General features: G+C 42.3%; 2 protein-coding genes and 2 pseudogenes across 2 annotated transcripts; all 4 read left to right on the forward strand.

The window, feature by feature from the left end:
* Positions 1-11,265: 11,265 nt before the first annotated feature.
* LOC131904448 (small ribosomal subunit protein uS17-like) lies at positions 11,266-11,721 on the forward strand (annotated as a pseudogene).
* A 35,007-nt stretch (positions 11,722-46,728) lies between these two features.
* Sox17 (SRY-box transcription factor 17) lies at positions 46,729-50,435 on the forward strand. The gene is made up of 2 exons (XM_059255632.1): positions 46,729-48,227; positions 48,691-50,435. Exons 1-2 carry the CDS (start codon positions 47,921-47,923, stop codon positions 49,638-49,640), a joined length of 1,257 nt encoding a protein of 418 aa, XP_059111615.1. The 5' UTR covers positions 46,729-47,920; the 3' UTR covers positions 49,641-50,435.
* Positions 50,436-65,840: 15,405 nt separating this feature from the next.
* Positions 65,841-91,855, forward strand: LOC131904450 (SLC35A4 upstream open reading frame protein-like). The gene is made up of 2 exons (XM_059255598.1): positions 65,841-65,942; positions 91,411-91,855. Exons 1-2 carry the CDS (start codon positions 65,841-65,843, stop codon positions 91,705-91,707), a joined length of 399 nt encoding a protein of 132 aa, XP_059111581.1. The 3' UTR covers positions 91,708-91,855.
* Positions 91,856-92,099: 244 nt separating this feature from the next.
* On the forward strand, positions 92,100-93,051 carry LOC131904513 (probable UDP-sugar transporter protein SLC35A4; annotated as a pseudogene).
* The last annotated feature ends 51,128 nt before the right edge of the window (positions 93,052-144,179 follow it).

Genomic DNA, 144,179 nt, shown 5'->3' on the forward strand with positions numbered 1-144,179 from the left:
GTTTTTTATGTTTAAAATGTGAATGCATTTCAAGTGTTTAGAATGCAAAAGGTCACAGAGTACAAGTGGAAGTGAAATTAAATGTCCAGGGCACTGGTGGCTGACTGCCTAGGGTTCCTATCCCAGTATCACTATTTTTCATGACTTTGAATAAGTTCTTTAACATGTTAGTGCAGTGTGTATACTGGAAATTATAGTAACACCAAACTGACAAGGTTATCATGAAAGTAAAATGAGTTTGGCTGTGCAAAGTCCCTAACCCAGAGCACGGTACCAATTCCCAGTAACTGCGATTGCTAGTAAATAACAAAAATTCTAGTAATTTATATTATGATTAAATAACATCACCTGTTATGAATGAGTTCTGATTCCTAACCCCACCCCATGCAACACCCTTTTCCTGGACTGTCCTACACACTTGTGGAGTACATCACTCTCCACATATATGTCCAACAGATGGAGCAGAGCTTCCTTGCTAGATACCCAGATAGAAACTTAGAAGCAATCATCCATAGATCCGAAGGTCGTGATATTCCAGAGTTTACATTGTACTTCCTTCTTATCTAAAGCACCACTGAGTGGACATACAAGTGTGATCCTCTGGAATTGTGCTCCAGAAGGCTAACAAAATAGCTATTTGGGGTTAGAGAGACGGCCCAGCTGGTGAAGAAAGGCACTTGCTAATCCAGCCTGATGATCTTGATTACCAGAACTCCTGGTAGAGAGAACGGACTATATAAAAGTTGTCCTCTGACCTCCACAGTAGCACCATGCCTGTGTACACACTCCTACATCCATGCACTATTAAAAACATAAAAAAAATATATAAAAATGTGGAGCGTGGTTGAGGAAAGACTGATGTCTACCTGTGACCTCTACAGCTAAGAAAACAAAATAAAACAAGTAAGCAAACAAACAAATTAAACCCCAGTGATTTGGCCTGAGGGTGTAGTGTTGAGAGTTCCCATGACATTCTCTTCGTATTTTCTGCTTATTCGTTGTTGGTTTTCAGATGTTCTGTTCAGTCTATCCCCACAGCCTGAGCGTCTATATACAGAAAAACTGTATCTAGCCAAGGCTCAGAACAACGGACAGCAGCCTTGAGGCTTTCACTTTTAAAGAGTTTCCAAGCACCCAACCCTTTTCCTAAAGGGCTCTTTTCCCTTTTATGGATGAGCACCTGGCTCCAAGACAGTGTAAACAGAACTTCCTGCCCCAGGGACGGGCTGGCTCCTGCAGAAGCCCAGGGATCCTTTGGGAAAAGTTGATAGGAACTGTGAGCTCTGTGTGACCTAAGGCTCAGGAGCCAGCTGAGCCCAAGGGGAGGAAAGCACATTTAACAGTCCCTTTGTGTGGACTCTGGTCCCAGAAGCACTTCTGGGAAAGTAAATCTGATGCTGTACACACAGTTCTTGCAAAGAATGGCAGGGAAGCTGGCCTGGCGAGTGCCAGACCCACATTAGGCGCCTGAATCCTGGACCCAAGTAATTGGAATTCAGAGATTCTGGAATTCCCACAGTTCAGAGGTCCTGTGCTTCAGTGTGTGGGGCATGACTTGAGTGGAGCTCAGTGGTAGCCCAGCATGTGCAAAGTCCCGGGGTTGAAAAGACAGAAAAAAACGAAATGTGTTCTGTACAACTTAATGTTCAAATACTTGTCAGATTGCTTACTGCTTACCACTCTTCTCTGCCTTGGACTTTAATATTCCCCACACTTTTAAATAATAATAGTAAATGGCACTGCTCTGTGGCTGGCTTGATGATTTTGATTCACTCTTATAATTTTGACTTTTCACTCTAGTGTGCTCCATAATCTCATTAACAGCAGGGAAAAAAAGAAACAAAAACTGTATAATACTTTGGGATTTATTATAGTGATATTGTGGCTAGTATGTAAGTGTGTAAACCTTTTACAAAACATAGGCTCTACCATCAAGCTTCACTCTCAACTCCACAAATATCATTTTGATGGTAACTAACAATCCCTGAGAAGCTAATATTTCTCTGTACCAAGCGATGAATTTATCTAATAGCCTTCATCAGTTAGAGGCTGTGAGATGTCTCTGTGGGTAGAGACACCTGTCACCTAGAGACTTGATTTTGATCCCAGGAACCCATGTAAAGGCAGAAGAAAAAAAACCCAGCTCTATGGAGTCATCCTATGACCTCCTCATGTGTGCCATAAAACAATGCTCAACCCTCTCATTTCATGCGTACATGCGTGCACATACAAGCAAAATAATAATACAATAAAATAAGTTGTTCCAACACAAACCAAGAAGTTGTGATTGCTAATTTAATATACAGTATGCAAATATGGTACTATATTATTATAGCATGAATACTTATAAAGCATAAACAAAAGCAAAATTTCAAATGTGGCATAATTAAATATAGCTGAATTTCCTAGACTTTATTTTCTTTTGTTCTAACAGTGCTGGAGACTGGATTAGGGCCTTTTGTATACCGAGCATGTTCTCATCCACTGACCCTATCTTCAACCCAAAAGTTTTTATATTTTCTTTTGTGTGACAGTAGATTGAGTGCTGTTGGAGTGTGGGCACCCTGGCCTGCAGTCCAATCTGCATTTCCTTTACAGATGATTATTGTTTTCACTTTGAAGATGAGCAAATGGAAGCACGCAGATAGGTAGCCTTTGCCCGAGATGGCTGGGCCAATCCTTTGGGCAGTGTGTTAGTTGCAATGTTGCCTATGGCCTCATGACCTTGCTGGCTTCTGTAACTTTTCCATAAGCACTTCCAGGAAGCTGCCAGCATGCTAGTGTGTTCCTGTTTCTGCATCTGCTAATATTAGATTCAGGGACTTAAGAAGTGTCTCTAGCAGGGAAGGAGAAGAAAACTAGGGGCACCACAATGGGGCATAGTCAAAGTGCATTATATATTTGTATAAAAATTTCTTTATAAAATCTAGTACTATGTCCAATGAGAATGTGCCAAAAGGGTGTGTCCGAATGTGTTCTAGACTTATCTGAGGTCTCCAGAAGAATTCGAATCAAATTTGTAGCTTTAGTCTTCAGCCAGACATAAGAGCCTCAGAATGAACTCAGATTTGTTCTTTCCTTCTTAAGCTAGAAATGAAGCTCATATATTGAGATTGCCACTGTTAAAAACAAACATGGACTCACAAACAAAATTAAGATAATGATTCCATTTAGAATTACAAACTCTCAGGTATAATAAAAACTTTAAAACACTGTTGGAAGAAAATTCTAAATAATTGAAAAGACAACTGTTCATGAGTTCGGAGGCCTAATGTTAAGATGAGAGTGTCTTCTAATCTATCTGTAGCTTCAGGGACTTTCCTACGCAAGTCACAAGGGCCTTGTGTTCATTGATGGATAAACACAATGTGGCATATGTACACTTTGCATTTAATTATAATTGCTTGCATGAGCATGAGTTGGGGCTTGCTTACTGAACACTGGCAATTTGTTGGTGTCTACACAAAGGAAAGCTGGAACCTCTTTTCTCCAGTACCATTAACTGCTCGTTGACTCTCAGTGAGAAGTGGAGCCTCATTAGCCCCTCCCTTGGACATGGTAAAATGGTGGTGGGCCCTGTCTTTCAGATCCTGTGTAGGTAACCACATCTTCAGTGAGTTTAGAGAACAATGACTATACCATGACCAGGAGATACTGTTTCCCAGCAATCCTCCCTGATGTCTGCCTCTTACATTCTTTCTGTATATTCTCCCCCAGTGACCTCTAAGCTTTAGGGGAGATAATGTGTAAAACTGACACCCCATTTAGGGCCAATCACTCCACAGTAACTTACTCTTCTCATTTTGATCAACTGTGAGCCATACTTACTACTGCCTACCACAAAAAGAAGTTTCTCTGACAAACACTGAAGAGTAGCAATAATTTATGGTGTAAAGATTCAATTTAGAGGGAAGTTTGACACCATGTGCACTTAGCAATGTGACAGTAGCAAGTTCTCCCCTAAGACTTTAGACTTCCTCACTTACCTGTTCTTGACTAGGTTTACAGTATAAGGCATAAATAAGTTCCCTCCTGCAGAACCAGCTTCAAATCCATAAAGAGAGCTGTTGGTTACCCCCAAAACAGTCATGTTACTGTTGCATGGGTGGGCATATCTTGTCAAGCAGGTTATTATTGTAGCTCATGGTGTGCACAGCCTGGGAAGAGCTTTGATGACTTATCTGTCCAGCATCCTGCATAGCATTGCAAAAGCTAGGCAGCAGGAAGGAAACCTCCAGCTCAAAGGTGTCAGTGCTCTATAACCCAGGTGTGTGGTGTCTTCAGCAATGAGGTCTTATGATCTTATTTTGGTGGACAACCAAGAGCATTGGCAGTCGCTTGGTACATTTGAAGGGCCTCTGGGGCCTCCCCAGTCAACAGCTAAAGCTCATAGAGAGGTATCCCACATTGTGTGTGTACGTGTGCGTGCATGTCTGGGGCTGGAGAGATGGCTCAGTGGATAGGAACATTTGCCACTCTTCCAGAAGACATGAGTTTAGCTCCCAGCACCCTCATGTAAGCTCACAACTGTCTGTAAATACCATTCTAGCAATCCACAACCTCTTGAGGTCTCATCAGGCACTGAATACATGTGACACACATATATACATACAGAGGGAAAATACATGCAAAATAAAAATAAAAGCTGAGAAATTGTTTTCCAAAGTGGCTATACCATTTTCCATTTCCGTCACAAATGTATCAAGATTTGTTTTTCTGTGTTCTTGCCAACACTTTGCGCTGTCAGTCTGATTTTAACCATTAGAGTAGGTGTATGATGATGTGTTATTTTAAAATCTCCCAATAGATCCCTCTGGTTTTCATTTTCTAGGAGAGAATGCTGAGTATGAGAGGACCCAGGGATGGTCTTGACTTCTCTCTCTCTCTCTCTCTCTCTCTCTCTCTCTCTCTCTCTCTCTCTCTCTCTCTCTCTCCTGGCGTCATCAGACACCTGAGAGCCTGGGAATTGAACCTGGGTCCTCTGGACCATCAGATAGTGCTCTTAACCACTGAGCCATCTCTCTTTCCTGGTCTTGACTTTTCTACTGGGGTGACTGTGGGTGAGAAGCACTGATGGGAAGCAGGAGGAAGACTTGATCCTCTCACTGTCTTTTCTCATAATTTCAGGAAGAAAGAGAAACCTGATGTGTGATGGGATCAGTTCATCTGATACCCAGTAGTGAAATGAACCTTGTTATCATGTCTGGACCTCAGCTTTCTTTACAGAGACAGAACTTTAAATATTATACTGAAGTATCCCTTTAACTCTGCCTAGAAAGTTCAAGACTATGTCTGATGCTGGGCTCAAGATGTAGCTAGGTTAGTAGACTGCTTGCCTATACTCACAAGGCTCTGGTTCAATCCCCTGGATTTCACAAACTGGCCGTCTTGACTCAACTTTTAAACCTTACATTCTGGAGGTTGAAGAAGAAATTCAGGATCATCCTCAGCTATATAGTGAGTTTGAGACGGACTGGGGCTACATGAAATCCTGTCATACCTGGTAGCTATAAGACCAGAGATTGTTGAAAATGAAAATGGCCACTTTCTATCTTCACCCTAATGCTATAGTGAGAAGATGGAGCTAATATTTTGGTAACAGATTGAAAATAATGTACTTACACTAATCTCCTAACCTCTGCTATGTGGCAGCATAATTTCTATTTTCTATTATAAATTACATACAAACTATGATGTTACTGTGTGCTGTGGAGCAGGATGCTTACTTCAACAGTTTTCCTATGAGAAGAAGACAGACAGTGATATCTGGCTGGATTCCTGAATTTTCATAGCAGGAGAAAGGCTGATGCACAATTGCTTTAAATAGGTTGGCAATTTTAAGAGTTATAGATTTGACTGTGGAATCTTTTGTGTGTGTGTGTGTGTGTGTGTGTGTGTGTGTGTGTGTGTGTGTGTGTGTGGTTTTTTGAGACAGGGTTTCTTTGTGTAGCTTTGCGCCTTTCCTGAAACTCACTCTGTAGACCAGGATGGCCTCGAACTCACAGAGATCCGCCTGCCTCTGCCTCCTGAGTGCTGGGATTAAAGGTGTGTGCAACCACCACCCAGCTTGACTGTGGAATTTTAAGTACTAATTTAGCTTGAGAAATAATTACTTTTTACTTAAAAATGGTATTTGTGCATCTGGAGAGAAGGCTCAGAGGTTAAGAACAATGACTGCTCTTCCAGAGGTCCTGAGTTCAATTCCCAGCAACTACATGGTGGCTCACAATCATCTGTGACGAGATCTGGTGCCTCTTCTGGCATGCAAGTGTGCATGCAGGCAAGACACTATATACATAATATATAAATAAAATCTTTTTTTTTTTTTCCGAGACAGGGTTTCTCTGTGTAGCTTTGGTGCCTGTCCTGGATCTCACTCTGTAGACCAGGCTGGCCTCAAACTCACAGAGATCCTCCTGGCTCTGACTCCTGAGGGCTGAGATTAAAGGCGTGTGCCACCATTGCCCGGTCTCACAAATAAAATCTTTAAAAAAATTAAAAATGATATTTATGTTGACTAAAATGTATTTGCTATTTGTATGTGTGTATATATGTGTAAATGTGGTATATGTGCACACATCTGTATGGGTGTCCATGCTTTTACGTGCTCTCACAGAGGAGACATGTCCTGACCTAGCAACCATGCTCCTCTTTATTCCTTGAACAAGGTCTCTTGTTGAACATGGACATGGGCTGGTGGCCAGCAAGCTTCAGCAACCCTCCTGAGGGACAAAAGTGTGAAGTCACACACAGCTTTCCTGTGCGTTCTGGAGATTTGAACTTTGTTCTTGTGCTTTTCCATAAATAACTTCAACACGTGCAGATTTGTTGTTTTAAAGATTTTATTATTTTTAATTATGTGTATGTGAGTGTGTATGGGGGTACTGGAGTTATAGGCAGGTGTGAGCCAGTGGCCATGGGAGTTGGGAACAAACTCTCCAAAAGCAGTAAGTGCTCTTAACTTCTGAGCCATCTCTTCAGACCCCGATTTATTACTTTAATAGAACGAACAGATAATTATTTTTAAAACATACTGTTTTAATTTCTAATGTAGTTAATATGAATAGTTTGGACACACATACATAAAATATCTGGGGTTCTTGATAATTTTTAGGGTGTAGAGGGCTCCAAAGATCTCATCCTTTGGGTAATACAGCTGCCTCCTACCTGAAGATTGTACTATGCTTGCCTACAGATTCCAGAGTCCTCCTCACATTTACATTCCTTATCTTACTCCGCCACCCTTAAGCCTCTGACATTGTCCACTCCCATTCCTTTGATGTGATGACACCAGCCCCCTCCGGATCTTCCGACTTTCATGTCTTGTCAGTCCTCTGCTTACTCCTTCCCCTCACAAGGTTCCAACCTCGGTTTTCTTTTTACCTTATGTGTGTCCCTGGGCCCTCCAGTCTTTGGCTCTAGCTGTGACCAGTACTCAATGTTTCTAAGTCTGGCTTTCTCTCATTGGCTTTGTGCCACCATTTCCAATGCAGATTGACGGCCAGCAAGCATCCCAAAGGGAAAGTGCCAACTGAACACGTGAACTTTCCCTTCCTAAATTCACTCTTTGACTTACACGCATGCTTTGGTCAGGGACATTGTTACAAATTTAATTGGAAACTCAAGACAATAGCTCTTGAAAACAAGCTTGTGAAGTTACCTTTGGTGCCTTCTTTTCCAGTGCCCTGTTCCCAATGTGCGGTGGGGCTCTGGAACCGAGCGCGGCTTCCAGATAGCCCCATGTTTGTTCCTGGCTTTTCCTTCTCTTAGTTATGCTCACCTCATCCTTTTCCTGGACTGCTAATCAGCTCACCTCCAGTTTTCCTCCTAATTGCCCACCAGAGTTTCCTTTCAAGTCCACACAATTGCCATTGCACTTTGGATATTTATAACTCTTCCAGTCCCCCTCCTGACCTGCAAGATAGCACCCACACTGCTAAACAGCTAGATGCACTTGGGATCCTTTGATTTGCTGGGCTTTCAAGCTGCGTCTCCTGCCACCCTAATTACATTGTTTCTCAGACATGCCTTTTGGCTCTGCTTCACCAGGTGGTTTCTGAATGCCTGTTCCCACTGTCAGAAGATTCACCTCGTGCCTATTTGTTCCAAATCTCTTGTTAAAGTTCAGCTCCTTTCTGAGGCCTCCACCCTCTCAGCACAATGCCATTTGCTTGCCTACCCCGCCCCCAAACTCCAGAATCAGTTCCCATCAGTTCCCATCAACCCTTATCGTATCTCACTGTAATGTGGGTACTTGTTTGCCTGTCTAATTCCCCTCTGGACTCTGAGCATCGGACTGCCTCCTCGATAACCACCTCTGGCCACACCCTCTGATAGGCATGCAACTTGATTAGTGGGTGGGGCATCCCTTCGCTTTCTCTCTGAGCCAGTTATAGACAGTCATCTCCCTCCATTTCAGACATGAAGAATGATAGCCCTATCACAGAGTCCAAAGAGCATCAAATGAGGATGCTAGTGATGCAGGTGAAATAAACTTTCCCTCTCACAGACAGCAGAGACTGTTGCTTAGGCTCTTCTCATTTGCTTCCTGTCGTAGATTAGCAGTGTGAACCAAGATTTGGGTGTGTGTGGGGGGGTGGAGATTCTGGGTGAAGAATTCATGGGGGAAAAAGGGAAAATCAGATTCGAGAACTGGAAAGAAAGCACCTAAGATGTGGGAAAATGTACAGAAATGGGACCATGAATAGTGGCTTTGCTGCCAATTGGGAGTTCTGGAAAAAGAAGTATAGGAACATGCAGCTTCCAATGCTTTTCAGAATTCAAGCTCAGGCAGGCTTTTGACATTGTCTCTAAAGTGTGTGTGCCCAGTGCACATGTCCATTTATGCCTTCCCTGGAGGGAGCTTGGAGGTGGAAAGGCCCAGACCCCACATTAGAAGAGGAAGATGGAACACACACAGCTGATAACCCAACCGAGGTGAAGCCACTCCAGTAACAACAGGTCTGGTTGCAAATACTGGTGAGATATCCATAGGCCTCATTATAATATTTGTTTCTCATCACCCAGGATATTTATATGGATTTTAACAACTCACAAATTCTTATTCTCATTCATGTCCAAGATCATAAGCAACTCTCCCCAAAGAAAACATAAAAGAGCAATTCTGCTGGATGTGGCAGCTTGTGCTTGGGGCCTGAGTCCTGGGAGAATGAAGGAGGATGATTGGGAGCTTGAGGCCAATGGGATACATAGTGAGATCCTCTCTGGAAAGACAGAAATCAGATAAAGAAGACAGAGTTATGCATTCAATCAGGGCTTTTTTTTTTTTTTTTTTTTTTTTTTTGTAACAGAGGGTGGCAAGATGATTTATCCACTAAAGGCGCTTACTACAAAGCCCTGAGTTCAATCCCCAGGACCCACATGGTGGGAGGAGGTGTCCTCTGACCTCCACACACAGGCACTCACACACATGCATGCCCATTTCTCTCTCTCTCTCTCTCTCTCTCTCTCTCTCTCTCTCTCTCTCTCTCTCTCTCTCTCTCACACACACACACACACACACACACACACACACAAAGTGAAAAGAATTAAACTTAAAGATTTGCAGCAAACATAACTTACAACCCCTTCATTTAAAACAAAAATACCAGGCAATGGTGGTACACAACTATGATCTCAGGCAGAAGCAGGCTGATCTCTGTGAGTTTGAGGCCAGCCTGGTCTACAGAGTGAGTTCCAGAACAGCCAGGGCTACACGGAGAAACCCTATCTCCAAAAACCAAACCAACCAACCAACCAACAAAACAAACAAACAAAAACACCCTTCATTTTTGTGATAGCTTTTCCAGAACTGTAAGTTTTATATTGAATAATGGATTCAAAAACTGAAGACTGTTATGTGATAACACTTAAATGACATGCATTACTACTGTGCTTCTCCCTACACTTACCCACTGTTAGAAGATTACCCATGCCTTATCATTTGAAAGTCAAAGGAACACAAAAAAGCTGTGTATTTTGCAAAGACATAAACTAATAATCCCTGATTCAACGTTCTCTCCCATCTGTTGTTAATGCCTGTAGGAAAATCCTGTTCATCTAGATATCATCAAGTCAGAATTGCTTCTTTCTTGTTTTCCAGTTGTCTGTAAATACCAGACTATCCTTTGGGCATCTGAAATCAAGAAGTTTCTATTATTCAAATAAGATTTTGTCAGCTCTGTACAACTCTTCTTCAACAGGGAGATGGATTTATGGGCAGAAAATAGAGGTAAAAACATTTTGGCCAAATGTAGTGCTTGGTTTAGCATTTTCCCATCATCTGTTGTCTTTAACACTCTGTCCAAATCTCTCAAATCTTTTGCCATGTAACTGCCGAGTCCCCCAGCCTGAAAGTAAAGGAGACATCTGGGCTGGCTCCAGTTTGCAGCTCAAGACACCCAAAGGCCAGAGAGCTGTCCTCAGCACTCCTGGAGAAGAGCACCAGTGGAACTCAGTGTCCCAGCTCCAGCCAGCCTGTCACATCCACCCCACCCTTCCTGTACATTGCAGGCCAAACCACGCGTGCTGAAGGAAAAGTGGTGTTGGTGGCCGTAGCAGAAGGACACGCTCAACAGTCCTCTCTCTATAGCACATACTTGCAAGTAATGAAGTGAGAAGTGAGAAGACAGCTGGGCAAGGTGAAACAGTCTCACAGGTACACAATTCCACCTCTCAGTGAGAATCGGGCCTCATACTGCCTGGTTGGCTTCCTCTTCCAGTGGAGATTTTGAGAAAGTTGTAGCATGGGGCAGTGATTGGACCTCTCTGGTCTTTGCAATGGGATTTCTATGATAATTAAGTGAGCTTAAGCATTTACCCTGGGTCTTGACACATAGGCAGCATATGTGTGTTAATTGTTCCAGAAAGATCCTCACACAATTTGGCAGCACCTGACATGTCAGATGAAGTTACTGGTCCTTAAAGACACTTTCTTCTCATGAGCTCTTTCTAGAGGATACTCACTTTTCAGATTCTGACTAGGTCACATGTCACTCAGACACCATCAAACTGTCGTTTCAGTACAACTGTACGAGGTCCATAAAGAAACCAAATCGGGCTGGAGAGATGGCTCAGAGGTTAAGAGCACTGACTGCTCTTCCAGAGGTCCTGAGTTCAATTCCCAGCAACCACATGGTGGCTCATAACCATCTGTAATGAGATCTAGCACCCTCTTCTGTATACATAATAAATAAATAAATCTTAAAAAAAAAAAAAAGAAAGAAACCAAATCAATAGTAAATCTTTTCTGAGGCTGCTGGAAAGATGACAGACACTCAGACCAAGCGTGCCCATGATCTTTCAAAAACAATAAGTGGGTTCTACTTGGGAGAAACCAGCAAAGAAGAAGCTCCTCTGGTACTACAAAAACATCAGTCTAGGCTTCATGATGTCCAAGGAGGCCCCTGAGGGCACCTACATAGACAAGAAATGCCCTTCACTGGTAATGTCTCCATTCAAGGTCAAATCCTGTCTGGTGCTGTGACCAAGATGCAGGACCATTGTCATCTACTGGGCCCATCTGCACTACGTCCAGAAGTACAATCACTTTGAGAAATGCCCCAAGAGCTTGTCTGTGTACCTTTCCCCAATTTCAGGGATGTACAGATTGGCTACATTGTCACTGTGGGAGAGTGCAGGCCCCTGAGCAAGACACTGTGCTTCAATATGCTGAAGGTCACCAAGGATACCAGCACTGAGATGCAGTTCCAGAAGTTCTGAGAGGACATGGGTGACTCCCCAGAACAAATAAAGTTCTTTTCTAACTTAAATAAAGTAATAATAACAACAACTACTACTACTACTTTTTAGGACTGTAGGGAGTCAGTTCAAGGAACTCCAGAATTTCTCAAATACAAGACACCTCTGCTGTCTAGAAACAAGGGAAAAGAGTTACTCCATCAGTATTCTGGCCTCCATTAACTGAACCTGAGAAGAGACCAACCTTTGAATCAGTTTGAAAGAAAAAGACTCAGACGTCAAGGAGAACTCTCAAAATTATCCAAAGACCTTCCTGTGCTCTTTATCTCCTAAGGCAGCATTCAGGTGGTCCGAAGGGTTTGTTTATCAGTGCTGCCATTCCTAACCAACCTGGGTGTGTGCCTTTTAGAGAAGCATGTAAATCAACAAGGTTATACATAGAACAGAGTGATTTGCTCAGCAACCGAGTCCCCACAGAGAACAGGCACACAGATTGACCAAAGAAAGGAAGTACCGTGTTTCCCTGTTTTCTTACTTGTAGGCATGCAATGCATATTCTCTACACAGTTGGTTGGCTATTCAAATAAATACTGACAAACCTTAACGCTCATTACAAGGGCTTGGTGTGAGTAATTCCACTATTAGTGAGAATGCTGTATTACACATGTTATACTAAATGTTATTTAGAAATGGAATGTTTAAGAGAATCACAAATTTAAACTCAAAAAGAATTAGCAAAAATAAAATATAATTCCTATATAATTTGAAATCCATACATTAACTACTGAATTCAGTTGAACAATGTCCCAAACCATGGATCAGCAGGTATTTGTGAAATGCTAATGGCTTTCTCATATTTCCTTAATGATGTTATAATTGCCTGTGGAAATACAGAAAGCCACTTCCCATCTGACCAACACAAACATGTCACCTCCTGTTTTTCATTTCCTCACAATATCAATTACCACTTCTCAATATTTTCTGGGCAGGTTCAGTCCTAAAGTCAGAGCTGTTGTTTATTAAGTTTCTGTCTTCAGGATTATCTCATAGGCTGGTACCTCTGTGTGTAAGGAAACAAGGCAAGTTGCCTGGCTGTTGAGGAGAGCCTCCACTGCGCAGTCCCAAGTGCGCCCGTGTGCCTTGGCTTTTTCTGATTCCCTCTCAAGTACCTTTGAAATGGGTCATGCAGAGTCCTGGTGAAGGTCTGCCCAGGTTCTCTGCCAACCAGGGACCATCTTCTCCCTTTCTCCCTTTGTTAAATCTGTATGCAAATCTGCAGGGAGACAAAGGGCTTTCTTTGTAGGGAAGCTTTAGGAGAGACTCCCTTCTGGGGTACTGCTGAGATAACCCTATGCAGAAGTCCATTAGATCATTATCTGGCACTTAAAGTGAATTGATAGTAAGCGCATGACATTGCTGAGATGCAAAATTTCAGGCATTGCTGCTGTGAGCCATGTCTCTAGATACTGTCCCCATCTCTGGTAGAGACAGACCACTTGCTGGCTTGTCCTGGTTCCCAGTTCCCACGACATTCGCCCACTATAATACTTACTTTTTGAGTAGAGAAATTTCACAAGAGCATAGATTTCCAGATACCATTATGATTTAGGCAGTTCAATTATTCTCATCATCTTCTGGCACATTTTGATTCTATCTCATTCTACAAAACAGTTCCGAGTCTCGCCTTGAGCAAAGCCCTTTCTGAAATAACTCCAGGGTAATCCAGGCAGAGAGGCCGCACGCATGCGCACTTCTACTCCGCTGCTGCGTGTCATGGATGTACAGACCTTAGTCTCTTGGAACTTACAAACTCTTAAGAGGACTGGGAACAGGTCTTCTCATCTCTTCACTCAGCAGGCACCCATCTGAAATGAATGTGTGCCTGGTGACAGGGACATAACTCTGGTCTTCTCCTGAGCGTCTAAGTAGGAGGTCCAGCTAGACACTGAACAGATAGTACGCAAGAGCAGGCTGAGCTCTTAATCCGAGGATCAAAATCCAAATATTCCACAATCCAAACCTGCTGAGCACTGGGAAGAGGCCACAAGTGGAAAGTTCCTTCCACATATGATCTCATGTGAGAGGTTGCAGTTAAGGTGCAAATACACCGTAAGTACTACATAAAATTACCTTCTGGTTACATGTGTATGTGGTACATATGTATATGAATGTTGTGTTTAGAATGAATTCACATATCGAATACATCTTACTATATATATGCCATTATTTCAAAATCTGGACTCTGAAATACATCTAGTTCCAAGCATTCAGATAAAGGATCCTTAATATTAGATTACAGTCTTCTCAGAGCTGTTCTTGCTCCCTGGACTCTGGCAAATAGGTCTCTCTTCATTAGGTTGCCCAAAGCCTGAAACCTGAGGTGGAACTTAGCTCTCCTCTCACTGGAGTATCCTTCCCCACATATACCTTCTAAATCCTGCCATTCCGATCCCTCAGATTTATCCATTATTCTTTATTTGTCCTGGTGCTGTGTAATGTCAGCAATCATAATGCTTCCTGGATTAGACTAAGAACTTCAGTGACCTTTCTCCTGGTGCCACTTACTGCCTACTGCCAACTTCTGCACAAGGCATCGTCTCCCAGTTACCCCAGGAGTCACTTGATTATTGAGCTGGTTTGGCTAGGGCTGGGAGAGGAGAAAATGTAATCCCTCTTGTACAGGGATTGTCTCAGCCTTGTGGTCTAAGTTGCCCCGTGAAATATCAGTCATGTGGAAAACTGGCCAGGAACAAAGCTCTGTCTACTGGTTTGCCAGCCAGTGGAATCCAGCCTGGAGCAACCGGTGGCCACGTGGCCACAGCAAACTTCTGGCCTGCTGGAGATGGGCAGAGAGGACATGGACACTTGAATCCAGGTTTCTTCCAATCAACTCTCCTCTAGTCTTTTCGAAACCCCAAGCTCTTTGTTCCTTAAATCAATTTGAGGTTTGTTTGTTTTAACCTTTCCGAACTGGAGACTTTATTGTCTACAGTAGCGTAGGAACTTTGGTAACCAGGCTTCTCCCTGACCTTTGAAGACTGGGTAACCTTCTCTAACCTCTGGATGAGAACATTGCACCAAGTGCCTCTTTTTCTGGAATTCTTTCCCATTGCTTTGTTGAATAACTTTGATTCATTCTTCAAGAGCAACACCCAAAAATGTACCCTGGCTTCTATTGACCCTCATACCATATACATCAGACACTAGCTGTCTGCATACTTGTTGGGGACTCCCCCATCAGACTGCAGTCCCTCTGACATTGGAATCACGCCTTTTGTTGTTACAACTCAAGATCTTGTATCCATCCATTCTTGTACATTAAGGAGCAACTCAAGTCTCATAAATATAAGATAAGAGATTGTCTCAATTTACTTTAAAATGTGATATCTATGTGTCTTAGTTAGGACTACTATTTGCTGTGATAAAACACCATGACCAAAAGCACCTTAGGGAGGAAAGGGTTTATTTCACTCACAGTTCGATATAACAGTTCATCAAAAGCAGTGAGGGCAGGAACTCAAACAGGGAAGGAACCTAGAGGCAGGAGCTGATGCAGAGGCCATGGAGGAATGATGCTTACTGGTTTGCTCCTTGTGGCTTGCTCAGTCTGCTTTCTTATGGAATTCGGGACCACCAGCCCAGGGATGGCACCACTCACAATGGACTGGGCCCTCCCCCATTGGTTACTAATTAAGAAAATGTCTTACTAAACATGGTATGTACTCACTCATAAGTGGATATTAGCTGTAAAGGATAGCTAGGCTACAATCCATAGCCCCAGAGAAGCTAGGCAACAAGGAGGGCCCAAAGAGGGATGCATGGATTTCTCTGGGAAAAGGAAATAGAAGAGATCTCCTGGGTAAACTGGGGGTGAAGAGAGGCGGGATGGAGGTGTGAGAACATGAAGGATCAGGTTGGGTGGATTGGGGGCAGGAAGAATGGGGAGAATAATGAAAGAGGTATCTTGATTGAGAGAGGCATTTTGGGGTTAGGGAAAAATCTGGTGCCAGGAAAACTCCCAGGAATCTACAAGGATGATCCCAGCTAAGACTCCTAATAGTGGATAGGGTACCTGAACTGATCTTTTCCTGTAATCAGATTGGTGACTACCCTAATTGTCATCAGAGAGCCTTCATCCAGTAACTGATGGAAGCAGATGCAGAGATCCACAGGCAAGCCCTGGGCCGAGCTCTGGGAGTCCAGTTGAAGAGAGGAAGGAGGGATTGTATGAGCCAGGAGAACCCGCAAAGGAGCTCACCAACCCTGGACTGACAGCTAGGGAGCCTGCATGGGACTGACCTAGGCCCTCTGCATGTAGCTTGGTCTGTTTGGAGGACTCCTAGCAGTGAGATCAGGACCTATCCTCTGTCTCTTTTGGGAATCCATTCCCTATGCTGGGTTGCCTCGCCAACCTTGATACAGGAGGAGGAGCTCAGTTGATGTGCTTGCTTTGTAGACTCTCGTAGGAGGCCTTACCCTTTCTGAATGGAGATGGAGAAGAAGTGAATGGGAGGGGGTAGAAGAGAGGCAAGGAGGGAGAGGAAAGTGTGGTTGGTATGTAAAATAAATTAAAAAAAATGTAATAAAAAAGCCTTACAGGCTTGCCTACAGCTCATCTTACGGAGGCGTTTTCTTCCTTCTCAGATGACTTCATTTTACATTTTGTCAATGATTTCTGAAGACCGCCCCTCAGCCTTAGCCACTCTTGTTAGGGACTGTTGTTTTGATTGCGAGTCATTCTAGTGAGTCTGAAATCTGCTTCACCATGGTTTGATTTTCATTTCCCTGGCCAGCTATAAGGATGAGCATTTTTTTTTCATGTGTTTTGATGATTCTTGCATCTTCTTTAGAGAAATATCTTTTCTGATTGTGTGTATGTGTGTGTGTGTGTGTGTGTGTGTGTGTGGTGTGTGTGTGGTGTGTGTGTGTGTAGGGGGTGGTGGTGTGGTGTGTGTGTATGTGTGCATGTGTGTGTGTGTATGTGTGTGTGTATGTGTGTGTGTGTGTGTGTGTGGTGTGTGTGTGTGTGTGGTGTGTGTGTGTGGTGTGTGTGTATGTGTGTGGTGTGTGTGTGGTGTGTGTGGTGTGTGTGTGGTGTGTGTGGTGTGTGTGTGTGTGTGTGTGTGTGTGTGTGTGTGTGTGTGTGCATATGGAGGCCAGAGGACCACTCCTCTATCACTCTCCACTTTTCTGAAATGGTCTTTCACTGAACCTGGAGTTCACTAACTCAACCAGGCTGGCAGCCAGTGAGCTCTAGGGGTCCTCCTGGCTGTGTATCCCCAGCCCCAGGATGACAGATGTGTGCTGCCATACGTGGATTTTTGTGTGAAGAATGAGGATATGGCTCACTTGGCTGAGAAAGGATGATTTCTCCTGGCATTGTCTTAGCACCCTCACATAAAAACAACTGGCCATAAATGTATTTCTCTCGTCTGTTTTACTTCACAGTCCTCATTTCTGTAGCCAGTTAGTAAATTCTGAAAGTTTTGGAATTCAAACATACAAGGCCTCCAACTTTTTTCATTGTTTCTAAGATCATTCTGGCTTCTCTGGGTCCCATGAATTTGCACATAAATTTTAGGTTCTGCTTGTACACTTGTATAAATAAATTAGCTGAGATTTTAGGAGGATATCTTAGTTCCTTTTCATGTTGCTGTGATAAAATACTCTGACAAAAAGTAACTTAAGAGGGAAAGGGATATTTTAGCTCACAACTCAAGGTCCAGTCCATCATGGCAGAGAAGTGTGTGTCAGGAGCTTGAAGCAGCTGCTTACATCTCACCCACTGTCAAGCAGCAAAGAGGGGTGGGTCCTCACTCGCAGGTCCTCTCCATTGTGTGCAGTCTAGCATCCCTGCCCCAGAATGCTCTTGACTACATTAACATGAATCTTTCCATATCAGTTAATGTAGCAAAGATGATCTCCCCATGCACATGTCCAGAAGCCCATGTCTCAGGTGATTCTAGAGCTATCAAATTGACAGTTAACACAAACCACCAGAGGTTCACGAATCCGTAGACCCCTTTACCGAACATTTCCATCTGTAGTACTGAATATTTTGACTAAAAGACCTGAGCTATGCTCTCCTTGTTTAGCTGATCTCAGACAGCAATGCTTTACAGTCTCCACTGTATTTTCACTTATTTACTAAATGAATTTGCAAATGTTTTCCTATCACTGATGTTGTAGTGTTATAAAAGCTGTTTTATAATTTCTTTTCAGGATTCTGTATTGCTGTTATAGAGAAATATATATATATATATATATATATATATATATATATATATATATTTTAAAAATATCTTATACCTTGCAATTTTATAAACTCACTTACTATCTGGTAGATTTTGAAGATGTACTAATTCTGTTTTTTAAATAATAAATTTTAGGTATTTAATGTGCTATTGAACAAGGTCTTGGGACTGAGAGAAGAGCCTGAGATGGCCTTGGGAGGTTCCACCATTAATGTTTTGTTTTAAATATCTAAAGCCCTGTTTTTTTTTTTTAAGGGAATGAGAAACTGAAAATGCAGTTTTAGAATTGTTCCTGAGGCCAGCTAAAAATACCTAGGTCCACTGGTGGCATGTAGACAAAGGAGGAGAGGAATTTGGAAGTGTCTATCTATATTTCCTCCTGAATTTTTCATTGCTGACATTCCTTCTGCTCCTGCAGAGCAGGCACCAAGGCTGCACACTGTCTTGTAGCTTGCTCTCGACTGTGGGGATGCTCCAAAATCATCAGGTATGTTCTGATGTCAGAGGTCTTTCTTGTTTCCTTTGGATGCAGTCCAACACTGGATAAGGATGTGTCTGCCCAAAGTGACTTCCTGCCTTCTGGGACTGGTCGGCTACAAGATGCTGAGTTTCACAGATAACACAGATCTTTATACTCTAGTCTTGCGGTCCAAATGGTATGTGTTGTATGATGCACACTGTGCCAGTGTCTGTGTGGAAACCAATCAAAACATTTTGATTAAAACTTGTGGGCTCCAGAAACAACTAAGAATTGTTTTTATAGGAAGTAGGTACATAGTGAACTTTCTTTCTTCCTTTTAAAAAAATGACCCTTCTTTCTTGATTTCTTACTAATGATCAATCAAGAATTTTAATTCTAAATATATGTAGCTACCTTTAAGTCTATATATATGAGAAAGTGTGATTTTCATATTATAAAGAGCCATTTTAGTGGTCAGCAACTGATCTACATCTTCTGTCAGGGAGTCATATGGAAAGAAAAACATTCTTAGACCTATTGGAAAAATAATTAAAATAATTATATTAGTAACAGTGGTGTATTCACTAAAGCCATTTCATGTACCCACCTACCAAGTTATCTAAAAATACGTTGACTTTTCTCTAGATGAAGCTTGATTACCCTAAGTCCTTAATTTAAGTCGTGGCATAAACCATTCTTTCTGTCAAAGTCATTGTTCCAAGAGCTGAAGGGTTGGTCCAGCGGTTAAGAGCACTAGCGGCTCTTCCAGAGGACCAGGGCTCAATTCCCAGCACCCACATGATGACTCAGAACTGTCTGTAACTCCAGCTTCAGGGGATCCACCATCCTCTTCCGGCCTCCACAGGCATTGCATACACATAGTGTACAGACATACTTGCAGGCAAAACACCCATACACATAAAAATAAAAGAATTTTTAACTAAAAAAAATACTATTTTGGCCAGCTGGTGGTGATGCATCCCTTTAATCCCAGTACTCAGGAGACAGAGGCAGGAGGATCTCTGTGAATTTGATGTCAGCCTGATCTACAGAGCAAGTTCCAGGACAGCCAAGGCTGGTTCACAGAGAAACCCTGTCTCGAACAACAACAACAACAACAACAACAACAAAATACTATTTTGAAACAGAAAAGGACTTTGGTTGTATTGTTAAAACCAACAAAGGTCTATGGAACAAACCTACTGAGGGAGCATTTTTCTGATGCTCCACCTCATCATCAGGACCCTAAGTGCCCTTTTCATAATAGGGATCTTTTTATTACACCATTCACTGGAAATCAACATGATTTCCTCTCACAACTATAAATCTTAAACTAATATACTAAATATGAAAATTATTAGTTATTCAAAGACCTAACTTTATAGGCTGTGACCTGTGCTTTGAGAGAACATGAAGTTGTCCCCTCTCTGGCCATTTAAGTCAAGCTGAGGCAAGGCACTCACGTTATGTAGACGGACTGTTGTGGGGAGCAGGACCCACACGATGGGACACTGACACTTGAGGTGGTCACAGAGCATCACAGCTGGGAGAGATGCTCTTGAAAATCTTTTAAGTTCTAGAACTCTGTACACATCTCTGAGAGGCAGGCTTCCTGACTGCTGCTTTATTTGGGGGCATGATAAACTGTCTTGTGCAGGGCTGTCCCCATTTAGGCTGGTCTAGGAAGCTCAACAGAGCAGATATCCCACCCAGCACTCAGTGCTTGCTCCGCTCTGTGCCAGCTTCTACCTGCTTGTCATCTTGGCAGGATCTTACTATATAGCAACATTCCTCCTCCCTGTGACTTTCCAGATTTCTCAGTGCTCTCAGGGAAGGGGAATGTGATCTCCATAGGAACCTCTCTTTTGAGAGGTACAACTACCTTCTGACTAGTGTCCTCCCCCATGAGTATCATACTACCCACCTCATTTGTGTTCCTCCCTGCTTCTGACCCCTTTCGTACTTCTGTGGCCCTGACGTCTCTTAATCCCCGCTGCTGTCACCACCTTAGCCAAAATAGCCCCATTTAAACCTCCTGGACACATAGACATTGCTCCATGTTACTGGGCTCAAGGGAGGTCTCTGGTAGCAGGAATCTTATCACCTGGCATGCTGAGAGTGCACTTTGGCTGGGTCAGGCTGGCAATGATCTGAGACTTACTAAGAGAAAATAGCTAACACAGTAGAGAATGCACACCGGGGGTGGAAATTGGCTACATTCTCTCTGTCCCTGATTGACAACAAAGCCATCATTAACGTATTTGAAACATACTTCTTTTTAGAGCTATTTTAAATGTATTTTATTTATCATTTGAGAATTCCATACATGCATATTACAGTTTTATTCACCTCCCATTCTTCTCTTAATTCACAAGCCTTCCCAACCTGCATGAGTTTGTCCAGCCTCAGGAGTTAGGGCCTGAATGAATGGAGGCTTCAAGGAAGCAAAGGAGGCAGGTAAGCCAGTTGTGTCCTGGGTCAACCTCTACGGGCTTTCTATGCACCTGGGCTGGCCCTGCCTGTGTGGGCTCCAGGTGGAGTTACTCATTCTCCTGCTGATATGTCTGCCTTTTTTTAAGGCATTCCCTCCAAAGGATGGCTGAGGGTAACAGAATGATTTGAAGATTTCCTTGGTTGGGTTAGATGCCGGGGTTTGCACAAGTACATAGGAAGGCCAGTGCTGGCTTTACAAGATCTCAACAGAGAGACAACCACTTTAAAGATGAGAGGCTCGGAGTGATTTCCCCTGGGCCACTTGTAATAAGCAGCAGGGCCAAGATGTGGTACTCTACAAGTTCAAACCTTGTGCTCTCATTAGCTATGTAATGATATGCAACCTCTTTTGCTGGCTCCTCTACCCTGATCAATTCCATTTTTGCATAAATTAGCCAGAGTTGATTGCTGTGGCTGCCACTCTAAGAATGCATGTTATACTCATAACAGTGGAGGCATTGTATGTAGATAAAGCACTCCACAGTTCATAGAGGACTACACCCTGAGCAGTCAAGAAGCAACTGTTTTAAAACATAACTAGTGGTAGAACATGTACAAGTCTACTATCCCTTATCTACAATTCCAAAATCCAGTCAGCTCTAAAACTATAGGTAAAACTCAGCCTAACTGGAGTCATGGCTACTCAGAATCTGTTAGTCCAGACTGTATATTGCTTTTGCAAGATTCAGTGAGATGTGACTCCTACAGTGTCATGATTGCCCCAGAGTAACAGGCTTGGAGCTTTGTCCATTTGCCTGAGCCTACTGACCTGTACCCCATGGTTACCCACAGTGGGTATCCCTATCCATAAGCATCAGTAGCTTTTATTGACTGGCAGTAGGTGGGAGCGTGTTCTTTCCCTCAGGCAGGCTCATACATCTTGGGCTAAGTCCTGCTAAATGCAGAAGCACATAGCAAGAAAATGAAAAGTCATACCTTCTGTTCCAACATGCTACGGGAAACTTCCTCTCTGCACTCCAAAGAGCATTCATACAACAGGCAGTCTACTTTTGATGAAGACCACGTGCACGAAATGGATGCTTTGGTAGGTCCATGATCCCTCAAGTAAAATTCTAAAACAACAAAAATCAGGGACTGCAAATCACAGCAATTTTACAATCTATCAGACAGGGGGAAATGGATGTTAAGGTCTCTTCAATTTCATTTATTTTCTTAGTGAAATAATCACATTTGTGCTCACATTTCAATGTCTGCTTGTAGGGTACTGTACCAGGGACCTCTCTAAGATATGAACATGCAGTTCATTGTTTCTATAATAGGCCTAAAGGCTTTGAAATAAGAATTTGAATCCTGCAATATGCCAGTTATCTTGGCATATGGCTGCACTCTGGAGCCTGAGACAAGAGGATCTCAGGCTTGAAAGTCAGCCTGGGCTGCATAGCAAGACCCTGTCTCAAAACAGTAATGCAACAATACCACCAAGTTCTTGTAACTTATTTATGCAGGTGCCTGAGGTACACTTATTAGTGTATGGAGAGCATGATTTTCACTAACAAAAACATTGTTTGTGGAGGCTGGAGGTGTAGCTTAGCTGTTATAGTGCTGTAGTATGTTTGAAGCCCTGGATTTAATCCTCAGTACTTCTAAACCAGGACCAGCATGTAGATCTCAGGATATGGAGGCAGGAGGATCAGCAGTTCAAAGCCATCCTTGGCCAGCTGAGCTCAAGGCAAGCCTGAGATACAAGTGACCCTGTGACAAAAAACAAAATAGTATTCAAGGAGTGAGGAAGAAGCTCCATGGTGAACACTTGCCTAATGTGTGAGGCCCTGGGTACTCATCCCAGCAGTACCCACACAGTTATTTAACATACTTTATTCTAAATAGTAAGTATATCTGGTGTACATATTATTGATACAGTACTTTCTAGTCATTTCAAAAGTGAATTTTCTGATACCCAGAGTGGCTAACCAACCACCTTGGCTTTGTAGATATATGTAGTTTTAACAGAAATAATCATTTACAAACGTTTTTACACCACCATATATTCAGTGTAGAGTGGTTTTAAAATTTACTTTAAACTTGCCTATATTTTAAAATGGAAAGATTTATTCAAGCATAATAGTGATGACTAAACCCCACTCACAGAGAAAGAATTCAGGCAGCAGGATCGAGAATTGGCATACCTGAGCTATGTAGGGAGACCCTACTTAAAAAGAAAAAAGCAAAGACACAAAGAGACAAAGAAAGAAAGATATTAGAAAACCCTAAACATCATGTAAACTGTATTTGAAAACTTTTTTCAATAGTGAAGAAGCATTGCTAACTCCCTCTCCAGTTTCCTTTCCTTATCTCTTGGCTGTTAAAGTGGTTTAGCTGTGGCCATTGTATGCCAACACCACGCCAGCGGGGCCACTCAAACAGTATTGTAACTGAGACAATGTCTATGTTGATTTTTTTAAACTGACACCCCCAAAGTACAAAATTATATAAAAATCCACACATACTTCAGGAACATATTTGAGTTTTCCGAAGTTCTAAGAACTCTGCTTTGGAAACTGTGAGGCACTTCTGTCATATGTGAAAGCCAAAAGGAGCCTCAGGTCTAACGCCAAGTCATGTATCTTTTTTTTTTTTTTTTTTTTTTTTTTTTTTTTTTTTTTTTTGGTTTTTTCGAGACAGGGTTTCTCTGTGTAGCTTTGCGCCTTTCCTGGATCTCGCTCTGTAGACCAGGCTGGCCTCAAACTCACAGAGATCCGCCTGCCTCTGCCTCCCAAGTGCTGGGATTAAAGGCATGCACCACCACCGCCCGGCTAAGTCATGTATCTTAAGATCTCCAAGCAGATGGACTTGGTCTAACCATAGTGGGGGAAGAATCAAATTATACTTGTTATTCAATGGGTGCTCAATAAATTGCCAGAGATGAGTGGAAGTAAATTCAGGTGACATTTTAAAGCAAGCCAATTAGTGTGTTTGCTTGGAACTGAGTTTATCTGAAATGAGAAACACCCACCTTTTGTTGATTGAGGGGAAATCTCTGAAGATAATTTCTTTATTGTATTCCATGGATTTATGTAAAAGATTTTGCTCATCACATCTGCTTCTTTCTGATTTAGTGACATAAAGCTCTAGTGCACTTTTTTTTAATTAAGAAATTTTTTATTCATTTTACATAGCAACCACAGATCCCCTTCTTTTCCTCCTCCCCCTCCCCCTCCCCAAGCCTTTCCCCCTACCCACACCCCATTCCCTCCTCCGACAAGGTAAGGCCTCCCATGGGGAGTCAGCAGAGCCTGGTAGGTCAGTGGAGGCAGACCCAGGCCCCTCCCCCTGGATCAAGGCTGTACGAGGTGTCCCCCCATAGGTAGTGGGCTCCAAAGGCCGGCTCCTGCATGTGGTGCACTTTATGTCATGCTCTGCCTGGCGTTGTTCCAAAAGTGGAGAGGCGATGGTTCTTTTGGAGAAACTGTTCTTGAAAGGTGGACAGGAAAGGACAGCAGCCTCTTTCTGTCACCACAGACTCTGAAAGTAGGTGAAGAACTTGTCTCTGCTTCCAAGAAACCTGAAAGTTTCTTGCAATCTGCATTCACAAAAGTGGGTGTAGGAATAAGGTAAGGCTTCAGAGACGCCTTAGGGTCAATGTTGGGCTTGGTACTCCAGGACATTTCTCATACTATCCTAAGTGTATTCAAAGCTGTGAAAAGAGTTGAGTGCACACATGAGATGGGGAGGGTCATTGGCTTTACGGCCTCTCACCAGCCCCTAACTGTTCACCCTGAGAACATTATGAAAGACAACAAAATTAAACCACGTTTAATGGAATTCCTGTAGAAGACTCAGTTGCTCTGCAACAAGTCAAGTCACTGAGGAGTGAGCAGTGTTCTGTGGAGAGGAAGTAGGGGGCTTTCTAAATGTTGCCAATTATTGAGATTTCTTTTACCTTTTATTATATAATAAAACTTGGAGACAAATATAAAAATAAAAACCCGAGACAGTTACAACAACTTCAATACACACTGTCACCATCGGCTTCCCAGATTGAAAGGGGCCATGAAACTTGAGCATCCATTCGCACTGATAATTCTGGTTGTACATGTTAACTTTCACCACCACTATCTTTTTGTTTTGTTTTTTGTTTTTGTTTTTTCGAGACAGGGTTTCTCTGTGTAGCTTTGTGCCTTTCCTGGAACTCACTCAGTAGGCCAGGCTGGCCTCGAACTCACAGAGATCCACCTGCCTCTGCCTCCCAGTGCTGGGATTAAAGGCGTGCGCCACCACTGCCTGGCTCACCACCACTATCTTAAGTACCTGGTACCACAAACAATTTAAGGATTTTTATATAGCATGAAACCATTCTAGTTTGAACTAATATAAAAAAATCATATTATTACAAGTCCCAATTTTGTCTTCCAAATTGGATTTCTGTTTCTTTGCTTGCACTAAATAATGACATTGTGTTTATTTGCCTAATTACAATCTCTCTGTGGTATAAAAACACAAATAAAAATAAAGCAGAGTCAAGCCATTATGTTCAATATATAGTATTACTTTAATGTGTAAATTGTGAAAGTAAATCAGTTTTGAAATTATCCCAGTTCTCAACATAACAATCAATTACGTACACACACACACACACACACACACACACACACACACACACACACACTTACATAATTTAATTTACCAGGGATTGAGACTGACTGACACTTGTGTTACGGTAACACAAGAGATACACGTATTATGCATTTCTGTCTCACTCTTCACCTTATGTTTTGTCGACAACAACCTACCTGGAGCCAGTAGAGCCTTCCCTTCTGTAATTCCATTTTCTTGCAAGAATTAATGAAAATACTAAGAATCCTCCAGTGTTCCCAGATACTTTTTTTCCTTAGGTAGATCCAAGAGGGAAGTGATGTATCTGTGACCACGAGGGACAACACGGACAGGACAGACAGACGGCAGGGACAGGACAGAGAGACAGCATGGACAGGACAAAGAGACAATATGGACAGGAGAGACAGACAACACGGACAGGGAAGACAGACAGTATGGACAGGACAGACAGACAGCACGGATAAGACAAACGGACAGTATGGACAGGACAGACGATGGACAGCACGGACAGGACAGAGAGAGAGACAGCAGGGACAGGACAGACAGCACGGACAGGATAGACAGACAGCATGGACAGGACAGACAGACAGCATGGACAGGACAGACAGACAGCACGGACAGGACAGACGGACAGCATGGGCAGGACAGAGGGTTCTCTCTCCAGTGTTGGGACAATTCCATCCTGGAACCATGTCCCTGTTGATGTCAGCTGAACTGTCTTGTGGACTGTCGATTTGAATCTAACCGCATTGGGATGAGGAAAGAGGTCGTTTTAGCTCATCTGTGTTTTTTCTAAAGGTGGTTTGTCTTTCCAGTGGGAGAGTTGTATAGTTATTACTCTGAGGACACTAGAAACCAATGCTAGGCTGACTAAATGGCTAGCGCCACCTATTGGCAACTCAGAAGCTCACGTGTTTTTCACAAGCCTTTTTATGCACGTGTTTGTGCTTTATGAAGCTCGTTGAATGCTGGTAATGATGATGATAAACACAGAAGTCTTCAAGTTATAGCTCCTGTTAGCACCCACTGCCTCTGTGTGCAGTGAGAACGGAAAAACCACCAATCATAAGAAAGACACTCAGGATACTACATGGTATTTTTTTAACTGCTTACCTTGGGTACATATGGTCACCTACAACATAAATCTTTTGAAACAGCATTTTGGAATATTATTCAGCCTTTAAAGGAAAGGAATCCTGACACTATGCAGCGTGCATGAGTCTGGGGAATGCTGTGCTAAATGAAACTAGCCATTCATAAAGGGCGAATACTATGTGATTCCATTCATATAAGGTAATCCAGTTCACAGAGATAGAAAATAGAAAGCGGCTTGCTCCAGCTGGGAAGCAGGGGCTGGGAGATGCTGTCTAATGTGCAGAGACTAACAGCCGCTCAACATGGGAAGCCCATTTAATGCTATCAGACCTACTCTTTAAATGTTAGATAGCTGGGTGTGGTGGCACATGCCTTTCATCTCAGCACTGGAGGCTAGCCTAGTCTACATAGTGAGTTCCAGGACAGTTAGAACTATGTGAAAGACCCCATCTCAAAAACAAAACAAACAGGCAAAAACAAAAAAAAGGAATAAACACAGGCATAAACAAAACAAGTAGCAGTAAATACCAATGAGGATTTGGAGAACCCAAACCCAAATGTATGGCTAGTACATTTATAATACTGCAGCTGCTTTGAAAAACAGTCTAGATGCTGCTCAGATGGTTACAGAGTCATTATATGGCCCAGCGTTTCCACCCTAAGGAACTTGAAAGTGTAATGTGTACAAGAAACTTGCGCATAAATGTTCAAAGTAGCTTTATCTGTAGTAGCCCCAACTAGAGACAACTGAACTGTTTGCTGAATGGCATATCCATTGATGAAAAGTAAATAAAATGTGCCATATTCATACGAAGGAATATTATTGAATCATTGACAATATGAAGTAGGTCCAGGTTAACAACACACATCAGTCTTGGAAACACTGCTGAGAGAACGCAGCCACAAAGGACCAGGTCTGGTCTCATTTGTGTGAAGTGTTGACAGTAGACAAAAGCAGAGGTCAGAAGTCAGTTCAACGGTAAGGTTTAAGGTAACTTTGAGTGACTATAAACGTCTTTGGCAGATGATGGAATAGTTTATCACTTATGGTGGTGACAGATGTACATGTGGGAATACAATGGAAGCCACTGAAGTGGACACTTTAAAATGAATTCTATAAAATGTGAACTAAATCTCAATAAGAACTGTTCTAGGGACCTAGGAGGATGGCTCTGTAGTTAAGAGCACTTGCTGCTCTTGCAGAGGGCCCAGGTTCAATTCCTAGCACCCACATGGCAGTTCACAACCATCTGTAACTCCAGTTCCAGGGTATCTGATGCCCTCTGAGGGCACTAGGCACTCACGTAGTGCACAGACATACAGGCAGGCAAAACACCCCCCTCACACACACAAGTAACAAAATAAGTCTATAAAAACATTTTTAAAAAGAAAAATGACTCACCATCATTAAATTGTAACTTCAATTAAAAATAGCTATAGAATGGGGCAGCCATGGTGATGTGCTTTTAATCCCAGAACTCAGGAGGCAGAGGTAGGCATATCTCTGAGTCTGAGTTCAGCCTGGTCTATAGAGTGAGTTCCAGGGCAGCCAGGGCTACATAGAGAAACCCCGTCTGGAAAAACCAAAACGGGGAAAAAAGGAAAGAAAGAAAAAGAAAGATAGAAAAAGAAAGAAAAGAAAAAGAAAAAAAAGGCACAATCAGAAAAGAGGCATATTCAATGCTCCATGGTATTAGAGCATATGCAATTATTCATGTTTAGGTTGAATAAATGTCAGGTTATTATGGTACTTACAGTTGAAATGCTTAGTGGCTGTAAAATTTCCCAGTAAAGTTAAGGAGAGAAACATCACTCCTTCTTTTGTTTATTTTACAGAAGAGCATGAAGGAGTGACTAAGTTGTGGAAATTCTCCTCAACTCTGACCCTCATTCCTCCTAAATAGATTGTCTGTTATATTTGTTAATTTACTCAATGCAAAAGCTTTGATTTTCATGCTGAAAATTAACAATACCCTCAGTAAACTCATTCACAGAGTCTTAGGCTGGGATTGTAGCTCCGTGCATTCACAGGGCCCTCACTTCTAGTCTCAATGCTGCCAAATAAATAAATAATGCAGATATAAATACATTATGCAGATAGATATGCAAACACATGCATGATTTTCTTAGTGGAAAGTCCAGGGTCAGGCTTTCCCATGACTGGTCTAATGAGCTATCTGGGTGAGAATTCCTTGCATGCTAGGTAAAAATGAAGATACCAGGACATAATATTGAGCCTAGTACTAGAAAACTTTAAAATATGTTCTGCATTTACTTTTAAAAAATGAGAATGTTTGAAATGTCCTTGCCATGCAGAGATTGATTAGAGCACACAAAAGCTGAATGGTACTTAAGAGTCATCTAGGACTGGACTGGACTGAGTGGTAGAGGGCTTGCCATGCACTTGGAGGGCTACCTACAGCACTGGACCCCCCACCCCCCAAAAAAACCACATATAATGCACACCCTATTTTATACAGGAAGAAGCAAGTGGATTACCCCAATGTCATACAAGCGACTGAGCTATAGGTGCAAGACAGATCTGGGTAGGCAGGAGGACCCCACTTTTGACACCTGAAACAGCATCTTCAGTGGCCTTGGGCAGAATTTGGTTGACTAAACACCTCTGAAGTACATGATATGACTCACCATTACCTCCAATTTCAGATCATAATATAAATAGCATCATCCAGAGAAAAGAAAAATGAGCCAGGATGAGAGAGAGTCTACTCTCTTTGGCTACAGCTTTTCTCCACTTACCACAGATGACAGGTTTAGTGCTTGGTCTTCAGAAAACATCTCAATGTGCATATGCAAGCCTGGGGTCCATGTTGGGGTTTGTGGAGCTGTTTCCCCATTTCTCATTGGGCACTTGCTGGCACTATTAAAGATTCTCTAGATATTGTGGCTCCTCAGCACAACTTCAGAAGATGCTTTCTCCCCTCCTTTTCTCCATTGCTGGCCCTGGAAACTAGCCAGCAGAATTACTTGTGGTTCTTAGTTGACAGCGCATCTTCATGGTAGGCAGAAGCCATTTCCCTTTGTTTTCAGTTCTCAGCAGTGTGGTAGTTAAAAATTGGCTCCCATCAGCAAACTCTAAGCCTCATGTGCTATGCCTTGTACATACATGATTAACCAGCACAGCGTGTACAGCACAAGCCAGGCGAGAGATTTATCGATTCTGGCTGAGTGACTGGAAAAGCAACCTTGAACACTTTGTAAAGTCCATAATGGGCTCCACAAATCAGTGTTGGAGCCAGCTTAGCATGTCCACGTAGATGGGCAAGGAGCCTGTGTTTGATCTGATTCAATAAAGCAGCCCAAACTGACTACATTCTACAATTCAAAGTTCTTTCTTTACTGAGATAAATCATCTTTATTTCAAATGGAATTAATATTTGGTAAAATACAATATTTTATTAGATATCTTGGGGGAATACTTTCTACTGACTAATACTTTGAAGCAAATTCATAGGATAAACAATTGCTTTCAATTTCAGAACCCACTCAAGGTAAAGTTTAATGATCTGGCAATGATAGAAAATTCTGATTCCCAATTCAAGTTGGGCTATAAATAAGAATATGTTGGTATTTAATAAGCTGATATTATACCATAGACATTTGTTTTGCAGACACTCAATCTTCTTGATTCAAATATATTATCAGACAGTATTATGAGGCAATGTCTTCTGAAGTTAGTATAACGTTTCTTAAGAAGTTTAAATAACATCAGAATAGAAGACAAGAACTGTTAAACTATCTTCTACTAATTAACTTTCTGAAATCAGGAAAGGAAATACAGAGTGTAATAATTGTACACATGTTTACAGCAGTACAAATCACTCCAGGCCAAGTGTTTATGATGACCTGTTTGTTGGTTTGAGAACTATACAGGTGGTCTGTCTTTGGGTTTTAAATCTCACTCATAATGGTGTTCTGTTTAGAGTAGCGATTCTACAGCCTAAAGAAGGTAGAGAATTCTTTTTGTATTATCTTATTTTAGAGAAATAAGTTAAAGTGGAAAAACACAAACCATTCACCAAGAGATCTGGTGATGCACGCCATTAGTCCCAGCACTCGGGAGGCAGAGGCAGGCAGATGTCTGAGTTCGAGGTCAATCTGGTGAACAGAACAAGTTCCAGGACAGCCAGGGCCGTATATAGAAATCCTGTCTCTGAAAGAAAGGGGGGAGAGAGGGATGGAGAGAGGAAGGAAGGAAGGAAGGAAGGAAGGAAGGAAGGAAGGAAGGAAGGAAGGAAGGAAGAAGGATGGATGGAAGGCAATTTTTTTCAGGTAGCTAGATTATTTCCCCCTGGAACAAAGTAAAAATGGCTAAGTTCTGCAAAATGGATGCTCATATAAAAACCAAGATGAGTGAAAATTCTTCATTCTTATTCGGACATACTACTATATAGGAGGAGGAGGATGGCAACTTTCATATTTCAAAATGAATGGTAAGACTTATTACTTAATGTTACAAGGAGTCTCATTTTATCTTCTAACAAATGTTTCCAAACAGAAAAATTAACACAATTAACTTTAGGGATATCCTTCTTTTTGAGGCAGAAAAAACAAGTTAGGTGTTTACAGGCAGCTGGCAAACATTCGCTACGCCTCAGTGCTGTGGAACATCTCCTAGCCCATACCTGTGAAACCTCGCTTGACAGTGAGATGGCCACCACCTAGAACATTAGCAATTTCAACTTTTTTGCTTTCTTTTGTTTCTGCGGTGCTGGCTACTTAACCCAGAACCACGAGCATGTTAGGCTGGTGCCCTACCACTAAGTTACATCTTCAGATCTGATTTCCACATGTTCGTTTATTGTCACGTGCACTCTTAAATGAAACCAATCTGGCTAGCATAGTAAAGTCCTTTATTCCTCAGGCTCCTGCAAAAGCATTTCCCACAGAACGTGCCCAGGGTTCACTTGCCTGTAAGCCTGTTCATAAGGTTGTCTTATCTCAGGTGAGGAGAAGACAAAATATCTGCTACCAATGAAGATTTTCTTCTACACAAATATTTTTCAGGCTACTTCAGCTCCTCTTATATAAAATCACTAAACACTGGTTGAAGTTCTTCTGAAATTCCTCGAGTCTCAGAGTGAAGAAAGGAGGGAATGTTTGATAAAAATAGGCTGGCCAGCCCGTTCACATCGAGACAAAGAGAACATGCTAAGTAGATTTTCCTCCATCCTTGCAGTTACCCACATCATGTTGAACTTGATTGACTGAAGGTAAGCTTATCTATCCATGGTTTCAGTTCCTCAGAATTCCTGAAGCCTACCTGCCACTTGTTCTTAATAAAATGAAAAAATGAGCGTGAGCTGCCGAAAATGCATTTCCTCACTGTAGGCAGGAAGACAAGAGAGGAGAAATCTCATTTAGGACTCTAAAATATATTTGCACAATGCCTTAGGCAAACTAAAATAAAATAAAAAACCTCTTTTAGAACTATGTGTGAATTCGTTTCCAGTAAACCTTGATGTTTACACTTTTATCTGTTGGTCTAACAGTTTATAGACAGAATGTTTTTCTGTAAAATACTCTGGGGGGGGTCTGTTTACTCCTGGGGTGGACCATGCTGGTGGGAAGAAATCCTGACTCTGATATCACAGCTAAGCTGGTTTTCAGCTCCAAACCAAATCTTCAATATTTGTGTTTTTTCTGTATTGCTGCTCATTTCTAATTTTTAAGATAATTGCCTTATTGAGATAAAATGAATATAGACTAGAGTTCACTTGCTTTAAGTATACAGTTCAGTGGACTTCAGTATATTCTGTTGTGCAATAATGACTACTATCAAATTATAGCACTTCCACCACTCCCAAATAACCCCAGTTCTTATCCCCAGCTCTGAGTAGCCCATAGCACCCCCCCCCTGCAATTCAGTGCCTATTAGGGACATTTAATACCAACAGAATCAAGGATTGTGTGATCCTCTATGATAGGATTCTTTAATCATTCATAATGTTTCTAATATTAAATGTCTAATTTTAATAATTGACTTGGGAGCACTTTCAAACTTACAAAGAAGAATTGCTAGTCTCAGAATTGGACAACCCTACTGGGTATCAATTATGTACACTCATTATCAGAAATGCAGCCCAGTCTGCATCTATTTTATAGAAATGTGACAGATGGAATTAACAAGATTCCTTTCTTAGAAGCTTTCATAATTTTACAGATAGCCAGGGATTAAGAACCAAAGCGAGCACCCCTCCTCCCAGCAGTGCTAGTGACTAGATCAGGCCCTTCAGATGCGACCACCTCCAGCTCATTTTAAAACTTTCAACATGGACCTGGGGAGCTTGCTCAGTGGGGAAAGCCCCTTCTGTACATGCACAAGCACCAACACTGTCAAGACCCACAAAAACCCAGAGGGAGAAACAGAAAGGTTCCGGAGCTCATGGATCAGCTAATCTAGCCAATCATTGAGCTCCAGATTCAGTTAGAGATCCTATCTCAAAAGATAAAGTGGAGAAGCAACGCAAAAAGACACCCCAGGGTCAAATGCTAGCCTCCTCATGCACCCAGGCATGCACACACACGGGACCTTCCCAACTCCCTCACAATAAACAGACAGGCAGGCAGGCAGGCAGACAGACAGACAGACAGACAGACAGACAGATAGATAGATAGATAAATAAATAATAGTCCTTATAATACAATAAAATAGCACATCCTTTGGCTAGGGAACAGAACTCCAGGATGCTTGGAGTACAGACTCAAGGACCTCTGCAGATCCACTGAAAATCTCCTTTGGAAGAAACTGGAAAACAACTTGAAGCGTGTGCTCTCATCAGAGTTTATAGGCCAAATCTAGTACACTCGATGTTCTTATTTTTGTTATTGGCATTTTGTTATAAATAGTACTATTGCAAAAATATTTCATTTGAAGTATATTGTGGAGGAAGTTATTTAAAATATAACTTAGTGGTCAAATATTTGCCTAACATGTATAGAAATCAATCTCCAGCGCACACAGGAACACACAGGATCACATGCTCACACTCATGCACACACACTCACAGATGCTTACACACTTGCCCCCCACACACACATGCTCACAGACTCACACACATGCACACTCACAAGAAGCATGCTGCACCACATCTTCAACCCCCACTGGAGTGCCTTGAAATCTAAGTCAAAGTCCTTCAGGCAAGTGAGAAGGATACCCTGGCTCACAGAGAGATGGTGAGCCCCTTCCTTGTATGGGTAAAGCCCAACTAATGGTGTGGACTGCAGGGAAAGCACACTATCAAATGAAACTGAAATTCTTGTTTGTGACTCTGGCTGAGTCACCCATCACTCGAACTCCATTTCCTTTTGAAAAAAATGGAAGCAGTAGGAACACCTACTGGCGAGATTATTTCTAAATTAAATTGAAGTACATGTACAAAAAAATCTGCAAAGTATTATATAATGTTATTATATTTTTGAAAATATAATAAATAAAAATTCCCAAACCCATTGCCTTTAAGAAGCTATACTATAACAACTTTTCACAAAGCAGTAAACTATTTTAAGTATATTTTGTAAGCCCATTATATCAAAAAATGAATCTAGAAGAAAATTCACTTTTCTCCTTTGTGCAGTCCTCCACGCTATATCAATTATGATAACATCACAGTTTCATGCCCTGTGTCACCACTCAAAATTCTCACTCAAAAATATGGGAAGGCAGCCATGTTCAGTTTTGAGGAAATGTATAGATATGTAAAGTAGGTAATAAAATTCATGGATCATCTGAATTCCAGAAATGCTACACAGGGGTTTTGAATGACTAGTTACATTATTTAAGAACTTTGATAGTACAGCTGATTGCAATTTCAAATGAGGCAATTGCAGATAAATCATTCAAGCATCTGTCTGTGTACCAAATCTCCTATCAAATGACAGCCATAACCTCTGACGTTTGTAATAACTGTGTGGCTTAGAATGGGCATGTTTGGTGCACTGATGTTTGTGTACTTTCCTGTGTGTGGGAATTTGTCACCACAACTGTTTGCCTGAGGTGGAGGCAAGAGAAGAGGGAACCCAACGTCATTGTAACCAAGATTTCAAGGTCACTGAGAAAGGTCGACACTGAATGTTTGTGAAGGTGGAAAGCATGTCTTTAAGCATGGCCACCTAGCCGATTCCACAAGAAGGACAAACAGCACCTCCCTGAAGTGGATGTGTCTGTGAGCCTATGTCTCTCAGGCTGAGGCACAGGGGGCTGATGTCACCAAAGTTGCCATGGCAACAGATGACTGGCTTCTGATGCCAGTGCCCCCAATGACCCCAGATCAGACCACCCTTCAGTCTCTCATCAGTAGAACAGAAAGAGAAATACTTCGTGTGTAGGAGTAGCTTTGGTTAATAAAATGGGTTTAAATATTTGGCAGCTGAAGAAAGAATTCAGCCATGTGGTTGAGAAGCAGGTCACTGGAAGGTTATGTTAACCTGAAAGCTCCCATTCTTCCTTTCCTCCAGCCCTTTTACCCCAGACACACCTAAACTCCATCCCAGCAGAGATGCCACAAGATCCACGTTTGCACTCCTGGGGGTGGTGATCTCACTGTCCAAGCAAATAACCCAGTTTTTCCACAGTGACAGTCACTTGTGCTCAGGAGTGATGCAAGTTTTCCTGTTACTGTTTTGGCTGCATATCTTTTTTTCTTTCCCTTTTAAATGTAGGGCTAGTGACAAAATTCCAAAATGTAAAAATGGGAGGCTGCTCCTTTAAGACCCCTGGTCTGCTGATGAGAAGACCTCTGCCTATACCAGACCTGTAGGGGCAGCACAGAACACCCCCCAAGCAAGCAGGGGGCATCTTGGGAGCAATTCCAGTTCCTGTCATTTGACTTCAGCCTCGTGTCATAAACAATGTGTATTTTGTGCACTTTCATTGTTTGCTTAAAAGTATCCTTGCGCAGCAAGTTGAAAGTAAAGGACCATTTGGTATTTGTGAACAAATATGCTCTGAGAAACCCTGCTTTAATGAACTTTTAATACTAAACTGTGGCTCATACTGAAAATGAGTGAGTCATTTTCTCCCTAGAAATAGTAATCAAGGCACAGAGCAAAGGGGTGGAAAGGGAGGCTGGTCCTCAGATCTCCTTGTTTGCCATGGGTGTAGGAATCTTTCTTAGTGAACCTGCAGGTGGCTTCACAGAAATTCCTTCTTCCCAGCTCCTGGCTCCAGGTGATAACTGTGCCCTCATCCCCTCTGCAAACACCTTCAAAGAGGACACTGCAGATATCAGGACAGGAGATTGGCGTTCTCCAAACACAAGGAGACTGTGCTGGGAAGCAGGTGAAAATCATATTCTTAGTCATAAACAAACACAATTAACTCGCAACTAGATTACGATATCAAATCAGTCAAAATTACTGAGAGGCTCTTACGAGCAGCACTCAGCACTCATCTTTGGAGAGTTCTTAGTTACCCTTAGAGATAACACTCTGTTAATGAAATACATGTTCATGGGGGGTGCCCCTCTTAGAGGCTTCAGTTAAATCCATAAAGGCTCTAAGAGTGAAGAGCATTTTCAAGAAAAAAAGGAGAAAGCGCCGTCAAATCTTCCCCGGCTTCGGTCCCACTGAAGGCCACAGAGAAAGTGTTGGCGATCCTTACTCACACAGCAAACTTGGTGCATTGTTCACTGCAGCACTGAGCACAAGGCGTGCTGAGGCCACGACCGACACAGGGACTACTGAGGGAGCTGGCGCTGAGGGGCCAAAGTTAGAGGAAAGCAAGTCAATGTGAGGACGGGCGGTGACAAGCGGAGAAACTATAACTCAGGAGGGAGAGCAGTGGCAGAAGCTTGAGGAAGAGAAAGGAGCCCGACCACTTCCGGTGGGGTGGTCTCTAAGTGGATAGTGAGAGTTCGTCGCAGAAAATGATCTGTGGCCTTAATAACGTACACAGGGAAGAGGACACGGGCTCTGAGGGATCTCGTCAAGTTCTAGAGGCCAGGGCTAGAGCTCTGTAATAAGAGATGGGAGAAGAAGGCTAGAGAGCACACATGCTCCTGGGAAACTGTGAGGCTACCGTTGTGGATATAATGCTTGAATAGGGTTGGGCCAGAACTGGAGACTACGATGTTGCAATGTGCCCTGACTATCCTCTTGCTCATAAATGATGCTCAAGTCAAGCTGTGGATGTAGCCTGGTGGTGTGGAGGTAGAAGGAATGCTCAATCCCCAGCACTGAAAAACAAGCAAAACCAAAACCAAGGAATGCAGTAAATGTATTCTTATTAATCATCTTTATAAATAAACTATTATAATTTATTTGCTAAACAGAATAAGTATTGGCAAAAGCAGATTCACAGAGACCTTCCAGTTACTAACTGCTGGAGAATTATAACTGAGGTGGCATGGAATACACATTTTGCAAGACAAGCTAAATCCTACTATGGCCATACCTGTTACTACACGCACATTTGACTATTATCTGTCAGCTCGTTCATGCATACAGTCTTTGCTTCAGCAGAGATTGCCCCTTCTGCTCTGGGGCATTTTACCAGACATGGCTGAGTCTCCTGTGCACTGGGAAAGGGAGAGACTTGTTCAGAGGGAAGAGCCTAGGTAAGTGTCTTAGTTTGGATTACTAATGCTGTGATGAAACACCATGACCAAAGCAACCTGGGGAAAAACAGGTTTATTTTACTGAGTTTCATATAGCGGTCATCAAAAGTAGTGAGGGTTGGAACCTGGAGACAGGAGTGTAGTGGTAAAGTTTCTCCTGTCCCACCCGGCCCCATGGTCCTGCAGCCCCACTTATAAAATAACCATTTGGAGGCTTAATATTATTTACAAACTGTATGGCCTATGGCTCAGGCTTCTTGCTAGCTAGCTCTTTCACCTTAAATTAACCCATTTCTATTAGTCTATGTTTTGTCTTGTAGCCATGGTGTTACCGGTCTGCTGGCATCGTGCTGCTCCTTGGGTGGTGGCCAGGTGTCTCCCCCTACTCTCCTTTCTTTTCTACGTATCTCTGCTTGGATTTCTTGCCTGTCTCTAAGTTGCCTTGCCATAGGCCAAAACAGCTTTATTTACTAGCCAATGAGAGCAACACATATTCACAGCATATAGAAAAATATCCCACATTGTTTCCCCTTTTCTATCTAATTAAAAAGGAAGGTTTTAACTTTAACATAGTAAAATTGCATATAATAGAACAGTTATTAAGCAGGATTATAGTTACAATATCTTTGTATTTGTCAAAATTAAAGAAAACATTTTATCTATTCTGTATTTGTGAGTCTAAGGTTTCATATCTAATTTAACTTTTATCATAACCAAAGAAAATTATGATTATAATTATTTAGTTTTTAACTATATCAAAGACCCCAGAAAGATATAATATTACCTAAGTAAATAGAAAGTGCATTGTAAGCAACTTCTAAAAATCTGGAATGACGGAGACAGCTGGCTGCCTGGACAGTCACCTAAAGTTTCTCAGCAATGTTGGAGCATTCAATTTGGCTACAGGCCTAGATTATCTGACAGACCATTCTTAGAAGCAGGAATTTTGAAAGACCGTCTTACTCTGTCTTGGCAGAGTTCAGTAGTCCCTTTTCCTTGTGTCTCGCTCATACAGAAAGGACAGTGTGCATACTGTCAGCAGTCAAGGTAAGCTCATTTTTTTTTTTTTTACAATTTCCTTGGCTTATTGCCAAGTGATGGAGAAATCCTTCTTCAAACCCTTGCTATTTACATGGTTTTTCTTATGAAACTCTGAGGCTTCTAACACATTACCTATTAATAACTGATCAATCTCATCATTACCTTGTGCTAGAGGACCTGGAAGACCCGCATGGGATCCAATGTGTGATATATATATATATATATATATATATATATATATATATATATATAGGATGTTCCCTATTTCTGATGATTTCCTGTACTTGTATGAATAATGGAGTCAATTCTGTATTATCAGGAATAAATTCAGCAGTTTCAATATGTAAAACAACTCTCTCTGCATATTGAGAGTCAATGACTATATTGAGGGGTTCCATGAAGCCCATTAGTACTATAAGAATAGCCTTTTGTACAGAATTATAGGGGCTTTGAACCATTTTGCTTAAGTCTCCTGATCTATATCCTGCCTTTCCTGATTTATTTGCATCAGTGTAGAATTTGGGGGCTCCAGAGATTGGCTTTTGCTGTACAATATGAGGAAGGATCCATTCAGTTTTTTTATGAATATTCACAGCATATAGGAAGACATCACACAACACAGGAGCTAATGCAGAGGCCATGGAAGGGTTGCTTCCTCGCTTATTCTCATAGCTTGCTCAGCTTGCTTTCTTACAGAACCCAGGACCAGCCCAGGAATGGCCCCTCCCACAATGGGCTAGCCCTATCCCACTGATCACTGATTAAGAAAATGCCTTACCGCTGGGTCTTATGGAAGCATTTTCTCAATTTAGTCTCCTTGCTCTCTGATGACTCTAGCTTGTGTCAGGTTGACATAAAACTGGTTAGTAGAGTGTCTTTGCTGGTCATGTGACTGAAGCTGGACCTGTGCACTGTTTTCAGCCTCTGATCTCTCTGAGGGACAGCAGCACATAAACAAATGCAGATTTTAGAGGTGGTTGAATGTTTTTGAGACATGGTAGTTGGTCTTCATTTTATTGTCTTCGGTTGAACTTTCTCCTGCTGAGGATGGAAGTGACTCATGGGAATTCAATCACGCATAGAAGCAGGATAAATTAGATGAGCCAATCCCTACTCTTGGGACAAGTCAGGAAATCTGACTTGCTATACATTATGTTCTTTATGGAAGGTCATTGAGAGTGCTGGGCAGGAAGACAGGACAGAATAGTGGCAATCTGTAAGGTATTTCTTCAAAGATATCTATAAATAATTCTGGAAATCTCTTTGAATGTTTGTTCTTTCTTCCTATATTTTTGTTTTGCTCTTTAAAACTATTTTATTATTGGGTTATTTATTTATTTATTCATCTGCTGTGGTGCTGGGGGTGGAAACTAAGACTTTGCCTGTCCTAGACAAGCATTCTGCCATTGAGCTTTGAAAGTTTTGAATAAGGAAAGTCTATGAGGTCAAGCTAACCTCTAGTCTCTCATTATCCAGGATTGCAAGCCCAAGAAATTTTATTTTTGGTTTTTCTTGGTACAGTGTTATAACTTCAAAACTGTGAGGGATCCTCTTCAAGCCAAACAGAAATAATGCTTTCTGATTTAATTTTTAACTTACTCCAGAAGAATTTGGTAGCCAAAAAAGACACTGAGCAAGAAAATGATTTTTGTTTATGGCTACATTTGCTACTTTAATTTCAATGAGAAAATTGGGGATAGGGAAACTTGTGTATAATCACAGAATCTGTGAGGTGAGGCAAATGGAGAAGGCCACCCAGAATTGCTGGCAGACCTGGAGGGGTGTAGGTTGGGAGATGGCATGGATGGGGGATGGTGTGGTTGGGGGATGATTACTGTGAGAAAGTGCACAGGCATGGAGGGACATGTGTGTCTCTCGATTTTTATTGTGAGAAATGGATTCTGTGTTCCTGCACACATACCTTGAAGGAACCTTAGGATGGGATTGGAACTGGATGTATTCTCAACTCAAGGTATATACGTGAACATGTATGTAGGCATAGTTATATATGTGTATGTATGGACTTGCATATACAAAATCCCTTATCCATGAGGCATATGCCTTAAGATCCTCCAGTGTACAACTAAAGTCAAGGATAATCCTGAACTCTGTATTTCTGTTTGTCCTATACATACATTTCAATGATGGTTTAATTTATAAATTAAGACACATTGTAAGAGGTTAATAATCATAACAATATACTATAGTAAGTTATTTAAAACTTTGAATTTTTCATTTTTAGAGTTTTCCATATAAAATTTCTAGTCTAAGACCCTTGGCAACTGAAACCATGCAAAAGAAAGGCACTATTAAGGATGTGGTTTGGAGATATGTGTATGTTTCTGTCTGCTCAATGTGCCTAGAAATAGTGATGCCTCAGGATCCAGAAGAGCCCAGGCCTTTCTCTCTGAATGCTTTCTTCCAGAAACAGATGCCTCTGACTCTGGAGACAGGGATGAGACAAGGAGAGTCCAGAATGAATCTGGAATGTCTGGTTTTGCAGGATGCATGGAAATAGCCAGAAATGACCAGGAATCAAAGGATGAGGGGAAGGCTCAAAGGGTGCTCTGAAGGTCAAATCTGAAGCAACAGGAGACTCCATGTAATGACAGCAACTAAAGTCGACGAACTGTTCAACATCTAACATGAATATACAAGGAATAACAGAGTAGAAAACCAGTCTTTCCTGACACTTGTCATCTGTCAAGTGCAGGTCCAGGCCAGCAAATGGATGTCAGAGGAGGAGCAAGATTTATCATAACAGTAGAATTTCCCCCGGAGGGAAAAAAACCAAGTATTAATGGAGAAATAGCAACTTCCAGGTGGAGACACTGAACAGACACTAACTTGACCAAGTGACTGAGGTGAACATCACCAGTGCTTTTCCCACCCAGACTGGATGTGTGGGCCATCATCAGCCTGACATTCTTGCAGAGAAAGACTCTGAAAGTTAATAGAGATTTGGGAAAAGATTGATAAGACTTGACAACAAAATATTCTATATAATTCTCTAATTCAGACCCAGAAAAAAGACAACATTGGGGCAGTTTGCAAAATACGCCAGATATGAGACTTAGATGACAGTGACATAAGGGGGTGTCCTGCACAGGCTTTTGTCAGAAAACACACAACAGTTGTAGAAGCTTCCCTAAAAACTTTGCAATAAACTTTGATAAAAGCATGGCAATAAGATACTTCTATCGAATGTTAACCTGCTATGAAACACACTTGTTCTGCAGCTGCATTCACTTATGCCCTACACAATGGCAGCTTCTGTTTCACTCTCAGTGCATTTTCATCAGTTTAAATGTACACATATTAACTATGTGCCTGGCCCTATTTTATGGAGTTCGTGAACAATGAACTTCTTCATCTTCATAAAAACCTAAGGAGTCATTGATATTGTGTCACTGTGCTCCACTTCTCAGGTGAGCTTTACAGAGATTTCACAGCATTCCAAACATACACAACCAGTGTGCTGCCGAAGCAGAACTCAGTCCTAAGTAGCTCATCCCCCACGTTTTTGCTCACTACCAGACAAGTCGGGATGCTAAGTCATACACTCAATGGAACCAGATAATTATTTGTTGATTAAATGAACAGTATTATCTCTTGGGATTATTGGAAGCATCAAGCAAATCACTAAATTGCTTTGTACCTTAACTTTCTGTTTCATAACAAAATAATTGAAATTTTTTTCTTAAGATCGATTAGAGCACAGAGAATTTATCTAACTGCTATGGTTTTTATGCCTTTAAAACAGTCTTGATAATGTATATTGAAGGCTGGTGGTTTAAGTAGGTGATGAATGAGATTACAACAGTTCATGATAGACTATCAAGTCTTTTACAGCCTGAGATCGTGGCACACAATGATAAAACTTGCTTTCCTTCTATGTGAACTTTAGCTCCGTCTTTGACCTCGTGTAGCTCAGTGAATTAGAATTTGTCTATAGGAAACAAGAGTCAAAATAAATGAAACGTTATGCAAGGCTTAGACTGTCTCTTTAAAAACTTAGATGTTCCAAATATGTTTTCCTTTTGCATTGCTGTGTTTCTGATATCAAAACCATCACAACCCAGTTAATAAGAACATTGCATTGTGTTCCCAGGATCCTTAATCCCCCTCGCTGCCAACTTCCTTCTCTATTTAGACCTTGTAAATTCCAATTTGTCTCTCATTATTAATAAACATGGCACAGAAATAAATTCAAAATAAGATCTGTTACTGTTTACAGTTAGGGAAATTAAATGGTCCCAGAACCTCTGTCATGTGGCTTTAAGTCTCAGATCCTCTCCCTACCTCAGTCTCCTCGGCAAAAGGAGACTGTGGTGCCTTGGGTCCACAAAGCTCCAGGGCAGTTGTGAGGGTAGACAAGCTGGGGAAACTGCTTTATAAACAATACCATGTTTTTGAAGAAATTAATTTCAAGGATTACTTCCAAAATGCCCCAAAGACAGACATTTACTTTTGTGTCATAGCTATGTGTAAAATTATCCATGTTTACCTTTAGCCTGGATTTCAGCACTGAAAACACTGATAGCCTCAGGATTTAAATGCTCAGTAATGTGTGATTTCAGTTGCAAACTGAATTACTGAAGAAGGGAAAAGAATATTGTTCTCCAGAAGCCTTGTGACCATGGGCCTATACAGATGAGCTGCTAAGGCCTATGGAGGTGGTTCTTAGTTTTTCAAATAGAAGTAAGACACCGGGACCTATCCGGACAGCTATTATCCGTAAGTATTTATTAAAGACTGATGAATTGTGTGATTTGGGTGAAAGATGAAGGGAACATAAGGGCCTGTGTTGCTGTGAATAAACCAAAGACAAAGTTGTTGGCAAGTCGGACAAATGGATAGAGAAGAGCATCCAGGTAACCGACAGTTGAACGCAGCTGCGGGACCCACAAAGGTTTTCTAACGTTCTCCTTTCTGCTTTTAAGCTTTGGAAGATAAATTAGGGCCCAGTGAGGTGCACACAGGAGGTAATGAAGGCTGTCGGGAGTGGCAGTTCCTCCAACCTATTCAACTGGGATCTTTCTATGATCACAGAATGCACACCTTGCCCTAACCAACCATCTGGCACCATGTGGTCAGTCCTCCTAGTGGATCTTGGAAGCAGCGTTTTCAGAGTGAAAAGGCGCTTATTACTTCTGCTACAAAAACAAAACAAAAGAAAACACAGTGTGCTCGACCCTCTGTGGTCAGCACCATTTTCACATGCCAAGACCAGATTATTATATGAGCATAGATTGAGAACGTGCAGCTGGATCTTAATAAATCAGAGGAAAGACACCATACTAGACATTCCTGGGAAGCATGCCCTGCCCTTCTGCTCTCCTTTGGGCGAGTGCAAGTGCTCTGCTCACCGTGGATCTGCTGCTAAGAATGTCACTGAGAATTACAATTCTCCAAGGAAGCCCTGGTCTCTTCTAGGGTGTGGGTGGCAACAATGGGGACAGGCTGCAGTAACCACCACCTAAAAAGGCTAAGGAAGACTGCAGAGAAATGTGAGCAAAGCTGTATTCCTCGCTCTCAGATCACCTTCCCAAGAGAACCTGAAGTTCCACAGACCAGGCAATAAAGCGAAAGAGTCCATACTTCATCTGGGGATCGCAGTTGGGGGTGTGGGTTCTAAGAAACATTCCTCAGACCAGTTTCTGAGCTGGGAAGTCAAGCGGGAACCGCGCATTTCCTGCTTCGCTGCGCAAACCTCAGGCAGGGCCAAGCAGCAAGGATGACTTAGACTTAAGAGTCGCCAGCTGCTAGAGTGGGGTTTAGGGGTTTAGGAGAGGAGCCGCGAGTTAGAGGGATTCGAACAGAGTTACGTGAGATCTCGCCCACTTAGGGTGCACGCTTCCATCCTTGTGGAGAATGAGTCCCCGAAGTTAATCTTGGGGGAAACTTTCTCAGCTCCCGTGGCAGAGGTGGGTGTAGCCAGGACTGCCGGGTCTGGCCTGAAGGTCCTGTAAAATCACCGAGGGGTCCTATATCTTTCTCGCCACTCCTTCTTCGCTTTCTCTCCCCTCCTAGTCGCGAATTTAGATCTCCATCCCGGACCCAAAGAAGACTGACCAAGGACCAGGGATGGACGCGAAAGGTAGACAGGGGAGGAGTGACGGTGCCCGTTTAGTGCCCGGGTGCGACGTGCCAATCCACGGCGTCGCTCTGCGTGGCCCTACCTGGGAGGTGCGGAGCCCCGGGCACGACGCTCCGCGCCGTGCACTTCCCTGGTGGCTCCTAGAGGCAGCCTCTGAAGCCCTGTTTTTAGGCGGAGCAGGAGTACTATTGTCTCTTTATCTTAGAGCCTGCGGGGGTGGGTGGGGGGAGCAGTACGGGGGGGGGGTGTCCCCAGGGTGACAGCCAGCGCTCTCCTTTCCGCCTCCAAGAACTTGTTCTCCAGAGACCATGGATCTGCCTGGGTGCCCACAGGATCCTGCGCAATGAACTTGAGTGTCCTTTAACAAGCCCTGGCCATCCAACACCAAAAAAACTCCCACAAAACCTGCGAAAAATCACCGCTCACCTAGAGGCACGCGGTAGAGCACTGCTTTGACTCTTCCTTTACCGAGTCACAGTTGATCACCTACCCGCTTGCTACAGGCCCCAAGCGGCCGCAGGCTCAGCTTCTTGTTACAGTAGTCGCTTCCTTGCCCAGCAATTCGACCCTCGCGTTCTGCACGGGGATGTGGCTCCGTCAGTAGCCGCCCAGAATTCCTGCAGTGTGCAAGCTGCAGCACACAGGCGCGCCAGGCTTGTACTCAGATACCCACCCCCACCCCAGTAAATCTCTAGAGTTGAGGGAAGCAAGGCTTGCAGGAAGCCGCTCCGGATGTTTGCTTCTTTACATGTGGCATTTGTGGCTGGCTTTGATAAGGTCGTGAGCTCCGTTTCCAACACTCATTTAGTGAAGAAACTGAAATATGGTCTACACACACTGCGGGCGGGTCTGCCGTGCGGTCGCCCCCAACACTCCTCTAAAATATCTGTCAAGAGAATGGTCAGCAGAAGTTAGATCTAGGTAAGAGGATGGGAAGGGGGCCAGTTTCGGGAAAGCGCCACATTTACCGAAAGATTTGCTAAGTAAAGTGCTACCTTGGGACTCCAAGGGAGGTAATGGGGGAAGAAAAGCCAAAACGTGGACGCTCCGACTCCTAGTGCCTTGGGCTTTCTCTCAGACAGATGAGTAACCTCCAGGAAGGAGCGCAAATAACGGTGGGGCGCCCTTGGGCTTTCTTTCCCACCACTTTCTCGCTATTCTAGGTTCGCTTCACCGAGCGAGAACAGGAGGGACCCAGATAAATTTGTGCAAATACATTTTCTAGACTTACTCCTGAATTAACTTTCGGAGAAACCAGTCAACAGAGAAGACAGAGAAATGCATTCTGGACCCGGTACTGTTTTCAATCTTCATTCCAAACAAAACCCTTGGTTTATAAAAGATTTCACAGAAAGAGAAAATTCAGTACTGAGATCTTTGAAAAGGAGTCTGTTAAGAGTCCACTGTGGAGGTCAGGGACTGTGATACTGCGGATGGGAGGCAGGAGGATTACATAGGGAGACCCTCTTTCAAAACAAATAACAACAAAAAAAAAATTTTAAGAGCACCTGGCTAGGGGATTAATTTGTAATATTGTTCTCTACCCCCTAGGGTTTCCTTACTTACACATTTGCAATGCAATTTTGTTTTACTTTCAAGCCAATATGCTTTTCAGAAAAACATAAAGCCTTGAGGAAAAGCACATCATCAGTTAAATTTAAGACCAATGACTTTCCGATCACCAATTAAAAATAACGTTTTCTCTAATATCTTGAGGCCGATTTGCCCCCTCCCCTTTCGTATGAACTTTCCCGACCTGGAGCTTCGAGGACTGCCACTGTTGCTTCGCACAGCTGTAAACGGGATGGAGATTCACCGTTGCTTTACAACATAACATGTTAAAGACAAACTGGCTTTCAGACCTAGAGTTCTTTGTAGAAAAAGTAATTCCAGAAACTGCAGGCCAGGAGTTAGCAAAAGCTTCGTGCTTTTTGGGACCTGCAGGAAGCCAGACTTGTTCTCTGAAACAACACTCAAGAAAGCTTCAACCAGTTCTCCCCACAGACACACGCAGGACCACCCCAGGCGGAGGAGTAAGTGATCCTTTTCAACCAGCCCTTCATAGCAAACAAAATCTGTTTTGGAAACTACTATGTTGAGTCCCCTTCCTCCCTCCCTCGCTCCCTCCTTTCCTCCCTCTCTCTTTCTTTCCAGAGAGAATTGCATTTAGCTCAGGCTGGCCTCTAACTCCACATGTAGCTGAGGGTGATATTGAACTTTTCTTTCTGCCCCCACTTGTCAAGTGCTCGATTTCAGAACCACAGCCATCACATAGACTTTCTCCAGCTTGGTGAGTCCCCCGTCCTTGAATTTTCCTCCCTTGAAATTATGCAGGAATGACTATGTTGGTTCTCTTAGAAAACAACACCAATATGCAAACTAACACACATGCAACTATGAACTTGCATACTTTTGGAGCTTCTGGTCTGAGTAACATCCTCCCAATGCATGTACTAGCCTCGAGTCTGTTTCCTCTCCTGGTAGCTATAGCCCTGCCCACTCAAGAGACTGGTTGGGGGCTAACTTAGTTTGCTAAGGTTCGGAGGGTGCTGAGTGAGTAGCTGCTGGGATAATCACTCTAGACCGGCATGTTTAGAAGCCCATTGAAAAGCGCTTTCAGGTCTGGAATAAATTTAAGGGCACTGGCGGTTTTCTTTCCAGGGTTAACAAATATATAGAAATGCTGCAACCATCTGTCAGGGTTTGGATTTTGCTGCTTAAATGGGTTGACCCTTTTCCTCCAACGAACATCACAGTGCTGCTGTCTTTGCATTTTATTTTTGTGGTGTTTGGGATGGAGCCATGGCCTCTTATAAGTCTTTAGAAATAGTACCAAGTCTTGCCTCTTTGACTGAACACACACCAGCAGTTTTTGTTATATGTATTTTATGTTTAATATAGAAATTCCCAAGCGTTGACTTGAACTTTTAATTCATTGAGTAGTGAAATGTCGGTGATGTACATTTTATATTAAACTTTGGTTTTAAAAAATACAATTTACCTTCGACATTTTTAATATAATGTAAGCATGATGAGTTCTTGGGAGAACAACAGTATTTTTTTTCCCTAAAAAACCATATGAAGATAATTACCTCCAGTAATTTTTTTTAATTAGAATGGATACCTAGTATGTTAATGTGAACTATCTTGTGGCTAGTACTTCAATATTCCGGTACAGTGAGCACCCATAGACAGCTGAATTTCAGCAGTCCTATTTCCCAAGACGGAGAGGACTTGGCGCCAGAGCCTGGCTCCAGCCAGTTTCTTCCCCCGGCAGGTGTAGTCCTAGTGCTCCTTCGGGGGAGGGGAAAAGGGCGGGTGCGGGGTTGAACTGGGACTTGGGACTCGGACCACCGACTGGGCGGGGGCCTAAGGACTAGGGTCCGGCCCGCCCCCGCCGCGCCATTGGCCGCATCTATAAAGAAAAGGGCCAGCGGCTGGGGGACACCCTCAGTGTCACCGGTGAGTTAGACGTAGCCCGGAGAGCAGCGGGAGGTTCGATCCGGCGCGGACTTGGCGCGTCCCTCTGGGCATCTCTAGGCTAGCTCCCCATTCCTGTCTCGAAGTCGGGGGAAGCGGCGTGTCCGGTGGCAGGTAGCGGAGCGCGGGGTCGGTCTGGAGCGCCATGAGCAGCCCGGATGCGGGATACGCCAGTGACGACCAGAGCCAGCCCCGGAGCGCGCTGCCCGCGGTGATGGCCGGGTTGGGCCCCTGCCCCTGGGCCGAGTCCCTGAGCCCCCTCGGGGACGTAAAGGTGAAAGGCGAAGTGGTGGCGAGTAGCGGGCCGCCAGCCGGGACCTCGAGTCGAGCCAAGACTGAGTCTCGCATCCGGCGGCCTATGAACGCCTTTATGGTGTGGGCCAAAGACGAGCGCAAGCGGCTGGCACAGCAGAACCCGGATCTGCACAACGCAGAGCTGAGCAAGATGCTAGGTGAGTCGGAGCGGGGGTGGGATTCAGGCCACCCTGCGCGCACCAGCGAATCGGGGAGCCACTTCCTAAAGCCAAAAGGTGTTTTTTCCTTGTCTTGCGCCCGACAGAACCGGTGTGCTGTAGACTCTGTCCCTTCAGCTCCCGGTCTCACCAAAGCACCATTTGGCTTTGGTCTTTGGGGCCCACGAGCAAATACAAGGGTTTCTCAGCGCTTCAGAGAGGCGACCAGGACACGCCTGGTCCGACCCCTTCACAGCCCAGGGGACTTTGCCAGTTTTTCGAATTAAGGGGAGATAAGTAAGGGAGGAAGCCTCTTCTAAGAGGCCTTTAAGGAGACCCGAGACTTTGATCTCATTTTCATCCTAATTCGACTCTGCTCCTGGCCGGCTCGCCCAGTTGAAGGTTGCGCGAGAGAGGGGCCTGGGCGCTGGGACTCAGGCGGATAACTCCACTTTCCCTGCAGGCAAGTCCTGGAAGGCATTGACGTTGGCGGAGAAGCGGCCCTTCGTGGAGGAGGCCGAGCGGCTGCGCGTGCAGCACATGCAGGATCACCCCAACTACAAGTACCGGCCGCGGCGGCGCAAGCAGGTGAAGCGCATGAAGCGGGTGGAGGGAGGCTTCCTGCACGCTCTGGCCGAGCCTCAGGCGGGCGCGCTGGGCCCCGAGGGCGGTCGCGTGGCCATGGACGGCCTGGGCCTGCCTTTCCCGGAGCCGGGGTTCGCGGCCGGCCCGCCGCTTCTGCCCCCGCACATGGGCGCCCACTACCGCGACTGCCAGGGCCTAGGCGCCCCTGCGCTCGACGGCTACACTCTGCCCACTCCGGACACATCCCCGCTGGATGGCGTGGAGCAGGACCCGGCCTTCTTCGCTGCCCCGCTGCCGGGAGACTGCCCGGCGGCCAGCGCTTACACTTACGCGCAGGTCTCGGACTACACGGTGCCCGCCGAGCCGCCCGCTGGCCCCATGCGAGTGGGGCCAGAACCCTCGGGTCCCGCGATGCCGGGGATCCTGGCGCCCCCCAGCGCCCTGCACCTGTACTACGGCGCCATGGGCTCCCCAGCCGCAAGCGCGGGGCGCGGATTCCACGCGCAGCCCCAGCAGCAGCTGCAACCCCAAGCACCTCCGCCGCCGCCGCCGCAGCACCCGGCGCACGGCCCAGGGCAGCCTTCGCCCCCTCCTGAGGCTCTGCCCTGCCGGGATGGCACGGACCCCAACCAGACCACCGAGCTCCTAGGGGAGGTGGACCGCACGGAATTCGAACAGTATCTGCACTTTGTGTATAAGCCCGAGATGGGTCTTCCCTACCAGGGACACGACTGCAGTGTGAACCTCTCGGACAGCCACGGAGCCATTTCCTCCGTGGTGTCCGACGCTAGCTCGGCTGTCTACTACTGCAACTACCCTGACATGTGACGGTTGCCCACCCGACCTGCGGGTCAGAAGCAGTGTTACACACTTCCTGGAAGCGCTAAGGAAATCCTTAGCGTCAAGCTGTTTTGTTTTTAAGTTGCCTTGGCGTATAATTTATGGTAATTTATTTTGTCTGCCACTTGAACAGTTGAGGGGCTGTATGAGATTTTTTAAAAAATGTATCGAGGGACTTGTTCCCCCACACCACTGGTCCAGTTTCAACCAGTTTCTTAGTATCTCACCAACTTACTACATTTCTCGAAAGTGTTTTGATCCAAAGAAATTTTGTTCTTCGTGTTTTTTTCAATCTTCAAAAATGTTTTGATGCAAAGAATTTTTGTCCTTACCGTTTCTTTCAATTTTAAGAAAATTAAAATCTAGAACCTTTTTAAAATCAATCTATCACATTCGTTTTATAGGAAATTAATTTAAAGATACAGTGGACATTCTACAATTAGAAGTGTATAGCTAATTGTAAAATTTTCATTTTCTTATAATGGTACACCTAAATACTTTCAATAAACCCTAAATATACAGTTGAAATGTTCAGATGTGATATAATTGTTCAACTACGAAAAGATTTCTCACAGAATGAACTTGCTTTGTACACTCCAAATGATATTGATTCCTAAAAATAATGTTGTAAATGTTTATAATTCTGTTTTTTTTTTTTTTTCAGTCATGGTCTTGAGACCTGCCTAAAGGGACTTTTCAGATATATATGTTTGTCTTTTCTTCCAAAAGTCTTGGTCCCTCCTTTCACAAAATTTGCCTTTAACTCCCACATTTTTAAGAGTCACAGGAACTAATCAAAATAAAATTTGTTTTGTGACTGTTAGTGATCTTCAGTATATATTTCAACAGTGAATTTACTATAGCTAACAAATGTGGATGGTTGCATTCCAACATTTGGAGGTTTCAAATTGAGGATTCCCAGGAGTTACTTGTGTGTGCTTTACACATGTGAGGAAATAAAGCAGCCCCCGCATGCCTCCTTCACACCCCATTGTGAAGAAATAGGTACAAGGCTCCAACCATTAGCCCCTGCAAATCTGTGCTGATTGCTGCAGTACAGACTGAGACCATGGGAACTGACGGCCTGTAGTGGGCATTTCCTGTACCAGGTGTTTCCTCAGTGTCCTTCTGCACAATCTGCCTGAGCAAGCCAGCTGGGCAATAGTCTCTCATTTTCCAAGTGATTAAAAAAAAAAAAGAAGAACGCATTGCTGCCACGTTTACAAAGGTTTGGCAAAGTGGATCTCTCCTCCACCCTCCATGCTAGGGACTGAAGCCGTGGCCTCTGGCCAAGCAGGTAAAGCCGCCACCACCACCACCACCACCACCACCACCGCCACCACCACCATCACCACCATCACCACCGAGCTGCAGCCCAGTCCCGTTACTAGCTCTTAATGTATTTACAGTCCCTTTGTGTAGGGGGCATAGGTGGGCACTGGAATTAACATTCTGGTCGGCATGTAAAGTATGTGGTGGAGAGCTCAAGCTGATGGATTAGACTGGGTTCTCTGGGAAATGGCAATGTACATTTTTAAAGGGGGTTCCTGATTACCAGGCATGGAAGGGGTAGACAATTCCAGTGACAAGGTTGAGCCTATTTTGTTGGACATACTAAAAGTGACTGTAATCATTAAAGAATTTCTACTTAGAAATTTAAAGTTCACCTCAGGGTGGTTCTCTAACTTATTTTCTTTTCCTTTCTGCCTCTCAGTTCCTGCCATAGGCATGAAAGCCAGAGTCTTGTGCCTGTTAGGCAAGTGCCTGCAACCAAGCTGCATTCCCCAGGCTGATTATTATTATTATTATTTTTTAATACAGAGTCTTAATATGTAGCTCTCACTGTCCTGGAACTCACAATGCAGACTGCCTCCGCCTCCCAAGTGCTGTGACTAAAGGTGTGTGCACTATGCCTGGCTTCCAGGCTGATTTCTCATTCAGTGCTCTTCCTTGTCCTATATTGTTTCTTTCTGTGGTCCCAGAGAGGTTGCTCAGCTTCCAGCCTAAGGTCATTTGCAGGATTTCCCAGGAGTTCTCAGTGGACTATGTAGTAAGCAGAGGGGTTGCCCAGGCTCACTTTCAAGGCCACATGGCCAGTTCAGATTTCTCTATAGACGTTTTAGTGCCTTAGTCCAAAGACACGGTGCTGAAAGGTTGGCTGCTATCTTAACAGAATAGAGAAGGTAAGTAGGAAACGGGGAAGGGAGAAAGGGAGAGAGAGTGCTTAGGGCAAAGTCCAAAATCTGGTTAAGTTACATTTTTAACCACTGCTAAGGAAGACAAGACAGCAAAAATGATTAAGACAATGTTATTATCTGGATGGAGGTCCCTTCATCCTCATAGACAACTCTTGTAGGCAGACTTCAGGCCAATTCCTTTTCTTTCCGCAAGCACTCAGGTAAAGTTAACAAAGCATCTGCTAATGATTGCCTTGCCACTGACAGTGGTCTCATTCTCCTTTTACTGTTTTATGTAGGAAACACAGACATCAAGGACAGCCCTCCCCAGCCAAGACCCTTTAAAAATAGAGGTGAGCACTCAGGGCAGCTTGTCTTTGGGGTCCTAAGCAGCCTTAGGCATTTGCAAATTTGGATTCACCTTAAGATGATTGGCTGAGAAAAAACAGGAATTCCTTCCTAGTAACATGGACACAAAGCACACCCCCCCCCCCAGTACTTGGGTATAATTCTGGTAGCATGTGACTCTTTGCCAGCATCCAAGGGTTGCAGAAGCCTTGGTGTTGACTAGCAAACAGCACAGACATCTCATGCATCCAAAACAAATGACAGGCTTCATATATTTGAAATTAAAGAATTGTTTCTACGTGGAGTTCTTTCTTATGACATGATTCAAGGACAGAGAAATGGATATTATTCTCTTGTGTTTAAAAGAAACCTATAATGTATGTGCAAGATGAAGATGTGAACTTTTCTTGGTGATTCTGTGATGATGATTGCTAAGTTCCAAGGCTGGTCCCAAATGCCCACGCAGGTCATTTATGTTTGTGCATCATTCCTTTCCCGCTTTATTGGGGTGGGATTTGCGGCTCTAACTCACTAAAAGGCGATAGAAGTGAAACTATGTCAGTTCTAGGACTGACGTGTAGGAGGGCTTTTCAGATGTTTTGTGTGTTCCTGGAATTCCTGGACAACTGTGTAAAAGCCTAGCTACCACTTCACCAACATGGGGGCCACACAGAGACAGAGAAGACAGGCCTTGGGGCTTCTCCAGCTCATTCCCACCTGACTGGAAGTGAAGCGACTGATTAGGCAAATACCCACAATAAGGGAGCTAGGACTATAGTTCACTGTCAAAGTGCTTGCCAAGCATGCACCAAGATAGATTTGATCCACATCACTGAACAAAACAATTGCAACAACAAATAAAAATCAAGCAGAAAAGTCCAGGCATGCTACAAATGGGAATGATTTTTTTTTCAGACTTTTGCAACATCTGTTGTCCTTAAATCCTTGTTTTAAATTAAAGGAATAGAGGCCTTGGTGGCAAAATCAGGAAAAGGCTTTGGGCCTCATCAGAGACATCACTATTAAAATGAAAAAGAGTGTCTTAGGGTTACTTCGCTGTGATGAAATGCATAGCAAAAAGCAAGTTGGGGAGGAAAGGTTTTATTTGGTTTAAACTTCCACATCACTCACTGTCCATCATCAAAGGAACTCGAACAGGACAGGAACCCGGAGGCAGAAGCTGATGCAGAGGTCATAGAGGGGTGCTGCTTAGCTAGCTCCCCATCTTTCTTGCTCAGCCTGATTTCTAATAGGACAGGGTGACCCCACCTTCCCACAACAATAACAAATTTAAAAAATGCTCTGGGGGCTTGCCTACATCCTGATCTTATGGAGACATTGTCTCAGTTGAAGCTTTTTCCTCTCTGATAACTTTAGCTGGTGTTGAGTTGACATAAAACTAGCCAGCACAAATAGGATGTAAAATGTGAACAAAAATTGAAAACTTAATTGTGACATCCTCACATTTGTAGATTGCTACGTTCAGATGAAGGGATCCAGGCACCAGGCCAGTGATCAGTCATGGAGGTGGAACTCAGTCTGCCCGTGCTGAACAGAAGTTCGGTATACCTGATACACTCCAGACCCTAGCTATTATTAAAAAAAGTATATAAAATTTATTTCAACTTTTATTGTTTATCTTTGAAATAAATTCATTATGGGTAAATTGTTTTTTCCTCATCTCTATTTTTAAGTTCTTTAGAAGTGTCCTGAGGTGAGAATCCAACCTCTTCCTGTCCAGATATATCTAGACTTCAGACTGATAAGGCATCTACACACCTCTGAAAACAGTAATGATAAAGCTGTTTTCCTGTGAGGGCTTAGAGTAGTCTTTTTAAGGCTACTAGGTGCTAAACGTGAAGTAAATTTGTACATTGGCTGTACAAGTGGCTAAGAGATGATATCACAATGAAGTTATTTCACTTACCTTCATCTCACTCAGCAAACAACACCCATGTGGTCTTTAAGTCTGTGGTGGCTTAGTAAGGAGAAGCACATACAAACAAAGGCATTCAGGAAAGTGGAACAGAGAGCTAGGGACCAAATACATTTACTTCATCTTAAGTTGTTACATGTTTCATTTCGTTTTAAATACTCAGAACTGCGTCTGTCACATTCAACGCCACCCCCACCCCACCCCCCACACCAGGTTCCTCTGATTTGTTTTGACAGGGGGAGGTATTTTACAACCATTACTTCAACACAAATTTATTCTTCCTGCTTACAAGGTGCTTCCTTCTGGATCCAAAAGATTCCTCTGAAGAAAAACTGGCTTGAATGTCCTGGCTTGGAGAAGGATGAGGGATGGGTTCCTCCCACGTAATGAACCTGTGACCCACTCGGTATTTCATTAGATCTCTGGCCTGAGGTCTAGCTGTATTTCCTCCATGTTTCACTATAGTATTTTTTCCTGCTCTTCTAAATAAGAAGGTTGCTGTGTGCCCTTTTCTCCCCCTGGATAACCAAGCAGCTTTGATTTCAAACTACATGGTGTCTCATACATAAACTCAGCATTCCCACCTTCTAACTTCATTAAGAATATTAAAAGTTATCATGTCGAAGTATTTAGTATATAGTAAATCCAAACATAATGTGATTAATAATGGTGCTCCTTATTGTACAGAGTTCTTAGTCACTCCAAGCAAAAACAATTTGACTGAATACAAGAATAAAAGTTTATTCTTGGGCATTAAAATGGTTCAATAGGTAATGGTTCTTGCCACCAATATTGACAACCCGAGTTCAGTCTCTGCAACTCATGTGGTGAAAGGAAAAAACTGACTCCTGCAGGTTGTTCTATGATCTCCACAGACACTTTGTGGCGCGCATGCGTGCACACGTGCACACGCACACAAACATGCACACCAGAGAGATTGAGTGAGAGAATAATAAATAATTGTAAGAATAAAACAAAATTAAATTATTCTTGCTTAAGAAGCTACCTTTGGGACAGCTAGGGTTGTTACACAGAGAAACCCCGCCCCCCCCAAAGAAGACGCTACCTTTGAAGATTTTATTTCTACTTTAACTGATGTCTTATTAAACATTTTACCAAAATGATTTCAAAAGGAACATTCACCAAATCAATGCTACCAAAGATGATGGTCTGCATGAAGAGTCACAGAAAGCGAGCAGGAAGGCAGTGAGGTCGTTATTACTCAGCTGCCTTGCAAAGCACTGGAGAAACCCCGAGAAAAGCACACTAGTGGATGTAGTTTCCCATTCAGTGGGCAGTATAAACCTGACAACGTGTTAGAGGAAGAAATGTGGCATGTGTGCCTCTCAGACTCCTCTGGCTGTCCTGAGAAGTGAGGCCCACTGAGTTGTGCTCTTTGTATTCCTGCCCTGGATCCTGCTGAATGCACAGGAAGCTCGGTGTTCTGATGGGGCATCTCAGAGAATTCACGAAGTCTTTCTTTGCCTGTCTTTTCTACTTGAGGCGCTGGTGACTATAATCCTTTCCCTTATATAATATGTTGGAACATAAAAGTTAAACATTAGACAATAAGCTGCTGGAGCTAAGAGCCGCTGAGGATGGCTGAGTTAAAGAAAGCTGGGAGGGTTCCCAGCAAGAAAAAAATCTCTGCATCTTCAGTCAGAGGTTTAGTTTACCTGGCTCAGGAGCATAGTTTTGTAAGTTTGGGGTAGTTACTGATTTTTTTCTGAGTTCTCATCTTGTCTTTTATTTAAAACAAACAAACAAAACAAGGAGAGGCAGGTATGGTGGTACATGCCTTTAATCCCAGGAGGCAAAGCCTGGCCAGAGTTCAAGGCTAGCCTGGTCTACACAAAGAAACCCTGTCTTAAAAAATCAAAAACCAAAAACCAACCAAACAAATAGGGAGAATGACCAAAACTTTATGGCTAACAATAGAAGTCTTACCAGATCTGCTCAGGGATCCTAGGAGATTGTACAGACAGGAACTTACAGGTGTCTCAGAAGGTTCTCTGGCTCATCATTTGAACTTGGTGTGCCTCTATGTATCCCTGAAGACTTGGGCTCAAACTTAATTTAAATGTTCCATTGCAAAAGAGAAAGACATCAGAGTCCACCTTCTCTGGCTCTATGAGTCTTGTACATATTGTAGCCACAGGATCATCTTTGTTTTGTTCTGAGCTTTGGACTGCTCAATGTCTTTGATTATAGAATATAAATCATTTTCATTTAGGTTAAGTGTATAGACTGCCTCAATACCGATAAAGCCTCACTTTTCATGAAAAATCTCAAGGCATTTTTTCAAGGATCAGTCAATGGAAACACTCCCACTGCATGATCTAGACTAGTAAGAGTCATTTTTCCACTCACCCACCAGAACAGTCTCCTTTCCCAAAGTCCTCAACGGTAGCATCAAGACTCTTACTTTCAAAGGACTGAACAGGCAGAAATGTTTGAGGGCCAATGAGCAGAGTGAAATAAAGGAGAGGCGGACTGAGAACCTCCCCTCCCAGTTCCTGTAAACCCGGCAACCCAATACCAGGCTTCTAAATCACTCAGCTTCCAAAGGCCATTTTCCCAAAGCCCAATGAATGGGGCTGAAAACCCAGAGACCCCACACTAAAAGGGAGGATTCTGCTGCATTCTAAAAAATTAAAAAATTAGTTGCTTGCAAGCAATAGGGAGTGCAGGTGCCAGATGCATGCACACACAGCAGGTAGGTACTAGATGCATGCACACACAGCAGGTAGGTACTAGATGCATGCACACACAGCAAGTAGGTACCAGATGCATGCACACTCAGCAGATGTCAGATACACACACACACACACACACACACACACACACACACACACACACACCAGGTGCCAGAAGCTCACACACCAGAATAATCAACTAAAAATACTTAGATTACAAGATAGAGTTTTAGAAAATAAAAATTTAGGCTTTTGGTGATGATAAAGAGATTGTGGGCTTTATGTACTTAATAAAATAATTAAAACTTCAAATGACGAACATGCTTGCAAAAACACAAGGTACATTAGATAAGCCTGGGTGTAGAGAGTTCTCTCTCCAGAGTCATCTTATCTTACAATGTCACAACCAATACTTAGGGTTTTTTGCCTGCTAGATATTACTTACATTATTCTGTTCATCTGGTTATTTAGTAGTTTAATTTAGGTTTGTTGGTTATATTTACTTCTTGCTGTGATAACTAAACATTCTCTATCCACCTCCGTCCTGCGAATGTATCTCCATGTCCGTCCAAAGTTTCCGTGGATTGCCATTTCCTCTAAGCCCTAGCATCACACATCTCCATCCGTTTGCTCCTTAGCAAAAGTAGGGTCTTGGCTCCCTACTCGGGAAAGCTAGGGTGACGCCCCTCCCCCAAGCGGCTTTTCTGCGAAGTCGGATTTTACAGTGTAATTTTTTTTCTGGAAGGGGTATGGTATGTACAGCACGCGGAATATTGGTTTATCCTTTTAATAATAGTAAACGCATTTACTTTTTACAGCATTTCCCAGAAACTCAAGAGTCTCATCTCGTAAGGAGTTGTAGATTTGCTCACTGTCCTTACACTCAAGTAGGAACTGTGTTTGCCGAAAGCGTTACACAAAGAAAGAAATGCAGTCACGTGGAAAGGACAAAACCCGGGTTCTCTGGTGGCGGCCCTAGCCCCTTTCTCCCTGTGGTGCGGACTGGGGCCCAGTGCAGGCTGTCACAGCACACCCTAGGGGTGCCGGCTCCCTTCTCCTGGAGTCCACACTCAGACAGCGGTTAATCAGAGGACATTTAAACAAATCTCTGGGATGACATTAACTAAGAAGGTCAAAGAGCAAAGATCTGATAGTGGAGGCACAAGCGAGGAGTGTGGGCGGAGGAGGACAGCCCGGCTCACGCTCCAGACATTTCCTGCTCGGCTTTACCGCGTGGCGGGGGGCGGTATTCTGAGCTAGGGCCGGCGAATTTGGCCCACCCAGAATCGCGGTTGCGCCAGTTCAGAAACCTGCCTGCTGAGCGCAGGCTTCCGAAGGTCCCGAAGTGACTTCTCGGACTGACCTTCCTGCTAGCAGGAGGAAATCTTTTTATCTAAATTTCTCCCTCCCTCCTCCCTCCCTCTCTCTACCTCTCCCTCTCTCCCCTCTCCCTCTTGCTCGCCCTCCCTCCTTCCGTCCCTCCTCCTCCTCTTCCTCCTCCTCCTCCTTCTCTGTCTCTGTCTCTCTGTCTCTCTGTCTCTGTCTCTCTCTCTGTAGGGAGGTGACTTACTTTGTATGTGTAGCCCAGGCTGGCCCTGTACTTACAACCCCCCTCTTTAGCGCAGGTTTACAGGGATGCTCGTGATAATGCCTGCTTAAAACGCCTCTTTAGTGAACTCAGTAGGTGGCCAGTTCAGACGAGAACCCGACTCATTCATTACCCATTCTTTTTCTTGTCGAGAGTGAATGCCTGTGTTGCTGCAGAGCCCTAGGCCAGGAGGGATGAAATGCGCTAGCGGTGATCAGAACAAGCCACCGAGAAGCTGCGCAGGGATGGCCTGGTGGGGCTTCAGCCCTTGGGCTGTGTCAGGGAGCCGCTTTAGGAACCCGAAAATGAAGGAAGTGTATGGCAGAGACCAGTTGCTCAGGTTTCCTGTCGCATCCCTGGACTTCAAGGTTTCGAGGCATCAAGGTGTGGCTAAAGCCAAGTGGCCAGAGTCTGGCGGAGACCTTATGAAGAGCAGAACTGGAGGAGGCGTTGCGAATGGCCTGGAACATGGGAACAGTGGGGTTATGGAGGAGAGATTGTGAGTCCTCCTAAAGTCTACACTAGTGGGAATTGTTTGTGAGGCTGTTTTACCTTTGGGAGAATGGTGATTCAATTTAGAGTCGTGGGGGCAGGAGAGGAAACTGGAAGTGTCGGGACCACATTTCCAACTCTTCTCAAGGACCGCCAGGTGTTGTTGGTCTTGGGAAATAGTTTAGGGCACCTTTTAAGGAGATGGGGTTCTCCAAAGAAAACAGAATGACTTTGTTTCTAAGTTTTAGTTTTACTTAGCCTTTCAGAGATGCATTCCTTCTTCGGTTTTCGAGTGAGAAATCGTGAGTTGGGGAGTGGACAGAAAACAGCTGGTGATCAATGTCTCCAGACAGGTGTTCACGAACACTGCTCAGAAAAAAAGCCGAGAGCATTAGAACATCAAGCCAGCACCCTGCAGCCTGGAGGTTTGGAGGGCTGGTGGTGTTAAATTTGTGTTAGAAAACTTTAGAGAAAGTGGCCTCTATTTGTGAACAGTTCAAGTTTCCAAAATCCTTGATGATAAGGGGTAGAAAAACGTTTGTGAAGAAAAAGAATGAAAGAGCCAGGCTTAATTTCATCACACAAATGTAAGGTCATTGCTCTTTTGCGTAGTATGTTTTTCCCAAAACAATTTAAACAGCATAGGAAAACAGTCATTAGTGCCCTGGGAGTACCTTGTCCATCACTGTATCTGCCCGGTGTTCCCTGGCACTTATTTTCTCTGTATCCACAATCACGGAGATGTACAGGATCGCATTTCCCTTCGACCCCAGGCTCGCTTTTCCAGTTAGTGGAATCTGCTGGCGTCTGTGGGTTCCTACAAAGAAGACCTACACCTTTTCACTCAAGAGGCATCACTTGCCCGTCTCCAGTCCTGTGTAAGCTTGCATGTGATTTAGTTTCACTTACACCCAGGGTTCCCCAGTAACTTGGCAAAAACGGGGTTGCTTGCAGAGGACTCTGGGAAGCACATGTTATTAGAAAAGATAAGAGATGAAAATTGTGTGCCCTTTCAGTGCCAACTCTTAAAGACAGGTTCTATTGCGAAGGATGTCTTGGGTGTTTTCTGACAACTTGTGCCGACGGCCTGTGTGGAGGTCTAAGGTGGACACAATCTTCTGGAGCGTCCAGCTACAGTTGCCTGCCTAACCCATTGTCCAGCCAGGCTATTTCCAGGACCATAATATCAGAAGGCTGGGACATGTCCGAGATGATTCAGTATGGTCAGTGACTTCTGCCTCGACCATCATAAGCCCATGAAGTTTCTGATATCGCTCTGTCATGGTGGTTATTAATGTTAACTTACCCTGTATCTGTCTTCATTTGCGTGATGATGTGTGGCAGGAGCCTCTCTAAGACACCTGCGCCCTCCTGTTGGGACAAGGTTCGGTGCCCAGCTAGGCAGGCATATGGGCAGGGGCTGCTTCGTAAACGGAGGCGGGCACTTGGCGGGGGTTACAGTGGGGCCAAATCAGCGATTAGGACTTTCTCCCCTGTCGCCAGGACCTGAAGACCCTGAACGGTTAAGGCCAGCCCTTCGCCAAGCTGGGCTTACCCAGCTCCTGCCTCAACACTACCACAAACTGCTAGGGGCTGAACATGCCTATCTAAGCTGGTAGTCTCTGCTAGCTCTAGAACGTACACCCTCGGGATGGCCTGGAGCCTAGCTCCTGGGGAATCGGACTTGGAATGCTGCAAGGTGGACTGGTACCAAAAGCCCGCCTGATCTTCAGGGCCAGACCTCTAACCGTCCCCCAGCGCCCAGGACCTGTATATGGTGTGGCGGGTTTGCCTGCTGGGAATGCGGCTTCCACATGCAGCCACAAAACTATCATGGTCATTGTATTTCAGCTCAGCACAGCGGCTGCAGTAGCAGCAGCAGCAGCATGCCCAACATGACCTGCTGCCCAAGAGTTTTCCTGTTGGGATGGCGGGGCGGGAGAAGCTCCTCTGCTCAGTCCTCTGAGTTCCATTGCTTGTTTACTGTGTATTATTATTGCTACTGTCAGAATATGGAAAGCATCATCCTTCTCAGAGGAAACGTCCAGTAAGGACAATGTTTGACATTGTTATATTGCCAAGGAGGCCGCACAGAAGTGCATATGCGGAATCTATTTCTATTTACGTAATCTATTTCTATATTATGCCTGCAATAAGCATAGATTACATTTAGAAAGTGGAAAACAAATGTGCCATAGAAGGAAGCACTGTTTTCTTAAAAAACGGACCTTTGAGGCTGTTTTAAAACATTTCCCCACAATATCTATTAGCCTCTGTGTCAAGTTTTTATTGACATATTTATAAATTTGAAAATAAAGCTTTTTGAAAAGCCAGTGGGATCCACCATACTGAAATCTCAGCACCTCGGAAGTTGAGAAAAGTCAGGTGGATCTTTCCTAGTTTAAGGCCAGTCTGGTCTACATAGAAGTTCCAGGCTAGCCAAGGCTACATAGTGAGACCCTCATCTGGAAAAGAAAAAAAGTCTGTGTAGGGGCTGAGGAGAGGGCTTATGGGTAAAGGGCCTGCTGTACAACCCTGAGGCCCTGAGTTCTGATCCCCAGCACCCACCTGAACAGCCAGGCTGCAGATGTGGTGTCTGTAACCCAGCACTAGGGTTATAGGATGATAACCTATAAGAGGATCCCTGGAGCTCATTGGCCAACCAGCATAGCTAACAGAGAGACCCTGTCACAAAAAAACAGTGGAGAGTTATCAAGGAAGCACTTGAAGTTGACCTCTGGCCTTAAAACATACACTTATGCATACACCACACAACTTACATATGTACACACACACAGGGAAATCAGTATATATGTACGTACAGTTTATAGTTTTCAAAAATTACACGAAGCTTGTCTGTGTCAGGGTCTCACGGGAAACAGTTGATGTATTTAGTGGGTGTTGGAAGAAAAATCAATGAAAGCCTCTAACTGGCTAATCTGACAAGGCTGGAGGTTCACAGCTGCTTAGTGACCAGTCCAGACTGGTAGGATAGAGAAGCTGTTACTAAAGCCAAGGGTAGGCTAGGGAGCCTGGCCAAAGGAGCTGTGGCCTTGGGAAACAGAATGAACTGACTGTGTGGACTATGGCTCAGAAAGATGGGTACAGGAAGTAAACTCGGAGTGGGAGAATCCTGTCTCCTCACTTCTTGGCCAGCCTAAACCCAAACCATAAGGGGAGTGAAGCTGTTCGAGAAGGTGGGACCACATCTAGACAGGGCAGGGTTTCCAGCATGCCTGTGGGGCCCAGGAGCAACTCTGCAGGACTTAGCCAGGATGAGTTTAAACAGATTGGTTCTTCCTTGTTTTCTTTCTTTCTTTCTTTCTTTCTTTCTTTCTTTCTTTCTTTCTTTCTTTCTTTCTTTCTTTCTTTCTTTCTTTCTTTCTTGTGGTAGCCTTTCACATGCCAGGTCTGTATTCTACTCAGAAACTACACCTCCAGCCCTAAAAATACAGCAGTTAGTTCAAGTCTTCCTGCTAATCACACAGCTCACATTTTGCTGCTTACAAGGCTACTTCATATTTTGTATGCTCTTTTGTATGCCCAAACTCAGTTATGGGTTTGAAAAGTTTGGGTGTTTGCCCCCATATCCATGTTGTAGATGTAGGTGAATAGATTCCTACATTGGTTTTAGGGAAAGAGTGATTATGGTCAAAATGCAATATTTTAACACCTAATGAGCATTAAGAACTGGGGACAAGCTGGGCATAGTGGCACATGCCTGTAATCACAGTACTCGGGAGGCAGAGGCAGGCAGATCTCTGAGTTCCAGGCCAGCCTGATCTACTGGGTGAGTTCCAGCACCAGCCAGGGTGTACACAGAGAGGCCTGTCTTGAAAAGCCAAAATACAAACAAACATAAAAAAGAACTGAGGATGGAGCTCCTCATGTTGCCCAAAAGTGATGTGATGTTGGCATTTGCTGGTGTCTCCCCAATCTGTGTTCCTTCCATGAGGCCTTGTGTCCGGCATCCAGCCACAGGATTGGTGAACATCACTTTACTCAATTATACCTGCATGCTGAACTGTTGTTATCAAGTTGAAGGATGGGCATGTGACCAAATTCAGGCCCAAAGGAGGAGTATGGCCAGAAGATCCCTGGGCACAACTGTGTGATGGGCTATGACTGCTGTAGCCATTTTGTTTACTAGAGAACTGTAGGGTACTGGGGGAATTTGAAGTTGGAAAGCATCAGTGTGGGAGAGGACAGGGACATTCGAGAATTTAGGAGGCGCATGGGAGATGAACCCCAATTCTGAGTGCTTCAGTGAGCAACTTTAGCTAGTTAATTTATGGTTCACCATCCCTCTTCCCCTCCAAGGGGACACGGGTCAGTAATTCTAGCACTAGGGACGTCTGAGACAGAAACATTTCCAGGGTCCAGGCCAGCCTGGGCTACCAGTGAGATTCTAACAAAATAAAACCAAGCAAAACTACCAGCACCATCAGAAAAAACCCACAAGTTGGTTTCCTTTTGGAAAGAAAAGGATTCATGACACAGGACCAGCAGATAGGCAGGCTGGGGATGTGTGATTACTCGCTGCTCTGGAAATGCCTGTATGAGATAACACAGACCAGCAATTGGCATTTGCACTGTCTGAGAAACTGATAGCAATGCTGTGTTGAATTCTGGTGTAGACCGGTGTGTTTCAAACTGGAACATGTATGCAGATGTCCCAGAGAACTTGCTGAAGTGCCCATTCTGACTGAGTAAATCACACTCTTCTAAAAAGCTCCCAGGCATGACTGATGGCCAGAGGGGTGTAAGGCCTGAGAACTGTGACCCACACTGACTTTTAGGGACTGCTCCTCACTAAAACATGACAAGCACAGGAGTAGACACTTAAGAGTCACTACAGAAAAGCCTTTCAGCTAGACAGTGGTGGGTGATTTCTTGGTTATAGGCCATGTCTTTCTGGTTTCATTGTTCTAATCTTCTGGGGTCATCTTTCTTTTCTCCAAAGTCAGTCCCTCTCTTTCCTTCACTCTTGCCATTGCCTGTACACTCCCCTCCCCCACGCCAGGTCTCATTGTGTAGCTCAGCTTAGGCAGGACTGGAACTTGCTATGTAGTCCAGGTTGGCACTTCCAGCATGGCTGAGTGGCAGGATTTTAGGCAGGCACCACTACACTGAACCTCTCTAAGTCTTACTGAACTAGAAGGAGACCAGGACACTGGTTGGTGAGGAATGGAGTCTCACCCCACCCCATGGAGTATTTGCACTGACCTCACCATCAACTGCATTGTTGTTTAACGTCACAAGAACCTGTTTCTTGTTTGCTTGTCTCTCTCATTAGAGCCAGGTCCTTCCTGTAACACAGCTTGTTAGAGTTAGATACAGAGCTTCACTATCTTCTGCCAGCCAGTGGTTCTCAAATGAGGCTGCGCAGTGGCATCAATGAAGTTTTTTTGTTTCTTTTCCTCCCCCCCCCCCACCCCCCCGGGGGTTTGAAAAGCCACATAGGAACCTATTATTTTAAAACTTTCCTACGTATATATTCATATAAGAGTTTAATTATGATTACCCCACACAGGAGATGGTGCTCATCCCAGAAGCTCAGTACCAGTTGTGGGGTACCTTCCCCTGTATTGTTTATCAGGGGTGTCCAGAACCAACCAACCAACCAACCAAACTCTCAGGTTTCAAACGGGAACTTGATAAAACGCTAATTGCTGAAGACACCACACATTTTGGTCATGGAAACAGAGAAATCTAGTTGGAACTACCTGGGAAGCCGGCTACCTCTCTCTCCCTGCTGACAAACTATCATAGTACCAATGGTGCCGTGCAGATTGTCGAATGTGTGTGTGGGGCTATCAACAGTGTTATCCAGCTATGAAACCTGTGAATTGCAATAATGACCCATGCTGCAAGATACACCCATGCAACAGTGGGACAAATGTTATGGGGAGGTGATCAACTGTTTTTTGGTTGAGTTTAAGGCTTGCACTAGAGGAGGAAACATGTGCTGGTACTGTAAATATGGCCAAGAACCCATGGTTGGAGAGCTCACAGGCCACAGTGATGACTCTACTATTGTTATTTTGCTAAATGGACATAGCATTAAACTACCTTCTAAATCCGTGCATCTGTACCTGTGAATTGGTGGAGCTCTCAGGCCTCATCATGAAAATCCCCTCAGACTGTCGAAAGTGGGAAAAAGTAGTAATTCCTAGGTTCATGGGAAGCGCACACATCTCTCTGGACACCTGGGCATGGCTTCTTTTCAGGTTAGGATAAAAGATAGGATAAAAAAAAAAAATAGATTACGGAAAGCTTGTCAGGGGAGACTCCAGGCCAAGCAGGAGGGGTCTCTTATCAGCTTCCGCAATTGATGGCCGACTTGCAGATGAGTCGTATTAGCAATGCGTTGTTTCTGGAGATTTCCTGCTAGAACTAATTGTACCTGAACGCTAGGAACCAGATATTATAAACCATGAAAAGGCCTCTTCCCTATAATCAGCTCCCTAATGACTCCTTGAGGCAGCGTCCCAGTCAGTGGCCTCAGTGTTCTCTTTAGCATGTTAAAGGCCCCTGGCTCAGACCTTGCCCCTCCCCCACGTCTAAAACCTTTATTCCACACAAGCTCTTTATCCGAGGAGCGCCAGGGCAACACCCTGTGTCAAAAGACTCACTATCTGACCTGCGGTATACTGAAAGTCCTGAAGGTGGGCTGGCTTTCCCAGAATTATCCTGGAGTTTGGGAGGGAGCTGGACAGGAAGCATGCATGCTGGAGTCTCCTAGAATTCTCTCTTCTAGAGGCCCAGCAAGATGTGCCCTCTACTCAGAGACAGCGCCACCGTACCGGACCAAAGATCTGAAGGACCCACACTGAGCTGCCCGACTTGGAATAACAAGAGCGGCAGGGCCTCCCGGCCCAGAGGCTTTCCTCCTCTCAAGTGGGCCCAGTGTTCGCAGGCCACCACTATAAGAATGAGACAAGGGGAGGCATGTTCCTTTTCCTGCTGCAGCGTGGTGCTAGTGGCTGTGGAATTGTGGACCCAAGTCTGATGAACACCAGGGCTCTGACAGGGGTGGGGCCTGAGGTGCAGGTATTTATAGCCAGGCCTGCACGCCCTCTGTTACTCACAAGATTTGGCTGGGCTTGAAAGCATGAACAATCTCTTCCGGGCACTCCCTGTGTCCACTTCCTTCGGATCACAGGGCCCCCTCCTCTGGCTGACCTTTGGGGTCAGCATCCTCTCTAGCTGATCCACCCCTCTTTCTGGAGACTGGAGGCTCTGTTTTAGCATGAGGGCTCCTGGAGAAGTGTTTCACTGTGTACCCCCTCAACCACCCCATCAGGATCCTAGGTTATTGCAGTTTTGAAAGCAGATTAATGTGATTTGTGAGTTGTGGGAGGAAACCTGGAAAAGGTTTGAAAATTTCATTTGTGAAAACGGGCAAAGGAACACCAGAAATAGACAGGGGATCTCTGGATGCCTTAGGGAGGGCTACCAAGTGCCTCCTGGGGGAGAGAATTAGGCAGGTAGCCTCTTTGAGCTGGCCATGGGCTCTGAAGGAACATGGTTCTGGGTTCACATTCCAGAGAGATCACTTGGGTGGCCGTCTTGGGGCAGGCCCTTATTCACTCAGAACATCTGTCTTTAGAAAGCAAGCAATATACAGGCAGAGCTGCTGTAGGGATGAGCATTGTTTGCATAGTGTCTGGGCAATCCTATTAGAGGTCTGCGTAGCTGTGTTCCTTGGACTTGGTATTTCTATAGGGAGGAGCTGCTGGAGGGGGAGGGCACAGTAGGGCATGGCTGCTGTTTCTCCTAGCAGGCCCTGTCCCCAAGGAAGCAACAGGAACCTCTAGGGTAACTGAACAGTTTACTGAGCAAGTAGTAGATGTGAAAGGGTTTCATTTCACTCCAAGCAGGCTTTCACTAAGCTCTCTTGAACTTCCCGGACTAGAGATTTTGGAGAGATTTTATACATTTACAAAATCTAAGTACTTTGAAAATTAAGAATTCCAAGAATCAACTTAGAGAAAAATCTCAACCCTATGTTAAGTCTTATCTCTTCTGTCTACTCCTGCATGGCTTAAGCAGGGACTCTATTTTCTAGTCACTGAGGATGGATAGCTGTGCCTGTCTGACAGCAGGTATCACCCTGCCCGACCCCTCATGGTTGTGGATAAGCTGTTGGTTTTTGGAGGAGTTTGGGAAGGAGAAATAAAGGCTACACATGTTACTTTTGCTAGAGTTCTGTCTGATGCTGCGCACAGATCATTTACTGATTAATAGGATAGGTGTGGAGGGCTGCAGCTGTAGCTTTACTTGGTTGGAATGTGAAGTAGACTGTAGTTCCCTCCCACATCTGGACTGTGAGCAGCCCACAGTCTCTGTGTTGAAGCACCCTCACCTAGAAGAAAGCTTTCTTCTCCTAGCTCAGCAGCCAGATGGTTCAGCAGCTGGATGGCCGAGGCCTGGCCTCTTAGCATGTTGTTCTGGTGATCATAGGGAAGCCAATACTCTGGAGCCAGAGAGATCATACCTGATGGCTCCTCCCTGCCCTGCCACTCAGTCTTGAATTCTTTGTTGTTTTTCTTCCTTAAGACACTTTTTTTATGTGTGTGAATGTTTCGCCTGTGTATCTGTATGTGCATTGTACATATGTAGTACTCTAGAAAGCTGGAAGACGGCACCAGATACTCTGGAGCTAGAGTAACAGGCAGCTATGAGCTGCCTTGCTGGTGCTGGGAACCAAGTCCAGGTCCTTTGCAAGAACAGCAAGTGCTCGAAACTGCTGAGCTATCTCTACAGCCTCTTAAGCCTGCATTCTTTCTTCTCTTTCTTTAGTGTGATCCCTAGGCATTAAACTTAGAACTAGAGCTCAACTAACCTTCCTTGTATCTCCTATGAACAACTGACTTCCTGAAAAAAAAAAAAAGCGTTTAAGAGAGTTTACTATGTAATGCAGAAGACATTCCAAATTACACATTGTAACAACATATACTTGTAGTGATTATTTTGTTCATGCTCTTAACAAGTAAAGTTTTCCTGAAGATCAGAAGGCAAAGGCAGCCACTAGATTAACCATAGAGACCCGGCAGTGGTGGCACACACCTTTAATCCCAGTACTTGGGAGTTACAAACCTTTAATCTCAGTACTAGGAAGGTTGAGACAGGAAGAGATATGGCTGGGCAGAGAAAGGAATATAAGGAGGGAGGAGACAGGAATTCGCTCTCTTGCAGAGACTCTGTCAGGCTGAGGAGTTGGTGAGGTAAGAGGTGGTGGCTGTGGCTTGCTCTGCTTCTCTGATCTTACAGCTTTCACCCTGATATCTGGCTCTGGGTTTTTATTAAGACCATTTAGGATTTGTGCATCATACACTTGCTTAGCCTCTGATCGTCACAGTGCAGTCCTTCAGACAAATTTAACGTAGCACTACTTCTGGGCTGTTTGTGACACTTTATTTGTCCTTGAAAGCAAAGGGGATAGTGCAGACCACACAGATGCATGGAAAGGGCAGGTGGCCTTCTCCCCTTTTTTTCTCTGAGTTTCTCCTGCCTGTTGGTTTCAATCTTTCTGACCTCCAGAAGACTGCAACCACAGTAAGAGTTCCACATAGCCTCATCTCTAGACAGGGCATGTGTTTCTGCCAACTCTGACCAGAAACTTCAGAGACCGTGCCTTGGGGCACTGAGCCTTCCTTATGTTAGGCTGGACCTGGTTTGTCAAGGATATGTATTATATTTCTAGAAAATCTTGAGGGTGATCAGCACTATTTAATAACCCACTGTATAGGTTCATCCTATTCTTTAAAATGTATGCCATGGGGATCAAGTAAAAGCCAAGAGCATGGATATGTCAGCAGCATATCAAATTTGCACATTTTCATAGATTTTATTTAGGTCTTCTGTTTCGTTTTGCCTTTATTTTTAAAACATTTTTAAATGATTTATTTATTCTTGTTTTATGTGCATTGAGGTGTTTTGTTTGTATGCTCATCAGTATGGGAGTGTCAGAAACCCTGGGACTGAAGTTACAGACAGTTGAGAACTGCTGTGTGGGTGCTGAGAATTGAACTCAGATCCTCTACAAGAGCAGCCAGTGCTCTTAACTGCTGAACCATCTCTCCATCATCAGCTTGCTTTTTCTGACCTGACTCCAGGGAGTAAAAGAAGGGTGCTTCCCCCTGTCAGAGCCAGGTGGGGTGTATGCCCAGGTTATACAGTTGTCTTTCCCTGGCACTTACTTGGAAGAGACTCCTTTACACTGTTGGTGAAGGTTGGTGATCTGGCACTCACTGTGGTCTCCATGACATCTCAGTGGTGAGGAAGATGGTCTTATTATTTCTGGGCAATCGTGAAAGTCTTTACTCTCTGCTAGACTTCTTCTGACACCAGCCCCATCAGAGAGGGGTGGTGCATGACTGCCCAGGAGCTGGATAAATACCTCCCCCCATGCTGCCTCTAAAGATACTGGTGAAGCCTGGTTATGCTGGAGAGGTCTTCTTACCAGCCATTTTGACCCGGCCAAAGTGTTACAGCCTTCATATGGGAGGAGCTTGTATTCCTTGTATTGAGTTGGGGTTAGGCCAGGTTTGTGTGCTGTTGTGGTTGACTGAAAGTAGTCTTTGTCTGTGGGTGAGAAAAACAGACATCAGTGCTTGCAGTTGTTATTCGCTCTGTGCTGTTGACATTCTATGTTGTTGGACTCCTGTACTAACATCTGAGACAGAGGAAATGAAAAGAGGACCCAGGGAACTCATGGCACATCATTTCCTGGGTCTGCTCTCTAGGTATATTTTAGGATTGGGAGTTTGTAAGATGATGGTGATGATGATATCATTTGTCCTTGAAATGAAGAGAGAAATTTTTGTTTACTAGGAGGATCAGAAAAGTAACCAAAGTCTCCCAGAGACTCACTAGTAGGGAAGTGGCAGGGCTGGATCAATACCAGGAAGTTGACTTCAGAATCCATGGTATAAAATAAAATAAAAAAAATTAAAGAATATCTTTTAATTCTTTGATAGTTTAACATATGTAGACAATGTGTACTGGTCTCCCTCACACTCCAACACATCCCCTCTGATCTTCAATCTTACAAAACGTTACAACTGTTTTTTTTTTTTTTTTTTTTTACATTCTACAGAAACATAACCTCTAATAGGCATCCTGAGAGATAAAAGAACAAACTCCAGGTTGACTCAGCCAAAGAACACTGCCTTCTAAACCTCAAGACATTTGAAGGGGATATTCGGTTATGTCTATTTCCTTTGCTTCTCAGTGGCCATGAGATCATCAGTCTCCCCTCCATAGGATTCCCCTGTGATGACTTGTCCTGCTACAGGCCCAAGTCACCAGGATCCAGTGTTCATGGACTGAAACCATCAGCCACATACATTTTGTTTCTTCTTACAGTTAGTTTTTTTTTCCACAGTACTGGAAAACTAACAGTCCACCATTTTTTCTTCCATTTTTGCTCTGTGATGCACTCATTTATCATATTTGAGTTTCCTTGTAGGTAGATAGCTTTTAAGTTCTATATTTTTCATTAACACAGTTTTCTAATTTTGTTCCTACCACAGAAGCAAGCAAGCATAGGGTATAGCTTAACAACCTGGGACTCCACTTAACTTAGGCTATGCATATACCTCTCTTTCCAACAATGACCTTGGCAGCCTGAGATTCTTGCCTGAAGGTACTAGGCACACACATCCTTCTCTGAACAACACACTCAGCAATCTATTAGCAACTTAGGATCCCCACCTGCATAGAGCTGCAACCACAGTCATCTCACAACAGTGGAGTGAGTTTTTCTTCCCCATTAGGACCATCAGACTTGGGGAGTTTCTGTTGAAACATATTCCCAACACATCTGGCAATAAGCTGATATGGGGCTGGAGAGATGGCTCAGAGGTTAGGAGCACTGGCTGTTCTTCTAGAGGTCCTGAGTTCAATTCCCAGCAACCACATGGTGGCTCACAACCATCAATAATGACATCTGTTGCTCTCTTCTGGCCTGCAGGGATACTGTATACATAATAAATAAATCTTAAAAAAAAAAAGCTGATATGGCCTACAGTGAGTTTGAGAGAAGGCATGATAAGGCAAGCTATGTCCTCAAAGTGAACTTTTAGGGAGAATCCCCTATATACCATTTTATGCCTATGCAAAATTATACATATGATTAATGTCAAGGGCATTATGAGAAGAAATATGTGGAGAAATGATTATATGATTTAATATGTCAATCAAAATGAAGAGCTGCCCTTGCAATGCCTGTTTGCAAACAAACTTCTCCTTCTGTTGGATCCCATGAAAGAGAGATCCAAGAATCCTTACTCATGTGGCCCACTGTTACCCTTTGCAGTGTATTTATTTCTAATGTGTACCATTGCTTTGCTTTTGAGTAGTTCTGGCTGCTTAGCAAATCTGTGCTTTTTTTCCCCCCTGATGCTTTGAATAAGGTACTCAGAACCTGGACTGGAAACACCTGGCCTGGAGACCAGCCTGGACTACTGGTAACACTACTATCATATGATCCTAGTTAGCCTCCTTTCTCATATTTTTTTTCTGGCCTGGAGCTTGCTATGTAGACCAGGCTGGCCTCTAGCTCATAGAGATCCACCTGTCTTTGTCTCCCAAATGCTGGGGTTAAAGGTGAAACTACTATGCATGGCTCCCTTTCTAGTAATTCTCCATACCCAGAGAACAATTTCCTCCATATTATTCTTTTCAAAATTATTTTGGTCATTTCAGGCCTTTTATATTACATACAAATTTTAAGATTTATTGTCAAATTCCCAACAACTTTTGTTGGGATTAAATTTTTTTCAAGTTTGTTAATAAGTTGATTAGTATACAAAAGTTTATCCACATTACAGTTTGGTGAAGTATTTTAAGATTTAAGTTTTTATTCTTATTTGTGTGTGTGTGTGTGTGTGTGTGTGTGTATCTCTGTGCATGTTAACACATGTGCAGTTACCCTTGAAGGTCAGAAGAAGGCATAAAATCTGTAGCTGGGACTGAGCTGTAGTCTGCTGTAGGAGCAGCAAACATTTGTTTTATTTATTTAAATTTATTATTTTTTATTTATATCTATTCTTTGTGTCTTTCACATCATGCCTCCAGATACTATCACTCTCCTGTCCCACGACAAAATAAAATAAAATAAAATTTAAGATAAAAAGAGGCAAAAAAAAGGAAGGGGAAAAACTTGTTATGGAAGCTGCAGTGTGACACAGTGAGTCACGCAGCAAACCTCTTTATCCATATATTTTTACATGCAGACATTTATCAAAAAGAATCATTGGTCTGGTTTGAGGCCTGGGTAGGTGCAGAGTTGGTCAGCCTGCCAGCTCTCCCCTGTCTTCGGCCCCAGGGTGGGCTGTCCAGCACCGCCCTAGCCAGTTCACCCCTTGCAGCAAGGAGAAAGGAGCGGGGCCAGTTCCCCTGCTTTCACTTCCTCAGGGTCAGCTCTCTCACACCCACACGTTCAGGGCCAGCTCTAGTGTGTTGCCCAGGTGAGGTGTAGGGTCACTCTCCTGAGTGCTGGAGCTGATGAGAGCCAAGGACAGCTCTCCTGCTCTTGTGACCTCAGGGCAAGGTCTACGACCTGCCTTCGGCATTGGAGGAGGGACCGCCTCAATACAGATGAGTCATGGGCAGCTCTCCCACAGCAAGCATTCTTAACCACTGAACCATCTCACCAGCTCCCAGTTTGACCAGTTTTGACATGTACATTTCCATCAACTATCAACATGTCTATCAATCAAGATAATTTTATGTCCCTTCTTAGTTCACACCTGTGTCAGTCCATACAGCCATTGATCTGGCTTTACAGTTTATAGTTCAGGCTTTGTTTTTTTTTCTACCATTTTTGTTTGTTTATGGAATAATGTTAAATTTGCTCTTTTATGTGCAACTTCTTTTGCTCAGCCTAATGTTCATGAGGCTCAACAATGTCAAGGATCTATTAGTTATTTCCACTACTATGCCAAGCAATGATCTAGAGTATAGTTATACAACAATTTATTCATTCATCCATCAGGTGGATGGACATCAGGGCTTGCAGATTTAAGTAGTCTGGAGAAATGTATTATAAACATCCTGGAAAAAAGTCACCACGTACACTTATGGTTTCATCTATCTAGGTAAGTAATAGTGGGGAATTGAATGAATCACATGTAAATATGCATTTAATATATTGAGAAACTGCCAAAGCTCTTGATATCTGTGCAACAGCACAGCCTCATCAAGAGCGACATCTCCAGTCGTTTCTTCTTCTCATCGACAGCTGTTATGTACTGGCTGGTTTTGTGTGTCAACTTGACACAAGCTAGAGTCATCGGAGAGGAAAGAGCCTCAGTCGAGGAAATGCCTCCATGAGATCCAGCTGTAAGGCATTTTCTCAATTAGTGATCAATGGGGGAGGGTCCAGCCCATGGTGGGTGGTGTCATCCCTGGGTTGGTAGTCCTGGGTTCTATAAGAAAGTAGGCTGAGTGAGCCAGGAGAAGCAGACAAGTAAGCAGCACTTCTCCATGGTCTCTGCATCAGCTCCTGCCTCCAGGATTCTGCCCTGTTTGACTTTCTGTCCTGACTTCCTTCAGTAGTGAACAGCAATGTGGAAGTGTAAGCCAAATAAACCCTTTCCTCCCCAACTTGCTTTTTGGTCATGGCGTCTCTTCACAGCAACACTAAGAACTAATAACTAAGAAACAGGGTTTCTATTGCTGTGAAGAGACATCACGACCATGGTAACTCGTATAAAAAAACCATTTAATTGGGGTGGCTTGTTTACAGTTCAGAGGTTCAGTCCATTATCACCATGGTAAGAAGCATGGCAGAGTGCAGGCAGACGCACTGCTGGCTACATCTTGGCTTGCATGGAACAAGAAGTCAACTGACTCATTTGGCAGTATCCTGAGCATATGAGACCTCAAAGCCCACCCCCACAGTGACACACTTCCTCCAACAAGGCCACACCTCCTAACAGTGCCACTCCCAATGAGATTATGGGAGACAATTACATTCAAACTACCACAACAGGTGTCTTTAAACCATAGATTTCTAAAAGACACATAGAAAGCAGTTCTTTACTGTGATGTAAATGTTATTTCTTTAATGACTAAAGACTCAGAGCATTGTCCATGAGCTCATTTGTATCCATGTATCTTTAAAAAATAGATATATTCAATTTCTTACTGCTTTTCAGATGAATTTTTTAATTATTGAATTAAATTTTTACATATTTCTAAAATACAAGTGTTTTACCAAATATTAGTGTTGTGAATCTTTCCTTGTAGCCTGTGGCTTGCTTTTTTAATTTCTTAAGATATCCATTGAAGAAAAAAATTTAAAATTTTGATGATGTCTAATTTATGATTTAAGAAATAATTTAAATTTTTTGCTAAGAAATCTTTGGTTTACCAAAGTTCGTATTTTTAATTTTCTTCTAAAAGTTTTCTAAGTTGAAGCTTTACATTTGTTCTATTATTATTATTTGAATTTGCATGTGAGCCAAGCATCACTGCTTTTGTGTATGGATGTTCAGTTGCCAGCATTATTTGTTAAAATGATTCTTTCCTTCATTTACTTTTATTGGCATGATTGTTAAAATATCAATGGCTAATACATCTGTGAGTCTATGTTTGGACTTTATATTCAGTGTAAGAATAAATGACATATGGAATCAATAGCATGCTGTCCAGAATACTGTAGAATTATAATAATTTGTTCACTAAATAATAATGTTGAATTTAGACAGTATAAATTATCTATCCCTGTTCCTTTTCAATAAAAAATTATGCTGATGCTAGCAAGATGGCTCAGCAGAAAGAACATTTTCTGCTTTTGCAGAGGATATGCGCTCCGTTCACAGCACCTACATGATGACCTACAACCATCTGTAAATCCAATTTTGGGGCATCCAACATCCTCTTCTGGCCACTAGGGACACATATACACATGCAAGTAAGACACTCACACGTAAACTTAAAAAAAGTCTTTAAAAATGACATTGGCAACTTTAAGTATTTCACTTTTTCCATACATACATACATACATACATACATACACACACACACACACACACACACACACACACATTGTTTTATCACTTGGTAAATTTCTCTAAAAAGTGTATAGGAACTAGATACTGAGTGAAATATATAACTCAATTTGAAAAGGCTTAACTCTAATAACATTTGACATTTCCAACAATAATTTATATCTCTGTATTTGTTTAGGGTTTCTTTGGTTTCTCTTACCAATGTTTTGTATGTTTCACTATCTAAATATTGCATATATTTTATTAGATTTAACTCCAAAATGGATACTTATGCTATTACAAATTATGTTTAAATTTCTAATTGTTTGGAAATGCATTTCGTTTTAAAAAATGATCTCTTGACTTTGATAGCGCACTTATTCTAGTACTTTTCTGTAGACTATTAGAGATTTTCTTTGTAGATGATGATGTTATTATCTTAGTCTATGTTTTATTGATGTGAAGAAACACCATGACTAAGGCAACTCTTACAAAAGAAAGCATTTAATTGGAGATGACTTACATTCTGAGGTCTAGTCCATTATGGCAGCATGCATGCTGACATGGTGCTGGAGAGGTAGCTGAGAGTTCTATATCCAGATAGGAAGGCAGCAGGAAGAGACAGAGATACTGGGCCTGGCTTAGACCCTTGAAACCTCAAAGCCCATTTCCAGTGACAGAGTTCCCCCAAGGCCACACCTCCTAATAGTGCCAATCTAGGCTGATCAAGCATTCAAATCTATGAGCCCAGGGGAGGCATTCCTATTCAAACCACCACAGTTATCTATGAACCAAGAGAGTTTTAATTAATATTTTCAAGTTCGTAAGGGATTTTGCTTCTTTTTCTTGTCATATTGCATGGGCTGAGCTCCTGTAGTGTTAAAAAGAAGAAGCAGCCAAGACTTCCTTCCCATTCTCATGATTCAACCTTGGACAAGTCACTTGCCAAAAAGGCAAATGCATGTACATTTTCTACTTCTGGGGTCTCCTTCTCTACACTCACTTTAGAGACAATGAAGTACCAATCTTGAGAGGGAGGCAGGATGAGTTTTGGTGGTTTTGGGAGCAGAAAAGGTGAATGTGTTAACATTTATGGAAGTTCCTCTCCTGGAAATTAATGTCCCATCCCATCTCCCAATATGATTATGAATACTTGATTGACATAGTTCAATTTTAATTTTGTATTTTATAGACAAGATGTCACTGTGTACCCTAGACTGGCCCTGAACTTATAGTGATCCTCCTGTCTCATCCCCCACATTTTTGGAATTGCAGGTGTATATCTCTACCCCCATCTCAACAGGATGTGTTTTTGGGGCAGCTGGGCTCAGAGAAGAATGGCCATTCATTTAACTGAAATGTTAGCCATTTAGGCTATAGCGTGGCCTATGCAGAAAGAAAGTGTGAATTAAGTGTAGTTATGAGGACATGGAGGCTTATAAGGCAGTATAATAACCAGTGGTAGGATGTGGGGCAGATCAACTTTCACTTTGGATAAAAGGAAGACCATGATTAATGGCATTTATGAATGATAGAAATATGTGATCACTACAGTTATGATGTGAGAGACATCAGGGCTACTGGAGTCTTGTATGCAGTTGGGAGAGGTTGTTATAAAGATCTCTGACTTAAATGAAGGCTGAAATTCTTCGATAGTTCAGAAGATGGAAAGAGAAAGCCCATGGAGGGCAAAAGTGTGCTTCTCACCAATCAAGACCTGAGGGTAAAGCTGGCTGTTTCTTGTGTTTTGTTGTATTACTGGGCCTTGACCCCAGGCCTTTGTGTATGCCAGACAGGCTTTCCAGCACTAGCCACATCTCCAGCCTTTAAAGTATTTTTTTTTTTTTAGTTTCTCAGGCTGGTCTTATTCAGCATGTAGTCTAGGCAGGTCTTGACTGTGTGACTCTCCTGATTTATTTTCCTGAGTAGCTGGGGCTATAAACACACATCTCTACAACTCTGCCTTCAATTTTAATCTGAATGTATGAAATACAATAAATGAAAACATTTGAAGTGGCAGGGTTTGTGATAATGGCAGTGAGTTGAGGTTAGATTATAGACTCTTAAAACTAGGCTGAAGGGTTAGTATTCTAATTCTAGACAGAATCATTAAATGTTTAGACAAGCCGTGAACACGGTAAATCCACTGTTACTGTGCCCACTCTTGCAGCTGTCCCAGTATCCTCACAAGTGTAAGCAATGGAATGTGTGCAGAAGCACAGGGGCTGGCCAGGTGAAGCCTACCCGATAGAGAAGTCTACTAGCCTGTCTGGTGGGGTGGATCTCAGGGTACAGAGCAGCACTGGGTTAGAATGGAGATGGGCAACACTTACTAACAACTTACCTGTAATGGGTTAAAAAAGGAGGTAACTATCTGAACATATTCCCACTTTTTCTTATCAGACCAACATCCATGTTAGTAGGTATTTCTTAGAGATATCAAGGGAATACTTATTGTTCATGCAGAGGGTGGCAGCTCCATTCAGCAGGGAGAAGCTATTTAAGAACCCATGGTCTTGGGCTCTTTCCAAGGCATTGTAAGATTATTTTATGGTGTCTGATTTACTTTAAAGTTTCTTGTTATTGCAGTTTAAGAACAAAATTTATCCTGCACACATCCTGTTTAAAACAGAATTTTTTCCTCTGTTAGGTAGAGATAAAAATGTAAGAAAGTACGCTCTATCACATCGGTTACACCTTGGTGCTGGATGAAAACGGGCCATAGTATTTTTAATGGCCAGATTGGTGGTCAAGGGAACATGAGTCAAATACATGTTTGGAATGGTAATTTTGTTATGCCTGGAATAATTTAAAGAGACTGGCTGGTGTGTATGTGTGTGTGTGTGTGTGTGTGTGTGTGTGTGTGTGTGTGTGGTACTGGGGATATAATTCAGGGCTTCACAGATGCTAGACAAAGCCTCTACCTAGAAGTTATACCCTCAGCCCCAGGGTGGCAGTTCTAACAATCATAAGCAGAAGGAAAAATCATTTCTTTCCTTCTTCCTCTTCCTTCTTCATTTCTTTTCCTTTCCTGTATAAGTATACATTTTCATATTTTCCATAACAATACTACTTCAACATCTGGACAGAGAGATTGACTCTCTGTGGTGGTTTGAATGCTTGGTCCCCAGCTAGTGGAATTGTGTGGGGAGGATTGGGAAATACGCCCCAATGGAGGACAGTCCAATGGCAGAGGAAGTGTGTTGCTGGGAGTGGGCTTTGAGGTTTCAAAAGCCCACATCAGGCCCTGTCTGTCTGTCTGTCTGTCTCTCTGCCTGTTGGGGATCAGGATGTAACATTCTCAGCTACAGTTCTGATGTCCTACTTGTCAGCTTTCCACCATGATGGTAATGGACTAACCCTTTACAACTGTATGTAAGCCCCAGTTAAATACTTTCTTCTAGAAGAGTTGCCTTGGTCAGTGTGTCTCCTCACAGCAGGAGGACAGTGACTATGACAGTCTCTGTGTCTCTCTCTTTTTTTTCTGAGATGGGGCCTAGGTACATTTCTCAGAGTAGCGGTGAACTAAGGATGATCCTTTTCTCTCACCTTCTTAAGTGGCCAGCACTGAAAGCAGATACCCTATGCTCAATGTAAGGCTGACCATCTTAACCCTAGAATATCAGATCCAAATTCTCCCAAATCCAAAGCTTTTAAGGAACAACTCTCATGCCACAAGTACAAAATTCACAGTCAAAACACAGGCACACTAAAAATGTTGTATAAAATTAGATTCAGGCAATGCATATAAGACATAGCCAAAATGTAAATAGATTTCATGTTTGTTTAGACTTAGATTGAGCCCCACAGACAGCTAACGATGTGTAAACAAGAATTCAACATGACTAACATATTCAGTCCTCAATATTTTTTTCCGATATTGCATCTTCAACCTTTGCAGTTTTCTCTCTGAAGTCAGCAGCTTACAGCTGAGGCTGGTGGCATATTGTCTGTCACAGAGACATGAGCATGCAGCCCAGTATCCCTTAGACATGAGGTTCTCTGTCTTCGACAATAGTTTTTTTTCCTTTACAACCTTGTAGGAGCTTTATATCTTTTGCAAGGGAAAAAAAATAGAGAGCTTATATTGGCCAAGGACCTCAGGACTATTGTTTGCTGCTGATTCTGATGTCATGGGAGCACATAGAAGGCCTCATTCTCTGGGCATGTGGGCATCTGGACCATGCCTTTACTTTCCAAGTGGTTGCAGAAGAGGAGTCAGACCTTTTAGATGAGATTGTTTGAAAGAGATACAGTTTGTATATTCTTGCTCTGGCGGATTACTCAGCAATAGCCGATAGCGAGAAAAAGTAAAAACATGAAGAATTAAACCATTATTTTTCTAGGAGCCTCCAGGAATTAAAAAAAAAAATGGTTCTGGAGATCAAACCCAGGCCTAGTGCATGCCAGGTAAGCACTCTGCTGCTGGGCTGCGCTCTCAGCTCACACAGGGAGTTCACTTGATTGTGGTCCACTGTGGTGTGACTAGTTTCTGCCTCCCTTTTGGGTCTTTCCTTGAAGTGCTTTCATGGTAGATGATCCGAGGAAGTTGTTGATGTTTGTAGAATGATGCATATTGTTTGTTCTGATAACAAGACTTCTATCTGGCATTACTGAGTTCTCATTTGCCATGCTGGTTTCCACTGGTGCTTATGCGCCTCCCATGGAGCGTGCACTGTCTTCTTCTCCAGGCCGCTGTGCTTTGACCTGAGAGGGTCTCTATGCCTCAGGCCTCTGCCTTTCCTGGTCATCACCAGCTCTGGGCAGTGGCTATGAATGGCTTTGACTCACATAAACTTTGAAATACATCTGGTCTTCTGTTGCAGAGGCTCCCTTTCCCATGTCAGTTCCTTTTAAAACCACCAACTGGAGTGTGTAACTAGGAATGCAACTATGTCCTAGTGTGAACGCTTTATATTTCTAGCAAAATGACTGACATTCTATTGATAACTGGCCACATCTCCTTTGCTAGTTCTACTGTGAACCACGCTCATTCCTCTTCTTTCTAACTCATCAGTCGAGTTTTCCCTATATCCAGAAAGTCAAAGATTTTAAAAAGATTTACTTATTTATTTCTTATGCTTCTGCCTGCATCAGGAGACAGTGTCAGATCTTATTATAGATGGTTGTGAGCCACCCTGTGGTTGCTGGGAATTGAACTCAGGACCACTGAAAGAGCAGCCAATGCTCTTAACCTCTGAGCCATCTCTCCAGCTCCAACAACTCAAATGTAATATTCTAGTATACTGAATTGTGCATACTTTCATAGTTTTAGTGACATGTTTGAAGCCATGCAATAGAAAACTCAGCCCAAATTCGGTTTTTGTTGATTCACACAACTAAAGTGTTTTGAAGGAAGGCCAGTTTTTGGCGTGGCTGGATCTGGGCTAGGGAATTTTTCTCTTTCCATTTTACTAGCTTTGTTTCCTGTACAGCAGGTCCATTAAAAAATTCATACAGAAGTCAAGATGACTGAGATGGCTCCAGTACTTACCTGGCAAGTGCAGGACAAAGATTGCTGGAACCCAGCAAGATCCGCAAAGTACTTCATGGACTTTCGTCAAAAGTGAGGTGGTCACTGAACCCAGCATTGAGCAGAGGAATGGATTTGCTGCCAGGCCTGAGTCCCATGAAGGAGGATGGAGGCTGACTGCTGGGGATAGAGGATGTGTCTCCCAGAGTAAGTGAGAATCTGAAACAGACTTAAAACACTTGTTCTAGCTCTACCTCAGCCCTGCCAGTGTGTTCTCACTTAGAGAACTAAGATGTTAACCCTGATTCTTTCTAAATCTCATCCAGATCCAAATTTCTATAAATCAGAGAAATAGATCAGAATAGAGAATGGGAATAAGGGAGAAAAACAAAAAAGCAAAAACCAAGTAGGTATCAATTGAAAAATACAAATTTCGAGAAGAGAAGTGCTTTTTAAAAGGTTTTACTTTTATTTCTTTTTCTTTTTCAATTTATACTTTTTTAATATATTACATCCCAGCAGTTTCCCCTCCCTCCTCTCCTCCTAGCCCCCATCCCCAGATCCACTTCTTCTTCCAGGAATATCTCCTCTGCCTCCCAAGAATAACCATCTAAGGCAGCATATCAAGTTACAGAGCTGGATAAGTCAACCCAGAAGGAGGAAAGGTCCCAAAGCAGGCAAAAAGAGTCAGAGACACCTCCACTCACACTGTCAGGAGTGTCACAAGAACACCAAGCTAACACAACAATAACATGTATGAAGAGGGCCTTAGGTCAGTCCCACACAGTCTCCCTGATGATTGCTTCAGTCTCTGTGAGTCCCTGTGAGCCCTGCTTAGTCGTTTCTGTGGGTTTTCTTGTGGTGTCCTTGACCTCTCTGGCTCCTACAATCCTTCTCCCCTCTTTCCACAGGGTTCTGCGAGCTCCGCCTAATGTTTGGCTGTGGGTCTCTGCGTCTGCTCCCATGAGTTGTCATCCATAACGCCCGTGTTGGGCACTGCACTGCACAAGCAGAGTGTCACAGTCTGGCTTATATCAGAGCAGAGAGCCCTGCTCAGGTACTGAATGGTGGACCCAGCTTCAGATTCCTTCCCTGATCAATTACAAAGGCTCTCTTCATTTGATTTACCACTCTACTGCCATTGATGTGCGTCATCCAGAAATGATGACGTCAGAGATACATAACGACCTTTCCTGTCAGTGGGGCGGATTTCCCATCTTACATCCCACACTACTCAGCAGTGCAGAATTGGGACGTTGTTTATTTCTGAGCTGAACTTAACTCACAGTCCCCATTTCTACGGATGGCATCTTTATAACAAGCTGCTTCTTGTGCCAAATCGTATTTCTGCCTAGAGAAGGCTGTGGGCTTGTGGTTTGTCCTTGCCCCTTTTTCTGGGCTCAGGAAGTCACTGAACACTATGGGAGGTGGTGCCTTCCGGGGCTTTTCTTGCTATGCATCCTCTGAATCCTCACCTTTATCTCTATCTCCAGGAGAGGTCTGCTCTTCTGCATCCTAGCTTCAAGGAGTTGGGAGTTGGCGACTCAGCTCCTTTCCTCTTTCCTTGGTTTGGTGCTTTTGGTCACCTTGAAGTGTCTTTTGGGGACCGTGTGGGACTTTGAGTTTCTATTTAAATCATAAATATGCTTGTCACTTCTAGCGTCAGAGTAAAAATCAAATAGATCAGAAGTTCATCCTAGTCATGCATCTCCAGCCCTGAGGTGTCTTAATCTTCTTTTGGTGTGGGGATGTTGACAAGGTTGTGAGCACCAGTAAAAAGGAAGCGCTAGTTATTTGCATTTTAAGTTTCCTCCTATTACTAGTTTTATTCTTTATGAGCCCTTACTCATGCTAGGCGAATGCTCTACAACTGACCTACATTCTCAGTCCTTAGATTAGTTCTTAAATTATTTATTGCTAACACACGCCCCCCCCAAACCAGTAGCATTCCTTCTGTTCCCTTTCTGACTCTACAAAGGCTTCCATGCTGATATCTCCTAAGCTTTTTCCTGCTGGCTAGAGTCCTGTGTGTGTGCAATTTGACCATAACTGGAATTCAAATATAACCCACAACGAACAGTCAAGATAGTTACTGAACACTGTTTTCTTTGTGTGTCTTTGACTTTATGCTTGTCTACCTGTCTGCTTTCTCTGTTTTTTCTCTCATTTTTGCTTGATTTTGCAATGCTATAAATCAATCCCAGAACCTTGCACATACCAGATAAGTGCTCTGTCACTGAGCTACAAATTCAGCCCAGCATCCTCCCCTCACAGGTCTCTAGTAACCTGTGGCATTCTGGATATTTGTCTATTAGAGATTAAAAAGTTCATTTAGGCTTAGAGAAGCTAAGCATGGGCCCCTCCACAACCTCTCTGCTCAGATGGGGGAGAAGGGCTCTGTCAAGTCTGGTGGGTGGGACAGTGGGGAGAAGGGCATGTGTTCTTTGCCTGTCGTTAAAATTTTATCTTACTTCTGTTACTGCTGTTTTACCTTCATCACAGGGGCTGTACTTTAAACTGCTAAAGGCCCAGCTGCTCAGGCTGTAGCCTGGGGGGAATTCTGTTCTCCCAGAGCTTTAACTAAATCTCTATAGTTCTAATAAAACTCAAGACTCAAAGGCTAGGGTGAAAACCTGGGAGCTCAGAGAGTTAGAGGGGCAACTGGCTGACTTTCTCTCTTTGCTGGCATTCCAGAAGCCTCTCTCCTTCTACAGTGCCCCGACTAAAAAAACCCACACTACTCTCCTCTCTGCTACTTCCTGTCAACCAGTTGCTAATCCTGCCTCTCTGGGGCCAGGTTAATTTTATTTGATTAACACAATTGCAACACATCTTTACAAAGTTAAACAATTGCAGCATAAACAAATGTAGCATATCTTTGCCTAGTTAAACAAATATTCCACAACAGGTTACATATAAGAGCCTTAAATTTTGAAACCAAATACAATTAGTCCTATTACATATTCTGGTTTAAGATATTTAAAAAAAATTGAAAAATTATGACAGTCCTGAATATATCCAGACTACTTTCTTGTCATTATTCCCTAAACAGTGTAGCGCAATGACTGTTTATATATAGCAGTTCCGCTGTATTAGGAAATGTAGGTAATAGAGATATGACTTAAAACATATGGGGTAGATTGTAGTAGGTTGTATGTAAATGCTATAATATTTTATAGGAGCATTCACAGACTTTAGTACCTCTGTCAGGGGCTGCTGGAATCAGTATCCCACAGATACTGTGATATGGCTACACACACACACACACACACACACACACACACACACACACACATTAGCTGATTTTTAAAAAGATGAACACTGACACAAGCTATAACATGAGTGAACCTTGAGGCCTTGTGCTAAATGAAATAGTGCACCCCCAAAGAGACAAATACTGTGTGATTCCATTTCTATGTGTGATGACTGTGAAGAGAAGTATGATACTCATCTCCACAGAGTGGCCTCTTTCTGACACAGGACGTAGTTAGTGGAGTTTATGTGCTTCTGGTGGTGAGGGAAGGGGGAAGAAATGTACATTTTCTCCTGACATCTTAGCACAGATCACAAGGAAAGGCCGGGAGTGAGTGAAGCATTTGGAATGTCACGTGTTGGCTTGATGATGAGGATGTTTGGGAAGCTAGACTTGATCATAGTTCTATACATGAACGTATAAGGGACGTTTCTGTTGAAAGAGTTGTGAGAAATGGAGGTGTCGAAGGTTGCTTGGGAATGGTAAGTATATTAATTATTTTGTTGTTGCTGTGATAAAACCAAAAGTAACTTTAGGAGGAAGAGTTCATTTCTGCCTTTGGCTCCAGAAGGAGAGTGTAATGGCAGAGGATGTGTGGCAGCGGACAGTAGGAACGGGAAGATTACATTTTTGACCACATGTAGGAATTGGAAAACCCAAACTGAAAGTGGGAAGAGGCATAAATTCTCAAAGCCTACCCCTGGGATGTGCTTCCTCTAGAAGGCTCTACTTCCTGAGACACAACCACCAGCTGAGGACCAAGGCTCAGATGCGTGGGGACGTGAAGACATGGGGACATGGGGACATGGGGACATTTCTCATCCAGACCACAGAAATAGGAAACACACAGATACAGTGGGGCAGTAGCTCCAATCCTGGCCCTAACCCTCAAGATGACAAATACAGACTCATGGGCTGCTGAATCAGAGTCCCTCTAGGTTAGACAAAGAAGCTTCCATGATTTCATGGTAACTAGCTCAGTACCAGTGTAGTAAGTCATAGAAAAAAACTGTGCTAGATAGAAGTCATAGAGGAACCAAAAGAAATAATACAAACACAGAAGAGCGTCTGGCAAGCTGGGAGTTGCTACAGATGTACTGACATGAATAGCCCATGGCAAGAGTGAACATTGAGCAAAAAATCATTTTTAATAATTTGTATGGTGAGGAAAAGATGTCTTCTTTGTAATGTGGTCAAAACAACTATATTTGGAACTTTTTCTAAAACTGAGAAACAGCACTGATAGAGGAGAAAACATTAGAGAGGGTGCTGGTATTTTCCTCTGGAGTGAGCATAATTAAGTTAAGCCAATATTAAAATATATGCCAGTAGATACATAATGAGTGGTTTATCTAGACAGACAAAGCGTAAGAATAGCTGATATCTAAGGCTGGGGCCTCATAAGCTATCTAGAGAGGAGAGGGCTATGGAGTCAGTCCTGCCTTCAAAAGACTGGTGCTCTGCTGCTGTGTGGAAGGTCACAGAGGGGAGAGCAAAGTACACACCAATGGGCCTGTCATCGGGAGGTCCTAGAACCGGGATCCTGCTGGAAATGGGTGAGTTATGGCTTTAGGCCGCCTTCCACTCCACTTTGTTCTCTCGGACAGTACTATAACTCCTTTTACCTGAAAGAATTATTTATTATTGTTGTTGTTATTATTATTAGTCTTCCTTTGTGATCCCAGATATGGTTTGAGAAAGCCTGGATTTTAAGAGTTACACAATGTCAGCTTTTCTGACTGAGGCCCTCTTAGGCTGAAATCTGCACACTGATGTAATCTGCATCTCATTCTGATGTAAGCCAAGTTTTGTAAGCAAAGGCTTCTGGGGAGAGAAGAATCAGCTGTTTCCTCAGACATTCGAAGGAGCTGTTGCCTAAAGTGATAATTAGCAAAACCATAGTGCCAAATTCCAGTTTTCCTTCAAAATCTGACAGTGCCAGTCATTGTGGATTACAAAGCACTCCATGTCTGAACAGTAAACGTTCTAGAATGTCATCGAGTGAAACACAAGGGTAGGCTTTCTGCTGTGGGCCTGGCACTGTCTGGACTGATCCTGAATCTTCTTATTCAGACTGTAGACATCTTGAGTGCACTGTGAATTAGCTTTTGCATTTCTGTTCTCAGCTTTGCCTTTGTTTAGTATCCCTTGTCTGGAAAAGAGAGGATAGCAAACTCATAGTGTGGTTTATTCACTTACTTATTCAATTACTTACTACCCCAAACCCACTACTTCTAACTGCTACATTAACTGAAAGATGTAAACAGTTTTCACGTGCCAGAAACCATCCTGGGAGCAAGAATACAGGCTCTGGTCCTGCGAGCTTAGCTACAGAGATGAACAGGTACTACAGAGTGGAACACACACATGGCAGAGGCAAAAATAAGATGCTGATCCATGTATATAGTCCATTTACTGTATTCTCTTATGTCTCAACTTTCCTCACCCACTGTCCCTAGGATTTGAGGACCCCTCTTAGGCCTGTTACTCAGTGCAGAAAGCTCCTGGTCTTTCTCTCTCTCCCTCTCTCCCCCTCCCTCCCTCCCTCCCTCCCTCCCTCCCTCCCTCTATTATATCTTTCCTTCTCTCCCTCCCTCTCTTCCTCTCTCTCTCCCTTCTTTCTTTCCCTCTCTCCTTCCCTCGCTTTCTCTGTCCCCTTCTTCCTCCCTCCTTTCCTTTATTCTTTCTTTCCTTTCCTCCATATCTCCTTTCCTTCTGGTGCTTAGGTTTGAACCCAGGGCCTTGCTCACACTAAATGAGTGCTCTACCACTGAATAGTACTCACCCTTGAGCCTTTCCTGGACACAGTTAATTGCCTCTGTCTTATATTTCTTCTCCAGCTGTTGATTGAATACTATAATACTTACTGCTTATAGGACTGGTGTCCTGAGCTACCCATTTCTGTAGGTAAATCACAAGAACAGTGTTTATCACATAATAGGTCCTGAAAAAAAAATAGTCCATTTTCCTCAAGCGTAGCCCAAGTGTCAGGCCCGAGGATGTATTTTAACGGGTTAGTGACAGGGGCTCTGCTAGGGACTTTATGTATCAGTGCACAAGACTATTTTTTAAAATATCACGGAAAGGCCTGAGAATATATGAATATGTCTTTAGTCTTCTATGGATTTGGCCCATTGGCTTTGATAAGGGACAACCCAAACAGGGATAGTATCAAATTCTTACCTCTGTTTGAAGTCCTTTTATTGTCTGTTAGAGGCTTTTTTCTGGCTAATTTTTCTATCATCTATCTATCTATCTGTCTGTCTGTCTGTCTGTCTATCTATCTTCTATCTATAATCTATCTATCTATCTATCTATCTATCTCTATCTATCTATCTATCTATCTATCTATCTATTGATGTATCATCTATCATCTACTATCTATCTTCTGTCATCTGTCTCTATCTATCTATCTATCTATCTATCTATCTATCTATCTATCTATCTTTTAATCTCTCATATATTACATCCCAACACCAGTTTCCCTTCTCTTTCCCCCAGTCTCTCTCCCCAACTCCCCTCTCTTCCAGATCAATGCCCGCCTCCCGTCTCCCCTCAGGAAAGAGAAGGCTTCCCAGGGACATCAACCAAACATGGCATAACAAGCTGCAATATAACCAAGTACATACCATCATATCAAGGCTGGATGAGGCAACCCAATTGGAGGAAAAGGGTCCCATAAGTAGACAAGAGAGTCAGTGAGTGTTCCCAACGTAGCTCAAAGCCTAGATTTGACCTAGGTCAGAAGCTAGATCAGGCTCACATGATCTCTGTGAGCACCCATGAGGCCTGGTCAATTGATTCTGTGGGTGGCTAATTTTTCTAATTAAGATATTATAATATTTCAGTATTTAAACATTCTTGTCTAGATTTACTAAACCCTAAAAGGAAAATAGCAATCAAATGGTGTCACATAAAAGAATGTTTCACTGCATTACCAATTCTAATAGCAGCAAACATAAAAAGTTTTGCTCGGTGTGGTGGCTCAAACCTCTAATTACAGTACTCAGGAGGCTGAGACAAGAGTTCAAGTCCACCCTGGTGACACAGCCATAGGAGATCCTATATCAAAACCAAAATGAAAGTTTTCTTATAAGTAGTCCTAAACCAATCTGAAAATCTAGTAAACAGGTCTCACCTATGGCAAAACTCCAAGCAATGTACAGGAATAACTTTATAGGAGACACACAAGGATTATATGAAGAATATTGTCAAAACTGTTTGGAAGAGAAAAGTTACATCTTATTGTTGTAGGATATTATTTTAAGGTATGTTACTTTGGTTTATGTTGCATTTGTTTAACTCTGTGGAGCTATGTTACTGTGCCTGTGTAAAACCCCTGATGGTCTAATAAAGAACTGAATGGCCAATAGTGAGGCAGGAGAAAGGATAGGTGAGCTGACAGGCAGAGAGAATATATAAAAGGAGAAATCTGGGAGGGAAAGAGTAGCCAGAGAAGGAAGAGGACTCCAGGGGCCAGCCACCCAGCTACTCAGCAAGTCACGGAGTAAGATTTACAGAAGTAAAAGAATGGGAAAAGCCCAGAGGCAAAAGGGTGATAGGAAAATTTAAAGTTAAAGAAAGCTGGCAAGAAACAAGCCAAGCTATGACCAGGAATTTATAAGTAAGGAAAAGCCTCTGTGTGTAATTTATTTGGGAGCTGGGTGGAGGGCCCCCAAAAGAGCTGAAGAGTTAAAAACAAATAACAACATCTTATAGACTTTAAATAGCTATAGTGAGGAACAATGGAAATACAGTTAATGGTATGCATTTAAATTCCACACTGGGTAAGTTTGGAATATGTACACTCCTATCATTCCCATAGCGAGATACTCCACACAGTCTGGATGTTTCCATGTGCTTCTTGTCAGTTCTTCCTTCTCACTCCCGACCTTCATCACCATGTAGCCAGAGATATGCTTTTCCTGTGGGTGAGTCTGTGACTTGATCTGGACAGTTGGAGATTTACACATGGAGTTGTTGGCATCAATCCTTTCTTATTGCTGATTAGTATTTCATCATGCTAATGAAGAAGTTAGTTATCTGTTCAGCTACTGTTGGGAATTTGGGTTGATTTCAGTTTTTGGTTATTACTAATAACTATATATGTAATATAAAGTAGGCAATGATGTAAAATCTTTTAATAGAAATCAGTTTTCTTTTCTCTAGGGTAAGTATTTAGAAGTGAAGAGGCTGGATAGAAGATAGTGTATACTTCTGATTTAAGAAAAAATTTTCTGGGGTAGTTATGTCACTTACTGTCTCTGCCATCAGCATATGTAAGCTCTAGTCTTCTTCAGCCTTATCAATACTTGATATGATTTGGTGATTTAATTTAACTCCTTCTATCCATTTGAGTAGGCTTTCAGTTCTATCTTATTTTAAATTATAGTTGTATAGGCCTCTGGGGTGTAAAGGGATGGTATATATATCATCTATCATCTACTATCTATCTTCTATCATCTGTCTCTATCTATCTATCTATCTATCTATCTATCTATCTATCTATCTATCTATCTATCTATCTATCTATCTTTTAATCTCTCATATATTACATCCCAACACCAGTTTCCTTTCTCTTCCCCCAGTCTTTCCCCCAACTCCCCTCTCCCATCCATCCATCCATTCATCCATCCATCCATCCATCCATCCATCCATCCATCCATCTACCTATCTATCTAATCTATCATCTATCTACCTACCTATCATCTATCTGTCTCTAGCCTTTCCTTTACCCACTCATCAGTTGATGAAGACTTAGGTTGAATACCAATCTTAGCTATTGTGAATACTGTTACATTGAACATGGAAGTAATTTCTCTTGTCACTAGAGTCTCGTGTGTCAGTTTCGTGTCCTTTGGGTGTAAACACCCACTGAGATTGCCAGATCATATGGTAACTCTATCTTTAATTTCTGAGAAACTTCATAAATTTTACATAATGATGTTAAAAATTTAACCAAAGATATTAACCAATTCCACCAATTATGATTTTTTAAAAATTATTTCTTTTATCTTTGACACTATAATATAATTATATAATTTCCCCTTTCCTTTCCTCTTTCCAAGCCTTCCCATATATCCATCTTTGCTCTTCTTCAGTATTTGGTATTGGGTAAGCAATTGGTGTGCTTTTCCTCGGGGAAGACTATTTTCCACACTCTCAATTTGCCTGTAGTTCTTTGTGTAGGGTTGAGGCCTCATGGGCTTTTTTTTTTTTTTTTTTTTTTTTTTTTTTTTTTACCCCACCCACATTGGCATGTCTATTGGTGTGATCCTGGTTCAGCTCATGTTTAGGCAGGCATGTTGGTGAGACTTCATGGGTGTAGCTTCTGACATTACAAGAAGACACAGACTCACAGAGAACTCCTGGATCCTGGCTCTGACAATCTTTCTGGCTTCTCTTCTGCAGTGTTCCCTCAGTTTTAAGTATGGGAGTTGTTTTATAGATTTATCTGTTGGGGCTAGACTCCACAACTCTGCATTTTGACCAATCATGATTTAATATGCACTTCACTACTGACTAATGATGTTGTATATCTTTTCATGTGTTTATATGTCATGTATACATTATCTTTGGGAAGATGTCTGCTCAAATGTTTTCCCATTAAAAGAACATTTTTTTCCCCATGTGACAGGATGTCCCTATGTAGTCCAAGCTGACACTAAACTCAGGATCCTCCTGCCTCAGCATTCTGATTTATGGGATTACAATCATGCATCGTGACGCCTAGGCCTGATTTTTTTTTTTTTTTTTTTTTTTTTTTTAGTTTTGTCGAGTTATATATATCTGTTAAAAGTTCCTTATCAGCTTTTGTCTTAATTAAGGTTTCTATTGCTGTGAAGACACACCATGAACATGGCAACTCTTATAAAGGAAAAACATTTAAATGGGGTGGCTTACATTTTCAGAGGTTTAGACCACTATCATCATGGTATAACATGGTGGCATGCAGGCAGACATGGTGCTGGAGAAGTAGCCTGGTGCCCTACATCTTGACTTGCAGGCAACAGGAAGTGGTCCAAAACACTAAGTGTGACTTGAGCATATATAAAACCTCAAAGCCCTCTCCACAGTGACACACTTCCTCCAACAAGGCCACACCTCAGAATAGTGCCCCTCCCTTTGGGGGGCATTTTCTTTCAAACCACCACAGCTCCATTCTTAACATTTTTTATTTTGTGTATACGGGTGTTTTGCCTGCATGTATGTCTGTGCACTGTATGCATTGCTTGTTGTCCACAGAGGCCAGAGGGTGTGGGTCCCCTGGAACTGGAATAAGAGATGGTTGTGAGCCACCATGTGGGTGCAGGAATCAAACTCAGGTCCTCTGGAAGAGCAGAAAGTGATCTTAACCACTGAGCCATCTCTATCAGCTATATTATTTACAAGGATAGTCTCATAGTTTAAATTATTTTTTCATTTTCTTAAAAGTGTTTAGAAGAACAAAAGTGCTAAAATTTGAAAGGTATGATTTTTTAAATTTTTTAAAATAAAAAAATTAAACTTTATTATTATAAAAATTTTGCAAATAAAAATATCATAAACCAAAATTAACCAAACTCAAAGATTATACAACTCAATGAACTTCAATTCACATTGAAATTTATACTTTCACTATTAAATATGTTTTTACGTGCTTATCCACCATCAAAAAATGAAAACTCGGCAACAAGTTTGGCGGGGAAAGATGGTGGATGACAAGCTCACCGAGCTCTTAGCCTCTGATAAAACTGAGGAGGGCATGGGACTGGGTCAAGTCTGCTGGAGCCAGCCTCTCCCTTGTCCTAGGATTCTCTGCCCAAGCTTAAAGACCTGACATTTCTCAAGAAGCAGCTGGAGTACCTACAGCAGCCTGTGGAGGATGAAGTCAACAGTGGTGTAGGCCAGGATGGCTCACTCTTGTCTTCCCCATTCCTCAAGGGATCCCTGGCAGGCTATGTGGTGGCCAGATTGAGGGCATCAGCAGTATTGGGCTCTGCGGTGGGCACTTGCACTGGCATCTATACAGCTCAGACATACGCTGTACCCAACGTGGAGAAGACGCTGAAGAACTACATTAGGTCACTACGAAAGGAGCCTGACTAGACCCTCTGGGGAAGGCAGGATGAGCACGTTGGGCCTTCAGGTAGAGGCCTTTGTATCACAGACTCTCTCTCTGGCTCCCCCTGCTGTTGTTCATTTGCTGTCTCCACCTCTCCTGCCTCTTTCATCCTTGCTTTTCTTCCTGCAGAGCGTGGGCAGTGGTTTGTCAGCCTGCAGCCTGCACCCCTTCCCTCCCTAGTTCCGCGGGACTAACCCCAAAACTGTGGGACATGAGCCCTCTCTTCAAGCCCTGACTGTGGAGCGTGCAACTGACTCTGATCCCCAGTGTTCTCTCTGGTGATGTCCCACAGTTCTACACTCAGTTTCCTTCCAATGTGCCCCAGTTCCTCTGTCCCTTGCTAGCTACACAGGCCACCCAGGGTCTGGTGTGGGCCATGAGTGTAGAAGACGGGAGTATGCCAGGCCTTGCCCGTCCAAGACAGGCTCGCTGGACCCTAACGCTATTCCTGTCCACGGCCACGTATGGTGCCCATGCACCATTCTTAGCACTGTGCAACGTGGATGGCCGAGTGCCCTTCCGGCCCTCCTCAGCTGTGTTACTCACTGAGATGACCAAACTACTCTTATATACCTTCTCCTTCCTGGTGGGCTGGCAATCATGGCCCCAGGGCACACCACCCTGGCGCCAGGCTGCACCTTTTGCACTATCAGCCCTGCTTTATGGTGCCAACAACAACCTGCAGCGTTACGTGGACCCCAGCACCTATCAGGTGCTGAGCAATCTCAAGATTGGAAGCACAGCTCTGTTGTACTGCCTCTGCCTTAGGCATCGCCTCTCTGCATGTCAGGGGTTGGCACTGCTGCTGCTGCTGGCTGCATCAGGCGACTTTCAGGAACCTGCGAACACCCTTCCTGGCCCCCGGTCAGCAGCCAGAGCCCATCCCATGCGCTTGCATATCATTCCACTGGGACTTGCGCTCCTCATCTTGTACTGCCTCATCTCCGGTCTGTCATCGGTGTACACAGAACTGGTCATGAAATGACAGCGGCTGCCCTTGACTCTTCAGAGCCTCTTCCTCTACACTTTCGGGGTGATCCTGAACCTTGGACTCTATGCTGGCAGTGGCCCAGGCCCAGGCTTCTTAGAGGGTTTCTCCGGATGGGCGGTGCTTGTGGTGCTGAACCAGGCAGTAAATGTCATGCTTCATGTCAGCTGTCATGAAGCATGGCAGCAGCATCACGCGCCTCTTCATCGTGTCCTGCTCCTTGGTGGTCAACGCCGTGCTCTCGGCTGCGCTGCTGCAGCTCCAGCTCACAGCCGTCTTCTTCCTGGCCACACTGCTCATCGGCCTGGCTGTGTGCTTGTACTATGGTAGTCCCTAAGGCCCTGACCACCCCCACCCTCACTTGTGGCTGTGTAGATTAGATGCGACCACCAGAGCCCCCTCCCATGTCACCACCACACCCCACCCCGGCAGCCCTGTAACAAGTGCCTTGTAAGAAAAGCTAAGGCGGCCATGTTAGCCTTTGGATGTTCAGGTGGGTGAGAGTTACCCCTAGGTAGCATAAAGAGTGGGCTTGGTTAAGGAAACACCTAACTGCACCCCTATATTCCTTCATACTAAAGAACTGGAAGGCCCAGACCCAGGCCTGGGCAGCCTGTCCCTGAGGAACCCTGCCTTGTCCTGCATGAACATGGCTACTTCATGTGAAGTTTCGCTCTTCTCCCCTGCGTGGTCACTCCTGAAGACTCCCTGCCCTGAGGCTTGGTGCTGGCTGCTCCAGCCCAGCATGACTTCCACATCAGGTATTTTAGTTTGCCTGCTCCACAGCCTGTTCCTCTTACCCAGCCATTATTCTGGAAAGGTCAGAGAGGCTGGGTCTTGATTCACCTCGGGGAACATTGTCCCTGGGCCCTGGCTTAAGCCTACACTCCTGACCCCTGTGCTAACTCGGGGGCCCTGTTGAAGTCCACTTCACCGCTGAGACATTTGGGAGGGACTGTTTTTCCCACTCTTGCCCCCTTCTAGTGGTGTCCCGGCTCCCAACAGCCAGGGAAGGCTCTGCAGAGTAACCAGGGACCAGGTACAGAAAATGTTTATAGCTAATCAGTGTCCAACTACTTAAGCAATAAGGTCTTAATAAAGTGTTCAGGTGTAGGGTGCTTCCTACAACCACTAAAAAATGAAAACTCTATGGCAAAATTAGGGTATCCCCTATGTTTTCTTCCAGAAGTTTTAGTATTTCCAGTAATAAATTAAAGTCTTTCACCTATTTTGAAGTAATTTTTTTTTTGTTCAAGTTGAAAGATAGGTGTCTAATTTGTTTTTTTTTTTTTTTTTCTGCAGATACACATTCCTGTGGGAGTACTGGGATGACAGATGTGTGCTGTGCCTGGCTTTGAACGGGTTCTAGAGATCTAAGCCCAAGCCCTGATGTTTTTATGGCAATCGCTTTACCCCAGGTGATTTACACAGGTTGCCAAGTGTGAATTTGTTTTTAAAAGAATTGCATGTTTTGGCATTGGAGCTAATATCTAAGTCATGGAGATTTTCTCCATGTTTTCATCTTGAAGTTTTATAGTTTTAGGTGTTAAATTTCAGTATATGATGTATTTGTGCTATTTACATATAGTATGAAGAGAAAAGACCAAAGTTCAGTCTTTGCATAAGGATATTGTATTGCTCTAACACTGCTAGTTGAAATAATCTTTTTTTCTTTTTATATCACTTTCAGGAACTGATCTTTTAAATAAGTCATCTACGTGCAGATTTGTTTCTGGACTTGCTATTCAGTTCCATGAGTTTGCCATCACAATAACAGTATGCTCTTCTAATTAGTGACATTTCATAATAGGTTCTAGAATCTGATAGTCAGTTTTCCATCTTCATTTTTCTTGCTCAGAGATGTTTAGCTATTACCAGTCCTATGTGTTTCTATGTGAGTTTAGGATGCACTTGTAAATTTCTATAAATCAGTCATCTAGGAGCTAGATAGGGCTAGAATGAAATCAAGAGTAATTTGTAGAGAGTTGACATGGTACAATAGCAAATCTCCCCATTCAAGAGCAGGATCTACCTCCTCATTAATTCTGGTCTTTAACTTTCCAAGGCATTTTTTTTTTTTTTTTTTTTTTTTTTTTTTTTTTTTTTTTTTTTTTTTTTTTACTGTTTAGGAGTAGCTGAGGCATTCTCATGTCTCTCATCAGATTTGTCTCTAGGTATTTCATGCTTTTTAATGCATTGTAAATGATACTGTTTTCTGGTTTTATGTTTGATTTTCCATGGATAGTATGAAGAAATGCAATTGATTTTGATATACTGATTTTGTAACTTGGAGTTTTGCTAAACTCATTTATTAGTTTTCCTGTATTTCTTGTCATATTTTCTGCTTCATGCTATGCTATTTATTAATGAAGACAGTTGTATTTCTTTTTTCATTCATCTAGATGCTTTAAGAACTTTTTCTTATCCGATTGCATTGGTTAGAATTTCAGATATAATGTTGAAATGAAGTAATGAAAGGCAATTATATCTGCCTTGTTTATGATAATAAGAGTAAAACATCCATATTTTATAATGTTGGTTGTGGGTTTTAATTTTTAAATATCATTTATAAAAGAATAAGGTTATTTTCTTATAACCCCAGTTTGCTAGTAGTTTATATAAGAAATGGATTTTGAATTTGCAAAACAAAATTTTTGGTACCTTTGAGATAACAATGTTGTTTGTTGTTTCTGCTCTTTGTCTCTTTGGTGGTGGTGGTGGTGAGTGCCACTCAGCTCCCAAAGGAATCACACACAGAGGCTTATTCTTACTTATAAATGCATGGCCTTAGCTTGGCTTGTTTCTTGCCAGCTTTCCTTAACTTATCCTGTCTACCTTTTGCCTCTGGGCTTTTCCCATTCTCTTACTTCTGTAAATCTTACTTTTACTCCATGGCTTGCTGCGTAGCTGTATGGCTGGCCCCTGGAGTCCTCCTCCTTCTCTGGCTACTTCTTCTTCCCAGATTTCTCCTTCTATATATTCTCTCTGCCTGCCCTGTGTGTCCTTTCTCCTGCCTTGCTATTGGCCATTCAGTTATTTATTAGACCATCAGATGTTTTAGACAGGCACAGTAACACAGCTTCACAGTTAAACAAGTGCAACATAAACAAAAGTAATCCACCTTAAGATAATAGTCTACAACATAATAAAATATTGTTTCCAGTTTTAATATCTCATAAAAAGCCTTAGTTGATTTTCAGTTGTTAAGGAAGCCCTACGTATTTGAAATAAACTTCATTTCCTAATGGTACTTTTAATAGATGGTTGGATTCAGTTTGCTAAAATTTGTTTTGAACATTTGCATCTAAATCTATAAGGTATGTTTGTCTGGAGTTTTACTTTTTAATAAAATGTCTTTCTGAATTTATTGTAAAGGTACTACAGAAGTTTTATAGAGTTTGTGCTGTGCCTCCTTAACTTTTTTGTTTGAGTTCACTGATGAGGTGATTTTTCCAGTTGGTGTCTGTCCTCCTGTAGTCGCTGCCTCAACACGTTTTCAGCTATAGTTTCTACACCTATTGAGCATGTACAACTTCTTTGGTCATCTATTTTTCTTGAGTGAACTTCAGTAAGTTGTGTCTCTCAAGAAATTCTCAAATATCATGTAAACTCAGAGTTATTTGCTGATTCTATAACTGTGACTTCTTTCTCTTTCCCTATGTTGGCAGTTTGTCTCTTGCACTTTTTTCTTATCTGCTTGGCTGGAGGCTTAGCAATTTAATTGCTCTCAAAAGGCCACATTTTGATTTCAGTGATTTCCCTATTGTTTTCCTGTTTTTAAAACTTGGTATTTTTTTTAACCTCTTCATAAAGTAGATATACTTTATGTTACTTTTCTCTTTTCTGTCCAGTTTCTTAAGGTAGAGGCTGATGCTACTGAGTTAACTACTTTTTTTCTGGTAATACCACAAGTATTACAGAGTTCCTTTGAAATACTGATTAGTCATTTTGACAGGTCCTGGTATAATTCACTTTTATTTTTGTTTAGCTTAAATTTTCTATTTTTATTTCTTAGTGTTCTATTGGTTTTTAGGGATATACTTTAGATTTCTAAAAACTTATTCTAAAGATCTTTGCATTAAGAGAGCTCTTATTGAAATGGTGGGTTTATCTATGTTTCCTTACTTTTACATTAGTTTTTTTTCTTTATTTCTTTTCTTCTCTTTTTTTTTGAGACAATGTTTCTCTGTGTAGTTTTGATGCCTGTCCTGGATCCTGCTCTGTAGATCAGGCTGGCCTTGAACTCACAGAAATCTGCCTGTCTCTGCCTCCCAAGTGCTGGGATTAAAGGCGTGCACTACCGCCGTCCTGCTACATTAGGTTTTAATTCATATATTTTGAAATGTTGCTAATAGGCATATAATATTCATTTGAAATGGCAATGTCTTCTTTGTGGATAAATTCCATTATCCTTATTAAACAGCGTACTTTAATTATGATGGTATTTTATCCTCTGAAATGTACTTTCTGATGTTATACAGCATAGTTTTTCCACGTCTCTTTATTTTTTTCTTTTTACTATTTTTCTAGTTATTACTTTCTTTACTCTTTGCTGAGTGCTGGGAACTGAACCCAGAGCTAGTCTCACACATGGAGCCAATCTCTTTATCACTAAGCTATGTCCATAGCCTCTTTAGCCTTGCTAAATTGCTCAGGATGGCTTTGCACTCAGGCTGTAGCTCCCATTGATGACCTTGGGATCTTTCTACCTCAGCTTCCTTAGGAGTTGAGATTATAGGGGCAATTCACCTCAGGAATGGCTCTCCCAGATTCCAGTTAATTAGTAGTAGAATACACACATTTCCATATTGTTATTCTTAATATATGTGATACCACATACACATCTGTGTATGCTTGTACGTATTGTGCGTGTGTGTATGTGTGTGTGTGTGTGTGTGTGTGTGTGTGTGTGTGTGTGTGTTGGTATCTATTCCAGAGCGTCATACATGCTAGCTATGTTATGTTATGATGTTGAAGTGAGTCACCTGTAGACGGTGTGCGATTGGTCTTGGATTCAAGCTGTCAGTGTCTGCACTTTAATTAGTGTGTTCAGACCATTTTTAGCTAGTGCAATTATTGGTAAGGTTAGGAAAAGGTCTATCATCTTGTTTTTTACTTGACTTTTTCCTTATTTCCATATAATTAGCATAGTGGTTTTTAATCTATTTAACTAGAGGTTGCCTTTAGTTGTTTTTGTTACCTTTTTTTTTTTAACCAGATTTCAAATTATTTTCTCTGTGTGTGCACATGTGTGCAACTATGTGAGCTTGTGTGCATATGTGAAGGCCAGAAGAGGAGATTAGGGATTGCCCTCTGTCATTTTCTGCCTATCTCTTTGAGGTACGGTCTTTCCCTGAGTATGAGATTCATGTTTTCTCAGTTAGGCTGAAAGCCAGCAAGCCCCAGTGGCCCTGGTTTATCTACTTTCCTTGGAGCAGGGTTTATAGGCATGCCTAGCATGTCCGGCTTCTTATCTAGGTACTGAACCCAAATTCTGATTCTCATAACTGTGTAGCAAGTGCTCAACTGCTGAGTCCTGTGTCTGTCCCCCAGATCTTTTTTATTTGTAATGGGCCCCCAAACCTTAGCACAACTGACACCATGCTAGAGGCACCATTCTGACCTTAAATTCAAGCATATAGGCCCCAACACCTGCCACAATGGGAACAAATACCTAATCCATTAAAGAACTATGGACCAATGCCAGGCAGTGGCGGCACACGCCTTTACTCCAGCTCTCTGGAGGCAGAGGCAGACAGCTCTCTGAGTTTGAGGCCAGCCTGGTCTACCAAGTGAGTTCCAGGACAGCTAAGGCTACACAGAGAAATCCTGTCTCAAAAAAACAAAACCAAATAAACAAAAAACTATGGACTAGGAAAGTCTCTAAATGTATTAACCTTGCTTTTTTGGCTTCTGTAGTTTTGCTTCTTTGCTAACTGTTCTTGTTCTTGCCAACTGAAGTGTATCAAGCAGGATGTGGTTTTTGTGCATAAGAGACAAAGAACTGTGAGGCTTAAGGCTGCATGATTTGGACAAGTTCCCCATGCATCTGCTGGCCAACAATAAAGACTTGTGTTCTCTGGTGGACTTGCCTCACAACAATTGCATGCATAACTCCATACTATATTTTCAAAATACTTTGTGGAAATAATTTGAAGGCTAAATAATAATTTTTTTTTTTTTTTTTTTTTTTTTTTTTTTTTTTTTTAGTATTCAAAGAAATTACTATTTGTCCTTCAAGGCCAATTTGCTAACTGATGCTTTGAAACTGTTTGTACTTGATTTGAGGCATGAAGATGGCTTAACTTAAATTCCTTTGGCACTGGTGGACTCCTAGCTTATACTAACTCTAGAGCTTGGCCCACTGAGGGCAAGCCCATGCATGGTGGGTAAGGGATGTTCACTAGAGCTGACCTATATCAAGACCCAGTAGTCCTTTAAAATGGTCACCCAAATCTTCAGCTTTGCAGTTCACCATTCCCTCTCTCATTAGTAACCTTCCCTGGTGCAGAAATTTCCTGATATAGGACCCGCCAAACTTTCTTGGAAATTCTTCAGAATGTCAGTACTGTTTCAACTTCAGTAGTCTCCTACTTCATTAATCTGTGACTAGTAAAACGGTCACTCTATCTACTCTCTTTCCAAACATATGACCTTATTTATTTGAGGAGTGAGGACTATAGACTTCTTATGTCTTGAGAAAAAAAATCAATATCTACAAAAGTAGAGAGGTAAAGTGGGCATAAAACAGAAGTTTCTATTGTTGCCTATAGCACAGCAGTCCTTTTACCAGAAAAGTATTCCACTCCCACCTTTTCCTGGTTAGATGTAACCACACCTCTAGTTTTAAATTCTCATATTCTCTTAGCTGTTGGTGTTTTTAGATAGGCTGTATGATCATTGGTGAAAATTACTATGAAAAAAAATCTGAAATTTGCTTCTTGCCAAATATGATTGACAATGAATAAACCTTGTAGAAAATTCTAATATAGGCTCTTTGATTCAATAATTTATATTTCTGATTCCAAATCCTCAATGTGATAGCTAGCATTCTGTCACCATGACAAAATACTTGAGATAAATCAACTTAAAAGGAGGAAAATCATTTTTTTGCATGATTAAGAAGTTTCAGCTCGTGGTTGCTTAGCTTTCTTGCTTTGGGCAAAGCAGAAGAATATCATAGGAGAGAGTTTTTGTTGGAGCAACGGAGCTCATCTTATGGATGCCAGGAAGTAAGTGAGAGAGAAGGATCTAGGTACACTCAAAGGCACACCCCTAGTGACAGCTTCCTCCCACTAAGACTCACCTCTGAGAGGTTTCAACATCTTCTGAGAGCCCCATGGGATAAGGAACAAACAAGCCTATTACACACAGACCATCAGGAGACACTTATGATCTCAACCATAGACTCAACTTGCAGTGAAGCAGTGTTGTCTCATTTCAGAGCTCCATCTGAGGAGTGGTGGACAGATAAGAGATGAACATGTGGGTCAGGAGAGTACTGAGCTTTGTTCCTAACCTCATGTTTTATGCTTCTGGGTGCCAGGAATTACCATGGGAGTCAAGACCTACTGTGATCCACAGTGCTCTCCCTTAAAAGGCATCAGGACCAGAAGATGTAAAGCCTGTAACCTTACTTTAAAGCAAATAATTATGAGACTATTAATTGTTGCCAGACCTGGCTGCTTAAGTCCCCAGGATTGGATGTGAATATAACTCAGTAGTAGAGTGTGTGCTTCAGAAGTTCCTCAGTTAGATTCCAGGTACTACCCTATCTGAAGAAAACAAAAGCAACAACAAAAACTGAAATATTAAAAGACCCAACTTAAGATGGCCCTCATCCTGCTATTTCAAGCCCAAATCTCTAGCTATTGAATGAAAGTAGAAGTGTGTGTGTGTGTTTACATTACTAGTACAAAACATTTATTAACTGTCAATTTTCACACTTTTGGGGCTTGATTGAATCCAATGAGGTTCTGTTCTTGGTCTCTCATGCACAGCAGGAGGAAGTAGCTGAGGTTGGAGTCATTCCCAAGGCTCTTTCTGCAGAATACCTGAGCTTTTGGTCAGAACACCTACACTTGGTCTTTCCAGATGACTGGCAAGGAGTTTCTCCTTTCCTGGAGAATCCAGAGTGATTACTTTTTAGAGAGGCATTGACCTAGCTACTTTTTAGGGACTACTAGACCATCTAAATTATTTGGTCCTTTAAAGAAAGTCATAAAATCCAAGAATACAAGCTTTGGCTTGTCTGAAAATAGCTTCTAAGTTAAGAGAATATAGGTGTTCTCCAAGTAGAATGTTACAGTAAGACAAACTTTCCAAATAAAGATATTATCAGAAATTTTGGTAACAGAATCCTGGCCCATACAATTCTGTTTATTTGATGACTGTGCCTTTAGTGAGTTATTACCTCATACAACGTACTGTTCTAGGAGAGTGTAGGCACATTGTTTTCACAGCTAACAAGGTTAAATATTACCCATTGCAGTCATGCATTTAAGCTGGTCCTACAGTTTTTTGAGATATAGACTCCCAATGCTTCTGATAGGCACTGTGTCTCCAGGGAAGAGATGAAGCAAGACCCTTACAGAGAGCAAAACTTCCTGTTGGACTACGTGTGGCATTTTGCTCATAGAAAGTTTTGTCCACTGGGTCAGGACTGTGGCAAGCGCCTGTGGTCCACGGACTCTTTGTTTCTCAACAAGGCAACATAAGGTGCTTGTGACTGTCATGTTGACTCTTTGGTATTCACCATCAGGCAGGCCTGTGTCAATATGCTGGTCCACAAGGATTTCAACCCATTTGTAATCATCAGTGTTTAGGCACTTTACACCTAAAAACATTTTTAACTCATCTTTAATTAATATAAACTCTGACAAAATGAGGTTCTGCATATGTCTTCTTTTTATGCGGTGGGGGGGAGGGGGAGGTTGTTTTATTTTCTAAGCATCAAAATACAATTACTTAAAGGAAGTATAGTGGCTCGTTGTTTCTTATCTCACTTGTGCAATGCACACTGGCATCAGATGTTGTAGCCCTCTTCTTCTTCCTCTTCTTCTTCTTCTTCTTTTTCTTCTTCTTCTTCTCCCTCCTCCTCCTCCTCTTCTTCTTCTCCTTCCTCCTCCTCCTCTTCCTCCTCCTCTTCTTTTTTTAACTGAACAGATCCCAAACTGATTCTTACTAAAGAAAATCTTATTTTAAAAATATTTATTTATTTTAATTTTCTTCATATGAGTGTCTGGTGGTATATCTATACACCATGTGCATGTAGTGCCCATTGAAACCAGAAGAGAATGTGGTAGATCCCATGGAACTGGAGTTACAGATGGTTGTGAGACACCATGTGGGTGCTGGGAACTGAACTTGAGTCTTCTGAAAGAGCAGCAAGTGCTTTCAACTGATGAGACATCTCTCCAGTCCCTGAACCAAAAAAAAGAAAAAAGAAAAGAAAGAAGAAAAGAAAGAAAGGCAACTAGAAGGTTCTAACATTGAAAGGAAAAGGGCTGGCTTGGACTTCAGGCGATGTAATGAACAATAATACTGTGGCATTTCGTGTAAACAAACCATTCTGTCATCTACTGCTTCTTATTTCCTAATTTAGATTTGGAACCATATCCAAGAATTCTCTTTTTCTCATGTAGAATCAGAAATCTTTATGGTTTCTCATGATGCAGTTTAAAGCTAGAGGAAATACGTTTCAGACATTTTCCTTGAGCCTTCTCCTCTGGACAGGAAGTGGCCAGTGTCAGCTGAAAAGGTGGAGGAAAAACCTGACGGCTTGACAAATTGCCTACCTCCCCTGCTTGGTGTGTTTTCTTCCCTGGATTTTTAACTTAGAAACAAAATTAAAGTTCAGTGATATTTTGGTGGCAGGAAAGACACAGCCAAAATACAGCAGAACCAGCAGCAGTGTGTGAACTGTGCATAGAGCTGGCCCAGTCCCATCTCACTGCCCTGGCACTTCCAGCTGCCTCCCTCTGCAAAAATGAGAACTGAGGTTCGGTGATAGCCCATCTCTATAGCTTGCTTACTGCCTTTAGATATCCCATCTCAGTTTCCTCATCTTTATAATGGGGGCAATAACACAGAACATTCTGTACATTGATATACTAGAATTGATCAGAAGGGCTCCTGATAGTCTCAAAAGGTATTGTTCAAATCTAGGAGAGCAGTACTAAAGTAATCCTAGGGAAAATGCACTTCTATTTTATTTGGAAGGGTTGCTAATATTTGCAAATAATTCCACCCAAATTCTGACAACCAAAAGCAGTATAATCTCCATGGAACCCAGTTTGAGTGTTATATTTCTTTGCATTGTTAATTCTGTGTTTTCCCAAGTTTTCTCTTTGAAAACAAAAAGAGTTTTTGATTGTGATTATGTGCATCTGTGTGCCTATGTTGGGATTGGAACACATGAGTGCAGGGGCTGATGGTGGCCAGAAGAGGGCACTAGATCTCCTGGAGCTGGAGTTATAGGCCTGTGAGCCACCTAACATGGGCTCTTGGAACCAAACTTGGGTCCTCTAGAAGAGCAGTGTGTGCCCATTACTGCTCAGCCATCTCTCTAGTACTTCCATGTTTCTTCTTAAATTGCTAAAAACCTATCTCATTAAATAAATATTGGTTACTATGCAAGAGCACTTTGCAGTTCTTGGTGGGAACACAAAAAGGATGAAATATTACCACTCCTCACCGAATTCACACCATCCATATTATCTTGGAAATAGGCATTTTGGTATCATTGACCATACTGTGGACTTAACAGGTGTTCTTCCTGAACTGTTCCTCATGTGAGAAGAGAACTGTGAGTGCTTGAGGCTAAACAAGACCTTTTATCAGATAACAGAATGTGTTTCTTAGAACGGAAGCTCAGAAGGACCAATTCTGTCAGATTGCCGACCTTGACCTTCTGCAGCCAAAAATCCTGCTTCCCTGTGTTTTTAAAGGAAACACGTTTGAGAAAAGCTCCTGATCCCAGATTCAGTGGTTTTCCTTAAAACTTGTTTGGAGAGACAACAATGGAATTCTGGGAGAGATCTGACATAAGTAGGTTCATCTGATGTATCTCAGGAGAGAGAGAAATGTTTGTTTACTCAAGCAGTGCTCTATATTTCTATGTGGGTGCTATTATTAGATGCCTTTGAAGTGGGAAAGTCATAGGTCAGACCTTGCTGTGCTTAAACTTATAACATTGTTTTTCTGTTGTGTGCACAGAGTAAATGGAGAAGGAGAAACACCTGTTTGCTGAAAGTGACTTCTGGGGGTTGCAGAGCAATGGCTCGCAGATTTCAGCTCTCTCTAGAGCGTCTGCCTTTGTTCATCATATGTCCTAGGCTGCTTCACTAAGGTGTTCAGATGTGGCTATCAAAGGAGAATATGGCTAAGTTTGGAACTGTGGAAATTTGTGGGAAAGTGTGTAGCATCCTCAAAGTTAATCTGGGAGAATACCTGCCCTGAGACAAATATTTCGAATACCAAATGCATTGAGCTGGATGAAACAGCTTTCAGACTGTAGCTATAGAAAACAATTGTTATTTCTCTGGTGCTGGCATCACTTAGTACTGAAATTTAAAATATAAAGGCAAGTCTGGGTATGGTGTGCATATTTATGATCCCAGCACTTAGGAGGTAGAGGAAGACAATAATAGTTTAGGGTCTTGGCTACACGGCAATGAGACCATCTCTCAGAAGACCAACCAATCAAACGAACATTTAAAAGAAAATATTTTTAAAATTATACGCAATGTATTGCTTTTATTACTTTGCAGTATTATAGACTCTTTTCAAACACATAAATTTCTTTCATTTTTTAGTAGAATAAAGTAATCCCCTCTGTGATAGTAAAATCTGTATATAGATTATATTAAAATAATTTCCTGTTTGGCTATTAAAAATACACATTGATCATTCATTTTGTAGGCACTTTTACATATTCCTAAAGTGGTTATATCTATCTATCTATCTATCTATCTATCTATCTATCTATCTATCTATCTTGCTGAAATTAAGACACATAAAAAGAGAGATACAAGCCGGGTGATGGTAGCACACACCTTTAACCCCAGCACTTGGGAGGCAGAGGCAGGTGGATCTCTGTAAGTTTGAGGACAGTTTGGTCTACAGATCAAGTTCCAGGACAGGCTCCAAAGCTACACAGCGAAACCCTGTCTCAAAAAACTAAAAAAGAGAGAGAGAGAGATACAAAAGATACTATGACAACTGGAGCAATGGCTCAGCAGGCATGAGGACCAGAGTTTGGACACCAGCACACATGGAAAAAAGTTGAGTGTAGCTACAAAAACCTAGAGTGCAAGCACTCTGTGTGGGGTGGGGGCGGGGGTGGGAAACGGGAGGAACCTCCTGACCACCAGCCTCTCAGTTTCAGTGGGAGACCCTATATCAAAAGAACGAAGTGGAAAATGGTAGGGCAGGACCCCAGACATCCTCCCCTGTCCTCCAAGACTGTAAACACACGTGTGTGCACACAGCCCCTTCAACAAGATAAAATGCTGTTGAAAATGTGGATTAATGTGGTTTATGCATTTAGAGAATAGGTTATAAAGGTAAAAATATTTGGAAATTATAAAAGCCAATCCCTTTCCACTTTTGTTTCCAGAAAGAGGAAGTATACATAGTTTTTCAATTCTTGTTAATTATAACTCAAATATCTGAACATTTTATAAGAGCAAACATTAGGAGACTCTGAAAAGCAGAGAAGAGAAATAACTGATTAGGGACCTTGGGCCCTGAGTGAGTGTTTATGTTGTCTGTGTACCCTAGATGTACTTAGAGAAATAATCATAAGAAAATCTTCTGTCTCTGGCTAAAGGGCTGAATAAATGGTACCCAGAAAAAAGTCTTCTAGCCAGTTTCTTTGTGCTAGTTCAATACTGCAAAAACAAATAACAAAAACAAAATTGGACCTCTCTGATGGCAAAGGCCATTCAGTATCAAGGTACCCATGTCCCACTGGGGTGCTTTCACTGAGGGCTCAGTCGGAGTTGAGACCTCATCCTGACCCTGCAGTGTGAGTATCACCACTTGGAGTGACCATCTACTTCCCTCTCCTTCTGGGATGGAGACAGAGAAAGGAGAGTCAGGACTTAGTCTACCTCACAGGATCAGTGAAAATTAACTAGGAAGAAACAGTGATGGAGTTTTCCTTCTTTCCTTCTTCAAGGCTGTATCAGAGGACACAGCCTAAAGCACAAGATTGAAAGAGGATACAGACTCATACCACCTAATGTACCCATGGTGTGTAAATATCACTCCCTGGAGCTGATCAGGGAGGTCTCAGCTACTATAGAAGAAGGCTATTCAGATAATTTAGATACTAGAATTGTTCCATACAGATTTTAAAGCTACCACCACAGATGACTTTTGATCATTAGTTATGAACAGAAACAGAAACAGGCTAAACAATTAGAAAGTTGCAACAAAGAAATAAAATGTCTCTGACTAGAAACAAAATGATATAAAGAAGAACCAGGCTAGGTGTGTCTCAGAACACCTGTAATTCCATCACTTGAGAGGCTGAGGCAGAATTGCAAGTTATTACACAATTCAGACACACACACACACACACACACACACACACACACACACACACACAAGTTCAGTTTTGTCAAAGCAAAACAAAACCATCACCACCAAAAATGGAAATTTTGTAACTGAGAAATAACCAAAATAGAGTTCATTGAGAAGTCTCAGCAGAGCAATAGGGAACACAGATACAAGAATATGTGAGCTGTAAGACAGAGAAGACTACATGCAATCAGAGCAACAAATAAAAATCATAGTTAAAAAAATAACTGACCAACGCCTCAGGAACACATGAGACTCCAATACAGATCTAATTTCCATGCTTTCAGACTCTAACGGAAGAGGAGACAGAGTGTGTGGTGGCAGAGGGGGTGGGGTTGAAAACTTTAGTAAAAATAAGGGCTAAAATTGCCGCAAATTTGGCAAGATTCATGAAACTATATATTCAAGGAGCTGAGAAAACTACCAGTAGGGATAAACTTAAATATTTAGTGCCAATACACTTCATAACCAAATTTTTGAAATTAAAGACAAAGAAAAAACTTTGGAAACAGCCAGAAAGAAATATTCCTTTATTAGAACACAGGTAGTGGGAAATATGAATATGGTGGGGGTATTTAAGTGAGGAGGAGGAGGATGGGAGGATATGACAGAGGATAGCTAAGGGGAGGGATAATCAACACTAAGGATGCTTGAAAAAGCCATATAGAAACCAACTGTCTTATAAACTCCCATTTTATAAATATTTTCAATTGGAGTTGCCATACACAGAGGAATACTGTTCCTCCCAGAAGCCACAGGTTAGTAATCAACAACAAGCCCAGGTTATCTCCTGTCAAGTTGTTGGTCAGGCTTTTAATCACCAACTAGGGTGAAGGACCTTATTGTAAAATCAAAACGCACTTTGACCACAGGACATAGAGAAATCCATCTGCTACTGACTTGGAAGCTTCCTCCCTGCTGAATGTCTTTCATAGTGCTGAAAGGTACTTTGCAGGTTGCTGGGGGAAAAAAACCACCAACAGTCTTACTCAGTTGTAACCCTGTGAGATACAATAATGCCTGCCTGGGAAGATATACCTACTGGTACAATAGTGTTATGAGGCAACCAACAGCTTTTGGACCTGAGGCTCATTCTACAGGAGGGAACTTATCCTTGGTACTGTAAACCTGGACAAGAACTCTTTGTTCAAGAGGACCTAAGGCCCTACTATTATTATTTAGGTGAAGGGCCATAGGATCAAACTGCTTGCTAAATACTTATCCTTATACCTAAAGACTAGTGCAACTCTGACCCCTTATCAAAGAAGCTTTTTTATACAAAGGATGTTGATTAATAAAGAGATTCAAAACTGATCAAAGTGCAGAGGATAAGTGACTATGGAGTGCTAGCCCTAACTGGGACATCTATATCATATCCTTTCCTTCCTAAGGCTCAGAGAAACACATTGGAAGAGAAGGATGAAAGATTGTAAGAGTTAGAGGTTGGGGAGGGTTGGTGGGAAAGTGACTTCTGGGTATGACAGAACCATTTCAACTCATGAACTCACAGCAACTGCTGTGGTTGTCAGCATAAGAAGTGCATATGATCAAGCTAAGCAACACTTCAGTGTGGAGAGAGAAGATCATGAGGCCCTATCTCCAGCTGAGGAACTATTGGCAGTGGAAAGCTGCTTCTTCTTGTTCTTGTTGTTATTGTTGTTCTCCTCCTCCTCCTCCTGCTCCTCCTTCTTCTCCTTTTTCCCTTCCTCCTCCTCCTCCTCCTCCTCCTCCTCCTCCTCCTCCTCCTCCTCCTCCTTCTCCCTTTCACCCCACTCCTTCTGAGACAGGATTTCTCTGTGTAGTCCTGAATGTTCTATAGACCAGGTTGGCCTCAAACTCACAGAGATCCGCCTGCCTCTGCCTCCCAAGTGCTGGGATTAAAGGCATGTGCCACCACTGCCAGACAAGTCTTTCTTTTTTTTTTTTTTTTTCAGTTGTGTTGCTCATGGTAGGTTGTTCATGCTCCATTGAATAGTGCCTTACACCCATGCATATATGGCAGCACTAATTGAATTCAGTGGATTAAACAAGAAAAGAGATGGAGAGAACATAAATGTGGGAGGGATCAGGAGGTCCAGGAGAAGTTGAAGGGGAGAGTGGATGGTAGATGTGATCTAAACACTTTGTATTCATGTATGAAATTACCAAAGAATACATAAAAATTAAAAATTTCGTTTCTTCTAACAATTCAAGGGTTAACAAGTTTCCCATCTAAAACTATGATGATGCAAAAGAAAGGAGGTAAAAGTAATGAAAGTCACAAGGTCATATGGTTAATGGAAATGAATTTGACAAACTTGGACACTCATCATGATAAACCTGAAAAGTAGGAATAAATGGGACCTCCTTTGTTTGATAGAAGCATATTGAGTGGCTTTTTAATAGCAACAGATTGGTTGATTTCCCCCAACATAGAGATGACAATAAAACAAGTTCAAATGCCCAGAAAAATTCTCCTGACCATGCTTAGTTTATAGACCATTCTCTTGACCATTCTCCTTTCTCTATCTGCATCTCAAGAGGTGACTTTTTCTGTCTAGGCTGGGGTAATAACCACCATCCCAGAACTGTACATCAATGCAGAACTTACTTATACTGCTCCTTTACAGATGTACTTGTTCCACTATCTAACTCCTGTCAACAATTATCTGTTTCCCATCTCTCTTCTTTTGTCCCATTGATAATGTTATAGCTGTAGTTCAGATCTAGAGCACCTCCCACAGGACTGAGTGTTAAATACAGGGGTTAGAACCAAGGTAGGCATTTTTAGGAGGTAGTAGGAACTTTAAGATATGGGATCTGGAAGGAGGTTTTCAAGCCACTGGGATCTCCTTCAAGGAGATCATGGATTCTGGTCTCTTCCCTTTTCTCTTTTTAATGTGGAGTCATGAAGCTAGCATCTGCTGTTTTGTTTACTCTGCCGTGATGTCCTGCCTCACCATAAGTCAGAAAGCCAAGAGACCAACTATGGTCTGGAACCTCAGAAACTGTGGGGGCCCATAGAGCCTCCATGGTGTGGCCTTATTCCATCTTGACTCAAGGTCAGAGAATTATGGCTTGTTTTGCCCTGCAAGGCTGCATAATAGGATGTTTTGTCCAAAAGTGTGGTTACCAAGTGTCATACTTAAAGGCCTAATCACAGGATGCTTTGCCATCAAGCGTGGCTACTAGATGTTTTGAGAATTAAGGAAGTATTATACTTGTCTGTACTTTATACCTTTCTCCATTTGTGAGACAGGGAGGGCTTTTGCCTCCCCCCATGCTAGTGTATAAAAAGTCCATGAGGAGTAAATTCGGGGCGACTGTGGTATTGACTCAGAGCCCTCTTGAACCGATTCTGTCTCTTTTCCTTTTACATCTATGTCTCTATTTTTCATATCAATTATTTCTCAATCCACACTCCCCTATACTAAGGACTGTCTGAGGGTCAGGTTGGACTCAGCAAGAAATCATGAGCCAAAATAAACCTTTTCTCTTCGTAAGCTGATGATCTCCTATATTTGGTTATGATGGCTAACACAGGCTTATACATTTAATCAAACAGTATGTGATCTGTAGGGACTAGCTTTATCCACTCAATTCCCATGGTTCCCATGAAATCTACCGAAGCTGGCCCATGCCTTAGTAGTTTATTTCCCTTTATTCTTATATTAGACTTTCTATGCTTTTCAAGGCTGAATAATGTTCTACTTTATTGTATACATAGTTGTCTATTGGTATATATAAGCAATTGGTTCTTGGTTCCTCAAATGACAAAATTCATAGATGCTCAAGACCATTGTATGAAATGGTGCAGTATTTTCATATCATCCTCACATATTCTCCTTTATACTTTCAATAGTTTCTACATTTATTTATACCTAATATACTATAAACAGTATATAGATGATGTCAGCATACCTACACCCTTCTGGACTTAAGCAGGCTAAGAAAGCAAGCCCAAGTCCTTACTGCTTGGGGCCCAAAGAAGCTTAAATCATACCTCTGTGCCTAGAGCCTTCCTGAGTTCAGACACATAGTGCAAGTTGTGTGTTGAACACAAGTATTCTTCATGCTTCGCAATACAGGTCGTATACTAACCTAGAAGCCTTCCCCCTTAGAAAGTTACAAGAGAACGGAATTTATTTTGTTATGTAGGCCACTGAAATTTCTGCCTCAGACTTCCAGTGTGTGGCTAGCACATCTAAAAAGATCTTTATTTGAAATCCATCTCAACATATCTTTTTCAAACCTTTGAAATCTTTCTCTAGTTTCCTCTAACAAATAGTGGTTATACCTTATTTAGTACTTTTAAGCTTGTAATTTTCAATCCATAGTTGGTTAAATATACGGCTGTGGTCTGAAGATCCAGTCATGGCATAGTGTTTTGTTTATTAATTCATCTGTGTGTGAACACTTGTCTATTTCTATGTAGTCTTTATTTTTTACTAATATCTCACAGAACAATTCCTGATGCATTCCTTTTGACTGAGTTCTTTTGGGTAAACCTGTCCAAATTGCTAGGGGGAGAGGTATCTCTTTAATCCTGAAAAGTCCAAGAAGGACCCAGCTTTGAACACAGGCAATGTGGGGCTGTCTGAGCAGAAGACAGATCTTTCTAAAAAGGACACGGGTCACACGGCTGTAGCAGTTCTGCTCAAAGCTTGCCATGTGTTCTCAATCTTTTCCAATTTATAAGAGATTAAACATCCATCCATGTTTGAAATCTCTTGAACTTTTAAAATTGGTTTGCATCTTAGTTAGGGTCTTTATTGCTGCCATGAAACATCATGACCAGAAAGCAAGTTGGGGAGGAAAGGGTTTATTAGGCTTAGACTTCAGCATTGCTGTTCATCACTGAAGGAAGTCAGGACAGGGACTCAAACAAGGCAGGAACCTGGAGGCAGGAGCTGATGCAGAGGCTGTGGAGGGGTGCTGCTTACTAGCTTGCTTCCCCTGTCTTGCTCAGCTTGCTTTCTTTTAGAACCCAGGATCACAAGCCCAGGGATGGCATCACCCATCATGAGCTGGACCCTCCCACATTTACTACTAATTGAGAAAATGCCTTACAGCTGTATCTCATGGAGGGATTTCTTCAACTGAGGCTCTTTCCTCTCTGATGACTCTAGCTTGTGTCAAGCTGACACACAAAACCAACCAATACAGTTTGCTAAAAATGGTAATTCAGTTTTTAAAAGCAAAAAATGGGGCCTGGAGAAATGGCTCAGTGGTTATGCAATCATAAGGATTGGAGTTCAATCTTAACATCCACATAACAAGTAAGCATCCCAGGCACTCCTTTTAGGCTGCCTCTGAGGGTGTGTGTTGGAGACAGGTTCAAGAGAGACCCTGCCTCAGAGCAAGAGTGTGCATGGGCATGCACACTCACTCCTACAGTCTCACAAATGGATGAGAGTACTAACTAAGCAGAGTAAGTCTTCAAGGCCCACTTGATTGTCAGCCCTCCAGGCACAGATACACATGGAGGCAAATGCTGATACACATTAAATTACATTAAAAAATAAGTTCTACAGTTAAAGGATTTTGAAAAAAGTTATTCTCACAGTGTGTTAATATGAAAATTGTAGATAAACTGAACATCCAAATGTGGGAAAAGTTATACTTTTAGGTTACTTATATTGCAATAACAATTTCTTAGAATCACAGTGGTTTATCATGGGAAAAGTTTTTTTTTACACAAAGTCTAAAGAGATTTTGGAAAGCCAGGGTGGCTTCCTTTCAGGTGGGAACTCAGTGTCAAAGTCACTTCATTTTGTTCCTATGCAATTGTGAGCATTTGATTCTGAGGCTCCTAGTCAGCAAGAGCTGGAGGGTGGAATGTTGGCCTTTGTGGGTAGGGTAGAAATAGCATGGAGTAGTACACCGGCATCTGCTCATAACTCATTGGCAGAAACAAGTCACATACTCATTATCAAATTTTAAAAATGCCTGGAAAATGGGAGCTATGCCAGACAATGGTGGTGCACGCCTTTAATCCCAGCACATGGGAGGCAGAGACAGGAGGATCTCTGTGAGTTCAAGGCCAATCTAGCCTACAGAGCAAGTTCCAGGATGGCTAGGACTACACAGAAAAATGCTGTCTCAAAACAAAACAAAAAAACAAAAGCAAAAACACCAAACCAAATCAACCCTACCCCCTCAAAAAAAAAAAAAAAAAAAAGGAAAGAAAAGAAAATAGGAGTTGCTGCAGATGAACATTTAGCCAGCATTAGACATTTAAATGCTAAAGATATTATTGTCAAATGTGCAAATGTAGATGCTTAAAAACATGGAAATGGGAAAGACTCCTCAAAGTTATCTAAAATAAATAAAACGAAATATTAGATCTGACTACAGAAAAACAGATAAGTGTTAAAGAGAGGAAGGATTTCAAAGTTAAAAAGCAGGTGGCAGATTGAGAGGAAATAGTTGCCACACAAATAAGTGACAAAAGTTACCTCCAGAATTTTCATAAAGAAAAACAATGGCGGCACACCAATAGAGAAGGTAAAATCAGCTCAGTTAACTCTTCCAGCAGTGCAGATGGTCCTCACACCTGATAGAAGGAAACACACCATGGCACCGTACTATTGATATTAACGCTAAATAGAATTTTACTTTGAAAAACTATTATTAGTTTTATTTTAAGTGTCCGTGTGCACGTGTGTGTGAGTGCTGGGATCCAAATTTTGGCCTTCTATGTCACTGTAAAGCACTCTTCTTTTTAGGGGTGCTGGGGTTGCAACCCCAAGCTCATACCTATGAAGTAAGCACTGCACTATATTCCCAGTGCATATTTTAACAATACATGTGGTGGCGACATATCGGACTATGATTAAAAGGGAGCAAGGGAATCTCAGTCCACCGGTTGAAGAGACATCTCTAAAACACGAGTGGTAAATAAAAAATGCAGGTCATCACCGACAATGCACTTCTGGGGAAATTAATGTGGTAGGCAGAAAATATAATATGGTAAACATAAAAATTTGACAAAATTGGGAAAAATATGGGCAGAACAGGATTTTTATCTCTGAAAAGTAGAGTAGGAGGAGATATTTACTTTATATTTCATATGGTTTTCAAAGTGATGCATTAACTTTTCATATTTTCTTCATTTTTAAATAAAATACCAGTAATTGTCATTCATTCATCCACCCACCCATCCTCATCATTTCATTCACTTACTCCCTCTTAGTTCTCTGTTTTCTGGCTCTGCAGCTCCATTCATGGTACGGTAAACATTTACTTTAGCTCAGCTTGGAATAAGGATGCCCATGTGTTTTTTCTCCCTGTAGCCAATTATTTTAAAAACAATCAACAAAACATAAAGCGACTGGTGGGATCTTCTCCTGCACACCATCTGGCATGGTTTCCCTAGCCTCTGGCCTCTGTCTGCCCTGTAAATGACAGATTAGTGGGGGACATCCTTTATCGTCGGAAGTGGAGGTCAATAAAATTTGCACCAGTCTTTCCAGTTTAGTATCATCCCAGTCAGGACATCCAAAAATAAAATTTGTTTCAAAAATAGAACCAGGAGAAGAAAAAAACCAGCATTGAAAACAAACAATTAATCTTCTTCTGTCACTGATTCTATGAGAAAACCTATTTAAAAGGAAAAAGAAAAAAGAAAAACAGTTTCTCATTCAGGTGCAATGATTTTGCTGGTAGAAAAAAGCAGAACAAAAATAGTGCCTTCCAGAGTCCAGCATGATAAAAGACACCACAGAGCAAAACAGGAAGCTGTTAAATGGAAAGGAATAGTTGACTTGGGAGCCAGAGAGACACAGGGCATCCTTGGATGCAAAGATCTGCATTGCTGAACTGCTGCTTTATTGGCCAGACTTGTAATGTATACAGTGAGTTTTTCTGTCTCATTCTATTAGCTTAGCTCCCCAGGAAGAGAAAGAGTACCTCAAATGCTGAATGCTTAAACATTTGGAAGGTCATTATACAAGGAGAAATTTATTAGTTTAAATTCTAATACATTGACTTCTATATACCAGTATTTGTGTGTATACTCGCATGCATGCATATACATGTGTATGCAATTTTGTATTTTACTTGCTTTCAGTTGATTTTGTGTGCAGTTGGGCAGATACCCAAATCAAAAGTATTCTTGCCCTAATGTGAAAAGCAAATACCTTCATCATACACACACACACACACACACACACACACACATATATATATATATATATATATATATATATATATATATATACACACTTATATCAAACTCTTGAAGGGCTGTATAACGAAGAATTCTGTAGGGAAAATTTGCTCTTTAATATTCCACACCACTGATTTTTATTTCTAGTCAGAATCTGGGAACACAACAATCTAGAGCCATTTCTTCCCAGAGAATTTGTCTCAGAGTACAAAATGGTGTGTGTTAAAGCTTTTCTTCATTGAGCAAAGAGAATTCAAGACATTTAGTTCTTATCTTGGTAATTTGATCAAAACTTCTTAAATGGAGTGAAGGAGAACATGCAGAAAGCTGCTGCTAGGCAGGCTTTATTTGTACCTCTATGGCCCCCTCACGGGGCAGAGACAAATGCTGGAGGGGACTTGGAGCCTTGTTCAAGACAGAGCCGGTTTTTATTGTTTTCACTGCAGTGCTGGGGACCAAGTCCAGAGCTACACCTGCAACAATAGATTGACGTGGAGCTTGAAGGAGTCGTACCACGCTGCCAACACTGCTGAAGCACTTCCTTTCTGTGAGGCCCAAAGATGTGTTTCTGGTGTCCTCTGGGACCCTTCCGAGGGACAGTGACAGGCTCAGTGCAGCTGGAATGCAGGGACATCCAGGAGATGATTCTAGTATTAAGATTTGGAAGAGAAAGGGTTGCTTTGTTTCGTTCGTTACTGTTGTTTTCCCAGACTGTGGGCTGCTTCCTCTAAGCTGGTCCCCAGAAGGATCGGCCTCCACCCTATTTGGAGGTAGGGGGTTGAGAGTCAAGTTGTAGACCCAGTCACCGTCCCTGGGGAAAGGAAGGGGCATTTTGTGGAGCCCCTATTTAAGGAGGGAAAGCAGGACAGGAGGTAGCTGACACGTAGAGGTCCCTGCAGGCTTCCTGAACTGTGATCCAGGTCCCCTGTCTTGCCAGGGCTCTGTGGAGGAGCTGACCATTTGGCCGGGAGCCAGAAGGCTTATAGCCAAAGGGCACTAAATCAAAGTGAAAAAGGGGTGACATTTTAAAAGCAAAAGACATTTCTTGTTTGTTTGTTTTAGAGGGCAGAGAGAGTCACTGTGATGGAAAGTGTAGAAGATGTGAGGAAACCTTGCCCAGAACAAAGCTGTTTGTAAAAGCCATTCTCAGTAAACAGCGTCCCCAGTGCTTCTCTGGCTGAGGATGCTGAGGGGTGTATGTGTTGGATTTTAGTGAGGATTGGTGACCCAGTTTTTTTTTTTTTTTTTTTTCCTCTCATTAGTCCTAACCCAAGATCGTATTCCTCTTTCCTTTTTCCTGGTGAATTTTACCCATTGGACGTTCTTGCATGGAAAAGTTTTTCTAAACTCTCCCTCCCACAACCAAACCAGAACATCTTGGAACTCATTTCTAGGGAAAGGTACTTGGGGAAGCCTGGCATGGACATCAGGAGCAGTGTTTTGGGAATACAAATCTTGGGGGTACATTTCCACAGAAGGGATGGAACATCTAGACATTTGCTTGACATTGTGACTATAGTTTCAACCTTTTAATAAATACATTGTGTTTTAGGAACTTGAAAATATACTTGATGAAGACAAACCAGCACACTTTTATTTACAAGGGAAAAATACCAAGCAACCAAAGCCTAAATTGGAAAGCAATGTGGTGGAGTGGAAAGAACGCTCATCTATTGTTCCTTTAAATTTATTAGCAGTCTCTAGTGAACTTCTGTTTATGCCAGGCACTGAGGTTGTGAAGATGAAAGATAACCTTTTTGATCTGTGGAGACTTGTGACATACACATGCATACATATTTGTACACACACAGCCCATAACATGCGCTAGGACGGGTTTTTGTAGAAGGAAACTTTGTGACCTAAGGGGTTAAAAAGACTATGAGGGACTGAACTGACAATCAGGGAGCCTGTAGAGGTCTGAACTAGGTCCTCTGCTTCTATGTTATGTTTTTGCAGCTTGGTATCCTTGTGGGACTCCTAAGAGTGGAAGTGGGGTTGTCTCTGACTCTTTTGTCTGCTTTTGGGACCCTTTTCCTCCTACTGGATTGCCTTGTCCAGCTTTATTATGAGAGGAGGTGCTTAGACTTGTTGCAACTTGATATCCCATGATTGATTGTTATCCCTGGGAGGGAGGCCTGCCCCTTTCTGAAGGGATATGGAGTACAGAGGAATGGGTCTAGGGAAGAGGGAAAGTTGTGGGGAGGAACTGGCAGGAGTAGAGGGAGGGGAAACTGTGGTTAGGATGTAATATATGACAAAAAGAATAAATAATAATAATAAAAAAGACTATGAGGTGGGGAGGGAGAAGAGGGCTCAGGAAAGCTTTCAAAGGCAGACACCTTGGGCTCTGAAAGGTGCAACAGGGTGAGGCCAGACCAGGAAGTGGAGGAAATGATCAGAAAGGAGACAGAGACTGCAAAGCCTGGTTGTGGCCGAGTACAAACACACAAACGCAACTACCATGCATTTGGTTGGCTAGAGTGGGTGGTGCTCTTGGGGGACAGGCAGCAAGGGGCCTTGGCAGGTCTGTATGCCCACACAGGAACTGAGATGGGAGCCTAGCCCTATCCCCAAACCTAATCCTAATCCCAACTATAACCCTAAAGCCATATCTATCTCTAACTCCAACCCCAACCATAGCCATAGCCCTAACCTCAACCTAGCCCCAATCCCAACCCTAATCCCAACTCTAACCAAAACCCCAACCCTAACTACAACCCTAACACTAAACCCTACCTCAAACCCAACCCTAAAGAACAACTTTAAACCCATCTCTAAGTTAAAACCTAACCCCAACCCTAAACCTAACCCCAGCCTCAACCACAAACCTAATGCCAACCCTAACCCCAACAATAACTCAAGCCCCAACTCCAACCCCAACCCTAACTGCAACCCCAATGCTAACCCTAATCCCAATTCTAACACAAACCCCAACTCTAACCCTAACAGTAACCGCAAACCCAAACCTAACCCTAACCCCAACTTCAACCCAAACCCAACCCCAATCCCAACCCAAACCCTAACCCCAACCCCAACTCTAACTGAGCACCAGTACTCTATATGAAGACTAAGATGGCAGTTCAAGCTTGGAAGGGTCTGGAGAGCACTTGAGGGTTCTCCAAACTCCTGGGACTTTATGCAATGTGATCAAAGCATATGAGTGGTATGTGTGTGTTCCTCTGGCAAGGGTGTGTTCAAGGTTTTTCTTTCCTCCCTTCTTATAATTTGTTTTATGACTCCTTAAGCAGCTTACTAGGACTAAAGAGAGGTCAGTTGAGAAGGTTATTGCTAGCTAGCTAAGACACAAAATAATGAAGTCCTGGATGTGAGAAAGTTGCAGTAGAAATGGAAGATGAGGCCAGTTTCCAGGTGGGCTGTCAGGATAGGATTTGAAGTTTTGTTATCTGATTTGGAGTGGCAACTGGGAGTGTGGCGGTGACTCTCAAACTCTGATGTGCATATATATCACAGGGGCCCGCATTCAAAGAAAGTTACAGCTTATTTGGGAAGCCGAGATCCTCCACAGGGGAACTCCCCCTACTCTGTTCTGTAGGACTGGATCTTGTGGGTGAAGAGAGCAGATTCTAGTCCAGGGTTCTCAGCCTCAGCTGCAGATAATCTGTCTTAACAATTCTGTGTTATTAGTGTGTGTGGTAGTGGGGCTGTGTCAGGCTCATATTTAGCAGCATCCCAGGTTTCAGCCTGAGGACCATAGCAGAGGTACAAACAAAAAGATCCCAGGTCATCATCAGTTACTAAGATACACAGGGAGATACTGAGCTAGTGGTCACAGCTCTGGCTTCAGGTGAAATTCAGTCAGTGCAGTAGGAACCACCCAGTGAGGACTGGCCAGACTGATAATGGTTGGGGGAGGGAGCTGTGACATGCAGCTGTGGGTTGGAAAGGGCTGCCACAGAAGCCAGGACAGGACCGGAAGGTAGGGAGAGGAGCAGCATGGCCAGAGTTGAAGTGAGGGGAAAAGATAAGACTCAGATGGAAATGTTGCTGAGCCTGATATGCCCGGAAGCATTTAAAAGGAAGGTTCACTTTGATGCTCTTGGCCCCCGACAGAGTGCGTGACCTTGGGCCCATCAGATATATTTTAGAGTTTCTTTTCTGGCTCTATCAGTTCTGATAACTGCTCCTCTATCTTAGGTTTGAGGAAAAGTGAAGATAAAGAATTAAGTGTAGGAGGAAGTTGTAGCCATCCAACGCTACAACACACACACACACACACACACACACACACACACACACACACACGCACACACACGCGCACACACACAAACAAACACACCTGAGGGTTTTCAAGAAAATTTGAAACAACACAGTTTGAACACAGTTGTAAAAAACAGGTGTTACAGGATTTTGTAACACCATGGCAAAAAGTGATTTTTAAAAAGAAAGAACAAAAAGCATAAATCATAATGGATAACATTCTGGCTATTTAGGAGTTATAATTTCAGGGCTGGGGATGTAGTTCAGTGGCAGAACTGCATTAAAATAAAAAAGAAACAAAGCAAGTAAACAAAACCCACCAAAAGTTTAAAGTCTATGATATCAAAGGCACCATCAACAAAATTTTGGAGATTGAAAAGAACTTTGTATTGTGTTTAATCAACACAGCTGGCACATAGAGACTACATAATAAACTAGAACTCCTACCACATTTATCAGGCAAATGCACAATGGAGCTGTACAACTCCTGCCTAGTTCTGGATAGGCAAAAATTGCAAGGCTGAATTAAATATATGAAGGTTCTCAGATTTCAAGGACTAGGAGAGTCCTACTGCTGTGGGGTATAAGTTAGTGATATTACTTGATGAGCAATTTTGTAATGCTTAGTAAAGTTGAAAATGCATAACAACCTCTGATGTACTCCCAGGCAAGGTCTGTGAAACAAATGGTACAGGCTGTAAGTGGAATTCGAAGGGAAGGGCATCTATTGGGAAAAGGGCATTGGTTGGGAAAAGAACACAGGGTTGGTACAGAACAGGAGCCCCCACAGGTTCTAGGGTAGAAAAGATGAAGGATACTCTAGGTGATGGTTCCAGCTTTTTCAGGATTTATGTGAAAGGATTAGGCCAAAAGAGATAAACAAATGGAGACCCCAAACTCTCCTCTCCCAAATTTGTTTCCATCCAATGAGCTGCTGATGTTCATAAAATGTTAGTGATGATGTCTATCTTAAGCACAAAAATAGTAACATTTGTTCCAGATCTCATAATTTTTTCTTATAATTTCAGTAGGTTTTAAATTTTTTTTTTTTTTTTCGGGACAGTGTTTCTCTGTGTAGCTTTGTGCCTTTTCCAGATCTCGCCTGTAGACCAGGCCGGATCTCGAACTCACAGAGATCCGCCTGCCCTCTGCCTCCCGAGTGCTGGGATTAAAGGCATGCGCCACCACCGCCCAGCAGGTTTTAAATTTTATCACAAAAAAATATAAAAGGGCCAGTGAAATTGATCATTGGATGAAGATGCTTGTGGCCAACCTTGACAACGTGAGTTCAATCCCCAGAACCCACACTGTCTAGAGAAGTGATTCCTGCAGATTGTCTTCATATCTTCACATATATATGAGCATGCACATGTATGAGCACACATACATGCAAGTAAATAAATGTAAAAAAAATTTAAGCATATTATCATGTGATAATTCTATCTTTTCCTCAAATTTCTGTGTTCAGTAAAAGCATGTAAATGCCTTCTCAACTCTGATGTTAAAATACAGTAAGTAGCTATCATGTGGAAGGAAGTACAGTACTTGCCATCCTGTATAATTATGAGTTAGAATTCTAGTCCTTTCTGTTCTCCAGGAAGTGAAGACTGCTTTCACGGGTTTGAGGAGGAGCTTTTCTGTGAGAGCCAGTGTAGTGCATGTGCCTCTTAGGGGTGAGATTAAAACATGTTTGTGGGCATGAGGATCACAAAAGTCATCTCTGTTTAAGTTTCCAGTGAGCAGCGTTGGATGGCCCACTGCCAAGTCAGCTAAAATATGCTGAGAGCTATCCATATGTTCTGATGTGATATGAGAGTTTCCTTTCTGAGGGACTTAAGATGTAAATCTGGTCACTTGTGATACACAATGAAAGGGTCATAGTTAAAAAATATTCATGAGTAACAGATCAATCTTCATGACTTCTTTTTTTGAAGTTAATCTGTTAACAGTGATAATAAATGTAACAAGCTCCATTCTGGAACATCTAAACAAAATAAATCAATTTTAGATTTAATTCATATTTATAAGGGAGCATTTTCTTTTCTTTTTTACATATTATTTTATTTTTTTTTTCATTTTACATATCAACCACAATTCCCCTTTCATCCCCTCCTCCAGCTCCCCTACCTCCCCCCTCCACCCCAACCCCCTTCCACTCCACAGAGATGGTAAGGCATCCCATGGGGAGTCAACAAGGTAGCCCCTCCCCCCTGCATTAAGGCTGAACAAGGCATCCCACCATAGGTAGTGGGCTCCAAAAAGCCAGTTCAAGCCCCAGGGATAAATCCAAGTCCCACTTCCAGGAGCTCCACAAGCAGACCAAGCCCCGCAACTGTTACCCATATTCAGAGGGCCTGGTTTGGTCTCCTGCAGGTTCCCCAGATATTCATCCAGAGTCCCTGAGCTCCCACTAGCTTGTTAGCTGTCTCTGTGGGTTTCCCCATCATGATCTTGACCCCTGCCCCTTGCTCATACAATCCCTCCTTCCTCTCTTCAATTGAACTCTAGGTGCATAGCCCTGTGCCTAGCTGTGGATCTCTGTATCTGCTTCTATCAGTCACTGGATGAAGGTTCTGTGATGCCAGTTGGGGTAACCAATCTGATTACAGAGGAAGGCCCATTCAGGCACCCTCTCCATTATTGCTAGGAGTCTTAGCTGGGGTCATCCTTATGGATTTCCGGGAGTTTCCCTAGCACCAGGTTTCTTCATAACTCCACAATGTCATCTTCTATAAAGATATTTCTTTCATTGCTCTCCCTCTCGGTCCCTCCCCCTACAAGACCATCTGGTTCCCTCATGTTCTCATCCTGGATCCCCTGACCTCTCTCCTGCCCCCTCCCAGTTTACCCAGGAGATCTGATCTATTTCCCCCTTCCAGGACATTTCATGATTGTCCCTCTTAGGTTCCTCCTTGTTACATAGTTTCTCAGGGGTTGTGGATTGTAGCCTGGTTATCCTTTGCTTCGTATCTAATATCCACTTATGAGTGAGTACATACCATGTTTGTCTTTTGGGTCTGGGTTACCTCACTCAAGGTGATTTTTACTAGTTCCACCCATTTGCCTGCAAATGTCATGATGTCATTGTTTTTTACTGCTGAGTAATACTCCATTGTGTATATGTACCACATTTTCTTTATCCATTATTCCATCGAGGGGTATCTAGGTTGTTTCCAGGTTCTGGCTATTATGAATAATGCTGTTATGAACATAGTTGAGCAAGTGTCCTTGTGGTATGATTGAGCATTCTTTGGGTATATACCCAAGAGTGGCATTGCTGGGTTTTGAGGTAGATGGATTCCCAATTTTCTGAGAAACCTCCACACTGCTTTCCAAAGTAGCTGTATAAGTTTGCACTCCCACCAGCAGTAGAGGAGTGTTCCCCTTGCTCTACATCCTCTCCAACATAAGCTGTCATTAGTGTTTTTGATCTTAGCCATATTGACAAGTATAAGATGGTATCTCAGAATTTTGATTTGCATTTCCCTGATGACTAAGAATGTTGAACAATTCCTTAAATGTTTTTCAGGCATTTGAGATTCTTCTGCTAAGAATTCTCTGTTTAGATCTTACCCTATGTTTTTGTTTTGTTTTGTTTTGTTTTGTTTTGTTTTTTTGTTTTTTCGAGACAGGGTTTCTCTGTGTAGCTTTGCGCCTTTCCTGAACTCACTTGGTAGCCCAGGCTGGCCTCAAACTCACAGAGATCCGCCTGGCTCTGCCTCCTGAGTGCTGGGATTAAAGGCGTGTGCCACCACCGCCCGGCTTAGTACCCTATGTTTTAATTGGGTTATTTTTGGTTATTATTGGTATTTTGATGTCTAGTTTCTTGAGTTCTTTATGTATTTTGCAGATCAGACCTCTGTTAGATGTGGGGTTGATGAAGATCTTTTCCTATTCTGTAGGCTGCTGTTTTGTCTTATTAACTGTGTCTTTTGCCTTACAGAAGCTTCTCAGTTTCAGGAGGTACCATTTATCAATTGTTGCTCTTAGTGTCTGTGATATTGGTGTTATATTTAGGAAGTGGTCTTCTGTGCCAATGCATTTAAGGCTACTTCCCACTCTCTCTTCTATCAGGTTCAGTGTAACTGGATTTATGTTGAAGTCTTTGATTCACTTGGACTTGAGTTTTGTGCATGGTGATAGATATGGATCTATTTGCATTCATCTACATGTAAACATCCAGTTATGCCAGCATCACTTGTTAAAGATTTTTTTTTTTTCGAGACAGGGCTTCTCTGTGTAGTTTTGGTGCCTGTCCTTGGATCTCGCTCTGTAGAGATCACAGAGATCTGCCTGGCTCTGCCTCCCGAGTGCTGGGATTAAAGGCGTGTGCCACTGCTGCCTGGCTAAAGATGCTTTCTTTATTCCATTGTACAATTTTGGCTTCTTTGTCAAAAATCAGGTGTACATAGGTATGTGGATTAATGTTAGGGTCTTCAATTTGATTCCATTGGTCCACATGTCAGTTTTTATGCCAATACCAAGCTGTTTTTATTATTACTATAGCTCCATAGTAGAGCTTGAAGTCAGGGATAGTGATGCCTCCAGAAGTTGCTTTATTATGCAGGATTGTTTTGGTTATACTGTTTTTTTTTTTTTCTATATGAAGAGTATTGTTCTTTCAAGATCTGTGAAGAATTGTGTTGGGATTTTGATGGGGATTGTATTGAATCTGCAGATTGCTTTTGGTAAGATTGCCATTTTTACTATGTTGATCCTACCTATCCAAAAGCATGGGAGATCTTTCCATTTTCTAATATCTTCTTCAGGTTTTTTCTTCAAATACTTAAAGTTCTTGTCATACAGTTTTTTCACTTGTTTGGTTAGAGTCACTCCAAGATATTTTATGTTATTTGTGGCTATTGTAAATGGTGATGTTTCTCTGATTTCTTTCTCAGCCCACTTATCATTTGTATATAGGAGGGCTATCTTGTATCCCACCACATTACTGAAGGTGTTTATTAGCTGTAGGAGTTCCCTGGTAGAATTTTGGGGGTCACTTATATGCTGTTTTATCATCTGCAAATAGCGAAAGTTTGACTTCTTCCTTCCCAATTTTTATCCCCTAGATCTTTTGTTTTCTTGTTGCTCTAGCTAGAACTTCGAGTACTATATTGAATAGATATAGAGAGAGTGGACAGCTTTGTCTTGTTCCTGATTTTAAAGTGGAGTCACTTTGAGTTTCTCTCCATTTAGTTTGATGTCTGCTATCAGCTTATTGTATATTGCCTTTATTATGTTTACGTATGTTCCTTGTATTCCTGATCTCTCCAAGACCTTTATCATGAAGGGGTGTTGGGTTTTCATGAAGGCTGCTGGGGAAAAGCCTCTCTTCCATATCTCTTCCCAGGGGAATGGAGCACATGTGGGAAAAAGAGGGAAGAGCAAGTGCTTCCTCCTCCCCCCATCCCTAAGAACCAGTACTCCTCCACCCCCACCCCCTGGGTGAGGCTCTTTCTGGTGGATGCAGCATCTACTGAGGTGATCATTTTTTTTTTCAGTTTGTTTATATGGTGGATTACATTGAAAGAATTTTGCATGTTGAACCATCTCTGCACCTCTGGGATGAAACCAGATGGTGGATGATTTTTCTGATGTGTTCTTGGATCTGGTTTGCCAGTATTTTATTTAGTATTTTTGCATCAATGTTCATGAGGGAGATTGGTCTGTAATTCTCTTCTTTTGTTTTGTCTTTGTGTGGTTTGGGTATCAGGGTAACTGTAGCCTCATAAAAAGAGTTTGGCAGTATTCCTTCTGTTTCTATTGTGTGGAACAATTTGAGGAGTATTGGAGTTAGCTCCTCTTTGAAATTCTGGTAGAATTCTGTGTTGAAACCATTTAGCCCTGGACTTTTTTTGGTTAGGAGACTTTTAATGACTGTTGCTATTTCCTTAGGGGTTATATGTCTATTTAAATTGTTTATATGGTCTCAATTTAATTTTGGTATGTGGTGCTTATCCAGAAAATTGTCCATTTCTTTTAGATTTTCCAATTTTGTGCCGTACAGGTTTTCAAAGTATGACCTAATGATTCTCTTGATTTCCTCATTGTCTGTTGTTATTTCTCCCTTTTTATCTCTGATTTTTTTCTGCCTTTTGCTTAGTTTTGATAAGGGTTTATCTATCTTGTTGATTTTTCTCAGAAAACCAAGTCTTTGTTTCATTGATTCTTTATATTGTTTTCTTTTTTTCTATTTTATTGATTTCAGCCCTCAATTTGATTATTTCCTGATATCTATTCCTCCTGGGTGACTTTTCTTCTTTTTGTTCTAGTGCTTTCAGATGTGTTGTTAAGTCATTGGTGTGAGATTTCTCCAGCTTCTTTATGTGGGCATTTAGTGCTATGAATTTTTCCTCTTAGCACTGCTTTCATAGTGTCCCATAAGTTTGTTGTGCCTTCATTTTCATTGAATTCTGGGAAGTCTTTGATTTCTTTCTTTATTTCTTTCTTGACCTAGTGGTGATTCAGTTGTGCATTGTTCACTTTCTATGAGTTTGTAGTCTTTCTGTAATTTGTGTTGTTGTTGAATTCTAACTTTAAGCCATGGTGATCCAATAAGATGCTGGGGGTTTATCCATTTTTTTTTAATCTTTTGGGATTTGCTTTGTTACTGAGTATGTGGTCAGTTTTAGAGAAAGTTCCCTGAGGTGCTGAAAAGAAGTATATTCTTTTGTGCTTTGGTTGAAATGTTATATAGATGTCTGTTAAGCCCATTTGAGTCATAATATCTGTTAGTTCCCTTATTTCTTTCTCAAGTTTCTATCTGTCTGTCCGTTGGTGAGAGTGGTGTGCCAAAGTCTCCCATTATTAGTGTGTGTGGTTTCATGTGTGATTTAAGCTTTAGTAATGTTTCTTTTACAAATGTAGGTGCCCTTGTTTTTTTGGGTATAAATGTTAAGGATTGAGACTTCATCTTAATGGATTTTGCTGTGATGAATATGAAATATCGTTCTCCATCTCTTGATTAATTTTAGCTTGAAGTCCATTTTGTTAGATATTAGAATAGCTACACAGGCTTGTTTCTTAGGTTCATTTGATTGGAAAATCTTTTCCAAACCCTTTACTCTGAGCTAATGTCTGTCTTTGAAGTTGAGGTATGTTTCTTGTATGCAGTAGGAGGATGAATTCTGTTTTTTTTTTTTATCCATTCTGTGAGGCTGTGTCTTTTTATAGGTGAATTGAGTCCATTTAAATTAAGAGATATTAATGACCAGTGATTGTTAATTCCTGTTATTTTTTTGGTTTTGTTGTTATTGTTGTGTGTGTGTGTGTGTGTGTGTGTGTGTGTGTGTGTGTGTGTTTCCCTTCTTTGAGGTTTGCTGGTGTGAGATTATCTATTGCCTGTGTTTTTGTGGGTACAGCTAACTTCTTTGGGTTGGAGTTTTCCTTCTAGTGCTTTCTGTAGGGCTGGTTTTGTGGATAGGTTTTGTTTAAATCTGGTTTTGTCATGGAATATCTTGTTTTCTCCATCTATGGTGATTGAAAGTTTTGCTGGGTATAGTAGTCTGAGCTGGCATTGTGGTTTCTTAGTGTCTGTAGAATGTCTGTCCAGGACCTTCTGTCTTTCATAGTCTCATAGTCTCCATTGAGAAGTCAGGTGTAATTCTGATTGGTCTGCCTTTATATGTTACTTGGCCTTTTTCCTTTGCGGGTCTTAATATTCTTTCTTTATTCTGTATGTTTAGTGGCAAGGGAACTTTTTTTTTTTTTTTTGTCTAGTCTTTTTGGTGTTCTGTAAGCTTCTTGTATCTTTATAGACATGTCCTTTAGTTTGGGAAAGTTTTTTTTTTCTATGATTTTGTTGAATATATTCTGTGCCTTTGAGCTGGAATTCTTCTATCCCTTTTATTCTTAGATTTGGTCTTTTCATGGTGTACCAGATTTCCTGGATGTTTTGTGATCAGAATTTGTTGGATTTAACATTTTTTGTTGACTGATGAATCTATTTCCTCAATCTTATCTTCAACACTGGAGAATCTCTTTCATCTCTTGTATTCTGTTAGTTATGCTTACATCTGTAGTTCTCGTTCATTTTCCCTTCCCAGAATTCCCACAGTTTGTGTTTTCTTTATTGCCTCTATTTCAATTTTCAAGTCTTGAACTGTTTCCTTCACCTGTTTGGTTGTTTTTTCCCCCCCCTTGGCTTTCTTTAAGGGATTTATTGATTTCTTATAATTTTCTGTTTGTCTTTTCCTGCATTTCTTTAAGGGAATTTTCATTGCCTCTTTAAGGGCCTCTATTGTCTTCATAAAGTCATTTTTTAAGGTCATTTTCTTCTGCTTTGTCTATGTTGAGATGTTTAGGTCTTGCTGTTGTAGAACTACTAGGTTCTGGTTGTGCCTTATTGTCAATCTTTATGCCGTTGAATGTATTCTTACACCACAATCTACCCATCTGGGTTGGGGTAATTATAGGTACAGGTGTTGATTTTTCCTCCAATATGTGTAGGTGGTATCTGTGTCTCTGGGGACCTCTGATGCAGTTAGGGATGGTAGGCCTGCTGACCGACTGCTAGTGCTATGATGGGTTGGGAAGGGGCAAGGAATATGCCCAGGAACCTAGGGCCTGGAGAGTATGTCTGTCCAGCCAGGAGGTCAGCTCTTCCTCCAATCAGTGTAGGTGGTGTCTGTCAAGGGGTGTTTTCTAACTGCAATCCCACAGTGAGGATACTGTCTTTTGTTTTGTTTTGTTTTCTGTGACTGTAGTAGATTTCCCAAGACTGGATACTTTGTAAACAGCTGTGATTTATTTTGGTTTGAGGTTCTGGAAGTTCGTGTACATGCTGATGTTATTTGTTGGAACCTTGGTGAAGAGCTCATGTTGCTTTCTGAGATTGTAGAAATCAGGCAAAAAGTGGGTGTATGTTGCAGAGCCAAAACATGAAGGGTCCACTGTAGCTAGAGTTTTCCTGCCTGGCCCACAGTCAGGACAAATCTCTCTCACCTGCCAGTCCCACAGCTGCTCAGACCCGACCAAGTAAACACAGAGACTTATATTGGTTACAAACTGTATGGCCATGGCAGGCTTCTTGCTAACTGTTCTTACAGCTTAAATTAACCCATTTCCATAAATCTATACCTTGCCACATGGCTTGTGGCTTACCAGCATCTTCACATGCTGTTTGTCATCGTGGCGGCTGGCAGTGTCTCTCTGACTCAGCCTTCCACTTCCCAGCTTTATTCTCCTCCTTGTCCCGCCTACACTTCCTGCCTAGCCAATGGCCAATCAGTGTTTTATTTATTGACTAATTAGCAACACATTTACCATACAGAACATCCCACAGCACTTCCCCTTTTTCTTTTTTTTTCCAAAAAGGATGGTTTTAACCTTAACAAAGTAAAATTACATATAATTTGGGAATTTGAGCGTAGCTTCTCTTACTACTTCCTGCTGGAGGGGGGTGCTGTATCTTATGGGGACACAAAGAAAATTTTAGGATCATAGAGTAGTCCGTGAGGCTGTATCGTCTGAGCCAGTCGCCTTGAAACGGTTCTGGATGTTGGATCATCTGGGCCATGGTGTCATCGGAGACCTTTCAGGGGGTCTTGGCTGGTCAAACCTGATGTATCTTAATCTGGAACAAATCCATAGCCTTTGGCTTTCTGTGGGAACAAAAGCAGAGTCTCCTTTCCAAAGCAACATATCCTTATATTCAAATTTTGAAGTCAAGGTACCTTTAAAATATACATTTTGGCATAACTCAACAGCTTTTACAATTAAATGTTCTTCTGCAGTTAAAAATCCCAAAGACAACACAATCCAGATTCTCTGTGTAATATCCATTTTTACGTGGCTTTTTTTTTTATACTACCTTTACTGTCTCTTTAAAGACTTTATTTTTAAAAACTATTTATTTCTTTATATAACTGTATATATTCCTTTTTCTCTCTTTCAAGCCTACGTACATTTTACACACATTGTAAACTATCACATCCGAATCTGTCTTATTGTGAATCTACTGCTTTAAACTGCAGCAGCTGTGGCTGCTGGCTCTACCCACCTCAGCTTCCCAACATGGCAGTGTTACGTTTTCCACCAGCTCTGGGAGCTATCATGGGTCTATGCCTTTATCCAAGAAGCGTGTAGCCCAGAAACCTCCCCTTTTGCTCTGCACCAGCAAAGGCTAAATCCACCACGCAACTCAAAGTGCCACTTGCAGAGGCCTCATTCCCGCCATACTGCAGGTCAAGCATGCACACCAGGAACCCGCCAGTAGCTCAAACCAGCAGCTGCCGCTCATTTGAGAGAGACAATTAGGAAGCTGTTTTTAGCTCCATTTTAGAATCTTTTTTCTCAATTTTTAGGTGAAAACTCTTGCCACCACATTGGACGCCATTTGTATTTAGAGTTTTCCTGCCTGGCCCACAGTCAGGACAAATCTCTATCACCTGCCAGTCCCACAGCCTCAAACCCGACCAAGTAAACACAGAGACTTATATTGGTTACAAACTGTATGGCCATGGCAGGCTTCTTGCTAACTGTTCTTACAGCTTAAATTAATCTATTTCCATTAATCTATACCTTGCCACATGGCTCGTGGCTTACCGGCATCTTCACATGCTGTTTGTCATCATGGCGGCTGGCAGTGTCTCTTTCCTCAGCCTTCCACTTCCCAGCTTTATTCTCCTCCTTGTCCCGCCTACACTTCCTGCCTAGCCAATGGCCAATCAGTGTTTTATTTATTGACTAATTAGCAACACATTTGCCATACAGAACATCCCACAGCAGTCCACCCACGTTATAACCCACTTTCTCAGGACTGATACAGTCGCTTGAGAGTGAGAGCTCTTCTACATAGGCCCCACTCACTTGCTGTCATCACTGCTGCAGATTCAGTAGGAGCTTTAGAGGGACCCAGCATATTCAAACCATAGAATCACTGGAGCAGCACCGCAGCCACCCCCTGCTGTTTAAGCTCACCCCTCAGCCATGTCTATGAGAACACATACAAGTGCTCTAAGGGATATGTACAGTCTGGTGTTCTTTTCCCCAGCACTTAACATGTCTTAGGAAGTGGGAAAGGATCTCAATTTTGTAAAACAAGGAGGTAGGACTAACCTCCAGTGTTTCTTTCTATTCTATGTTTCTGATCTCACATAAATTAAACTTCTTGTGCCACCTAAGTACAAGGAGAAACTGCAAAAACTATTCATCTGTTTGACTCTGCTGTTGGAGTTCACAGAGGTTTCCTAGTGAGAGCTGAGCTTGCTTTACACAGCAGCGCAGCGTTAGGGGATGGCTGGACCAGGTATTTGGAATGCTCTGCACTTGGCTGTGCTAGGTGGAGGTCATTTGCTCCACCTCTTGGCATTCCTTTAAAAGTCCTTTAGAAGAGACAGAAGGGGCTGGCAGGTTATGATCCAGCTCCCCCCCCCCCAGGCTATCCCATGTTTCTATCTGTCTCTCTCCCTCTATATTTCTATCTAAATATTTCTCACTTCTCCCTCCTCAAGAGAAAAAGTGGGAGCAAGTCTCTCTCACCCTGCCTAGCAAGACCACTGTGCTAGATGTGGAGCCCAGCACCATCAAGTATGTGAAGGCCACGGAGCTAGAGAGATGGTTCAGTGATTAAGAGCACCAACTGCTCTTCCAGAGAACCAGGTTCTATTCCCAGCACCTATGTGGGGACTTGCAGCCATATCCAACTCTATTCCCACAGGATCTGATGTTCTCTTCTGTCCTCTGAGGATACCAGGCACTCATATGGTATATAAACACAATGTAGGCAAGACACTCATACACACAAAATAAATACCTCTAAAAATAATAATAAAAAAATAGGAATGTGAAGGCCAAGATCCAAGATAATGAAGGCATCTCCTTGTGACCAGCAGAGGCTTATCTTTGCAGGAAAGCAATTGAAGGTCTCATTTTTCTGCAAACAATATCCAGAAGAATCCACCTTGCACTTGGTTCTCCATTAATTCTTCAGTCTGCATACCTAGTGGGCAATCACCTTCAGTCTACATACCAAGTGGGCATCACCCTACACTATAGCCATCTACCCAATTTAAATTCAGAAATTACAAACCTCAGTAGATATTTGAACCTCTGTTAAAAATGTTAATCAAGGTTTTGTTAAAAACCTTGTTTTAGAAAAATGAACATTTGGAATGAAGAGAAAAAAAAATGCCTAACCATTTTTTCCAGGTTAGTTCCTCCATCCTGTCTTAAAGTGTACAAAAATTACAACATGATGTCTATTGACACTTGAAGTCACCTTAAATGATGCAAACTCAGAGAAAAGCACTTTCTCTTCGCTAGGCTGTGCCTAAGAATGATACTCATGGTTCTTCTCTGAGAGAGGCACAGATGCTATGAGGGACATGGACCACATGTTCAGAATTTAAACTTTAAGAATCAAAACTGTAATATAAATAAATTATATATATCACTATAAATATAATTTCCTAGGGCGATTCTGGGCTATGCTTCAATTTACTATGAAAAGTTAGAATAATGGTCCCAACTCCATAGGCTATTTTGAAGACTGAGTAAATATACATACACGTAGGCATTTAATACTAATATTACTTACTAGGATTCTCCCCTCAGCATGATACATTCTTCTATTTGAGGTCATTATGTCTGTTGTTCTTGTGCAGGTACCTTGCACATGTACATAATATTATAAGTGTACTTCAAACATGTATATATGGCTACCACAATGCTCTTTAAAACAATCCTTGCATTCATTAGTTTACCATTTAAGAGAAAATCATCTGAAAAGTTTGTTTGAATCCAGACTCTAAACCAGTGAGCCTAGCAGTAGGTCCATCATGCTATGTTCTCTGACTTTCTCTTTGATGCCATGGTCTCTGGTCTGCAGTCACTGAGTAGAGAGGGAAACACTCAACAGTCATAGAGACTTGTTGATTCTGTTATTTCTATTTTCACTTTTCAGACTGAGTTACAAGACTCATTTAGTTTATGAGGGTGTGGATTGTATAGCTAGTTATTATAGCTTTCAGTTAGCTCCACACTTCCCTCAGTGAATTTCAACTGAAACCTGGATCCTAAGGATGAGAAAGAGCTGTCCAAAGGACAGGCCTTCCTCCGGGTACCTGTGTACTGTAACAGGAGCTTCTGCACTGTGCCACACACCTTCTCTGTCACAGTGGAGGCTCTTGCCCATGAACCACAAGCCAAACTTATCTTCCTCCCAATGAGACTGTAACTGGTCAGATAATCCTTTTGGCTTCAAACTGGGTTAACAGTGAGAATGGGCTCCATAGGTTGTGGGTGAACTTGGGAAAAGTAGGACACTGGGCAAGCAAGTACTGTTGGTTGCCAAGAAGAGAGTGATGACTTTGGAAGTGCAATGTCCTGGCCCACAGTAAGAAGCCTCAATGCAATTCCAAGGACAGGGCCTCTGCACTTCAAAAGCAAAAGCATTCATTTAACTGTGATTTGCAAAGCCGGGGTTATTTGGCAGCTGAAGAAGTTAAGGTGCTCTGGACTGTCCACACCAGGACTAAGGTGTCCTGTGCTTTTAGGGTGAGGGTCTGTGCTAATTCTGATCTGCAAACGCCATGCTGCACTAGTGAATGCTTAGATTTTAGGAGATGCTAACAACATCAGAGAAAAAAGTGGAACTAAAGCTCATGATGTGCTGAGGAATCAGAATTAGCACAGGGAAGTCAAACTCTCACAGGAACTGCTGCTGGAAGGTAGCAGGTAGCTACAGAAGGCAAAAATCCCCTGTATGGAAACAAGAGACATGATGTGATATGGAAAGAGTTCTTTCTTGAATGTGGTGAAGTCAAGATACAGCCTCCAACTTGCCAACCTGACTGTAGACTTCCATGTATAGCTCTTACAGGACAAAAATATCCAGCCGTGTTTGAAGCAGGTGTTGTGGGAAATGAGCCTATTTCAGTCATAAAGAAGAGGCAAGAAGAATGTTACACACATTATCAGCAGAAAAGCCCAGGCCTCAGAACTGTTAGCCAAGAAGGGCAATTGTCAGTTCATCCCTGACATTAGCAGAGACAATGAGCCGCTGTGGAAGAAACTACAGCTGCTAGTTCAGGATTACTACAAGGTGGAGGTTTACAAGCAATCGTTGAGTAAAACAGAAGCAGGAGTGAAGGAGGAACAGAGTAACTCCATAACCTGGGGACACCAGTAGCACTGGCAGAGCATGCACATAATTGTAATTATGAATCCTCCAAAAAGAGGGTGCTCCAAGGACAACATCAAAGTGTCGCCTATGCACCAAGCCAAGATAAGCCTCAATTAGCTTTCATGGTACCAGAAGACACCATGCAAGCTTCCAAATGAGGGAAGCAACCAACAGTTCAGCATTGATGCCTATGAACCACATCAGCTACCATAATGGCACAATAGCCCTAAGAGTGCAGTAGCGGCATGCATACCTTGGCAGTAGCCAAGAGCTCTCTAACTGGATTCAAGACCTGCTCAATAAGGTCATGTTTGATATTGGAAGCTTAGCTAATTACTCAGTGATAGCAAGGTTGTGGTTATTGGAAGAGAATCTATAACCACTAATTAACCAAACCAGCATAATCATTAACAACAATCTATAAACATTTGTCCTTATGCCCACAGATAAGTGGAAACTTCTCTTTGCAACAGACAGAGACCAATCAAAATGTGGAGTTGTGAAGCCCAATCCCAATGGACATGTCTCCACCCCGACCCCCACCTAAGGCTCCGGTAACATTGTGGAACATTGTAAGAGTCAGAGGATCAGGGAGTTCGCTGTGAGACTGTGTCTCCTAGTAATAGAAGCTATACCCATAAAGTCTCACCAACATGGCTGCCTAAACATGAGCTGAACAAGGATGACAGCCGTGGACATGCCAAAGTGAATGGGGAAAAGCCCAGGGGACTCAACCCTACACAAAGAACTACAGGCAGCTAAGGAAAGTTGGGAGCAAGAGAGGTGGTCTTCCCCAGTGAAGAACACGCCAATTGGTTACCCAATACCAAATGGTCAGCCCTGAAACATATAAGTAATGTTATATTGATTGAGCAGGTTATATTATGGAATATATATGTAGATACATATGCATATATGCATACAATGACAGTGAAAGAAGAGGCCATGACTTTGAAGGAGAGCAGAGAGGGGTATAAGGGAGGATTTGAAGAGAGAAAATGGAAGAGTAAAATGTAATTATATTTTAATCTAAGAAAAAAATGTCCCAAGTAGTTCTTACAACTGATGGAATGAGAACTGGAGCAACCCTTTCAGGTGCCATACAAACCCATGAGGGTGGGATTTGGGCTGCAGATGACTATGGAAAGCAGTCGTCAGGAACAATCATTTTGAAGTTTTTTTTTTTTTTTTTTTTTTTTTTTTTATCACTAGTCCTTTCTGGAATGCATAGCAATGATTGAATTTTCCCAGAGGGTTGTATTGCAACTACTAAATTACCATAGCAGGGCTTACAGACTTCTGTGGCACCAAGAAAGCATTTAAGGACTAAAGAGATGTCTCAGTGGTTAAGAGCACCTGCTGTTCTTCCAGGAGACCTGCATACAGATCCAGGATCCTACCCACAATGGTAAGTTCTTCTCTGAGGCCTGCTTGACATTTGCACTTGCTGGCTGTGCCTCAAGTATTGTGGAGGCTTCAATGAATCCATGGCTGATAAACATATCCAGCTTCCAGGTGAATCCTTTGGTTTGATCAGAAGTGAGCCCCTGGGGCGAGGAGCATAAAACAGCTGTTGAAAGCCCACTCCAGCTTTGGCCTGACATAATGCTTTGATCCTTAACCCTTGTCCTTTTGCTTTGCTTCTGACTGAAATCTACATCAAGGCCGTGATACCTTCAACATCACAACATGTCCAAGGTCTCCTTCACTGTGCCTGCTGGCGTGAAGATCCTCGTAAGGTCAACTAAAGCAATCCAAACTGCTACTTTGCAACTCAGGGGCAAATCTCCATTTATTATACACAGGTTATCACACAGAGGTTGCTGCAAAGTGTGCACAGGAGGCCAGCTTCCTCAGAAAGCCAATGTGATGGCTATTCTTCATTGTCAACTGGGCTACATCTGGAATTAAATAAAACCCAAGCAGCTGATACACCTGTGAGGGATTCTTTTTCTTAAGTCATTTGAAATGGGAAGATCCACCTTTAATTCAGATCTTTTAAGGTGGAAGAGCCACCTTTATTTCAGATCTTTTAAGGTGGGAACCTAGATAAAGGACATAGAAGGAGGAAGTTTTTCTCTCTGCCTGCTTTCCCTCACTCTGGCTGGCAAGTCCATTCCTTCACTGGCATTAGAAACTACTTGTTCAGAATTCCAGTATATACTGAAGACCAGCTGACACATTCAGCCTCGTGGACTGAACCACTACTGAATTATTGGGCTTTCCATTCATGGTCAGCCATTATTGGATTTGATATACCAGTCTGTAATTCTCTTTCTATATATATAAAGATTCATTTTCTCAGTTCTGTTCCTCTAGAGAACCCTGATTAATAAGCCAGGATTGCTGTAACAGCACAAGGGTATTTGTGGCAGGAGAAAACCTTTTTTCAAAGATTTGCTTTTATGTTAAAGCATGTATATGTATGTCTCTGTAGGTGTATGCGCATGAGTTCAGTACCTGGTGAGGCCAGAGACATTAGCTCCCTTGGAGCTGGAGTTACAGATTGCTGTGAAATGCCTAATGTGGGTGCTGGAAACCAAACTTTGGTTCTTTGAGCCCATTTCTCTTGCCCCAATGGAAATTCTTGATCAATTTATAAAAGAAGTTGTGAAGCAGATCCAAGAGATAAAAATTGGAGACTCGCCACTGAAAGATACAAGGATTGGTCAATTCATCAGTTAGTCACACCTGGAGTGAGCCTTTGGGTTTGCAAAACTGGCAAAGGAATATTGAGGTACGTGGTGGAGATCTGCATGTACCAAAGGTCCCTCACTTTAGGTGTTGTTGCCAGTTTGAATGTTGATTCTGCCATCCTGTGAGCATGAGAGATTTTAGCTATCTTTTAGTACCTTTGTCAATTGATTTCTTCAGTGTCTTTGAGTTTTCATTATAGAGGTGTTCTATTTCCTTGGGTGGCCTTATTCTTAGATATTTCACTTTGGGGAAGGTACTGTGATATAGATTATTATTTTAAAATGTATTACATTTGTTTATGCTCTGGAATATTTGTTTAATGATGCAAAGATGTGTTGCATTCTTTCATCTTGCATTTGTTTAACTCTGTGAAGCTGTATTACTGTGCCTGTCTAAAACACCTGATGGTCTAATAAAGAGCTGAATGGCCAATAGCCAGGCAGGAGAAAGGATAGGTGGGGTTAGTAGGTAGAGAGAATAAATAGAAGGAGAAATATGGGAGGAAAAAAAGAAAGAGCAAGAGAATAAGGAGAGGAGGAAGGCAGGGGCCAGCTACCCACCCACACAGCCAGTCACGGAGTAGGAGTAAAGTTTACAGAAGAGAAAGGTAAAAGTCCAGAGGCAAAAGGTATTCAGAATAATTTAAAGTTAAGAAAAGCTGGCAAGAAACAAGTCAAGCTAAGGCCAGGCATTTATAATTAAGAGTAACTCTCTGTGTGTGATTTACTTGAGAGCTGGGTGGTTTTGGGGTGAGCCCCCAAAAGAGTAGAGAGCCAAAGAGAAAGAGCAAAAACAAACAACAACACCATTGTGAAAAGGAATTTTCCCTCCTTATTTCTTTCCTGGTGAATTTATTGGTATATAGAAAAGTTATTGACTTTCATCAGTTAATTTTGTATCCTGTTATTTTCCCTAAACTGTAAGTTTAAAAATGTTCTAGTGGAATCTTTAAAAAAATTATATTTTATTTGTGTGTGTGTGTGTGTGTGTGTGTGTGTGTGTGTGTACATATGTCATATGTGTGCAGACGTCCAAAGATGCCAGAAGAAGGGGTCAGATCTCCTGGAGCATAGGCAGCTGTGAGATACCTGACATGGGTGAAGGGAGCTGAAGCAGGAAGCATCAGGACTCTTGAGCCATCTCTCCAGCTCCCCTAGTGGGATCTTTAGGATCTTTTAAGTATAGGATCATGCCATCTGCTTTTGGTGTCAGAGTAATGCTAATGGGTAGAATGAGCTTGGCAGCGCTCTTTCCATTTTCATCTTCTGGAACATTTTAAGGCATGTTAAATATTTGATAGGATTGGTCAGTAAGTCACCCCAGGACTGGCATTTTTTGGATGGAGGAGTGCTTGTCTGTTTCAGTCTCATTGGTTGTTACAAATGTTTAATTTATTTAGGTCTTTCTGGATTTAAATTTTGTAGGTTATATGTATCTAGAAATTTGTCAGTTTCTTCTGGATTTTCCAGTTTTTATTAGTATAAATCTATGAACTTCTCCCAAATTATTCTTTGTATTTCACTGGAATCTCTGTAACCTCCCATTTTTTTGGCTCTAAGTTTTTTAGTTTGTATCTTTTCTAACTTCCTTTTGGTTAGTCTGGCTAAGGTAGATCCACCTCATTTATTTTTTTCAGAGAACAAACTCTCCAGTCTATCCTAGATGTCATCTCCTTATGCTCCATTACATCAGTTTCTCCTTCGATTTATAACCCCTTTTGCCTTCTAGTTCCTTTGAGTGGGGCTTGTTCTTGTTTTTCCAGGGCCTTCAAGTACATTGTTAGGTTGTTTATTTGAGATTTTTCTGAGCTTTTAATTTAAGCATCCATAGATATAAACTTTATTATTAGAACCACCTTAACTGTGTCCTAGAAGTGCACTTTCATTTCAATTTGGTTATAGGAATTAAAGATTTCTCTCTGATTTCTTCAGTTACCTACTAGTCTTTCTAGAACACACTGTTGAGTCTTGTGGAGTTTCTGATTTCTAGTTTTACTGTCCTATGATCTGGTGAGATATAAGAAATTAATTTGCACTTGTATTTGGTAAGACTTGCTCTGTAGCCTAGAATGATGTCTATTATAGAGACGGTTCCATGGGCTGATGAGAAGATGATGCATGTTCTGTCAGGTGGGATGTTTTGTGTATGTCTATTAAGTGTGTTCAACCTATGGCTTAACTTAATCCAAGCTCCTTTTAGCTTGGATGACCTATTTAGAGTTGGGAGTAAAGTTTAAATGTCTACTACTATTTTATCAGATCCTTTCTGCCCCTTTGTGTCCTATAGTGTTTGCTTTAGGAAGTTTGAAGCTCCAGTATTGATGCACATATATGTACAATTGTTATATCTTCTTTATGAATTGTTACCTTCCTTAGCACTTCTAATTTTGAATCGAATAGCAGAATGGCTCTGCCAGGTTATATTTAGCTTTTATTAGCTTAACAGATTGATTTCCTTTAGGGACTTTAAGTGTGTGAATGACTTTACCAGTGAGGTGTTGTTTTTGTTGTTATTATTGCTACTTCTGTTTGTTTGTTTTTTGAGAAAACAGTGGCTGGATTTGATTTTTTAATTTACTACTCAGTTACTCTTTTTTCTTTATTGGTGAGCTGAGGTAATATAAAAAAGTTAGTGTTGAGAAGTGCTTACTAATTCCTTTAACTCTGTTGTTTGTTGTGGTTGGTTGAATTATTGTTTGTTCTTTACTTTCTCCCCTGTTAGAGCTGGAGATGTTTCTATTTGCTGTGTTGGACACAATGGATTCTTTCCTAGCTCTTCCTCTCATGAGCTTTATTTTTTTCCTGTGGTTCTATGCTTGAGACTTTTTCTCCTCTGTGGTAGGGGACCCGGTGTCTACTCTGTGGAGGGGGACCAGATAGATAGGTGTTAAAATGCTCTTATTTTCACATCACTGTAAGAAGATGTCTTTGTTGGACATAGCAGCCTTGATTAACAATGATTAAGTTGTAAACATGTGAAATACAAATAACATGATTTTCTGTCTTAGAGCTTTATTGGCTAAAGCTCTAAAGTTATTTTCATATTTCTGCCTTTTTGAGTTGTCTTTTTTTTAATCTTTTTTTCCTTATTGATGATTGTGTCGTATTCTTTGAATATTGTCACTCATCCCTGGTATGTTTTCTCCTGTTAGCAGCCCATTGTTGATGTCTTCTGCTAGAGTCATTGACGGTTTCCTTGTCAGCATCTCTTTTTCTTTTTTAAAATGCAGTTACCTTGTTATTCTGTCTCTCATTTCCTGGATTTCTTATCCATTCTGCTGGCCTTTCCCTTTGTGTTGCTGTTTCCTCTTCACGGCCTGGAAAATTCTTCTGCTTGTTTGTAGCCTCTTCAAGTCATCGGTCATTTTTACCAGAGGATTTGACATATTCATCTGAAATTTTATCTATTTCACAATCTTGAATTTAGTATTTGAGGAGCTGTGGGCTTTTGGGGGAATCATGCTACTTTGCCTTGTGATTTTTGAGGGTTTTGTTTGTGATGTACACGTTTGTTTGAATATCTCTTCTGTTTTTGTGCATGTGTGTGTGTGTGGGGGGGGTTGTGTGGACTTCTTATTAAGTAGTCTGCTCTTGAAGGCTTGCTTAGTCCCAGTACCACTCAGAAAAAAAAAAAAAAAAAAAAAAAAAACTTACGTCTCTGACTTACTTTGGTTTGGGAACTCTAGGGCCTGCCCCACTGTGCCCAGCTTCTCCACTACAGCCTCTTTTCTGGAGTCCTCTTGGGTCCTTTGTGGATTTCTGAAGATCTGCTCCCATTCTTCCTTTATAATACATTCTGTTGGGATGCTGCCTACTTTTTCTTATTCTAACCCATGTTCATGGATGCAGCCTCTAGTCCATCATTCATCTTAACCTGAAAGTTGAAAGTTATGATTTTCTTCAAAGTAAATTTCCAGATGAGTTGTAAAGCGTGCAATACATAGAACAGTTAAACTAACATTACACACATCTGGCCCACAAACTATGTGGATTTTCTAGCCTATTCCAAAGAACACCCTGTGCGGACTCCTGGTAGAATCAGCAGGAAGGAGTTCTGTTCATTGACATTTTTAGAGCTGTCTCTTGGTCATTACATTAAGAAAGCTGGCAACCTTGGGCTGATGAGATGACTCAGTTGGTAAAAGCTCCTGATGCCCAAAGGGATGATCTGAGTTCAATCCCCAACTCCCACATGGTGGACAAAAGTGACTCCTGGGAGTTGTCTTCTCACCTCTGCACCTGTGCTATGGCATATGCCAAGTAAAGATAAATAAATATTACAAAGGAAGCTATCAGCTTGAATACAGAAGAGGGCAGATACTAGATGGGATCAAATTTTGTATAGCTGTTAATTTTTCACAGCAAGTATGTTGGTTTCATTCTTCTCATAGAGGAAGCTTTCCCCTGGCCCTCGAAGCAAAGCTTGCTCCCTTAAAACAGGAAAGGAACCTTTCAACAAACAAATTGACTGTAAGCTACTGTAGTACAGTAGAACTGAAACAAGTCACACAACCCTAAAAATCAAAAAAGAATTTCTCTTCAAGGTACTTTTAGTTTATAGCTTTAAGTTTCCTTGTAACATCTGTACTTTGTTATTAAATAATGTTTGTTGTCATTAAAAGACAAAAGCATGGGGCAGGAGAGGTGACCTGGTGGTAACATGCTTGCTGTGCAGGCATGAGGCTGGAACTTTGGGTTTCGAGCACCCATATAAAGTCTGGGCAGGGATGGGAGCATAACTTCTCAAACCCCAGGAAGTGGAGATGGCTGATGAGCTAGCTCTGGGTTCATGGGAGAGATCACTTCAATATATTAGGCAGAGAACAACTGAGGGAGACACCTGATCTCAAGCCATGGCCCCCATATGGACACATATTCACACACACACACACACACACACACACACACACACACACACACACACGACTCCACACATATGTGAATGTTCATACATACGTGGACACCCACCACATACACATGCAAAAGAAAAAAGAAAAAAAAGAGAAAAAAAGCCAGTGAGTGAGTGTAACCTTTTTTAAAGGAAAGAGTTGCCTAATTTGGAGAATGCATGGGGGCTTGTGTGGGAAGATGCATGGGAGAGATGGGATGCACGGTGAGGAGAGCGTTCCAAGTGGAGCTAACAAGTATGCAGGTGTAGGTGGAGACAGAGGAGCGACTTCAAAACACTGAAGCTGAGAGACACTTAGGAAGTATTCTTGACAGGAGAAGAGAACTGTGGTAGGGCTGCAGCAAGGCAGAGGCAGCTCAGAAGGAAACCGGAATTTCACTTTGAGTACTGTGAGATAACCGGCTTTTGTTAGTCGTTTTGTTACTGTGGTAAACACCTGGGAAATAACCTGAGGGAAGGAAGGATTCATTTGGCTCACGATTCCAGATGATCCAGCCTGCCACGGTGAGGAAAGCACAGTGAAGAGAAGCAGCTCACATCGCTGCAGCCAGGAAGCAGAGGAAACTGATTTCATCCTTCCCTCCCTTCATCCACCTGATCTCCCGAGTCTATGTGATGAACCACGCCTTTATTTGCAGCATGTCCCTTTCCCCCATTTAGTCTTTTCTGGAAATGTCAGCACAGATATACCCAGAGGTGTGTTTTTACAAGTCCTCCAACTCCTCCTCTCTCCTTGTGATTGGTGTTCTTATCAGCTGGCACCCAAGCATATCTCATTTAACCTACAGCATTCCATCCTGGCCCCCCAAAGGCCCACATTTATCTCAAATAATGCATAATGCATTCTGTCCATCTCTAAGTGTTCCCACCCTCTAAACAGTTTTGTATTGCTCAAAAGTTTTAATACAAAGTGTCTCTGAGATTCAAGGTAAGTTTCTAGCTATGAATCCCTATAAAATAAAAAAGCAAGTTGTATGCTGCTAATATACAGTTGCATAGAACAAAATTTTCATTTTACAAGGGAGGTATGGGGGCATAGAAAGGAAGGGCAGGACCAAACAAAGACTAAACTCTGACTGGGAAACATTAAATCTATGGTTCTACACTAGAATCCAGTGTGTGTATTGGTATGACGTAAATTCCAAAGGGTTTGGGAGGCTCTGCCTCTACAGTCAGGCTAGCAGCAGACCCATGGCCTTTGTCTAAGGCTTACTCCAGTTACTGCCTGTGGTTTTCCTTGCAGACATTCCACATTCCTGAGGTCTCCAACGCCATTTGTTTTCAGTTTCACTGCTCTATGCATCATCCATTTAGGAGTTGCTTGTGGGATTCTGACCCTGTCATACATTGTGTGGCCTCCCAGGCTTCTATGGAAGCCTCCGTGACACTGTAACTCCTGCATTTTGCATTGCCACACAATCAGCTTAATGGACAATGCCAAAGTTTCTAGTTGAACCGTGACTGAACTATTGTACCACAGCTGCAGCTGTCTCTGGGTCCCGAGAGGACTGATCACAGGGAAACTCTTTCTCTAGGTGAGTCCATATAAGCATGGCATCCCAGAGTTATCTTCTCAAAGCAAAGTTAAAACTTCCTACTCTTAAGCATGCAGATAGGTAGGAGATCATACAGTCCTTCAAATGTCCTTGAGGCATTTTTTTTCCTGTCAGATTGATTTGATGAAATGTATTTTTTTTATTTCTAATGGCATGAATCTCTTTAGCAGCCAAATTTTACTGGTCCCCAACTTTACAAGTATTTTGGTTCTGGGCAAAAATAAGCTTTTTTTTAAACACAACAACTTTTTCTGTATTTTGTTTATAATAGTCATCATAAATCTAGCCAAAAGCAGCTAGCAAAAAAACATGCCATAATTTGAATGATGGGCTAAATAAAAATTTATCTACTCTATTAACTATTTAGCTTCAAATAAAATCTCAAGACATGAACAAAGTGAAGACCAGGTCTTTGCCAGAATGTGACAACACAGTCTTTAGTTCAGGTCCTTACAGAGTCACCACTCCTGTCTATAACCACATGAGAGCAGTCTTCACTCTGCATCCCTGTCAGCCTCCTACTTCCTAAGTGCCTCCAGAATCACCCATTATACTCCAGGAAAAGCATTTTTAGGCTTTTCTTGTCAATATTTCCAAACTTTTTAAATCTTCCTCACAAAATAGCTCAAAATCTTCTGAACCTCCTCATCTGGAAGAATATTAGCAATGATCCCACTCTTGATAGAAATTTTCTGGGTTAATCATCTATTCCATTACTGTATCAAACATCTGTTCCTACAATCCAAATTTGGAGTAATCTTCTTCTGGGTTGTTGCTCCCTGGATCAAGGTTTTTCTTTGCCCAATAGAATATCTACATTCATTGCTTTTACAGTAATGTTTGGTCATGTCTTTTGTCCAGGTCTCTGTCTCCTATAGTTATTAATCTATGGACATTGTCTAATCTTTGGAGAGTATGTTGTTCAACTATTCATCCTGTGTTTGTCATTTTGAGTTGTCCACAGCATGAAGGCACATTCCCATTGTTTGCTGGCTTTTGGAGGGAAAGAGACATTTCACTATCATGGTGTATAGTGTAATAGAAATTGTACTTTGCCATGAAAAGTCAACAGCATCTTCTTTCAGTATCTCTGGCATGGGCTTAGCTGCTGAGCAGCCGATGTCTTCTGTCTGGCTGGAGTGATCACTACCACTTCCACGGGCGTTTTCTCTCTCTCTTATTCTGTTGTATTTGCAGCTGCCCAGGGGCTGGGTCCAGCAGCTTTGAACTCTGGTCCTGCTTTACCATCACTACAACCTACAAGGTTTCTTGTCAGAATACTATCTATCTTGTGGAAGTTGCCTTAGGAACTGTAGTCTTCAAGTGGTTAAAGCCTCTGGCAACTCTACCACTTACTTACAGATGGTCTTTTAAAGCTAGTTTTCAGTGTGGGAAACAATTCTGAGATTTGCTAATGTGGCACATGTGTGTATCTTGCTTATTGATTTTTCCTTCATAGATCACATGGAATTTTCTTACTCATCATAATGGTGCAAATTCAGGCACTTGCTTTTTCCATTCACTGGTGATTATTTACGTCTCACCAGACTAGATGGTGGTGTTTGGAAGTGGATTTGTTGAATCATATGATTTGTAATAGAACTTTAACTGTAAGAAATATGCTATACATTCTTAACAAAATGGACAGTTATAATTCCAACAGCAGTGCATTTATGAACATTCTGCTTTCTTTGCCTCAACAATGTGGAACTGTGCATTTGCTAGTTTGTGGATATAAAATGATACATATGGGTTTAGATTGTATTTTCTTAATGGCTATGTGAACTGTGTTGTAGCAGGAATCTTAAAAGTTCTTATTAATAAAACAAACCCGGGCCACGTATTGGGGTGAAATGCTGGATGGTCAGAGAGACAGAACAAGCCACGGCTAACCTCACCTGGCCAACTTCTCAGCTGATCTTGTTTCCTCAGACTGGAAGCCTCTGTGTTCTCATATGCGAATGGCTCTCAGCTGAACTGTGCTGCTAGAAGCCTGAAAGCTTAACCAGCCAAGTGCTTAACCAGCCAAATGCTTAACCAGCCAAATGCTTCTAGTTTCTGGTCCTCACGCCTTATATACCTTTCTGCTTTCTACCACCACTCCCTGGGATTAGAAGACCACTGTCTGGGATTAAAGGCATGTGTCACCATGCCTGGCCATTTCCAATGTGGCCTTGAACTCACAGAGATCCAGAGAGATTTCTGTCTCTGGAGTGTTAGAATTAAAG

Source organism: Peromyscus eremicus, chromosome 2, assembly GCF_949786415.1.
Source record: "Peromyscus eremicus chromosome 2, PerEre_H2_v1, whole genome shotgun sequence".
Classification (NCBI taxonomy): domain Eukaryota; kingdom Metazoa; phylum Chordata; class Mammalia; order Rodentia; family Cricetidae; genus Peromyscus; species Peromyscus eremicus.

What these genes read in the sequence shown, in the direction of transcription:
- Sox17 (XM_059255632.1), top strand. Translation starts at nt 47,921, where the DNA reads ATGAGCAGCCCGGATGCGGGATACGCCAGTGACGACCAGAGCCAGCCC. An exon ending in AGAGCTGAGCAAGATGCTAG is followed by an intron (nt 48,228 to 48,690) that starts GTGAGTCGGAGC and finishes CTTTCCCTGCAG; the next exon opens with GCAAGTCCTGGAAGGCATTG.
- LOC131904450 (XM_059255598.1), top strand. Translation starts at nt 65,841, where the DNA reads ATGTTCCTTTTCCTGCTGCAGCGTGGTGCTAGTGGCTGTGGAATTGTG. An exon ending in GGGTGGGGCCTGAGGTGCAG is followed by an intron (nt 65,943 to 91,410) that starts GTATTTATAGCC and finishes CCCTTGTCCTAG; the next exon opens with GATTCTCTGCCCAAGCTTAA.